The sequence below is a fragment of the Armigeres subalbatus genome, chromosome 2 (genome assembly GCF_024139115.2).
Source record: "Armigeres subalbatus isolate Guangzhou_Male chromosome 2, GZ_Asu_2, whole genome shotgun sequence".
Lineage (NCBI taxonomy): Eukaryota > Metazoa > Arthropoda > Insecta > Diptera > Culicidae > Armigeres > Armigeres subalbatus.
In genome coordinates, this window is record NC_085140.1 from 359,340,910 (window position 1) to 359,485,088 (window position 144,179).

The following is a 144,179-nucleotide window of genomic DNA, read 5'->3' on the forward strand; positions in this document are numbered from 1 at the left end:
ATTTTGACCATAAATTCTGAGCCTACAGTCCGATCTACAGGCCTGAATAAGAGAAACGCGGATAGAAAATATGACTCTGCCAACACTGTATTCAATCTTCTTCATCAAAGGACAACACATGAAAAGGAAGAAATGATTTATGTAGATAAAATCTTACAATCCCCTATTTTATGTGTCCACATCACATGACAATAGAATCCAATAAACAATGGAATTTCATTTCATAATCTATTTATAACTTGCATATATTATTGAAAACTAATGTAAAATACATTCAATTTTGTTTATTGAAAAATGGCACAAAATCGAATTTTGCCGTTTTCAGTATTTGAGCCAACATTTTGGCTGCTTGACAGGTCTCCTGCTCGATTGGCTGCTGTTTTTTGACGGTTCGATTGGCGGCACATACCTATCCGCGTTTCTCTTATTCAGGCCTCTAGTCCGATCCGGCCAGAAAACAATGGGACCGGATTCTGCATCGAATGCAACTTCTTGCGAGCAAATCGGCTGAGGATACATATGTGGCTAAAATGGCCATAACTCCATAGTCCGATTCCGCCAATTTTAAATACGAAACAATGGGACAAGATTCCGCGTCGAATGCAACTTGTTGCGAGAAAATCCGTTAAAGATAAGCGCCTGATAAATGAGTAAGAATTTTGTACGTGTGTCTTACGTAAAAAACATAATTTTAGCCATAACTTCGAAACCCATAGTCCGATTGGGCCAATTTTCAATACGAAACAATTGGGCAAGATTCTACGTCGAATGAAACTTGTTGCGAGTAAATCAGCTAAGAGTAAGTGCCTAAAACGTGAGTGAGAATTTTTCTTATACATAAATATATTTTGGCCATAATTCCGAATCCCATAGTCCGATTGGGCCAATTTTCAATACGAAACAATGAGACAAGATTCTACGTCGAATGAAACTTGTTGCGAGTAAATCAGCTAAGAGTAAGTGTCTAAAAAGTGAGTGAGATTTTTTGTTGTAAAAAAATATATTTTGGCCATAACTCCGAAGCCCATAGTCCGATTCGGCCAATTTTCAATACGAAACAATGGGACAAGATTCCGCGTCGAATGCAACTTGTTGCGAGCAAATCGGTTAAGCATAAGTGCCTAAAAAATGAGTGAGATTATTTTGCGCACACACATACACACACACATACACACACACATACACACACATATACACACACACACACACACATACACACAGACATCACTTCAATTCGCCGAGCTGAGTCGATCGGTATATAACACTATGGGTCTCCGGGACTCCTATAAAAAGTTCGCGTTTTTGGAGCGAACATATAGCCTTTACGTATACTTTGTATACGAGAAAGGCAAAAAATGCGCCCACTTCATTCATGCATATTCGCAGACCCACCAGCAGTTCTACTGCTGGCGACTGTATGCTGTGTTGGGAAACAAACATAGCGAACGAACGAACGAAACGAACAACGCGCGAGCAAAAAGCACGTCAGTACGCGTTGCTGTCACAAATTGTAATGGCTCGAACACGGCAGGCACTGCTTCTTTTATACACGAAAAAAATCTTCCGCTAGACCCGAAGGCCCGTGACATACCGCATTCTGATGTCCGTGTTAGGAATGCACGGGATTGATTACATACGAAATTTTTGCTGGCTTTGACAAGAATTGAAATTTTCAATAGTCTATCGTTAAGAATCTTAATTCTCAATGAAATAGGCAAATTGCTGGAGAGTGTCCGAGTCGATTGATATATAAATATTAAAAATCCATCTAAAGATAAAGGCCCTAGTATCGTTTGAAATCTTCCCTTCCATCGTAACGCTCTCGATTTCCAAAAATCTAAATGACACCCAGTATAGTAAAGAAAGACGTAGGTCCTACGTCAAAAAAGTGGATACATGTGGAGCTTATTGTTTGTGATTTTTCTAAATCATGTCTGCATTGAAAATCAACGGTGATTTAAAAATCAACGTTTTTCCAAAAAAAAAAAACAGTTATTTCGACTAATTCGGGACCGCTTTGCGATTTGGGCGTAACTTATTTTGTAAACAAACATTGTTTCATGGATTCAGCAGAATGCAAGCGATTTTCCCCAAAACTAGTTCCCCTACACGGATAACTTCGTAAACTCATTAATGAGTAAAAATTTAACCATTTTAGGATCTTGTATTAAGCTGTCAGAAAATGTGGAAAATTTGACAACTTGAAGTGGGTGAAAAAACACCCATTTTGAGAATGTTGACCGACTTAAAAAACGTTTATTTGTAAACCCATAAATGGGTGAAAAAAGTCTTGTAAGTTTTTGAATCAAATTTAGCTGCCAGTTGCGTTTTGCAGCGGTGCAGAAATTCAAAGGATCTCTGACCTAATTATACGTGGGAACCATGGATAAGCTTAAACGTAAGTAATTGAAATAATTTTCAATTGAATATCAAAAATCCCTATTGTGTTTTTTGATTTATCAGGATCGAAACAGATGGAAGTGCACCTTCAATCAAACCACGACGAGGGACGCCTGGATCCTGGCTAGGATTTTTAAGAATATTATTGTATTTATGAACCCATATTATTAGAATGAATGAAATAAATAAATAAGCTTGAGCATTTTATTTGTTGTACTATTCTTTAAAACTGCAACAAATCCCATTTTTATTATTTTCCTTTCTAGCTCCATTCTCAAAAATGAGAGTTTTTTACCCATTTTCAACAAAAATCAATTTTCAAAAATGGGTAAAAATGCAACATTTTTTGACATATATTGCATTTACTCATTTATGAGTAAAACGTGGTTTACTCATAAAATGAGTAGATCCACTTATTCCCTAAAATGGGTGAAAATTTACCCTTTAATGAGTTTACGAGGTTATCCGTGTATCTGATAGAGGAAAGCCTACTCTGTCGACTACATACCGTGGCTTTCTCGGGAAATGCCTCCTGGAGGAGGAATTTGCCTTTCAATGTTTGTTTACAAAGTAAGTTACGCCCAAATCGCAAAGCGGTCCCGAATTTTCGAAATACTGGTCCGATTTTTAATCAATAGCCATAAAATTCAATCTCTCAGCTTCATATATTAGGGTAAAGTGACCAATAGTGGACCCCCGACCAATAGTGGACCCTCCAGCCATTTTTGCATTATTACTGCACAATGTCATCATTTTGCTATGAAATTCTATCGGGAAAACCTACCTTACAGTCCTATGATTTGATTAGATGCATTGGAAATGCTATGGAAAGTAAAATTAGATGATTTTTACAATTCTATAAAAAATAAACACGATAGTGTCCATTATATGAATATTTTGGAGGGGCCAAAAGAAGGAAGTAGAACATCCCGATACGGGACATGAAAATCAAATGAAGTGTCGACTATAGGGAAGCAATTTCCTATTATGGACCCCCAAGGGGTCTACTATAGGGCGAATTCAGTTAGACTTTAAAATGTTAATTTCAACGAATAACGTCGTGTATTTGGGTGTTTTATGTATGTATCGTCAAGAGGGGATGCAGAGCTTGTTGTTAAATATCAAGCAGAGTTCATATGTTGAACATTTCTAAGCCTTATGACAGGAAGAGCAAAGTTCCGCTACTAGGGGGTCCACCATTGGGCATTTTACCCTATATAAAAAAACCCAGATTAATCCACCTAGCGGTGATGGTGCCTTTCTCGACCTTCGTAAAATGTGTGTGCTTGAAAATAGATGAGCTAGTAGCTAGGAGTAAAAACAGACAAATTTCTTTGTCCGTTCTATGAAAATCAGATTATTTATGGCAAAGATATTGTAGATCCAGTTGAAAACCGAAAATCATATTTTGTCCCATTCCCGGATGTCGCGACTGCATCGCGAGTGGTGCCCGACTATGGCACAGTTGCGCACTACTCGCGATGCAGTTGCAACATCCGGAAATGCGAGAAAATGCGATTGTCGCGAAACCTCAGTTCGGTTTTTCAGCTTGATCTACAATATGCTAATAAGAATTTCGACATTTTTGTTTCCTTTTCCAATCTTTTGACGTACATACCCCCTGTTTTATTTTACCCAGTCATATATTTTAAGGATATCACTTTTGGATGTAAATTGAACTGAAGCTCCGACTACACAAAAAGAAAACGAAAATGTCATTCCCATCAAGCGAGCGGAGGGCAATATTTGTTATGATATAAATCTCATGACCGTCTTTCTGCCAAACTCCCGTATGAAGAGGGAGGGAAGTGTATCAGTGTGGAAGCATCCGATAGTTCGTTTTCGGAAAGAAATTATAGCCTTTCAGTATAACTTTGTTGCACAAGAAAGGCAAAAAGTATTTTGGCCATAATTTCAAAGGTAATAGTCCAATCTGGCCAACTTTCTAAATAGAACAGGATTCCGCATCTAATGCAATTTGTTGTGAGAAAATCGTTTGAGGGTAAGTCCATTAAAAGTCAGCTAGACTTTTTTACTCGCTTTTTTATAACACATAGTATATTTTGGCCATAATTTCTGTGCCCATGGTCCAAATTTTCAATAGAAAACAATACGACAGGATTCCACGTCGAATGAAACTTGTTGGAATTATAGATAGTGGAATATATAGATGAGTGAAGATAAATCCTCTGTCTCCAAACGAACTGTCAAACGTGTCTCCAAACGAGCAAGACGTCACGATTTCAATGGAAACGTTAAGGGCTGTGACGTCATATGTGCGTGTGCACGGGCAGAAAAATCGACTCAGCCATGCTTTCGCTCATCTATATATTATACTATCTATAGTTGGAATTAAATCGGTTGAGGATAAGTTCCAAAAAAGTGAGCTAAACTTTTCGCACTTTTGGTGCGCGCACACACACACAGAGACATCATCGCAGTTCATCGAGCTTATACGTATATAACACTATGAGTCTCCAGGCCTTCTGTGAAAGTTTGGTTTTGGAGCGAACATACAGCCTTTTCGTAGAAAAGGCAAAAATGGTGTTTCAGCCATAATTTCCGATCCCATAGTCCGATCTAGCCAATTTTCAATAGAAAACAATGGGACAAAATTCTGCGTCGAATGCAATCTGTTGCGAGCGTCAATAGATGAAGTCTAAGTGCTAAAAAGTGAGCTAGACTTTTCGAACTCTTTTCACAATAAATAGTAATTTGACCATAACATCTAAGCCCATAGTCCGATCTGGCCAATTTTCAATAAGAAAATATGAGACATTCTGCGTCGAATGCAACTTGTTGTGAAGCAAATCAGTTAAGGATATGTGCCCGAAAAATGAGTGACATTTTTTACGCGATTTTTTCGTATGAATTTGTATTTTGGCCATAACTTTCGATCCCATAGTCCGATCTGGCCAAATTCAAATAGGAAACAATGGGACAGGATTCTGCGTCAAGTGCAACTTGTTGCGAGCAAATCGGTTGAGGGTAAGTGCCCGAAAAATGAGTGACATTTTTTACGCGATTTTTTCGTATGAATTTGTATTTTGGCCATAACTTCTGATCCCATAGTCCGATCTGGCCAATTTCAAATAGGAAACAATGGGACAGGATTTTGCGTCGAATGCAACTTATTGCAAGCAAATCAGTTGAGGATAAGTTCCCGAAAAATGAGTGACATTTTTTTCGTATGAATTTGTATTTTAGCCATAACTTTCGATCCCATAGTCCGATCTGGCCAATTTCAAATAGGAAACAATGAGACAGGATTTTGCGTCGAATGCAACTTGTTGCGAGCAAATCGGTTGAGGGTAAGTGCCCGAAAAATGAGTGACATTTTTTACGCGATTTTTTCGTATGAATTTGTATTTTGACCATAACTTTTGATCCCATAGTCCGATCTGGCCAATTTCAAATAGGAAACAATCGGACAGGATTCTGCGTCGAATGCAACTTGTTGCAAGCAAATCGGTTGAGGATAAGTGCCCGAAAAATGAGTGACATTTTTTACGCGATTTTTTCGTATGAATTTGTATTTTGGCCATAACTTTCTATCCCATAGTTCGATCTGGCCAATTTCAAATAGGAAACAATGGGACAGAATTCTGCGTCGAATGCAACTTGTTGCGAACAAATCGGTTGAGGGTAAGTGCCCGAAAAATGAGTGACATTTTTTTAGTAGTTTTGCGCACACACACACACATACACACACATACACACACACACACACACACACACACACACACACACACACACAGACATCACCTCAATTCGTCGAACTGAGTCGATTGGTATATAACACTATGGGTCTCCGGGCCTTCTATAAAAAGTTTGTTTTTGGAGCGATCATATAGCCTTTACCGTATACTTAGTATACGAGAAAGGCAAAAATAGAGATATCGGGCGAGCCTTTATGTAGATAGTATCTTCAATCAATAAAGTCATCGATTCCCCATACAAACAACATGGTGGGCAACCATGTGAATCCATATTCGTTGGTGTATATTCAGAGCGTTAATGAATAAAGGTTCCAATGAATGATTAAATTTGCTATAAATTAATCATTCCACTCTATGATTAAATATTATGATTAATGATTTATTCATTTTTGACAATGATTAATGGTTATGATTAACGATCAAATTAATTGTTATCAATGATTAACGATTACTATTAATAAATAAAACTTTTGGATTATGAATAACGATTACCGATCGTGATCAAATGTTGACACAATGTGTGTATGATTAATGGTAAACGATCGATATGATTAATGATTAATGATTATGAATAATCAAATTGAATTATTTACATCAAGGAATTGTACCACCAAATCAAAATCAGAAAGGAGAACAAGTCAGCCCAGCGTTTTTTGTTTCGAGTGGTAGAAGAAGAAGCACTCAGAGTCTACGTGATGGACGTAGCCACGTTCGGGTCGATGTGTTCGCCGAGCTCAGCGCAGTTCATTAAGAACAAGAACGCGCTGGAGTTTGCGGAGGAGTTTCCAGCGACGGCAGAAGCGATCGTAGAGAAACACTACGTAGACGATTACTACAATAGTGTCGACACGGAGGAAAAGGCGATTCACAGGGCGGAAGAAGTGCGGTTTCAATATTCGAAACTGTTCTCTGGTGAGGGTCCGATCAAAAGTTACGCCGTTGTAGATACAATCGGTTCCAAGGCTGGGACTGATGGCGGCGGTACTCGGTTCAACGTTGACAATGGTGGAAGCTCGTCGGCAGTTTCGTGTGGACGGATTCTCAAACAGTTCTCAGCTGGATAAGATTGGACCAGCACAAGTATAAACAAGCGGTGGCGTTCAAGATCTGTGAAATACTAGAAGGTACAAACGTAGCAGATTGGCGCTGGGTGCCAACCCGAATGAATATTGCGGACGTTATGACGAAATGGGGTGGCATCCGATAGCCATTGGTTCAGGGGACCTGATTTTTTTGTATGAGGCGGAGAATATGTGGTCGGTACCGAACGACCCGTCTGCGAACACGGCCGAAGAAATGAAGGCAATGATCGACGTGAGAGTTACCAACCGCTGGAAGAAGTTAGTACGAATAACGGCTGCCGTTCTACGATTCGTCGGAAATTGCTGGCGAAAAGCTGGGGAGAACCTATCTGGACGTTGAAGGCTTCTGATGGGTATCGGAGCATAATGAATGCAGCGGTGAAGTCAGTCCAACAATCGTTCCAGCAAGCAGGGGAGGTTTTCCGGATGAATTGCATACGTTGCAGAAGAATCTTGCGAAGAATACAATGCAGCTGTACCAGATAAAGGCGACGTTGGATGAAGTGGGAGTAATGCTGGTAGATGGGTGGCTGAAGCAAGCCGCGTACATGCCGTAAGATAAAAGGTGTCCGATTATTCTGCCAAGAAACCACAGGATAACGGAGGTGCTTTTCCAAAGTTATCACTAAGTGTTTGGCCATGCGAACTAAGGGACGGTGTTCAACGAGCTGCTACAAAGGTTCCATATTCCGAAGCTTCGTGCAGTGATCCGGAAGGTGGTTGCTGAATGTGTCTGGTGCAAGGTACATCGGTGTCTGCCAAAGTCCCGCAGATGGCTCCGTTACCGGTGCAGCGTATAACCCCGCACCTGCGGCCATTTAGTGCGGTCGGCGTAGACTACCTTGGACCAGTTACGGTGACGGTCGACCGTCGGAGCGAGATACGGTGGGTGGCACTGTTCACCTGCTTGGCAGTGGTCCACATCGAGGCAGTACATGCCCTGTCAACGCAGTCATGGTTGATGGCGATTCGGCGGTTCGTTGGTTAGCGGGGAATGCCGCAGGAGTTCTTCTCGGACAACGGGACGAACTTCCAATGATCCATCAAGGAGATAATCAAGGTTGCTAGGAAGATCGACGAGGAATGTTCCGAAGCCGTCGTTTGTTCCACCACGAAGTGGAACTTCAACCCTCTTGGAATCCCCCATATGGGCGGCGTCTGGGAAAGAATGCTGCGATCAACGAAGGAGGCGTTGATGGGTTTTGACGATGGGCGGAAATTAACGGACGAGGTGTTGCAAACGACGCTTTCCGAGGCGGAGGACATGATAAATACCCGCCCTCTCACCTACACGTCGCAGGAGTTAGATGGGCAGGAGGCAATTATCCCAAACCACTTTCTGCGTGGGCAGATCGTCGTGGAAGATCTGCAGGTGGATGGACCCCAATATGGTATGTTTTAGCATATTGGATGGACCCTTCCAGTTAACGGATGCATTGCGAGATGTGTACCGGCGTTCGCAGTACCTGGCGGACAGAATGTGGCAGCGATGGTACAAGGAATACCTGCCGGGTATCAACCGGCGAACAAAATGGTGCGAAGAGCGAAGGCGGTTACAAGTCGGTGATCTCGTTTTCGTGGTTGGGCAGTTGGAGTGAAAATATTTGACAGCGTATTTATTTAATGGACAAGCGGAAGGTGAATTTGTCAGGAAAGTGAATTGTAGTTTCGGATTACGATCTGTATTTCAAGAGTGGTGAGTTTCTAAAGAATATCTCCGAAAGTATAAATAAATAAATGATACTTCATACCAAACCACAAATATGAACGGCCAAAGTGGTGTTGAACTCAGTAGAGGAGAAGCGAGTAAAATAGGCTCAGATTAGAAAGTAAGTAAAGAAACAGAGTTTAAAAACAAAATAATGAAATGAATTTGTAACAGGATTATCGCCGGAAGTTGGATGTTATATTGTTGCATCGTTCAAATTCCGCGGAAAATAAGAAAACTATAACTTGAAAATTGATGATTAATGAAAAACTCAAAATAATTATGAATATGATTGGTGATGAATGATTAAATGTAAAATACTATGATTAACGATTAGTGATTAATGATTAAGTCAATTTTTTTGTATGATTATGATTATTGAATAATGGTTTTAAAAAACAATATTCATTAATCATGATTAAATCTATGATTAATCACTAATGCTCTGATATAGGCCTTGTGTATAGATATTTCAGATCACCCTTTCCGAAATTGGTTCCCCTAGGGACGGAACAAAAAATACAAGTCTATTAATTTTCGGAAAGAGACGATTCTACCAACTATTGATCCTATTTATTTTCTCGATATCTAAAACAAAAGTTTAAACTTTGTTCAGACAAAATTTCAGAATGATGGATGGTTGGAATGGATGGAATAGATGGTTCCGTCTCTACATAAAAGGACTATCATGATCGACAACGTATTCGCTGAACTGAATTATGGGTGAATTCTAAATCGAAGTATTTAATTATATTTTCATAACAGTTAGCAGAAACTTATTGTATTGAATAATGCTTAATTATTATTAATTAATTAAAATCATAAAATATGTAGCCATAAGCTTAAGGTCACTCCTGACGGAATCCAATTTTCAAAGTACTCGCGTTTTCAAGGGCACACCATTCGATACGGAAGCAACGCACAACTGTCATTTTTATTTTTTCAGCTTTGCTGCGTCGCAGCATGCGTGAAAAAAATAAAAATGACAGTTGTGCGTTGCTTTCGTATCGAATGGTGTGCCCTTGAAAACGCGAGTACTTTGAAAATTGGATTCCGTCAGGAGTGACCTTAAAACTTGATAACTGGTATTTTACAAACACAACCGTTGCCTGACCGACGTACGGTAAATTGTTTATCAACCGTAACAGATCTCATTGAGTACTATGATTGAGGAAAAGTAAGCTGCCATCAACAATTTTCGCAATAGTCTAAAACTGTCTAAAAATTGGTGGCACAACCAATATTTCCTAGATAAATTGAGTACGCAAAAAATGTTATCAGAAAATTGATTAACTTTTGGCGAGACAAAGTATGCCGGGTCAGCTAGTAATTATTATTTATTTACAATATTGCTGATGAATAAGCCCTTATGAATTATTCGAAGCCAACATATATTCGTGCTAGATTCTGATATATTTTTCAGCTCAAATTCAAATTTGAAATTGACATTGTTGCTTGGAAATTTGCTGTTTCTGATTCACAGTAATATTTTTTGTCAAACCGAAAAAAGTTCCCACCAGTTTCTCCATACATGGATGACGACTAAACAACAAGAAGGCGTGCCAGAGCGATACTTTGGATTTTGCTCTTCCTAATTTCCATTCAATTGGACGTGTGATTGTTTTATTGGATGGAGCCTCTCACGATCCTGAATGAGTATCAATGAATAATGATGCTCAAATTGCTTTTCTTGGTTGATAATGAGCTGCTTGACACATCGTCAGATTGTCGTCGGTAGCACCGAATAAATACGAAATTAATGCAAAGCAATATATTATTTTCACGCCACGCGTGTACCAATGGGTTGTATCAAAGGATGAGCCTCATCAAAACAAGAGAGCAACAATCGGCAAAGCCTTTTATTTGCCACTACGCCTCCACCGAAACATATGTCGAATACTAAATATTAAATTTGACGTTCAATTTAGTTGATAAGAAAAAATCATTTACTTGAATGCAATTAGCTTGACAAAAGTTGAACATATTTAGTTATAGATGCAGCGAGTTGAAAGCCAGTTTTTCGAAACTTATTTAATGCTCAAGTCAAATTCAAATTCATTTTTTTTTCAGCTATATAACTCAGGATTTATATTTTTAAAAAATCGTAAACAAATGGGCATTTTGTGATTCGGTGAGAAAATTTGCGTTGAATTTCTCACTGAACCACAAGAAGCCCCTTTGTTTGTTTTCATTCTTGCAGCTTAGAGTGGTTCATCGCCGGCGAAGTATCTGTTGTGTTACAAGATTTGCATAAATCTTCCACACGCACCTCTGATTTCTGATAATATCCGGCTTCTAAAACTTTTGAGGGAATCAAACACAAAGGGGTGTGAGGAACAAAAACCTAGCTGTGAGGAACAAATATTTTGTGATTTCCTACATTTATTTCGAATAACATGCAATTGATCTAACTAAATCATTTTTTGCTATACTTAATTGGAATTTCACCAAAATGTCATCTACATCCCTTTGCTTCCATCCCCCTTATTTGCGTATGGACGGTTTCCGTTGATGTTATCTCTGCTGTGTTTTTATTAATCACCTGATTTGCGACCAGGCTGGTTGTAGCCTAGGTGCTTGTGTATTCGACCTAATGGAATAAGATACATCAGCTATTCAAGATTTGTAGACTGTCGTAGTTTAACCAGTGGAATTGTATTACAGGTGATGTTAAACATACGTATTAGGATAAATGAGGCTTGCAAAGGGCTGCAAAGTCTCTATTAAAAGACGTACGAAGAACCAAGGGTATATTAAATTTATTAAAGTACTACATTTGCTATGCCAATGATTATAGAATTTAAAGAAAACAGAAAACATACATTCAACATGAAGTTGAAAAGTCCATAGTTTTTTTTTTGGGAAATTTTACTGTATCTAAATACATACACTACACCGCTTTTGGAATACCCATGTTTTACAACCTGATGGTTCGCATGGATCTCTTGTCGTAATTACCTGCATTATACCGTTTGGATTCATATTTCGAACACTGGCCTTTCAGCGCTCTAAAAGTTACCTATAGATACACAGGATAAAGATTGCAAAAGAATTCAATATCCTATGGAAATAATTAAACAGATAAAGCAAAGATAACCTTTTAAAAGGGAATCATATTCGGCGTTCAAGTCAAAATGGTACAGTCCTTGGGGTATTGTCTTCAAATATGGATGAAAATCAATAACCTAATTTTTATGATATCGAATATGTATTTATGTTTTGTTCATAATATATTACTCACTTTTAGATTTTTCCATTTTCCTAAGACCATTTATACATAACCTTATTTGCGAATCAGTCCTCGTTGTTGCAAAGATTGCAAAATTTCATTTGGAATAGGTGGTGGAGTTGGCAAATGAGAGCCCGTTGGTTGGAAACCATTTTCGTCGGCCACGTAGTCTACTCGGTACAGAACACCGTCGTCGCCGATGTATTCATAATATCCCGTAGCGCGCATAGCTTCATCATCTGTTCCAACGTTTTCCACTCGTCCTGATTCCGAAAATTCAATATTATTATCATTTACTATCTTGTAGTAGTATGAACCATCTTCGTTTAACTCTCGGGTGTCTTCTTTGACGCCAATCTTACTGGCATCCGAAGACTCGTCGGAGCTAGTCTTAAACTTTTTGCTGCTGGATAGACCACCACCAGCAGAAAAGGCATTGTTTGAACCACTATTCGAAGCGCCAGCTCCAAAAGAGTTTCCTGATGAACCTGAGGCAGCTACTCCACTTCCTCCGACGGAAGCACCTGCGAAGCGACTGCCTACACCTCCTAGTCCTGATGAGCCAAAACCTCCAACTCCAGATAAACCGACACCTCCAGCTCCTGATGAACCAAATCCTTTAACTCCGGATGAGCCAAAACTTCCAACTCTAGACGAGCCGGAACCGCCAACTCCAGATGACCCAAAACCTCCGGCACCAGATAAACCAACACCTCCAACACCAGACGAAGTTTCTGAAATGTTTCACAGCTTGTTCAACAAATGTTCATGCATATTTCACATTAAGCACTTCATACTTGCTACACCAGTACGTCCCTGGTATGCCCCACTATTATCCGGACGCCACTTTCCATCGTCGAATTTTGCAGCGTACACCTCCGGGTAGTACTGTCCATCGTTGTAGTTTTGGGCCAGGGCACAACCCACTGCCAACAGCGATAACTGTAACCAAGAAATTTTACACTTAGTTTTGTTCTTATTCGTATGTTTATTGCAATATCCAGCCAAACTAATAGATTCCCACTCTATTACACAATCCATACCACAATTAGACACTTCATTGCTTCACCGAAGATGCACTTCAAAACGTTCTTCCAGACGGTATCTGCCAAACTGATGTCCCCAAAACTCAAGATGATTCTGTTTATATAGGTGCGAAAAATGTGGCCAAACCTTACTACAATAACATTAACTTACTTGATCTACTTTATTTGGACCGATTATCGCATGTTGCTGACCACAAATTGGGCAGGGGTCAGCGTCTAAATCAAACAAATATATAGATGGGAACATTAGAGGAAGCGTTCCAATCCCACGAAAAAGCGTTTTACTGATTCGACGGATGGCCAAACGGATGGATTGAGCTCGGTCAAAGTGTAGGCGGATCCGGTGATCATCGTTGTCACTGCTGCAGAACTGATTTAGAGACGTTTAGCTTAATTCCGAAATTTATTTCCAATCGATGGTGATAATGCCAAAATGGTGCTTTACACTTTTGGTATCGGTAAAAAAGCCAGACGATATATATCGTTAGAGGAATTCATTTATTACGATATTTGTCACACTGTGTGATGATCAGCTGCTGCTTGCAAATTATACTGATTTAGAATGTTTTTACATATGTATGTATATACGAGGTTAGAAGAGTCTCCCTTTATTGTCTTGAGAGGAGCCCTTCCATAATTCATCATACGTTCCTATATATCTAACATATCGAAAACAACGGATTATCTCACTGAAACTCATAAATTACTCGTAGTCTGATATTTACAACGTGAGAATGTTGTATTACTTAAGAGCAGGTAATGGTAATTTTGACACATGTTTTGGATTTTCTCTTCTACAGAATTGGTAAGAGTTAGAAATTTAATTTCATATGCGGCCGACGGGAGATACCTCTGCACACACAAGTTCTAGCGCTTTAATCATTTCATCAAATCACTTCGTTTGTTTTTTTACTTAAATGTTACTCTCTTCATGGAATTAATTTCAAAGTTTTTTTCAAAGAGTCCCAATTAAAAAAATACGAGGGGCAGCAGGGACTATGTCCAAGGGCTTGACGACCCCTCCCCATGGCCACTGCGAGTTAGGGGGCCTGCCTAGGATGTGGCGGGGTTTGACAGTGGGCTCTGTTAAACCTCTACAAAAAGCAGCATATGCCCATAAGCAGGCCCTACTTATCAAACCCAGTCAACACATGAACGTATATGGTGTCGTGTACAGTGGCGCCGGGAGTGGGTGGGACAAGTAGGACATGTCCTACGCATGAATTTGCCTGGGTGGGACAGTCAAAGCATTGTCCTACCCATGATTATAGTAAGAACATATGAAGTCGTTGACTGGCAAGAATCTGTGTGTTATCAAATGATGATTTCAAAGCTAATTGGAGTCTTTAGAATAATCATAGATGTTTCTGGAATTCTAAAGGAATAGAGTACTGACTGTTCTTTAGAACTTTAGGCACTTTATAATCCCGATAGTGCTCAGGATGTCTAAAGCAAGGATGTTTTCGATTAATTAGTAAACTGGGCTTGATCTTTTTTTAGTTTGTCAATATTCCACAGGCTAAATTTCAAAATGTGTCGTACGCTGAACTTTCATCATGAAGGTATTGTCATGCTTTGAATTCCACTAATAACGAAGTTAAAGCGCTTGTTGCAATAGCTTATAATAGATAATAAGCAAATATCAATCATTTAATTTTGGTTGCTGTAACTAGTGCAGAAAATCTTCGCACTAGAAGTTCACCATACTACACTTTTGGAATTCAGCCTCTGGAATGAGTTATTGACAAACTACTAAATGATCGAACCCAGATTACTAAATGATCGAAAATATCTTTGGACTTGAAGTTTTCCAGAGGTAAAAAATAGTTGCTGAAATCAGCAAATGCGATTATTTAAAAATTTTAAAACCTATGATAAATAAAGTAAGTTTCAATGGACTATTAGAAGCCCACGTAAACAATTTTTGGAAACTGAAAAGCCATGAACAGATCTGCTCCGTCATCAATTCTGAGCTTCCATAAAGATTCTTAGACAATCATACGATTTCTTGGATGTTCGCTTTCAATAGGTAGTTCCATTACCATTTCTGATAAATTGATTGAACCCATTAAACATTCATACAAATTTCTGTGATCCATGACTTGTACTAGAAGCTGGTAAAAATGTTCTATAATCATAAGAATTCAAAGATGTAAGCCATGCTTCTTCGCAATCCTTAAACAATCTTTGAAAAACAATATTTGACATGAAAATCATAAAAAATTTCTCAAATTATGTAATTATTCTGTCCGTAAAGATCTTTTTAAGTCCTTATAATTTTTAGAACTGATTAAGTTGCTGCCGCAAGCATATCTGTATCATATTGATATGGATGGATATGAGACAGTAACTGTCATGCATTAAGTGACAATATTGGGAAAATGTGCATCGATTTCGGAGAAAAAATCAGTGATCTAGTTGCTAGCGCTTCTGCCTATAAGCAGGAGGACGTGGGTTCGATCGCAAGCTCGTTCCTTTCCAAAACTGTATGTCTGTATGTCAAAACCTCCCGTGGCACCAAAGTTCAGACTTGTAACTGCAAATTATGCGAATAGATTTAAGCTAATGATAATACCAGAAATCGACCCAAATCGACATTTCCTATTTGTCCTACCCACGACTTGGAACGTGGATGCGCCTCTGGTCGTGTATGATGCTGAAGTGCAGGCGATAGAGGTACTTTTCCACATAACATGTATGTATATCGTCTCCAATTTAGCATCTTGTATTGCACCATGTGCGATTTTATGTAGACTGGGAAGCGACCGTGTGCCGCTCAAAGCGCACAAGCCCAACACGAGTGCCAACCGGCACATCAGGATTAATACCAGTGAGATCCTGATTACGGTATACTGGTCAAGGCAAGTGACACACACACGCGCGCGAAAGTAATGCAAAATAAACGACATGTAAAATGAACGTAAATTTACATTCTTACTTAACGTAAAATAGAGATAAAATAAGGGTTGCTGAATAACATTAGCTTTCGATTACTATCAATTATTTTCAATTTTAATCCCGTTTCTTTTTTACTTTTCTTACGTTAATTAAATGATAACGCGGGCACCTAATCCGAAATTCAAATGAACAATCGCTCACTTTGAGTGATTGATTGTTTATTCTCGCGAAGAATGAACAATTGAACAAATTAAGGAAATGCTAATACTGCTTATTAGCGCGGATGGGGCCCTCCTTAGCCGTGTGGTAAGACGCACGGCTACAAAGCAAGACCATGCTAAGGGTGGCTGGGTTCGATTCCCGGTGCCGGTCTACGCAATTTTCGGATTGGAAATTGTCTCGACTTCCCTGGGCATAAAAGTATCATCGTGTTAGCCTCATGATATACGAATGCAAAAATGGTAACTTGGCTTAGAAACCTCGCTGTTAATAACTGTGGAAGTGCTTAATGAACACTAAGCTGCGAGGCGGCTCTATCCCAGTGTGGGGATGTAATGCCAATAAGAAGAAGAAGAAGAAGCTAATACTGCTGTGTAGAAGATTCATAGGTCACATCACTTTCCATGGTGAATCCCGATCTATGTTACTGATTACCCCACCCAACTAACACTACTTCCTTCCCGTGGTAAATGTGGAGATGCAGAGGTATTCTCGGTCTCTAGTAGCAACAATTACCACACACTCACACTCCCTCCCTTTCCCAACTGATTGTAAGGACTTGGCCGGCGCCGTTATTGATCAACATTTGCGAGCTGCTGAAACGTGCACTTCGAGAATAGTTGGTAAATCCCAACCACTATTCACTTGGATCGTAGTGCAATTTGCACCAGTTCTGATCAATCACGGAGTAGCAACCATTGATATGTACAGTCAGTCTAAGCTAAGCTAAGCTAAGAGTCCCAATTAAAAAAATACGATAAAAGGCAAAAACCAAATTGAACCACCAAGCGGTGATGATGTCATTCTCGCCTTTAAAAATATGTTTTATTTGAAAAGTGCCTACCCTACCATTCTATAAGCTATAATAATTACGAACTCTTCAATTATAGTTATTTGTGCAACTAGTTTTTATTTCAGCAATTTACTTACTTACTTATGGATCCTGTACACCTCCGGTGGTGCAAAGGGCCGACTTGAAAGATCTCCATCCTGAGCGGTCGACTTCTTTTATTTCTTTATTGAGGCTTCGCCGCCATGAGCCTCTGGGTCTGCCTCTGCTGCGATGACCCGCTGGGTTCCAATCTAATACTTGTTTACAGAATTCGTTTTCGCCCCTACGTAGAGTGTGGCCGACCCAGCCCCACTTCCGATCCCGAATTTCTGTTGCTATCGGCCTCTGGTGACAACGACGATGGAGCTCGTTGTTTGAGATCCAGTTGTGAGGCCACCAGGCCCGAATTATATACCGTAGACATCTGTTAATGTACACCTGCAGCCGTTGAGTGTTCTCCACTGATACACACCATGTTTCGCTAGCGTATAACAGCACAGATTTCGCGTTAGAGTTGAAAATTCGTATTTTGGTGCGTTCACTTATCTGCCTGTTTTTCCAGATATTTCTTAAACTCGCAAAGGCAACCCTTGCTTTCTTTATCCGTGCGCCTATGTTGATTTTGGTACCGCCGTCTGACGCCATTTGGCTACCACGATATTGGAAGCTTTCAACATTCTCCACTGGTTGCCCGGCTACTGTGAAACTGGAAGGAGTCACCGTGTTTCCATTCATACATCCATAGAATATATCCTTGCCTCACACCAGCTACGACCCGGATAGGGTCGGACAAGACCCCATTGTGCAGCACTCTACACGAGAAGGCCTCGTACTGTGCCTCGATGAGGCCGATGATTTTCTCAGGAACTCCCTTGCGTCTCAGGGCGCCCCACATATTCTCGTGATTGAGACGGTCGAAAGCTTTTTCGTAGTCAATGAATACCAAATAAAGGGACTCTTGGAATTCGTTGATCTCTTCCAGAATGATGCGGAGCGTGACAATATGGTCCACACAGGATCTTCCGGCACGGAATCCGGCTTGCTGCCGCCGGAGAGTCGCATCGATCTTCTCCTGAATCCGGGCTAGGATAATTTTGCACAGAACTTTGAGAACGGTACACAGCAACATAATGCCTCGCCAGTTATCGCATACAGTCAGGTCACTCTTTTTGGGCACCTTCACTATGATACCTTGCATCCAGTCGACCGGGAAAGTTGCGGTGTCCCAGATATTACGAGCAGTAGTTGAGCGGATGTCATGGGGTCAGCTTTGATCATCTCGGCTCATATGCGGTCGACCCCTGGGGCTTTATTTGATTTCATGCTTTGGATTGGCTGTTTGAATCTCTAGCAGTGATGGAGCTTCGGTACTGACGTGTGTTATACGTCGGATTCTAGGCAGATCATGCCGAGGTGGTGATGGCCTGGCTGGCACTTGAAAAAGTTGTTCGAAGTGCTCGAACCGGTTGGTTGGGTCGGTCAATAACTGATCATTCGCGTCTTTCACAGGCATCGTTGCATTCATTTTCGCTCCGCTTAAGCGCCGTGAGATATCGTAGAGGAGGCGAATGTCCCCGGTTGCGGCGGCTCTCTTTCCTTCGTCGGCCAGAGAGTCTGCCCACGCTCGCTTGTCCCGTCGACATGGGCGTTTCACTTCCTTCTCCAAAGCTGAGTATCGTTTACGGGCTAAGACTCTGGCTCCTCTGGTTTTTGTTCGCTCTATCGCGGCTTTGGCTTCTCTTCGCTCCTCTATCTTTCTCCAGGTCTCATCGGTGATCCATTGTTTTCTCTGGGTGCGTAGTTCGCCCAGATTGTTATCGCTGGTGGTGATGAAGGCATTTTTGATGGCGGTCCATTGGTCTTCCACGCTGCCACCTTCCGGAATATCTGCAGCACGCGTCTCCAGTTCTTCAACGAAGGATCGTTTCACCGTGGCATCTTCCAGTCGGCGTGTGTTGAATCGTCGTTCAACTCTTTCCTCCTGCCGACGAATCCGCGCAATGCGCAGGCGTATTTCGCCGATGAGGAGGTGATGATCAGACGCGATATCGGCACTACGTTTATTCCGTACATCAAGAAGGCTCCGTTTCCATCTTCGGCTGAGGCAGATGTGGTAGATTTGATTTTCTGTAAAGCCGTCACGGAGACCCACGTGACCGGTCGATGAGGGAAGAGCGATCCCCCGATCACCATGTCGTTATTACCACAAAATTCTGCGAACAGCTCTCCGTTTTCGCTCATTTCTCCGAGACCATGGCGTCCCATAATGCGCTCATGGTTCGAGTTGTCGGATCCGATCTTCGCATTGAAGTCGCCCAAACAGATCTTGATATCACCCTTCGGAATTCTATCTACGACGGCATTGAGTTGACTGTAGAAGTTCTCTTTGTCTTGCAGATCGGCAGCATCGGTTTGCGCATAACATTGGATTATAGTAAGGTTTCGGACCCGTGTTCTAAATCTGGCAACGATTATCCTTTCACTTATAGGTTCCCACTTCATAAGCGCAGAGTGTGCCTGAGCGCTTAATAGGAAGCCAACTCAGCGATGCCGGGGAGCGTGTTCACCTCGTAAACCAGAGTATAGCAGAACTTGTCTCGACGGCGTTCTGTGTTCTCCAAAGTTTGGCCAACGGACTTCACTCAGTCCCAGGATCTCAAGCTTCATGCGGCGTGCCTCATTGGCAAGTTGTGCCAATTTACCCTGCTGGGCTAGGGTTAGAACGTTCCATGTTCCTATTCGTGTCCGTTGTTTCGCGCTAAGAGTCGTTGCCGTAAAACCAGTCCGTATTCTTTCATTATCGGATTCTCGAACAAATTGATGTTTCGGGAACAGTAGGTTGTTGGCCCAAGGTTCCCTATCCACCGTGATGGGGCTGCCATCTTAGGTATAGCTTCCGGGGAGTAGCATTTCATACTCAGCCGCTGGATGCCAGAACAGACGCTGTTGGAGCCGCACCTCCTTGGTGAACAGACGCTCGGTCAGTCGGGTCAAATTTGTTTAAGGTCCCACCCAACACCAGGACTAGGCTAGTGCGCTTTGAGCGGCACACGGTCGCTTTGATAGGGCCTGCTTGGGGACACATGCAGCTTTTTATAGGAGTTCAACAGAGCCCACTGTCGAACCCCACCACATCCTAGGCAGACCCCACAGGACGCACCCTCTCACTCTAGCTGATGTCAGAAGGACAACAGTGCCCAGGCTGCACTACCAGCTAAGTACGCAACCCTTAGCTGGCGGTCAATTGTCATCGGTAGACCCGTGGAAGCGTGAGTATTGGAACTTGTGAGGACCAGAGCTATGTTAGGCGCCCCTTCCCGGATGTCAACTCACCGTTTCACAGCCATGGGCTTCGTGGCCGTGCGGTTAGCGACGTCAATCGTCTAGACGCATGTGCTGTGGAGTGTGGGTTCGATTCCCGCCCCGGTAAGGAGAAAACTTTTCGTAAAGCGAAAAGTTCTCCACTGGTCCACTGGGTGTTGTGTGAATGTCCTGTCCGTTGTCTCATGCTAGATGTTAAGTGTTCAGTCTGTGCGACCTCTGGTCGAAGACGGTGATACTGTCTATTTTTTTATTATTTCAGCAATAGTTACACGTTTATCCTTGAGTTTATCCAACTTGGCTTCTAAAAGCCGGATCATATGGCCACCTATATGTGTGGCTGTATATCACGAAATAAACGATGCAATAGTTAAGCGGATGTCATAGGGTCAGCTTTGAGCATTTCGGCTGATATGCTATCGAACCCTGGTGCTTTATTCGATTTCATTTTGGGATGGCCGTTTGAATCTCCAGCATTGATAGAACTTCAGTATTGACGCACGTTGTACGTCGTATCCTAGGCAGATCATGCCGAGATGGTAGTAGTCTGGCTGGCACTTGAAAAAGTTGTTTGAAGTGCTCGAACCAACGTATATATTATTTTTCAAAAATCAATATCTCTAAAACACCCTCCACGTGAAAGTATATGCTCTCCTCTTTCATATAGTGGGTAAACTAAATTGTTGTATTGAGGGATCTAGAACAATTTTTATTTTGTTCACTATTTTTAGTACAAACTCCATAGAAATCTCAAATGATAGCAGATGTAATCTCCCCGAAAATGTATTGAAAAATGACCCCCGATAGAACATTTTAAAAATGCCCCTTACGTGCAAGAGGAAAGCCTATATTTTCGTGTACTGGGTGTTTTAGATAGTGATTTTTTGAAAATATGCTTCTTCGGACAAAGAAACCGCACCGACCGTGTGCCCCGCTGAAGCGTTGTGAGATATCGTATACGAAGCGAATGTCCCCGGTTGCTGCGGTTCTCTCTCCTTCGATGGCAAGAGAGTTCGTCCACGCTTGCTTGTCCCGGCCATATCAGCATTTAACATTCTTCTCCAGAGCCGATTATCTTTGACGGGATAAGACTATGGCTCCTATAATTTTCGTTGGCTTTGAATTGTTGGATGGGACCTTTGCATTGAAGTCGCCCTTTCAGATTGGTTTACAGGGATTGAGCTGATTGTGGAATCATCTTTGTCAAACGATTGATCTCAATCTGGACACTATTATCATGATATATAAACCAACTTTATCCTATGTAAGTTTGCAGAAAACCGTTGATTCAAGCGCTAAATATAAGTTTTTGTTCAGGGGGTTCATTACTAGGATTGTATATGATATCACTGGTCGACAATAAATTTGAATTCACGATGCTCACGTGTTGCATTTGTAGTTTTTGACCTCTGAAGTCGACTGATGATTAGCTCTAGTTATTTTGGTCACAAAGTAGGATGGGGTTCGTCGCTTTAACGGTGTTGTATTTATTTCCATGTTTGCATGATTGCATGTTCATAGAAGGACTGCATATGGAGACGCATGATACGTTTGTGCAATAATTCATAAAATAAAGACAGGAACACCGTTTTCGACCAGAGGTCGTACAGACTAAGCACTTAACACCTAGTATGAGACAACGGACAGCACACATAACACTCAGTGGACCACGAAAAGTTTCCTCCTTACCGGGGCGGGAATCGACCCCACACTCCCTAGCACATGAGTCTAGACGTTTGACGTCGCTAACCACGAAACCAACTGATTCATCTTGTGATTAAACTTGTTACAAATTTCATTACATAAACGGATGTACAAATGTGCAAGCATTTGTACGGCAGCTTGTATTAAAAAAAAAACCTTAACCTATTAGAACAAATAAGGGTGGGTGTTCCAATCGTCGCCATATTTAAAAACAACATTTTTTAAATTAATAAATAAATAAAAGGGATGTGAATGGTATTTATATGCGCAATCAAATTGTGAAAACCGCAATCAAATTCGTGTTAGTGCCTAAAATTGCTTAATCCGTAATAGCAACGCATGTACCAGTTGTGGCACTATTCTTAACCCTTAATGGGCCCCATACACGCTCCGACATGTTGTACAACTTTGACTCCGCCTCCAGGAAATTTGTTTCGGTCGGAGTGAAGTCGGACCGCCTGTGGGCAAGTTGTACAACTGTTGGATAGTACAACTTGCCTACAGATGGTCCGACTTCTCTCCGACCGAACCAAATTTCCTGGAGGCGGAGTCAAAGTTGTACAATATGTCGGACCGTTTATGGGGCCTCTAAAGCGCAATGTTGCTCTAAAACAACAAATCGGAAATACGTTTATTGTTAATGATTTCAATGGCTATTAACGGTCAGAATATTTCCGACGATTTCTTGAAAAAATTAAAAACAAAATTGTTATTTTTTTTTTTTCCAATTTCGTTTATTTGGTAGGCTCAGGCGTGTATAACACTTTACGGAGCCATTGTTCTTTGTGATATATACAATCAATATCATTTTATTATACGGATAGTAAGAGGGGGGAACAAAATTGTTTTGGAGGAGTTTAAAGATGTTATCGTGTCATATGAACGTGGTTCACTGATCAGAATATATTTTGTGTTGATAAGATGTGCCACATAGTGTATAATGCACTAGAGCGACAACTGGTGATATAACCACAAATGGTACATCTACCCAAGATTAATGTAACCCGCGTTTCGCGGGACGCTGCATTTTTCAACTTTGTTTTACAAATTTATTATAATTCACACAGCCTTACAAATATTTTTCCATTTTTTTTTGGGCCAAAAATCTGTGCAAAATGCACTTTTGGAGGATCCATTTTCAGTAATGGAATCCAGATAGGCGTCCCGCGTTTTGCAGGACGCTTACTGGTCACACTACCCTAGATAGACTAAACATCAGTAGATGAAAGATGAAAATAATACATTGTCCTTAGGGGTCGTTCAAAAAGACGTCACTTCGCATAAGCAGTTCAGAACGTGCATTTTCGCCTACTATGCAGAACAACGTCTGCCGGGTCGACTAGTTAAGTATATTATAGAGCATGACAGAGGGATTAGGGGGGGGGGGTCTAGAAATCTCAAAATGTAGTGAACGTCATAATTGAATCGCCCCTTATATAAGAATGCTCACAAACGTTTTAGACGTACAGAATCTACAATTTGTAATAAATAATTTGATTGGAATGACTTTGTTCCCTTTTTTAATCTCCAACACTGTACATGTTGGGAAGTACGTGTCTTTCCCCAGAGGCAGAAGTTTAAAATGTGTTGTATGATGGGCTTTTAATGCGAAGGTTTTTCTACAAGTCTGCCTAATAGTTCGTTGTTTGAATCCTACTAATAACAAACTTTTAACTCGTACTAAATGATTGAAAATTTGTTATCATTTAGAATGAGTTACTCAAACTAGCGCTGTAACTATGCCATTGATAGAATTCAAACAACGAACGCCATTGATATTCAACGAACGAACTGTTAGACAAGGTTGAAACCTTCGCACTAGAGAGCAAGTCCGGGTGAGATTTAACTTTTTTTTTAAATCGCGATTTCTTCGAAAAAATACAGACGTCTTACTCAACACATATTAAATATTATATATTTAACTGGTTGCCGCTTGGCCACGCACACAGTGAGCGATAATGTTTCCGTGACGATGATTTTTATTGCAATTTGCACATATTGCATTTTTCTACCTTTACGACATGCTTAAATTAGTTATACATTTTCTTCCATGTCTGCTTTTTCTTCGTAGAGTAACTGCACTTATAATTCATAGCAATCAAAAACAAAGGTAATGAGCGCAAGTTTATTTATTTCTTATTAAGGCCGATACAAATATTAAATTACTTTATTTCAAACAGTCAACCCCCCCCCCCCTTCAACAATTTTCTATTTAAATATTTTAATTTATTTTTTTAAATTTTAAACTTTATGCATCACTGACTCCTACGGGGTCTCCAGTAGCCTTGCGACCAAAGGCGTAGCTTTGCCAATCTGGAGATGGCGAGTTCGATTTTCGGTCCAGTCTAGGATGTTTTCGGATTGGAAACTTTCTCGACACCCTGGGCATAGTGTATCCATTGTACTTGCCACACAAGATACATACTTATGCAATGGCTGGCATAGAAAAGCTTACAATTAATAACTGAGGGAAGCTAATAAAATACTAAGTAGAAAAGCAGACCAAGTTCCAGTTGGAATGTAGAGTCATTGAAGAGGAAGAAGAAGAAGAAGAATGTGCCCCAAGAGTATTTTAAATGAAAATACGAGCATATATCTCTATCGGCATAAATATTCTATATCCTATCCATACAGATTCCGTTTAAGCTCCCTTGCAATATTTGGCTGACCCATTTCCATCCACATGTTCGAACATCTATTGTTATCGGTATCTGATGGCTTTTATGTTGCTCGGCACTGTAAGGCCGTTCGAATTATAAATTTTAGACATAATCTGCGTTATCTTTGCCTAAACACAACACACTTCACGGTAGAGAAGTACATTCCAGTTTTTATTGCGTGGATCAAACCGGTTGGGTGTGTGTATGTGTGTGTGTGTTTCCAACCTGTGTTATGCCCGGCAGTGCTTTTATGGAAGAAATATGTCTTTTATGAGTGGATCAAACCAGAATCGTCTAAATGTTCCACAACATGTCAAAGCAGCTCAAGGTATGGTACACGGTCAATCGCACCCACCAAGATCTTTTCGATTACGCTGAGAAGTAACAGTGCAGGTGAAATGCATCCTTGCCTCACATCAGCGACAACCCGAATTAAGTCAGACTAAGCTCTGACCCTATTTGAAAATACCCCGCATCCTTGGACGCCAAACAGATTTTTGTGGTACAAAACAGACAACATAGGGTCACCTCCGCCGAATACCGATCGACCTTGGAGGCCCCTTTAGATTTCTAGCTTCGGATGGCTGTGTTTTGAAGAACGCTGGCTGATACTTGAAGAAGCTGTTCGAAGCGGTCGAACTAACATTATAGCTTTCCAAGTCAGTGAGTTATTGAGGCGATAATCTTCGGTTGTTGCAGCCATCTTTTCTTCATCGACCAAGATGTCCACCCACGTTAGCCTGTCCTGTTTGCAGCAACGCCCAACTCCCACTTACAGAGATACGTGCCGTAAACGGGACTCGTACTTTACTCCTCTGATTCTTCCCGTTCGTTGATTATACGCTTCACATTCTCCAGTCGGGTTACGCTGCCACCTTCCAGAACATCCACTACCTGAGTTCCATATTCTTCAACGAACGAACTCTTGACAGCTGGATCTTCGAGTCGGTCTATGGTGAATTAACACCCGAGTGAATTCTCCCGCCGCTGAGTTCTGGAAATGCGTGGTCGGATCTTGTCAATTAAAAGCTGATAGTCAAACATGATGTCATCGCTGCGTTTATTACGGACTCAAGAAGGCACCGTCTCCATTTTCAGGTGATTCATTTCCAGAGGAGCCAAATATTAGTCCTGACAACTAAAAGCAGCTCTAGAGAAGTTGTTGGCTGCAGACGGGAGAAGCGGAGGCGGGTGGACTCCTCGGTCACCTATGGTAGGAAGGCTGCAACAACCGGCGATAATCGCCTCCTCTACGATATTTCACGACGCCTGATTGGAACAAGGACAAACCCGTGGATGCCAGAGAAAGATGCGACAGTCACTCACCGATCAAACTGATCATCTGAAACGTTGGTTCGACCATTTAGAACAACTTCTTCGAGTTTTGACGACTTATCCTAATTCAGATATAGGGAAAGGTTGACAATTCTCCGACGGCAGCAGGCAAGATTCCGCTCGGATGATCATGTGAGAACCATACTGCCATGCTTTGCGTCATCCTAAAGCAGGTCAATGAGTTTCAAGAGTCCCAGGTAAGCTGTAATTACACAGAGAACCAACACATGAAGTTTGGGACTAACATAATCTTCAATGTATAAGAACTGGTGACCCAAAAATAAGCAATACCAGCGCCGGCCGTGTCCGAATGCAGGTCAATTAAGGAATGGGTAGGAAGATGTTGACGTGATACTCGCTTTGATAGAAGCCGACGAGTCATCTGCACTTCCACGAGAAATCACGGGGATGTTGGATATATGGGGTAGGTATTGTGGCAGGGTTCGTTTTGGTAAATGGTATGCCGTCCCGGGCAGAAGCCATGAACAGAATAACAAAACATGATATGCTTTTGATTGATATAAGAGATAAAAGAACAGGCAACAATATCAAAAATTTGCACCGAAATATCATATGAACATCAAGATATGCTATGGATAAGAACAAACTAATGACACATGATATTGATCACTTCTTACAAATAGCATAACTTGATCTCCTCATGATATTTTAGTGCAAAATATTGATATTGTCGTCTGATCTTTTATCTCTTATATCAATCATGTCAAAATCTCATTTTGCTATCATATCAACATTTGATATTAATGAGCTATTTTCGTCTACTCGGGGTGTATAGCGTGTAGCTTGATCAATTCAAAGCATAATCGAACGAACATTAATTATTTTAATTACCGACCGCACTAAGCAGAACAAAATTGTTGATGACCAGCTGATCTCTTTGCTAACCGCATAAATAATTCCGACAGAAATATTGATACTTCTAAATAGAAGTCTCTGAGGCATGTTTTCAAGTACAGCATTGCGATTAATTAAATCTATTCTCATATGGACCGCACAAGCAAATCAAAAGCTTCTGATTCTCGCGAACAATCTGTATATCTTAGCTTAGCTTAGCTTAGACTGACTGTGCTTATCGATGATTGCTACTTCGTGATTGATCAGAACTGGTGCAAATTGCACTTCAATCCAAGTGAATAGTAGTTGGGATTTACCAGCTATTCTCGAAGTGCACGTTTCAGCAGCTCGCAAATGTTGATCAATAACGGCGCCGGCCAAGTCCTTACAGTCAGTTGGGAAAGGGAGGGAATGTTAGTGTGTGGTTATTGTTGCTACTAGAGACCGAGAATACCTCTGCATCTCCACAATTATCACGGGAAGGAAGTTGTGTTAATTGGGCGGGGTAATCAGTAACATAGATCGGGATTCACCATGGAAAAAGATATGACCTATGCAACAACAGTATTAGCATTTCCTTATTTTGTTCAATTGTTCATCCTTCGCGAGGATAAACAATCAATCGCTCAAAGTGAGCGATTGTTCATTTGAATTTTGGATCATGCGCCAGCGTCATAATTTCTTTAACGTAAGGAAAGTAGAAAAGAAGTGCGATTGAAATTCAAAATAATGAAATATTCACGCTTGTTGAACCACAATGATAGTAATCTTGATTGGTTTGTATCTATCTATTAATGCGAACAGAGCATTAGTGATTAATCATAGATTTAATCATGATTAATGAATAATGGGTTATTTAATCATTATTCATTAATCATAATCATGCCAAAAATTAGATTTAATCTTTAATCACTACTCGTTAATCATAGAATTTTACATTCAATCACTAATCTTTTATCATATCCATAACTGTTTACAGTTTATTCATTAATCATCAAAGCTAATCATTGCATACAATGCTTTTATTCATTAATCTTTAATCATAATCATAGCATTTTTATACCTTTTAATAACCCAATTTGGTAGAAAGGCTACTTGATTATTGATTACTATGAAAATCATTCAATTTGATTATTCATAACCATTAATCATTAATCATGTAAATCGTTAATCATTAATCATATACATATTGTGTCAACATTTAATCACGATCGTTAATCGTTAATCATACTCCAATCGTTATAAATCATTAATCATTATCTTTAATCATAGAGTTGAATGATTTAATCATAACAAATTAAATCATTCATTGAAAGCTTTATTCATTAACGCTCTGATTGCGACTTGAATCTTTGGATTTGGTGATTCACTTCATATAAATTCTTCTCAACGGTTATGATAAGGAATAATTTAAAAAAAAATCTAATACACTAATAGAGTAAGCTAATAAATGGGAATAAGATTGAAAATTTTGAATAAAAATTAAATAAAATAATAAGGAAATGGAAATTAGATTGAGAGAAAAATAAAACAAAACAAAATTCTTCTCTTTTAGCTCTGCCTTAGGAATGGTTTGCGGCTCATTCATTTGTACTATTCATATCCTTCTTCTCTTTTAGAACACTAATTCTGGAAGGCTATTGTATGATTGGTTTCTAAATAATTCTGGCATAGCAAACAAATAAAACAATATAAAAAATTTTTGAAGGGTTGTGTACAAGACACGACCGTCCAACGTAAACTACGTACCCTAGCAGCACATAAGTTCTACATAGGTTACTGTAACTCATATGTGACCGGAGTCAGTAACAATCAAGTTGCTGCAACCATTTTTGCCTGACTTGTGCTGCTCGGGTAAAACAGTTTGGGTACGTTAGGAATGTAGTCATCACCATGCATGAATATTTAAAGATAATTCATTCGATTACTTATGTCACTGGTTTATAACAAAATTTACGTAGCTTGAAATGTGAAAATTGTTGTATATCGTCGTCGGGGTGACAATGCGTCAGCGCCCTTACCGACACTACAATATAACTATTACAATATAACTCCCACTGTCCGAAAGTGGCATTACGGATACAATATTCGTGCAACCAGTTTATTAATAGGGGAGGAGGTTCGTTTGTGGGCACCCCTATGTATCTTTTGACAGATAAGAGATGCTGTCATTCTGAAAAACGTCATTTGTTTGCTAAAGTTGCATGATGTTTTGTGCTCAATATCAAACTGGATGGACATCTCTACTTTGAACTCGAAACAAATCAACTTTTTGTGCAAGAAAAACAACACGAAAGTTTTTTTTTTTGGCTTTTTTCAAAGTGTCATAAATTGAAGTGATTGAATTCAAAAAAATAGTTCTAATGCGTATTTGTACAGTAAATTTAATCTATTTTGAGGCTCAATGATAATTGCCATCAAAATTTTAGCGTGAAATTTTTTTCTTCACATTCCAAAAAGGCTGCGAAATTCGGTTGTGGGCACCCTCATTTTATTGATAAATCATTCAATATCGTTTTAGTTGTTCCTTAACTTATTTTTAATAACATTTTTATGCAGTTTTTATAATTATTAGACATAATTGATTGAAATAATGAGTTTATTCCATATTTTTGTTCTTTGGGCATGTCTAGTGTTTACACACACTCTTTGGAACAAAGTTGTATTCGACGGGGAATCATGTTCCATTGTTTCCTATTGAAAAGCACTATTACCGCTAGGGTGATTAATCGAGCTTTTTTTTGACTGTGATGCATACCAATAAAACGTAAATCAATGAAAAATTGAAACTCATTTACCTAAAGTGCTATTTTAGACCTTTCTTATGTGATTTTTTTCAACATCCTCCTTAATGCACCGAGAGAGCCATCATCACTGCTAGGTGGATTGATTTGAATTTTTTAGTGTCTCCTGGCTATTAGAATGAATAAACTATTCCTTGTCGTTAAATCTGGGTGGTTTTTATTCATGCTTCTTTATTTTGAGCTAAGTTTGCCCACAACCCAACCACAAAATGGAAATGTCCAAAAATGTCAAATTTTCTAAACTGCCCATATTTTTTTCTTCAAATCGATTAAATCATACTAATTTCTTTGCTACATCTAGCTTTCCATTGCTATACAATTGTCGGCATAAGATTAACCAGGGCCAAAGTTATGGAACAAACACAAAAGGGTGCCCACAACCGAACCTCCTCCCCTATAATTGCAAGAATCTTAGACCCGGAAGCTAGAAGGTGATAGATCTATTGTAACTCCTATAGCCCGTTTCAAGAACGTATGCGTTCTGAAGCTGTCCCATGTTTGCTGGGATTCCCTGGGACAGTTATGCGTATAACGGTAGTATAGTCGTATAAAATTAGCCCCGCGTGATTGATACATATCATAAAAATATTTGAAGTGCATTCAGACTTCCTGAATCAAGATTGAATCCTTTTGATTCTGGTGCGAATTTTATAATAAAAATATAATTAATAATTTGCAGTTTATCATAAAATGGGTTATCATTTTCATAAGTTATTTTGAACCGAACTTGTTTGTTCATTTACATTAGTGCTGTCCAATGAGAGCTTGAAGTAGCTCGAAGTTTCTCCCTGTCCTGCTCATGCCCATTTGTTGACAAAAAAGAACGGGCAGGATGGGAACAACTTCGAGCTACTTCGAGCTGCTCATTGGACAGCACTATTGCGATTATCGCATAATCACATTGCATTGCCCTTGCTTACAATCGTTCATCTTATGCTTGCACAGACATGGTCGTGTAGTATATCACTTTTTATGCACTACTTCAGAGATTCCCAAACTGTGGGTCGCGACCCCCAGGGGGGTCGTGGGCTGTTCAGTGGTGGGTCGCGAAAGACAAATTTTAATTCATAATTTTGTTACTATTTTGTCCCACAAATCTATTTCATATTTTGAATTAGGATCTAACTAATGATTGGATGATTAAAGATATACGATATTTGGACAAGTAGAAAGAAGTCCTATACAATCCAAATGTAACCCCCGAATCCAATTCAAAACCAATCCTAATCCAATTCGAATCCGATCTAAATCAAATCCAAATCCATTAAAAACCCAATTCAAATTTAATTCAAATCCAATCCAAATCCAATCGTAATCGTAATCAAATCGAAATCCAATTCAAATCCAATCTGAATAAATTTCAAATCCAATGCAAATCCAACCCAAATTCAATAAAAATTCCATCCAAATCCAATCCACATCCAATACAAAAAATTGCCGAAATTCTTACAAATACAATGATATAAAGCAATTTATTATAATTTGTCCAATCTAATGCGAACTCATTTTTATCTAATTTCACAAAATCTCTGCATTTGGTACATGGTGGGTCGCAAGCAATATGAGATTCTGCTAGGTGGGTCGCATATCCAAAAGTTTGGGAGCCTCTGCACTACATATTCACTACGCATTTTTTTCGACCGCGGTCACTGCTTCGACTCTTCTTTGTGTGCCAAACTTTTGCGAAACACCGCACAAAAAGGAGAGCCCAAATGCCACCGCGCTGGACCATTGCCGTAATGAAACTCACGTTGCGGGCGGGAATAGGAATAGGAGGTGCTGCCAAAATGGTCTGATACCTTAGTTTAACGCTGATAATCAGAAGATCCAATACAACCGGCAAATTGGTGGAGAGTTTCCGAGTCGATTGATATATAAATCTCAAAAATCCATCGAAAGATGAATGCGCTAGTAACGTTCAAAATCTTACATGATTTCGTGACGGTCTTCAATTTTGAAATTTTCATTTTGTATCCGAGTCTTCCCCTTAGACTTAGTTTACGTCAATAATCGTTCATAGTCTTGCACAATGCTATTCAGAAAAAAAAATCGCGAATTCGATGCCTTAAACTGACACAACTACGATTGCCTATCACAACTGCGAATTGTCAATGTAACCTTGCATTCAGCGATAGAGCCGTGACGAATGTAGCCCAGCAATAGTGTCAGGTGTTGGGGCTAGGTTAGGTTTTGGGGAACCTTCATGGGACTGATCCGTCCAATGGTTTACACACGTCCAAAGGTTTACACACGTTTTGGAAACCAAGGTGATTTTCTATATAATGTAGATTCAGAATAATCTCGCTGTTTATAATGGTTCGATTACCCGTTTTCGCAGACGTAGCATGTGCATTTCATACTGAGACAGAGTTCCATTTAGAAATCGCTACCTTTTCCTACTTTGCACATATACAATTACCTTCTAAATAAAACAATGAAACATATAGACTGCAAAGAAGTTAATATAAATTCTAGTGTACATCACCTTTAAATGAGAGCCAGATAAACGGAATTTAAATAATCAGAACGAACTTACAACTTTAGATGTCAAGAGACACGGAGACCATCCTTATTGAGCTGCATGCCAGGCTGCCTTTCATCCACGCTCCAAGAGAATGAGCTAGGGTAAGACGGTATAATATGCCCCCCCTAAGGCAACTTCTTCATAACTTTTTACTTTTCAACGCAGTTTATGCTGACTTTGTGTTATTTGGTAGTCCAGGAAGTCGCAAATGCATTGCCCGTGAGTAGTCATATAAAAATATTACAAATAACACGTAATAAAGCTTTTTTGAAAAGTCGCGAAAAAATGGATTCCAACAAGTGCCTGGGCAATACGCCCCACCTTAGCCAAAGACGTTTCATAGCCCATCTTACCCTAACAGTTATCCAGTTTATACACGCTACAAATGAACTACTCAAAATTGAGTCGAATCCGACTCATTTTCATTAAAAACGGGACAACTCAAAATTTGATTAATATATACTACTTCAATAAAATAATGATTTCGCGAAAGTTAAGCTTGGCCTTCCATCAATTTTTAATACGGCAGATGCGAATCAAGTTTATCTATCTATCTAAGTGCATTTTACGACAAACAGACTCATAGTTTAAGTGCAATCATCATTTTATTGAAGTAGTATTTTTTACTCAAATTTTGAGTTGTCCCGTTTTTAATGAAAATGAGTCGAATTCGACTCAATTTTGAGTAGTTCATTTTTAGCGTGTATTCACTTTTACAAAAGCTTTTCAATGGGCAAGAACAGAAACTTCAAATCTTGGTTCGAAACCAATGTGTGCATCAAATCACTTTGTTCAGTCACAAATCATAAAACACAGGTAGGGTAAAAGACCCAATAGTGGAGGAACTAAGCACGTTCCACCACTATTTCTTGATTTCCATCAAGTCTATACTTCATTGCACTTACCTCAAGAGTGTATAAAAAAGATAGTTAAGCATTTTTTATCCGAAAAGTGTTGAAATTGCAGCAGAATCCATTATTTCCACCAAAAATGGTACCTCCAATTATTGGTGAAGTGTTCCAATAGTTGCGTTTTTTTTTTATTTCGTGTTCCTATAATTGTGATTCCCATTGTTTTCTTATGGGACTCGCAACTATGGGAACACTACCGCAACTATTGGTGCAATGCTGAGAAAAAGATAAGGTATTTTAGTGATACTTTACCGATTTTGAGGGAAATCCAAACCTGTTTCCTTTTATTTCGTCTACTGACATGTCAACAAATTGATGGACTACATGGGTTGCTGCGTTCAATTCGTAGATTTTGTAAAAACAGCACTACCGCAACTATAGGAACACCCACGACTATCGGATCATTCACCCTACTTGAATAATGGTGAAAATAAGCAGAAACGAAATTAAAAAGCTTGACATTAAACATATTGCGTCCTTTCACAAGCAATGCTTGCTGGGATCCCTCAGCATCTTTTGCCATTCGTAAGAAAACACAAAGTATCAACACTGTTTTGACCTGATCTGGCGTCTTGCAACTACGCTCGTAACGTATTGCAGTCGTACCGAGCAAACGAAGACAAATTTGTGCCAAAACATATGAACCCACAAAACTCACCGGAGCTTCGCTCAAATGAAAAATTCTGGGCAATTGTGAAGACGAAACTTCGAAAACATCCTAAAATTATTAAAACAGAGCTTAAGATGAAGAAAATTTGGGAAAAAACAACAAAAATATAGGAAAAATCGATTGCACAAAATTTGATGGGTGGAGTGAAAAGAAAGGTGCGCGCATTCGGGATGGGCAATGAAATCAAATGAAACAAATGTTGTAAATCAAAACTTATTAAAAGTTTTTCATTCTCAATTTCAAGATAATCCGACAATTGGTTTAATTTTGGTGAGTAAATATGTGTGTGCCATTTTTATCGAATACACCCTTTAGTAAGAGCATTACTCAGTTCGGTTTTGTACACCATTTTCATTCATTTAGCCATCGAATATTATGATTTTTGATACTTCACGCAATGATGATCCCTCTTGCTATTTTGTGGGTTTTCCACCTGCTTGTGTGCAGAGATCCCTAAATAAAGAATGTAGTTTTAGATTGAGATCAAGTTTATCGGGATTCAGAAGAACCAGGGTCGAGTCGGTATATGATGTTCCGGAAGTATGTACAACACGCGATGCTTCAATTTTTGCAACCTTCTCCTTCTTCAACATATTTTGTTTTGTATTAAACCTCTTAGCTTTCCATAGATCAGCTTGACGATCTACAGAAACATAAGCTTCCATTGTCACAATCGTTCGGAACAAACTTAGGTAGATAACAAGACTACTGGAATGTTTAGATGTTTATTTTCTCACACACGTACATACAGACACAAACATTATTTCTGCTGGCTCAACGGCCGATGTGTGATATTGAGACTGCAAAATTTGATTCCTTAAGGACCATCCTCAAACCTCGTAATTGTAACTTTAGGTTTTTTACTAACAAGATACAAACTTTTAATTATTCCGAACATTAAATAAAACATCACAACCCTGCTTCCACGAACAAAATAAATTAACGGCGTTATTACAACGAATCTGCATTGCGATAGGTCAACGGCTTATCCTTATTAAATAAAACATCTGACCACCAATAAAACTTGATGATGACCTACAGAGTCAGCCGCCTACAGCAAGAATCACGCTTTTCGACAAAAGATCATCGAGATGCTGCATTAAAAATTCTCCCAGCATCCATTTCAGATAATAAAAGCAAATTTCATTCATTCAATAAAAGATGTCAGCGTGAATCTGCTACAAAGAATTGGGTGGACTTGAAGGATTTTGTTTCCACTTCCAAAAATGTTATAATTATACTTGCAGACGACGACTTTGCGGAGGATTCTCCTCTTTCCCGCTGTATTCTTCTTGACGGAATCTGAAATCGGCGATCTGGACTATTTTATACGTGATATTAAAGTTAAGCTCGAACGGCAAATGCCAAGGTTGTATTATTTTCTGAAGTTATGCTGATCAGGGTGTGGTTGGTATTCAAGAAGAAAAACTGTAGCATCTGTTTCTGGTTTTTTGAATCTATCGGTATTCAAGATGATCGGCTTCCACCCGGGCAGGGTTGGATGTTAACATTTATTTGAGAATGCGTACCTAATAGGATCCTCTTGAATTCCAGATTATGATACCACCGCTTTTACTTTGTTGTATTGTACTTGTCAGAATAGAAATATTTTAAAATAATTATAGATTTTGGGCACAGTTGAAGCTGAATCCAAAATTTATACGGTAGAATCAATAATGTATCTTGAGCAGGTGCAGGAACGCATTGAAAAATATAACGAAATTGAAAAAAATGACACGATTTAAACCTACAAAAGTTACACAATAATTATATTTCTCACCTTGTTTCCCACAAGAATTTTCTTTTATATTTCTAGACCAACATTTCACATATATGGCTATATGTAGTCGAAGAATCAGAAAGAATAAATTTGGCTGTTACGCCCTTTTCAAATATTGGTATATATTTTGTATTATCAATCAAAGAATTTCAGACCAATATTTATTATTCACCCCACACAGAATTCTGTTTTATTAACATTAATATGGCTTCAATTTAATGCTAATTGGTGGTAGATTCACAATGATCATTGATAATGCCACAATAAAAGAAAACTAGTCACCATTTGAACCTCATTTGCTAAGCAGGTAACGAGTGATCATACTGTTAGGTCGCCCTCCATCTCAGTACAACACTGATGCGCGAATCTTCTTAGAAAGTTCAAACCCGCTTTGAATTGGGTGACCTTTCCTATCGTGATGTCTTGCCCTTGAAAATTTGGCTTCGCTAAGGTGGAACGATAAATTTCGACTCGCTCTCGATTAAACCGCGCGAGTTGTCATTATGGAAATGGAAGCATCTAGCTGAATCTGGTCAAACTGGATTCGTGGGCAGTAATTTGATTGGAATTGATCGAATTGGATGATCAGTCTTAGGGTTTTCACTGAAGGGCTCGCTTCATTTGAATTAAGTAGGCATCACCATTTGTCATCGGCGGTTGAAAACGGAGAAGAGAAAATCACCAAATCGGAAGCTGTTTGAAAACAATAATCTTCTGGTAGGCTCTCATGCTGATGCGAAGATGTGCGCCAATAAAGTGTAAACTGTTATATTGAATCGACTGGCATGCATATTAAGTAGTTGAATTTTAAATCTAGAAAATAAATTCAAAGCTAGTTTGACCAAGGCGATCTGATTGATCATTGTCAGTGTCAGAAGAGATCGCACGAAGATAGTGCAAATGAGCTGTGAGACAAGAGAACCGTTGCACACGATTTCTGCGTTTTTCGGCACTTTTCCTCACCTCCAAAAGTAAATCGATAAAAAAATGAAATAAGTTTTTGTTTATTTCGCCTTCCATTGTGTACTGAAGGGTTCTTCTTCAAAGGATCTACATTCCAACTGGAACTAAGTCTCCCTATCAGCTAAGTATTGTATTGGGATATTCAAAGTTATTAATGTTCAGGGAACGAGTATGTTTTCCACCCGAAAACATCTTAGACTGGATTGAAAATCCAATTAGCCGTCTCCGGATTGGTAATCCTACTCGAGCAGACGAAAATAGCTCGATAATAAGAAATCGTTATTCAATAGCAAAGTAAAATATGGGCACTGACATATTTGTATGAAGTGACAAATATCTTGAGCTATTAGTTCGTTCTATTCATTGCGTATTTTGATATTAAAATGATATTTCGGTGCAAATTTTTGATATTGTTTCCTGTTTGTTTTGCTCCTATATCAATCAAGTCCATATCATGTTTTGAAATTCAGTTCATAGCCGGTCCACAGCCCTTTGCACGCAAACATCTGGTCTGGTCTTATCAATCAATAATAAAAAAGGCATATTTTAAATCGGTCGATTAAGGGTTCTAGGGAAGATCAATAAAGTACGTAACGCAAAAATGGTCATTTTCAACCCCCCTCCCCTAGGTCATGCTTTTTGAATTATTTCTTCTAAAATTCTTTAAGAATCGTCATGCTCCCTTACTTACTTACTTATGGATCCTGTACACCTCCAGTGGTGCAAAGGGCCGACTTGAAAGATCTCAATCCTGAGCGTTGTCCTGCTATCGCTTTAACCTGTTGCTAGGTTAGATTTCGGTCGACTTCTTTTATTTCTTTATTGAGGCTTCGCTGCCAAGAGCCTCTGGGTCTGCCTCTGCTGCGATGTACCGCTGGGTTCCAGTCTAATGCTTGTTTACAGATTTCGTTTCCGCCCCTACGTAGAGTGTGGCCGACCCAGCCCTACTTTCGATCCCGAATTTCTGTTGCTATCGGCCTCTGGTGACAACGACGATGAAGCTCGTTGTTTGACCGCAGGCATCTGTTGTTTTTTATATACCGCAGGCATCTGTTGATGCACCTGCAGCCGTTGAGTGTTCTACAATGATACACACCATGTTTCGCTAGCGTATAACAGCACATATTTCACAGTCGTTTGCCTATATTTGCCTTCTCCGGACGTGTTCACATCAACTCTCTTGCTATTCAGTTTGTGGAAAAAATGTACAGTGCACGAAAAAACACTTTAATAGTTGATTTTATTGTCCTTTCATCTCGTCCGGATGTTTAAAGTGTACAGCAATTTTTGAATAAGGAAATTGAAATTCAATACTCCGATGTCAGAAGCATACAGCTGCATAATTCCCGCAACTGTATGCTGATCGAAATGGGTAATAAGGATATTGCATCGCGCTACCAGTTGGAGCACAACTTGAAAAGAACAATGGTTTGTTCGGGTACAGAATTTCGTATTCCAGTATACGTAGATTCAGAAGCAGTGACTGTGAGGATACACGATCTGCCTCCCTCAATTAATGATTCGACAATTGAAGCATATTTGTTGAAATTTGGTGAAGTAGTTTCTATTAGAAGTGAAACTTGGAAACATTATTTTCCCGGAATCTCAAACGTGCGTGTAGTACGGATGAATTTGCTCCGTCACATACCGGCATTCATTACCATAGAAAATGAAAGGTCAATAATCTCATACTTTAACCAGCCTAAATTCTGCCGCGAATGCGAGGAACCAGCATATCACCGATGGCAACGACAATAGTGCTACCAAATGAAGAGCTTAGAGCACCTCCACGGGAGTCCTCATCGCTATTCTTATTATAGCGCTCCCTTCCGAGTGCTATTTTAGGATAGCGCCCCGTCTTCCCACCGGTAGTTTTTGTTTTAGGTATAGCGCCTTTGTAAACATATTGAGTTCTCACCGCGCGTTGCTAAAAGTAGTCTTTTTTTCTTCAATGGCTCTACATTCCAACTGGAACTTGACTAGCTGCTTAACTTAGTATTACATTAGCATTTTCTCAGTTATTAATTGAAAACTTTTCTGTGGCCGCCATTTCATGAGTATGTATTTTGTGTCACAACTATGCCCAAGGAGCCCACTCGAAAACATCCTTCTACTTTTTGCTCGCAGGGGTAGCTGTAGAGCCGTCGTAGTAAATTTTTCCATCCTCATGGAAGTCGAAAAAAAACTCCTGAAATTCCCACCAGTTTCCTACAGGAAACTCTTGACAAAAACCTGCAGGAATGTTTCCACAGTTTTTTTTTCTCCGAAGGATGTCGCAGAGAAAAAAATGTAACAACATCCGAAAGAATCTAAACAATTCTCTTGAAAAAGTTAGGTTTCCAATTGAAACCACCAACAAAAGAAAGAGTGGATGAAAGAGAAGAGAAAAAATAACTCAAAAGTAAGTTTAAAAATACTCAATTTTGGGTACTTTTTTTCTTCCGTGTAGGGACCAAATCAATGAGAATAGATAGAAGGTGAGGAAGAAGACCAAATGCAAGCGTATTAGTGGATGATAGAAAATGTAAACAGCAAATGGTGACGTACATATTTGCACGGGTTCTTATGGGAGCTCGTTCGAATGTAGTAGTGAAAGCTTTTTCGCCATACACGAAAGGCACGAACACAATATATGAATTTTCATACCTTAGTATTTATTTTCATTGGGACCAAATCGAAGCCCCAACCATTGTAAACAACGAATCCACAAGTGAAGAACGAAATCATCGAAACGACGAAGACTGGACAGACATTGAAGACAATACATCCAACACATCATCTGACTATATCGAAGTGACGAACAAACGACGAAGATCAAAACAAAAGGAAAATGTTAGCAAAAAAAGTGCGCCGATTAGTGTTCCCAGAAAACAGGTTCATCATGTGCAAGAAATGGGAAAAAATGTTTTCGAAGAATTATAGTTTAAATAGCTTTTGATAATTACTGTTGTAATGATAGTAAACATGTTATTAGCTCTGTAAAGCTGAATACGGCGAGTGAGCGTTCAAATAAACAAACTACTAAATTAAAAAAGCACATATTTCACGTTAGAGTTGCTTTCCTGATCAGTGTTAGAGTGTAGAGTTAGCTTTCCTGATCAGTGCGCCTATGTCGATCTCTGAGATGAGATAAGACATCTCACTGTTCCTTTTTGAAACCATTTGCCTGTCAAAAAAGGCCAATTTTTATTGGGCGATTTGACAGACGCCGGCAAGCGCAGCGTTGCTTTATTTTGCAGTCGGGTGCTTTGTTATTACTTTCGCGGTGTTGCTAGTAGTCGGGGATTTTCAACTTCAATTTTGAAAGATGCAAATAAACACGAATTAACTTTTGTATTGCTTATTTAAACGCGAAACTGAATGAAAACAATATGTGTTCATCGTATACAGAATTGCAATCAGGTAATGTAGCTCAACAACTCAACATTCGATAATTATTGGTTGAAATGTGTGCGCCTTGATAATTTTCAGTTAGTTAAAACAAGATGGTCACACTGGAAATGCCCGTCGTGTGAATCGTGGAAAAGTTGTGCGAGGGCATTCAGCTCTGAGTTGTCTTATCTCATCTCAGGTCGATCTTGGTACCGCCATCTGACGCCATTTGGCTACCAAGATATTGAAAGCTGGTTGCCAGGCTACTGTGAAACTGGAAGGGGTCACCGTGTTTACATCCAACGATTTGGTTTTGTTGACGTTGATCACTGCCAAAGAGGAGCGCTCGGCAAGGTCGTTGAGCTTACTCTGCATATCAGAGCGCCGTTGAGCGAAGAGTGCAACGTCATCAGCCAATTCGAAGTCGTTTAGGTGCTCCATGGTTATAGGCTGTCATAACAGCCCGCGGTTTGGTTCACGGTCAATCGTACCTATCAGAATCTCGTCGATTACGATGAGGAACAGTAACGGTGATAGAATACATCCTTGCCTCACACCAGCTACGACCCGGATAGGGTCGGACAAGACCCCTATGGGCAGTACTTTACACGAAAAGGCCTCGTACTGTGCTTCGATGAGGCCGATGATTTTCTCAGGAAACCCCTTGAGTCTCAGGGCGCCCCACATATTCTCGTGATTGAGATGGTCGAAAGCTTTTTCGTAGTCAATGAATACCAAGTAAAGGGACTCTTGGAATTCGTTGACCTGCTCCAGGATTATGCGGAGCGTGACAATATGGTCCACACTGGATCTTCCGGCACGAAATCCGACCTGCTGCCGCCGGAGAGTCGCATCGATCTTCACCTGAATCCGGACTTTGCATAGAACTTTGAGAACGGTACACAGCAACATAATGCCTCGCCAGTTATCGCATACAGTCAGGTCACCCTTTTTGGGTACCTTCACTAAGATACCTTCCCAAGGGGCAACTAACTCTAAACTTTCGACAGTATCCAGAAATACTAACAAATACTAGCGAAAAACTACGTCGTATCTACGGCGAATTGATCGAAGAGCTCTGGTTAGGAAAACATGAAACACAACGCCACCCAGTCGATACAGTCCACCCAGTTTTTGGTAGCACATGATTTCAGTATCCTTTAAATTCTTAAAACATCACTGAACAACTATTTCCATTAGTTTTTGAGCTATCTAAGAGGCCCACATATTGGTTTGATGGCTTAAGAATGCGGTTTGCAAGTTTTTCTAGAATATGTGTTTAGAAAATCAGGTGTTTCCAATACGGGGGAGCACTGTGTTTCATCAACTAACTGACCAACGCCATAACAACCGACCTAGCAACTGTTTCATTGTTTGACGAAAATCGTGGATACTAGAAATAAAACGAAATACTATAGCGAGACAATGAGTAATATTATCGCAAAGTTTTGAGCTACTTGCCCCATGTACCTTCCTAAATCATGCTCTCCCTCTCCCCTTAAAGCATGACATACTTTGTGGGTGTCCCCTTACCGCCATTCACTGTCACTGAGATAAACGATATCAACGTTATTTTTTTTTCAATGTTTCAAAATAACACCCGGTTTAGTTTTCTTTTAAGTCCTATGTCAAAACCATTTCTAGGTGCAAACATTTTGGATTATTCCTAGGCACTGTGGGGTACGAGAAAATGATACTGGCAGAGCTTGTCACCATGTGCGAATGGGAAGGACATTAGCAATCTTAAACTTTTGCATCAACTGAATATTATTACTCTCCAAGAACTTGCTTTGATAAATGTAGAAAAGTGCTCTCTGATTTTTCAAATATTTTTTCTTCAAAATACGCAGATTTTCGGACTTGCTGTGTGTATTTTGACCGGGACAATTTTTTGGCATATTCTAGGCTTTGTGCTGTGAAAAAAAAAATATATAGTATTTGATCATTGTTAAAAAAAAGTTGTTCAAATTTTACGTAGCTACTAAAAAAATCTTTAGGAGGGTCAAAACAAACGAACCGTACTGCATAATCAATACGGTTGTAAATCCAAAATATAACTCATCACATAATGATCATTTGTCTAGAGCAGCGGTTCTCAACCTGGGGTACATGTCGCCCTGGGGGCCCTTCGCCGAAACCTCTTTTTTGGAGGTTTGAAGAGGCCCGGATGTTTTCTTTCAAAAGGGCCACAAGCATTCGTTTAAATTTTTGTTTTTAATTTCTTCATTTTTTCTTTTTTCCTTCTTTTTAAAGACTTGAAAGGCTCTTTTCAAAAGACTCGGAAGGCTTTAATGAAGCTCGGAGGCCTAATTTCAGAAGGATCGAAAGCCTTCGTTTAAAAGGTTCGGAATTCTTTTTTCAAGGTGCTTGAAAGCAGTGGTCACCGAAGTGCGGCCCGGCAAGCCTTTTTCTGCGGCCCGCAAACGATTCTAGAAAAAGCACTCTCTGCGGTCCGATGTCCGAAAAAAAAATGCATTTTTTTTCATGGTTTTGTATCGTTTTCAGTGTTTGAGACCGTTCAAGATGTAATAAATATACCATGAATCATTGTATCATCATGATCAACATTTTTTAGACGAGTAAGCGAATAGCACATATACTTCGACACAACCGCTATTATTTGGAGCTGCTCAGGATGTGACTTTTGCAAATGTTTCGCTCAGTCGCATAAGTAACATACCTGTCTTTGTGTCGTTTCTTTCCACAACTGAAAGTGAACTAGTTGACTGCATTCATTCTCGTTTTGCATTTCGTGATTCATATGATTTTTCAATTTTAAATCAACGTTTTGTTCGGTCGTGCGCGTGCTTGCTTCTGCGGATAGAGAGATGAAAAAATGGCTACGACAAATGATACAAAGAAAAGAAAAATTACTGAGGAAAAGAGAGCTTTTCAGGAAAAAATGGACGGAGCAGTATTTTTTTTTGTTTCGGTGAAGGATAAACCAGTGTGTTTGGTGTGCAGTGAGACCATAGCGGTAATGAAGGAGTTCAACATTAAACGGCATTACGACACGAAACATGCAGTGAGATTTGAATCATTGTCCAGCTCATTGCGTACCGCAAAGCTGAATGAATTGAGGCGACAGTTAGTGCACCAACTTACTGTTTACAAAAAACAAACGTCAGAAAGTGATTCGTTAGTGAAGGCAAGTTTGTAGTTGCTGAAAAAATTTCGATTGTTTAGCATGAGTAAGGAACCGATCTGCGAATGTTTCATCCCCATGGGCGTTGTGGTTCTCTCAATTTGTGCTCTTGAAAAATCACTAGAAAAAGCACGTGGTTTCCAAGATGGCCGATTTGTGGCTTTGTTGTATAACCACCTTAACTGTGACGCGCCGAGTTGAGGAGATTGGTAAAGAAATCAAGCAGTGTTTGAAAGAAAAAATAGCCAAGTTTGTGTTCTACTCGATAGCTTTGGATGAAGGCACAGATATCAGTGACACAGCTCAGCATGCAATATTTATCCGTGGTATCGATTGCAACTTCAACATTACCGAAGAACTACAGCAACCTTGTTCCCGATGAAAGGAACTACGAGAGGAATCGATATTTTCACCACTCTGGATGCTACGCTGGACAAACTTGGATTAAAGCTGAATAATCTTGCGGGTAGGTTGAAGCTCGAGAAGGACCACTTGGTCAGCATTCCTGGTCCTTTCCTGACAATTTATTACTCTGACGTATTGTCAGTAGTTAATTAGCATCTGCAAGTTTCAGGTTGTTGAAATGCCGCCGAGTATTAAACGTTGAGGGGCTGAGGCCATTCTACCTAGGTAAAGAAGGCGCGGTTTTCATTCTTATTTATTTTATTTTTATTTATACAGGAGCCGTGGCAGATGGTGCTCCTGCAATGGTGGGCAGAAACGAGGGCGCAATTGCTTATTTGCGTAAAACGACAAAATTGAATGGCGATGATCCACCAAGAAAATTTGTGTGCAAAAAATACTTCTTTCAAAAATGTCATGGGCGATATTGTTAAAGCAGTTAATTACATACGAGCCCATGGCCACCGCGAATTCCAAGAATTTTTGGACGAAGTTGGAGCCGAGTACAATGATGTGCCATATTTCACCGAAGTGCGTTGGTTGAGCAGAGGAAAAGTCCTTAAACGTGTGTTTGACTTAAAAGACGAAATCAAACAGTTCATGGAAAAGAAGGGAAAAAAGGTTGACTTTTTTGCAGATAATAAATGGTTGTCCGACTTTGCATTTCTCACAGATATATCAAATCATTTGAACGAACTGAACGTCAAACTTCAAGGTAAAAACAATTTGGTTCACGAACTGTTCCAGTATGTGAGAGCTTTTGAGACTAAGTTGCGATTATGGGAAATTCAATTAAAAAATCGCCTTTTTCCTCAATTTTGGCTATGGCTACTTGCTCCATTGGTAACACCGAAATCTACGTTGACATGATAGTGATACTGAGGGAAGAATTTCACAACAGATTCAATGAAATTAAAGCGAACGAGCTAAGTTTGAAGATTTTTTCCACGTCATGGTCAGTAGAGGTAGAAAAAGTTCCATGTAAATTGCAGCTTGAATTGATTGAATTACAAACAAACTCAGTTCTTGAAGCCATGTTTCGGAAAGTTGATTTACTCGATTTCTACTCAACTATTACTGCAGAAAAGTTTCCGGAACTACGGAAATACGCATTACAGATTCTGTCGTTGTTCGCCACAATATACTGCTGTGAACAATTATTTTCGAATATGAAAAATATTAACTCAAAAGCCCGGAATCGATTTAAAGTTGATCATTTGGAAAAATTGCTCAGAATTTCTTCAACTAACACAACTATTGATACTGACAAGCTCACCAAGGCGAAAAATACTCAGGCAAGTTAAGCAAGTTATTGAATACCCGAATTATGTACAAGCTTGAATTAAATGTTTAGAGAATACTCGCAGAAATAAAATATCCACTGTAGATACAGAACAAATAAATATAAATAAACTTTTTAGTTATGCTGTGTTTCAATTTCTATCGTAATTTATGCCCTTTGAAAATTCTAAATGAAAGAACAAATTTTCTTAAATATACTGCGTCCCGTTTCAAGAGTTCACAACTGCTGTGCGGCCCTTGAGAGCTGGTATGTTGGGAATCACTGCTCTAAAGCCTTTTCTAAGTGGTTCAAAAGCCTCCATCCAAGAAACTCGTAGGCCCTATCCAAGAGGCCTGGAAGCCTTCTTTCAAGAGGCTTGGGAGCTTCCTTTCAAGGGACTTGGCAAGCTCAATTCAAAAAACTTGGAAAGCTCCCTTCAAAAGGCTCTTTCAAGTGGTTCGGAAGCCTTCTTTCAAAAGGCCTGGAAGCCTCCCTTTAAAAAGAGAGGATTTTTTTCTCAAAAGCCTTGGACGCGTAATTTCAAGAGGCTTGGAAGACTTTTTTCAAGATGCTCAGAAACCTCCTTCTGAGTGGCTCAAAAGCCGCCATCCAAGAGGCTCGTAGCTTGCTTTCTAGAGGCATGGGAGCATCCTTTCAAGTGGCTTAGGAGCCTTCTTTCAAGAAGCTTAGGAGTCTCGAACTCTTCTTTCTAGAGGGTTGGAAGTACACTTTCAAGAGGATCAGAAGCGTCCTTTCCAGATACTCAGAAGCATCCCTTCAAAAGGCTCGAAAGCCGCTTTCCAAGAGGCTCGGGTGTCTCTTTTCTAGAGGCTCGAAAGCCTCCCTTTAAAGGGCTCGCCCAAGTAACATTTTAAGTTTTATTCCGCTCTAGGAATGGTTTTCAAGATAAAATTATAAGATCTGACAATAAAACCCATGACTACATGACAACCTTCTGCTGACCACTATATGAGTAAGATATGGCCAAGTGCCCCTTCTAGATAAGCACTATATATCTATTATAAGAGTTATTAAGAAATCCTTTTTAAACCACCAGGAAAAAGGGTTTTTGTAATGAGGATGACTATAAAATAATATTTTTGCAGGTCTGTTTTTCAATTCACTTCTATCCTAATGAGGTACGCGTTCAATTTCACGGCGAAAGCTAGTGAAAAAATAAGATTGAATACCATGCGTTCTCAAAATAATGCAGTTCTGGGCTTTTGAGTTGAAATAATCATAACAGCAAAATCGTTAATTTCCACTGATTCGATTGATATTTTACCCCAAAATATTTGTAATGCACATCAACTACCAAAACAGTGCTTTACGCGGTGAAACTATCGTTAATTCATGAAGTTCGGTGAAAAATGTCTTCTTCATTTCCAAAATTCTTCTCCATTTCCAATATGGCCTTCACAAATTTCGATCAGAAAAATGTTGCTCTTGATAAATACCGTCATAAGCTCTTTGCAATGCAAATATTCTTATTGGGAAATTCATTTGACCACATTACGACCAAAAATTGTAGCTTTTATCGAGCTTTGAAAATTGGGTTTATCACGATCTTCATCACAACCGTAGCGCTGCTCATAAGGTCAATACGGGTTTGACGTTGGAAGCCTTTTCAGCATATTTATGAGAGGTTTATTGATAGCAATAAGATCGACAATAAAACTGAGCAACTAGCTATGGCGATTGCTATTATAAATCCACTATAAGAATTAAATAAATCCAATAAGCATGGAAATTGTTACTTGGGCGGAAGCCTTCTTTCAAGAGGCTCGAAAAACTCCTTTCAAGAAGCTCGGAAGCCTCTCTTCAAAGGACTCGGAATTTTTCTTTCAAGAGGCTTGGAAGCTTAATTTCAAGATGCTCAGAAGTCTCCTTTTAAGTAGCTCGAAAACCGCCTTTAAAGAGGCTCGGAAGCTTTCCTTCAAGAAACCTAGAAGCTTTAAATAGTCATAAAAGTCCTGTTCGGAGCTCGATGTATAATCTTAATTTGACTTGGGAAGTTTCACGGATTTTTCAAAATTTCTGCCAACTTTATGGAGAGCCAATAATCTGGTTCATTTTTCGTATATCTCATGAGTTATGCTTATTTTCATTGACCGCAAATAAACATAGGGGGTATCTGAATTAATGCAAAAGTTCGAAGGGGTACCTCTCAAGAAAATGTTGAGAATCGCTGGTCTAGAGGATGTTTACTAAGAAATACGCTAGAACAAAACTACTTTGGTTCGCGGTAAAACAGGGGGATCAAGTCTCCCAAGGGATTGTACTAACAAATAATTATTATTTCAGTAAGGGCTTCTTGTAAGATTTTTGTAAATATTCTTCAAAAATATATTAAAATAAAATCTTTTATGATGATCTAATTTGAAATGAAATGCGCATTACAATGAATTAGTTCTGAATAGTCCAATTTGACACAACATATATTCGGTTGTATTTCTATTGTCTAGCCTGAAGTCACCTCCCTAAATCAACCCCAACCATCCACTTGGGTCGTAAGTGTCAACATTGTATGTATTCTCATAAATTATGCCTAAAATCTAATTTATTATTATAAGAGTTGATGGCTTCGTGTCCATTGTACGGCCCCGCCTATCATTTTTTATTAGGTTCTTTTTATTACAAACACTCAACAATGTTCCGCTACGAAAATAAATACCTTAATGCTATGATCATCGGATTAGTCAGCGATGCGATGCTTTCAGCCAAAGGTGTAAATTTGGTTTTCAAATTCTACACAACAGCCTATATCTCGTGTGCGTTGGGAAGTGGAATTGACTTCCTCCTTCATATAATTCGGTTAAGTTAGTCACATTTGGAACGGCCACTGTGGCTCAGCTTGAGCAGCGCTGCCTGCAGTTCTGATCGACACTGATGAAGCTGTTCCTCGATGGACGGCAGTGGCACGGTAGTTTTAGGTGACCGCGTTGACGTCGTGGTCTTTGTGGAAGAGAAGGCACTGGTAGGTCTTGGAGTTGTAACTCTGGTTGAAGCTCTGGTCGATGCCTGAGATGTGACCTTGATTAAAGTTCTGGTGGACACAGGAGCTGTTACCTTCGTAGGAGCTCTAGTAAATGCAGGAGTTGTCGCCGTTGTGGTAGGCGATGCAGTTGTAGTAGTCGATTCGGGTATTTTTCTGTTTGCCACGGTCACGTGGTTCCGAGTTATGTCTGGATTCTTGGTGATTGATTCAATTTTGGATTCCTGGCCACTGACGGCTCGAATCGGTTTCGAATTGATATCGACTACTTTTGTGGAAATCAACTTGCTGGAGCTGTTCAATTTTGGTCGTACTGGGGGAAGATATTCATTCCGTGGTGGTTTTGGAACAGGAAGGTAAGCCGTGGCCGGGAAGCTGGATATTCGTGGATCATGTTCTCTAGCAGAAGAAGCCGACGATAGTTTTCCCTGAGGTGATGATGCATCGACGAATTCCGGCTCGGGAGTACCGTACTCCAGATAAATCGAGGGCTGCTTGATATCATATTCATTGGACTTGAATGGATTATCCAAGCTGGAATCGCTGCAAGTGTTATAATACTGTTCTAGTAACCGTAAACAGGATTCGTTTTTCGGTTTCTGAACGTACGCATACAATCCAGAAGCGTCGTACGGCGGATTACGGAAGGGCTCGTGACCACCCGCGTAGTTGCCGTATCCGCCGTCGTACGGAAAGTGCACATGGATGTAGCGACCTCGATCGCCATCGTCGTAATGAACGTAGCGATAGCGATCTACATCTTCTACATAATCACCTGAAAGAATATCAATGAATATTAAAGCAGCTTAGACATTCGAAGCGATGATTAATAGTTTCCCTTGCGTCAAAGTATATTCAATTATAAGGTGTGTGGTTTTGTTTAAATTTATTGATGCTACCCAAACCCGGAACAAATTTATGGAATCAAAGATGTCACTTTTTAATTTATTGCATGCTTGTTCACCATAATTAAGATATCAAAAGGTTAGCTATAATCAAGCCATAGTTATCGATCTTTATACCTACGGAGCGCCAATTCGAGTGCGGTTGGTTCAGCCAATTGTTGTGCAAAATGTGTGTGCCAGTGTAGGATCTAAAACTATCGGTTAGAGATACCTTACCTCCATTTGTGTGGACATATTTGCCGTGATTTCCAGTTCCATATCGATTTTTGCTGTATTTTCCATCATGCTCCGCCCGAACTATGGCTATAACTATAATGTGTAAGCTGAAGAGGGTGACCTGTGAAATTAGAATGATGAAAAATGGTAAGACATTTTCAATTTAAATGAAGCAGATTGAACTTTAATTTCTATTATCTACATCATGTGAAACTACAGAAAGGTTGAAACTGACATTAATAGGAGAACATGTTTAATCTTCTAATGACCAAGTCTGCCTGTAGACAGAGACTTTGTTTTTATTTTATTTTTGTCACCGCCACCATTTTTGACCAGCGTTGCAATTTTCGGCCCGAACCGCCGATCAATTTGAGACGCGCCGCCGAAATTTTAAACGTGGAGGAGAAGAATCCTTTCATTTGTTTTTCTAACTGTTGGGAGTCTTATTTTATCATTGATTACAGGCACCTTTCTGTAATGTACCATCAGAGAATGCTGATCACCGTATCAGTTTCGTATTTCTTGTACAGGCCTAAGTGGGCACACGTGAAGTACGAAATAAGACGAAATAAATTTATTATGAGAAAATGCATCACATTTAGGAGCCACTGTAGTTATTTGTTTTTTACAATCTTAGCTTTACCAAAGCGAGACATACAATAGATGCGATGGAATTCGTCAGAAAGGGCGGAAAAGACAAGGAAAAAGTTATGACTTCAAACCATGAAAAAATAATACTGGTTTCTCCTAGAGATAATTTCACCTTCCTACATACACACTAAGGTATTCTTTCTCGAGCCCGGCAAAATCGTTTGTTTGCTGAAAATCGGCGGTGCTCACATCGGGAGAATAAAAAAAATGCTGAGATCTCGGCGAAAAAAATTAAGTTTCTTTTTTTTTTTCTTTTGGTATGATTTTAGGAAAATCCTTTCCGCAGGAACCTGGAAAACTCCACCACTAGCAAGAATTTGAGTATTCTGGATTGTCAATAATAATTGACAACCTACTAAATGATCGAACGTAAATTACTAAATGATCTTTAACATCCTTGCTCCGAGGATTGCTTAGTCTAACCCAAATATTCTGTATCAAAAACAAAGAGGGGAATTTCTCCCTCTTGAATTACAAGGAAATCTTCATCCACAAATTCTGGGTAATGTCTTCTCAATGCTTCTAAGGAATTCTTTCTACTGAACTTCTGCGGAGTTCCATTGCCAAGAATTTCAATGAAACTTCTATTCAAGAATTCTACTTCCAGATTTTATAGAAATTCACTTTGCAGAAATTTTTGGATTTCCTAATCCAGCAGTTCTGAGAAATAAAAGAGACATTTTCCAGAATTTCTGGATGAGAATTTCTGTAGAGTTCCACAGTTATTAACTGCGAGATGTTTAACACCCAAAAGGCCAAGCTCTTCAAAAAGGCAAATTTTGAATTTGAACAAATCATAACTCTGTTCACTTCCAACCAATCGATGTGAAATTTTAAGATAAGGTCCAATTTTTATTCTAGTTTCTAGTTTCTTTAGAGTGCCTACTATCGAACCTAACCACATCCTAGGCAGGCACCACAACTCGCAGTTGACCTGAGGAGGGATTGTCAAACCCTTGCACATAGTACCTGCAGCTCTAAAGCGGGCACCCGTACAATTTGGATTGTAGACTAAAACGGCAGCTCATTTTTCGTAGTTTTTCACGAACAGAATTTTGAAGCTCCCAAATCTCCATGGTTTCTTACAAATAATTTTCTCATGATTCTATAAAAGACAATTGTCCACTTCCGGAACATTATGGAGTGCCCCGAGGGAACCTGTACAAAGCCCTGAGCAAAGGCGTATGATTGCCAATCCAGAGTAAGTGAGTTCGATTCTCGGTCCGGCCTAAAATGTTTTCGAGTGTGAAACACTCCTGGTTCCCGGGCATAGTGTATAATTGTACTTGCTACACAAAATACATGTATGGAATTTGCGGGAATAGTAAGCTTTCAAATAATAACAATAAGTTAAAGAGACCAAATTCCAGATGAAATCTAGAGCCATCGAAGAAGAAGATCATTTAAAAAGAAATCAAAAATGTTTTATGAGCGTAAAACAGAACTTAGGCGCCCAATTGTTGATTCAGTGTTGCCTTTTTTTTTTTTGTTCGGGGTGAACCACTGCGTCCATTTCATTGAACTTTTGTAGTATACCCGTGTCATTTGTTTAGTGCATGTCTTTCTGCTCCATTTCTATTGAGAAGAAATGAAGTAGTCATTTTTTATTCATATATTTCTCAAGCTTAATGTAAGGCCTCTTTAGATTAAGGTACCGCTATTTATACACTTCGAAAAATGGCTCATACCAACTCTCAAAGGCGCGCCCCTCAATCAGTTTCTTGGCTCAACAATAAGTGGAATAATACTGATTTTGACCATGCATTGGTACTGAAATTCAAACATATTTTGCTTCTTCCTATGAGTTCCGAATTAGTTTTGGTACAGAGATATTCGGAATCTCACCTCTAAGCAGAGCTTTAATCAGTCAGAGGGTTCAGCAGATCCACCAAATTCGTATCCGCTTGTTTCCTAATTAATCAGCGCCCTGGAGCTTGGAGATTCATGTCGTCGGCTTCGAAAACCAGCCTAAGGTTGAGTTACGTTTTTACAATTTACTCCATTGACTCCATCCAAAAGTCATGGGTCATCTAAAAGCAAATTATAGTCGTTCCATACTCTTCCGACCATCACTCATAAGTATAAACAAGAATAGTAAGAACTAGAGCACAGTGTGGTAGATCTTACTCCGTAATGCAACACGAAGAGTGTCTACCCAGCATTACAGGCTCCGTTAACTGCCTGGCTAATTGTTTCACCCCCCAGGCCATTCGTCCCCTCAGCACGGGTCGCCTGACACCTTGGGATTCGGGGTTAGGGACGTCATATTGTCAGCTTCAGTGTTGTACCGAGCCTGGCGGTATGACCGGATTTACACCGTTACGCACTACTTCAGAGTATCCATATCCCAGCGTAACGGGACGTTGTCTATTTAGATGTAAGCTAAATAAATGAAAAGAATTAATTGAAAAGAGTCATCGCAAGATACGTTATGGTCTTAACAAAAATGATTCCACCTACAGCTGCTCCTGGAGTACACGTGAGGTTTCGAATGTGGCCAATAAGGTCTATCGTCTTTTACTGCCTCATCAGAAGAATGTTCGTGTTAAGTCGCCAAGAAAGCAGTGAAGCAAGAGGCGTTCTGAGAGCTTGAGCTTGAGCTTGATGACCGCACAATTCGTAGTTGCTACTCCGTGATTTACCAGAATCAATCGAAATTGCACAGGGAACCAAACAGTTGAGCTTGGGATAAGCTTTCCAACCTCAATGTGCACAGATCGAGAATTCAGTAATTAAAGGATCAATAACGGCGCCGGCCACGTCCTTACGGTCATCTGGGAAGGGAAGGAATAGTTGGTGACATCTGTTGTTACTAGAGACCGAGATCACCTCTGCATCTCCACAGTTGCCACAGGAGGGATTCTTATTAGTGGAGTGGGTAGGTAGTTACATGGATCAGGATTCACCTTGGTAAGTGATGCGATCCATGCAACTTCGATAACACGAAAAAAAAAATGCTTTTTTATTATTTTGACCGGGATATTAATGCCAACATAAGTCGTCACCTACTATGACGAACCATTCAATGAATTTTTAAGTGCAAAAAGAGAAGCATGTTCAAAACCCTATATTTTAAATAATTTTTATAATTTTATTTTATTTACTAGAAGAAAAATGTCTTGTGTATCGAATATATATAGAAAGTCCATAGATGAAAACAGTCTAAAAAGAATAAACGAAGTCTGGCAACTACAAAGAAAATTACCTAAAATACATTTGCTTGACCTTTTCAGTGGTGGTTCTATTGTGAATTTAAAACTAAAAAGCTTCCACCAAACCATCAAATAAATCGCATGTGATAGTTAAAAAGAAAAAAAACCTGTATCGTATTCACAATTTTTACATTTAAGATGAATATTTATCATAGCACTGATGAAGCCACTCACATCCATAACAATGACACTGAATATAACTACACAATCAAATTTTCGCTGATATTGAAAATTAACTGACTGAATGGCACTAAGATACCTTTACATTGAGTGTGAACAAAATTATCATTCCACTAAGCACAGCCTATCACGATTCAAGGGCCCCATGCGTGTTATGTTAGCAGATTGCAAATACACAATATGAGCAGTTAATCAGTTTGAAACAGTTTTTATTCATTTTTGTGAACAGGAGAAAAGCTAAATTAACTCAGGGAAAATATATTAATCACATAACGCGGATTTCGGCCTTTTTCAACTCGCTATATAAAGCATCATTGAATTTTGTCTGAATCGTTAGTTAAGCGTACGTAATTCATAAAAAGTACATATGTCTACTAAACCTTTTCCAATCTTTGATGAATGAGCAAAAAACTCTAGCTTTCAGTGAGATATAGATCCATTATGCCAATACTGTATTGTGCTGTACACATATAAAATACAAAAATATAGGTATAGTATACAATAAAAACAATAAAAAATACATCCTTGCGTTCGATCCGTTGGTCTTGTTAGTTTTGTTTAACAAATAGCTTCATGTTATGTTCTTCATCGGCTGACAACAAACATTCTCCTAACTTATTATCACATTTAAAAGTAATCCATCCTCCGAGGAACGCCCAAATAAAAAGCAGCCCAGTCAAAAAGCGCCCAGTTAGCGAATTGTTGCTGTATTTCAATTGTATATATGGTTAAAATATTAACTGAATAATCCAAATAAATTAACAAAAACCTGCCAAAGTGTCTATTTTCTCTACTTAATCAGATGAAATGTTCATGTTCAACATAAGAAGTATAAGAAGACATGAATAAGGCAATATATCAGAATACGCTTGCCTCAAGCAGGCGCTAAGTCAAGCCATCCCGAGTAGACGATAATGGTTCATTGACAGTAAAACGTGATATTGATAACAAAACACGACACTAACCCGTCCGAAACAAGAATAAAAATAACAAGCGAAAACAACAAAAAATTGAACCGAAATATCACAAAAATATCAGGTCCTGCCATTAACAAGAACTTATCAACATCTTGAGCTATTAGTTTGTTCTTCCTAATGGCAAACCCCGACACTCCCATGACACCCCGGTGCAACCCCCTGCTATTCCCGCCAGTCACCCCCACTCCTACCTCAAACAAGTCAATATCACGGTTTCCACCCGGGATAGCACCGCAATAATTCAGGTCCTGCCATTATACATGATATTATACAATTAGAAAACATAGCATGAAACGGACTCACAAAATATGGGTTATGTCTTTGATGATAGGTCTTTCTTCAGTACCCGCTTCATAGTCTTGAAAACACCTTGGTCCTTGTTAAAATTTCTTGACACTAACACACGCGATCTTCCGAACTGGAACTAGGATCACCACATTTTTCCGGAAATTTCATCAGCCGAATTAATAAAACGGGGCATAAAAAGACGTGACAGGAATGAAAACAGCAGCTATTCACGCGCACAGCCTGCTCTTCTATCTGACCACGGTCATTGCTCTGGTTCTATTGTTTTACTTCGTATGCGAATCACCGCACAAAAGTAAAGCACCAGATAGCGGTCGTAACGAGACTTTGATGTTGTACTGGTTTTGTTAAAAATTGGAATTCTTAATGTTTTTACGTTGATAATCATTATGCAACGTACACACCAGTCAAGCAGTTCGACGAACATTCAGTATAGCAAGAGGCGTTCTGGTCTACAAACGAAAATGTTCCCTCCTGTAGGTTCTTTCGGGGCACTCCGTGAGTTTCTGGTAGTATCCAATGGGGTCTGTCGTGCTTTAGAGAACCATAAGTATTTTATTCGTTTAATTAGAATTCCATTCTCCTATCCCATTGGAAACTCGTTAATCAAGACGAACTATTAACTCTTGAACCAAAACAAGAAATTTCGTATGAAATAAAGGCATGTATAGTGGAAGATTTGTCTTGTAGTGGGCGAGTGGTTGCATCATCAGTTCTTTCCCCTTTACTACACTCCCCCCACAATTATGGAACACTTTTGCCAAAAAGTAATAATTTCACAATCAAATTCACTGTTTCCAATGGAAAATGATTTTCTATCAGCAATATTAGATATCTACCTAGCAATCCATCATGATTTTGACTGCTTCACATGCTCAAAATGCTCTGAATTATGATTTATTTGAAAACAATTGAATTGATCAGTGTTCCATAATTGTGACCACGGCAAAATTCTCCCACAGTTATGGAACAGTTTACTATTTCCTGTAGGGGAACTGTACCAGTTTTGGCCATGTTCCTAATTTGGCCAATTTAGCGAATAACTCCAAAAATAAAGAAATTCGCAAGGGTTTTATTAGTTCCAACAAGAGATATATACCTCACGCTTCAATGCTGCTTTCAACTCATCGATTATTTTGGAAAAATATGTATTTTTCAGGGTTGGCCAAATTACAGGGTTGTTACGACTACGCGGATTCCGCGAATTTCGCGGATTTCGCGGTTTTCTCGGATTTGGCGCGGATTTACATAACGATTTTAGGACTTCGCGCGGATTTAGTTTAAGGTGAAAATTTAATAAATAAAATGCTAGATCTCAGGATTCTCTGGATGTTCATTTGAAAATTAGTTTTATGATCTTTATAAATGGGCTTCATTTTCTGTAACAATAGTTATTGAAAACAAAATTTACGTTTGCAGTCAATTACTCACAATAATTTTCGGATGTTTACAAGCTTTTATTGAACGCCACGATTACACACTTGAGGATTATAATTTTTTATTTCTTTATTAGAGTGATTTTTTAATATTTAAATAAATTTCATCACTGACGCACTTGAGCATTCATTAAAAAATGTTATGAAGAGAGGAGCGCCAGTTGTTGTCATTTTTAATGCATTCTGAAAAATGACGCATTCAAAACATGTCTGTTTAAGGACATGAACCCCCATTTTTATCTCGGTAATTTCTTCGTAATTCCAAGATATTTGTCGGTTCCTTATTGATTATTCCTTTTACAATGGGTCACATTTTTCGTCAGAAATTCTCCCATTGTGTAGAACATTTTATATTACTTTCAAAGCATTCATCCAGAGCCAAAAAGAATAACCAATTGAAAACACAAAAATGTTCCTTGATGTTATGCAGATGCCTCATCACTTGTCATAAGACGAGTTTGTACAATCCCATTTAATTCCACCACTTAATTGTACCCTGACAGATACGTATTTCGACCTCAACAGTAAGGTCGTCTTCAGTGTCTCGTACTCGTAGCCGAGTCAAGTACGAGACACTGAAGACGACCTTACTGTTGAGGTCGAAATACGTATCTGTCAAGGTACAATTAAGTGGTGAAATTAAATGGGATTGTACATACTCGTCTTATGACAAGTGAAGACATTCCACTAAAAAGCTCAAAATAATTTTCTTAACAGACGCTTCATTTTAATACCGTTTTGACTCAAATTCCGAACATGACTCATATTCAGAACACTGGCGTTTAGCGCTCTAACACTATAATTTTCATCGGTTTTCCGAACTGGAGCATGAGGATTACAAACGAATTCAAGCTCCTATGGATAAAAATACACGAAAAAAGCCTAAATGGCCTTTTTAAAACGAGTGTTTGGAATATGAGTCACGTTCGAAATTTAAGTCAAAACGGTAAGTGCTTCCGCAGAAATTTGTTTAAATATTAAAAGATGACCTCCAAAAGATATTCCTGTAAAAACGTGGTAATTTCATGAGTATTTTTTGCAATATTTTCGGATAACTACGATGATATTTTCACAGTAATACACACAGAAAAATTACAAAACCTCCTAAGAAATTTTGACAAGGATTCTATGAAGAATTTAATAAATTAATGTCTACAGCCTAAAGAGGATTTCTGCAGCATTTATAATCCGTTAAATTATAAAAAATGGGAGAATTTCTGCGCAAACTCTTGAAGCGCTGACCGCAGCAATTACTGTAAAAAAGTTGGCAGTAATGTTGCCTTGAATTTACGAAAGAATTCTCGGAATGTCGTTCACCGGCATTCACCAAAGGAAGTCTTCTGAAATTTCCAAACCGATTTCCAAAGGAATTCATGAAGGAAACTCCGAATGTATTTCCGGAAGATTTTTTCCCCAGATTCCCAGAGAAATTTCCGCAAGTATTTACGTTGCGATTGTCTCAAACATTTTGTTAGTGGTAATCACAGGAATATCTGTAAAAAAAACATACAAATTGCGCCTCTAATTTGACGAAAGTTTTTTCGGAAGTTTTTACGCAGCAAGTCACCCGCAGTCAATTTCTGCATGAATTTCCAAACCTTTTTCCGCAGGTATTAATGAAGGGATGTCCGCATGTAGTCTCTAAAGATTTTCCGCAGGTTGTTTTTGAATAATTTATTTGAATTTTCAACAAATTATTATATTCAATTTATAACAAAATTCCAGAATGAATTTCCGCATAAGTTCTTTGGGGAACTTTTGCAAGAAAACCAGGATGAATTTCGACAGATGTTCTCGGGAAATTTCGAAGCTCTACGCAAGTTTATAACTACAACAAAGTTGCTTAATTTATTACTTCAGAAGAAATTGCCGTTTTCGGCAGATTATTTGTGATTTGCCAAGTTCATCTATTCATCAATTATGATCAAATCTGGCCTAAACATTTCTTGTATATCAATGCATCTTTGTGCCGAATTCCACTGACAATAACGGAACAAAAAATGTCAAAATCATCATCTCATTTAAAAAGCGGTGCGTATTGAAATAGTTTTGGCTGTTTAGTTCTTGTTTACTTAGCTTCAGTATTTCTAGTAGCGAAACTTAGATGGTCGGTGGGGATTGTTAAATTAACTGCGATTTTCTTAGTCCTATTTTCAATTTGGTACAAACATGTGCAAAATTGAAGCTTTTAATCATATTTACAATCTGGAATATTAAAAAACAACCTCGAAGAGAAGATGTTTAGTAGATTGTGGTAACCAAAATTGATATTTCACGTGTATTTGCTTAAAATTTAGTTCTGGGTCGCGCGGAAATGGCGCGGATTTGATTTTAGTCAACGCGAATTTGGCGCGGAAAATATTTCAGGATCTCCGTAACAACCCTGAAATTAGGCACTAAGTTGGCCAAAACCGGTGCACTTCCCCTATACATCGCTTCTCAATCATTGCTTGTATCGAATTCCACGATCATAATTGTCGGTTAGTGTTATATTGCAGCAATAACATTGGCGTTTTGAATGAATTTGTGGCTACTATTTGCATTAAAACGGCATTGTTTACATTCGCTGCCATCTTGAACTCGACGTGTTCCATAATATGATTATGTGCAATCGATTTGAAGTTGGGTATTTTTTTTGTAATCAAACCTATTTTAGATGGGATATCACATAGCGGACGGAATGCTTAGATCCTATCAATGGTTTTCATGTATTTATATCTACAATTGGTCGATTTTGTGGCGTGTTAAAAGAAATTGAATACTGAGAAAGTCGTTAGGCGTTCCATAACGGTGGGGGTAGTGTACAATGAGATCATCAGTACTTCTAGATTGAAGATGAGTGCTAGTTCCAAGACAAGACTAGCTGATCTAGTCATAATCGAGTAGCAACTACGGGCGGTCAATCTAATTTGAGCTCAAGCTCAAGCTGAATGCCTCTTCCACAGGATCTTCTGGTACATTTCATAATGTTTCTGAAGTGGTCAATTGTCTTTTACATCAGTTACATCAGAAGATTATTCGATTGAAATCATGAAAATGGGGCTGTCAAATAACACGTTTTAGTTTACAAACGAAAATGCTCCCTCCTACAGGTTCACCAGGGGCACTGCGTATGTTCTGGAAGTGAACAAGGTCGATTGTCCTTTATAAGATTATCAAATGATTGTACGAAAGTAGCCAAGAAGTTATAGCTGTCGCATGATACGTTTTGGTCTACAAACGAAAATGTACATGCCTACAGGTAACCCCGAGGCACCCCATGAGGTTCCGAGATGGGTCAATGAGACTTTCACCCTTCAGGAAGGCTTCAGAAGTTTGTTCATGAGAAACCATGAAAAATGAGCTGCCGCATGACACGTTTTGGTCTAAAATCGGAAATGTACATACCTACAGAATCCACCAGGTTGCACTATGTGATGCTCCGGAAGTGGCAAATGATTTCTGTTACATTTTATAGACTTACCAGAAGTTTATTTGTGAAAAACCATGGAGAATGAGAAAAAATTCGGAAATGTCATGTTTTACAGGTTTCCCCGGGACACTCCGTGATAATCCGGACGTGACCAGTGAGGTAAATTGTCGTTTATAGAATCATCAGGGAATGATTCGTGAGAAACCTTGAAGATAAAGCTATCGCATGACTTGTTTTGGTGCAAAAATGAGAATGTCCATTCCTACAGGCTCTGCCGGAGCACTCTGTGAGGTTCTGGGAGTGGCCAATGAGTTTTTCCTTTACTTTACACTCTTATCAGAAGTTTATTCGTGAAAAACCATGAAGAATGACCGTCTAAGACGAGTTTAGTACTCTCCATTTAATTCCACCAATTATTTCGATATCTTTGCAGATACGTATTTCGACCACAACTGTATGGTCGTCTTCAGTGTCTCGTACTTGACTCGTACGAGACACTGAAGACGACCACACAGTTGTGGTCGAAATACGTATCTGCAAAGATATCGAAATAATTGGTGGAATTAAATGGAGAGTACTAAACTTGTCTTAGACGGTTGAATACATTCCACTAAAAAGAGCTTAAAATATGTTTTATGAAGAATGAGTTATCACATGACACATTTTGGTCTTAATTCGGAAATGTGCCCTTTTACAGGTCCCCCGGGTACTGCATGGTATTCCGGAAGATGAATCAGATCAGATGAATATAACCATAAAGATAGAGCTATCGCATGACATGTTTTAGTGCAAAAATGAAAATGTCCATTTCTACGGGTTCCGCCGGGGCACTACGTGATGTTCCGAGAGTGACCAATGAGTTGTTTTACACTTTACAGCATTACCAGAAATTGATTTTTGTGAATCCATGAAGATAGAGCTGTCGCACGATACGTTTGGCCTACAGTAGGAAGTTTCCTCTTCTACAGGTTCCTCCTTCTTCTTCTTCTTATTGGCATTACATCCCAACACTGGGACAGAGCCGCCTCGCAGCTTGGTGTTCATTATGCACTTCCACAGTTATTAACTGCGAGGTTTCTAAGCCAGGTTACCATTTTTGCATTCGTATATCATGAGGCTAGCACGGTGATACTTTTATGCCCAGGGAAGTCGAGACAATTTCCAATCCGAAAATTGCCTAGACCGGCACCGGGAATCGAACCCAGCCACCCTCAGCATGGTCTTGCTTTGTAGCCGCGCGTCTTACCTCACGGCTAAGGAGGGTTCCTCCTTCTACACCATGTAATATTCTGAGTCAACGAATGTAAATGTCCATTCCTGCAGGTTCTCCCTGGTAGAGGTGTGCGCCGCCGCGCCACGCCGCCGCCGCCGACAGTTTTTGACACGCCGCGGCCGACATTTTTGCATCGGCGCACCGCCGTTTCAAATTTTCCACGCCGCTGATCTATAATTTTCCACGCCGTTTTAAATTTGAAGAAATCCGTAAAACTTTCTGTGGAAATTCCGAAGATTCAGTGGAAGTATAATTTATTGATAGATTACTGATAGATCTCTACAACATCCCGTTGAAACTCCAGAGAATTTTTCTTGAAGATGTCAATGATTTTCATGAAAATTCCATAAAATTTCTTGTTAAAATTTCGAGAAGCTCTGCGTATAAACTAAACTAAAAACTCGTGTGAAAATTGCGAAGGATTTTCCGTTGAAATCCAAAAAAAAAATATCATTGAAATTGAATTTTTTAACGAAAAAGAGTCGCTCGGCAGAAAGCCTTTTGACCACCAATAGGCTGAAAATTGTTTGGCCGAATATGTAGTTTAACCGCAAAAAAACTATTTGGTAGAAGCAAAGCTTGAGAACAAATCGATAACTTGTTTTAATGTCGTATAATTATCGATTATGTTTTATCCAAAACTAATTTTGATATTGGTTTCCGATAACAAAATAAGTACACATTTTGAGGTCCTACCTTTCAATTTAGTAATATACAGCAAAATGAGATAAACATATGAAATCAATCATGATGATTCATAATTGGTCGGGGTTCAGCCAAATCCCACCAAGCGCCGAAGAAAAATCATCAATTTTTCTGCCCAAGCTTTCGTTTCGCAGATTTTATTGATCGCAAGTCGTATCGAATATCCCTCAATCCGAGCCTCAATCCCAAAACTGAGGATATCCTCAGAGAAACAGAGAAACAGCAAATGTACGCATAAATTGATAAGAACCGTTTTCCGTTGTCCTTTTACGAACACAATATAACCAGTCAGTCAAAAAGCCGCTTGGTGCGGTTTGGCTGAATCCCGACCATTTGAAAACTAATTATAAATCAATTTGATGTCAAAATAAAAATATCTTTTCTATATGCTCTCATTATGTTTCGCTAAAGTATCTTGCATAAAATTATTTGGCCGAGTATGCCATTTGGTCGAACAGTTCCTTTCACTGAAAAAAAAAAATTGGCCGAATAACTTAATAGCCGAATATGGCCTTTGGCCGAAATAGTGGTTTGGTCGAAAAAGCCATTTGGCCGAAACGGACATTCTGCTGAATTGGTTATTTTGGATATTTTATAGACATTTAACGGGAGATTTTTTTTCACCTCGAAAATTTTATGAACTTCCCCAAAAAATTCTTCAAGTTTTTCCAGAATATTTATTTGGAAATTATTTTCAGATTTTCCACAGGAATTACAATTTTCGAGATTTCTTTGGAACTACCAAGAGCTCCTTGGATTTACCTCTTCAGAGTTTTCACGGGAAGCTGTTCCAAATTTTTACAGGAAAATATTCAAAATATCCACGGAAAGTTTCTATTAAGTTTCTGTAGAGTATTCTTTGAAACACCAAAAATTGTGACTGGTAAAAAAGATGCTTTAACGTTAACTTCCTCAATCTAGAATGTTTGAGACGGCTAGTTTTTATCCTTTATTAGAGTGATTTTTTGCAGGGATAAGTTCATCACTAGACGGCTAGTTTGGCCTAGTCAACTTTAAAACAACGGAAAATTTATCGGAATTTTTAAAGATTTTATTTTGATTTCTACAGAAAATTCTCTCTATTTTCGATAAGAAATTCTTGAGAAATTCCATTGACCGAAAGCGACAGGCGGCCAAACTGGTAATTTGGCCGAAAAAGCCGTTTGCCCTAACAGGTCGTCTGGCCGAAACGATCGTTGGCTGCGTTTAGCCGAAAAGGATTTTTGACAGAATAGGTCATTTGGCCAAAAATATCATTTGGTCAAATATCAATAACTGAACGGGTAATATTGTCAAAAATGGCCATTCGTTTAGCTAAATGACCTTTGTCAATTGACCATTGAACAAAATTCCGTAGCCTCTCTCCTTTTAAGTCGATACTGGCCTTTAAACCAGAAGACATCCAGCCAAGTGCCATTTAACAAAACTAAACGTTAAACGGAAACTGTTATCAGGTCAAAACTGGTTTGACCGAAAATGTAGTTTGACCGAAAGAAAACATTGGCCGGACTTGTAAATAATGTTAGCCCTAACAGGTCATTTGGCTAAAAATGCGGAATCGGCTTCGTAGTGCTGGAACAGGGTGTCTACTCATCTGTTAAAACAAAATTCCCTTATTTTTTCAGGTGTTTTACATTAACAAACGTGCCATATATAGATTTTAGCAGCAAAATAATCAATTCAAAACAGTAAATATTGCGAAAAATATGTTTTTAAAGAATTTTTTGGTAGCCTCACATAAACAATGTTGTAAATTACTTAAGAAATTCCTCCAGGAATTCATTCGGAAGTTCACCCAGAAATTGCTTCCAAAAAAGTCATTTGACCGAATAGATCATCTGATCAAAACGTCTTTCGGTAAGAATTCCCAGATAAACCAGAATGCTTGCATAATAGAATTGTTTTTCTGTTATGCGATGTCTATGCGCACAAATTTAATCGTATACCAGTCGCGAAAACGCTTTTTACCTACAAAAGTGGAAGCGAAATATGTATATCTCTTATCCGACATTGCACGGTAGTGTTTGTGCACGATTTTAAGGCGAGTTTGTTTGTTATACAATGCGATATAGTTTGTGATAACAAGCTCTGTTTGACAGATAATCCGATTTCATTTGAGTTTGTTTGCAGGAATGCGATGTCAACAAATGAAACTGGAATAAACTCGTAAATAGCCTACTGTGTCGGAAAATTTATAAATAAACTGATGTAACTATCGAATTGCAGTTAAAAGCATTGTAGTTAAATGACTTCCAGTTGTCGAATTTCTACTGTACAAAGAATTTCCTGTAGAAGTAAGAAAAATGCGAACTATTTTCCGTTGAAATCCAAAGATTTTTTTATTGAAATTTATATTTTGAACAATCCTCCGCACAAAATTCTAAAGACGTTTCCCTTAAACGTTCCGGAGAACTTCTATTCCAGAGAATTTTCCTTGAAAACTTCTTAGAGTCTCCCGTGAAAATTCTTAAGAATTTACTGTTTCATCCATGGCCATGCCAAACTAGCCGTCTTAATTATTCTAGATTGAGAAAGCCAATGATAAAACACACATTCTTTCAGCCGCACTCTCCTACAATGATGAAGAATTGTCTGTGTAAATTTCGAATAATGCTCAATAGAAACTTAACAGGAGCTTTCTGTGAATTTCCGAATATTTTCCTGTAGTAGTTTCTCGTTGAAATTCTGAAGTTTCTCGTGTAAATTGCGACGAATTTTATGCTGAAACTCCAAACAGTTTTATTTAGAAATTATAAAGAGCTTCTGTTGGTAATTCCAAAGATTTCTCGAAACTTCAAAATAGTTCCCGTGGAAAATTTGAAAATAGTTTCCAAATTAGTAAAAACTTATAGAATTTTATGGAGAAGTTCATTAAATTTTTCATGCGAAATTCAAAAGATTCTTTCTTTAAAAATAAAAGTCTTGAAAGTATCCCGAAAAAATGAAAAAAAATCTTTAAGAAACGTAATAAAAAATCGCCACGCCGATTCACGCCGCCGCCGCCGCCGGCTAAAAAGGCTTTCGGCGTGACGCCGAAAACGCCGCCGCCGACCAAAATTCTGACAAACGCCGCCGCCGACGAATATCGGACCGTCGCACACTTCTACTCCCGGGGTACTTCATGAGGCTCTGGAAGTGGCCAATGAGGTTTTACAGACTTTTTAGACTACCAGAAGTTTATTTGGGAAAAATCCTGAAGAAAGCGCTGGAACATGACATGTTTTGGGCTAAAAACTGAAATGTCCCCACCTACGGCTTCCCCGGGGCATTTGGGGACATTCTGGATACGCTTATAAGTATTTAAACAAAAATCTGAAAAATCTCTAATAGAACCGTATTTAGTATAGCTTTGTTTTTGGGAAAAGTTTGAGAAAAGTTCCATATAAAAAAAAAGTTTTCATCGAAGTACCCCAACCGCCATATCATAGGTACCCCAACGGAATCTGAAATAATTCCGGAACCATAAGGAATCTGGATACCACTCTAAGGAATCGAAACGAGAATAAGAACTGGACCTTGTCTCAAAATTTCACATTGATTGGTTGAAAGCGAACAGATGGTTTTTTCAATTTCAAAGTTTGCCTTCTTGAAGAGCTTGACTTTTTGGGTGTTAAACTTATATTCACCAGTTTAGCGATCCTTTATCAGAAGACTAACTCGATGATGCCCAGATGCATAGGGATGTCCATAAACTCCAAGTGCCGTACATTGAACCCAGTTTTCAGCATGATTTTGCTTATAAGCCTGCATTTTATTTTCAGACCGAGGCAGACATGAGGCAGCCTTTTGTACTGAGTATTTTTACTAGGAATTACACAGGACTTCCTCCTGGACGAATTAAAAAAAAATCCGAGGAGAATCTTCACGAAGATAAAGATAGACTGACAGACTCGCTCTAGTTTTACGACATAAAAGCTCGGGTTTGATGATGCTCATTGCTTTGAGTTTTGATGCTAAGAACTGCTCTTAAAAAATCTGTCTCGTGCCAATTTTCTACTCGACGAGGAGTTTATGGCTAGCGTGTCTATAAAAAAGGGCACAGGCTCGAGTGTGCCAATTACAGAGGAATCGCCCTTCTGAACTTGGCGTACAAAATTCTGTCACGTATTTTGTTTAACAGGCTGAGACCACCCCTGGAATCCTTTGTCGGCGTATACCTAACAGGTTTTCGTGACGGTTGATCGATATTTGGCCTGCGGGTGATCCTTGAAAAATTCCGGGAGTAAAACGTTCAACATGTATGTTAAATACGATGAACTCCAGTGGGCTGGTCACTTAGTGCAAATATCCAGGAATACATGGCGAAAACAATATAAAAACCCAACTTAATTCACCGAGTGGTGATACTGCCTTTCTCGCATTTAGCCAAGACCCAACCTTATATGGCGTTGATATTGTTCGATGTACCATTTTCTACATAACTTCCAAACGCAACGTTCGATCGCTTTAAAATTCAATAGTGATCAACTAGGCTTTGCCCCCTGTCGAATGAAACTTGTTGAGAATGTTGAGAATGAAACTTGGTTAAGAATTACTAGGGTGAAAGACGGCTTTGGCAGGTTTTGTTCTATTATTGGCAGGGGGGTTTTTGTCGACCAAATTTTATGAAATTTGGCCACAATATTCTTTGATATGCAAAGAATGTTTAGACCAAATTTGAGCCTAGTCAGTCATAAAAACCCCCCTGCCAATAATAGAACAAAACCTGCCAAAGCCGTCATTCCCCCTAAATGAAAAGTTGTCTAATGTTTTTCTTAGCTTTTGTGCACACACATACACACACACAAACACACACACACATACACACATACGGGGACAGCAGGGACTTTGTCCAAGGGCTTGACGACCCCTCCCCATGGCCACTGCGAGTTAGACCGGGACCATCGTCCCTAACCCCTAATCCCAAGGCGTCAAGCGACCCGTGCCGAGGGGATGCATGGCCAGGGGGTGAAATAATAAGCTAGGCCTTTAACGGAGCCTGTGGGGTACCTGGGCACCCTCCACAGTAATTGTCCCTTACCGCGTCATGCTGGGCTCTGGCGTGGTGGACCTCTTTTCCCGAGCAACTCGTGGGACCAAAATGGAAAACCAAGTCAATTCTACAACTTGTGTTAGTAGTATAGGCGACAACCCCTTCGCAAGAGGTGGGTTGTTCAGGTCAGGTCAGGTCAGGAGGCCAGAGGCAATAGTCGGCAGCTCAGTGCGCAGCGCCAGCGTGGGTCACTCAACCTTCCTCTCGGTTAAAAAACGCCGGTAGGGGCTATTGACGGTCCATGGCTTGTGGAGGCGATGAACCGCAAACGCGATGGGCTTTCGGCCTTCGAGGTGGCGACGGAACAGCTGGACGCCATCATCGACTTTGCGTCATCGAAGCATAATATCAGCAAGGACCTCAAGAGGAGCTTGCAGAAACTTCGAAAGTCGATGCTGGACGCCAAGCTGGAGAGGGCGGTCGGGACGGCCAAGTGTAAACCCGTGAAATCGGTGGAGTCGAGGTCTACCCAGACTGAGGCCCAAAGATTCGCGGACTCGGGCAAGGTCGAATGGACCGAGGGCGTGCCAGCGAAGACGGTGGTACCAAAGTCTACCCAGACTGAGGCTCAAGTATTTGCGGGTACGTCGGGGGTGACTGCTCCAACGGAGCAGACACAAAAACGGGAGAGACAGTCTCCAGGGGATGAGCTCCCTGGGGGCCACTCCAAAACGCGGGGGGTTACTACCCCGAACAAGGATAGTGGGGCTGGGAGGCTGAACCCCGGCCAGGTACCTCCAAAACCGGGGGAGGAAGGACCTGGAAAGGTCCGTCCACTCAGGAAAGACGGTGGTAAGGGGTTACGGCAGGCTGAGAGCTCTCAGTCGCACCAGACTAGGGAAATAGAGGGGGATGACGCCTCCTGGACCCTGGTCAAGAACAAGAGGAAACCGAAGACGTCAAGAGCCGAAAAGAAGGCTCAAGCGAACGAGGGTAACAAGAAGTCTAGGGTAGGCGCCAATCGCTCCAGGGGCGATGCCCTATTCATCACGGCGGACGAGGCTAAGTACTCGGACGTCTTGAAGGCGATGAGGAGTGACGTCAAGCTCGGTGAACTCGACGCCGACGTACGTCGAATAAGACGTACCCGGATGGGCGAGATTATCCTCGAGCTGAAGCGGGGCGTCTCGCAAAAGGGCGCCGCCTACAAGAAGTTGGCTGAGGAAGTTCTAGGCGAGACGGTCAAGGTGAGGGCACTCACTACGGAGGTGAATCTAAGGGTTAAAGACATGCACGAGATCACCGAAGTCGAAGAGCTCGTCACGGCACTGCGGCGACAGTGTGAAGTGGAGACGCCCACCGCAGCCTTCCGGCCACGGAAAGGTCCGGCAGGGACGCAGGTAGCATTGGTTCGGCTATCTGCAGCGGACGCATACAAGGTAGTCAAGTTAGGGAGCGTCACGGTGGGATGGTCGGTATGCCCTGTGGGCATATACGAGCAACCCGAAGTTTGCTTCAAGTGCCTGGAACCGGGGCACAAGCAATGTGACTGCAAAGGCCCTGACAGAAGCAATCTCTGCCGACGCTGCGGATTAGAGGGACATAACGCACAATGCTGCACGAACCCTCCCAATTGTTTGATTTGTTCCAGCAAAGCTGTGAACAGCAAGCACCCCATGGGGGTTCGATGTGCCCGGCGTTTAAGCGTGCTGCAAAATCACAGTGCAGGTAACGCAGCTGGCTTGCTCGGCCTCGTCCAATGTTTGGTGTGCGCAGGTTTAGAGGAAATGGCGGAACACGTGTTGTTCGTGTGCTCACGTTTTCGCGCAATGCGTGACCACATGCTTGTCACATGTGGTCTGGACACTATCCCGGACAACCTAGTTCGGAGGATGTGCAAAGATGAAGTTGGCTGGAACGCCGTTTTATCGGCTATCGCCCAAATCGTCTCGATGCTACACAGAAGGTGGCGCGTGGACTCAAGGATGGCTAGTTCAGGCGCAAATAAGAGGTGGTCCAAGGGATCGGAGTCGGCTTCATGGGTCATACCGGTGGTCATGCTCTGTGGTCGAACTCGATCCTTTTATCGAACAAGTGGCCGCGCGAAGAACAACATGGTATCGTCGCTTTCGCGGCGTTGGTCAACCGGGCGGGTTCCAAGCCCGAGGACGGAAAGGGGCCTCGGAGTGAAATGATAGCCTTTCGGTACAACTTTGTTGTACGAGGAATAGAAACGAATAGAAACCGGCGACTTAGCGGAAAGTCACGATCACCCTGGCTGCACGCGGGAGAATCGCATCTGGGGACCCTAAACGTTCGGGAAACCGGGAGGAACATTGTCTAAAAATAGAGCCAACCAGGCATCCAGGTAGGTACATAAGTGTAGGTGAATTCTGTCAAATATGTGTAATAGTAGCGATACACATAGCATAAATTCTTATTGATTGGTCATCCAATTTTCCATGTTTGATATATGTTTATTTCCGTGGTCAAAATAAAAAAAATCAATTAATTAGCAATAAACCTTCTGGATTTTTATCGATGCGGTTGCTCGTTTATTTTCTTGTAACATTTCAATTCAGCCATAGTGAAAAATAAATAAAGCGAGATTTTGTGATGCTCGAGGTACGATCGTTGTAGGTAATAGCCCCAGCAAGCCCATTATGACTCATGCATCTGTGAGCTTAAAGGTAGATTCCGTGAGGATTGCCCTTAATTTCGCAAATCATGAGACTGTCACAATGGTTCTCTTATGCCTAGGGCATCGAGAAAGTTTTTAACCCAAAAGTTTTCTTAACTGGCACCGGAAATCGATCCCAACCACCTTAAGTAGGCCTTGCTGTGTTTACACGCCTCATACTGCTAAGATCAAGATGAATACACAGCTAGGTGTTGCAATGTGCTTAGTTTGTGGAAGAGAAGAAGGTGTGTATTCATCTTGGGTATGCCCAGGAAGACGAGAGTGTTTTCCACCCGAAAACAATCTTACGCATTTGCTCGCAAAGCTACCGGAGACCCCGAAATTCTATTTTGATAACTTTTCAACCTTTTTAATAAATCTGATTTATTTTCCACCACTGAATCAACTTCCGGATCAAAACATCAGCAATAACAATAGAAGTAATAAACTATAGAGGAAGATTGTCGCTGTCGTCACTGGCGAACATCTTTTGCTGGCGAGGATAGGGCACTAAATGTTAACGAAGGAAAAATCAGTACGTTTTGACAGATAGGTACCCGACATGTTTGGGGACGATAACAAAGTGAACCGCAGCGACAGTTTATTACCTCTATTGCAATAACAATTCTTACCGTCTCATTAATTATTTGGTGACTGGAACAGGCTTCATTAATATTGATATTTATTCATTTCAAGCCCAATAAATCGTGAAAATGTATAGTCTGGAATATACCTCCCAATGAACCGGAAATCGACCCCGCATGTCAATGCCATCGGCTAAGCTAGGACATAATTCTCCAAGGATAATTGAATCTAAAAACCAATCATACCCACACCGAGTTCTAGAAAATGTCTTAAACCAGCCAAAATGATAAGTTGTCGTATTACGACGCCAAGGGAAACGTCAGGTATACCCGACATGCTATTGCGTTTCGTCAACTTTACTTCAATATTCTGCTTCAGCAAAATGTATTGTAAATTTTTGAGGTGGGAGTGCGATGGAGTTGGCAAAAGAACTATTACCCTATAAGGTTTTAATGAATTAGACTACAATTTTGTGAACCCTATCTCTTCCACCAATTTCGCAACACATGTGCCTTTAATTGTTCTAATTGACATATTCAGTCTAATACTCCGCTACTTGCTTAGAATTCCACGCATTTGTATGTTCTTCTAATCCATCAATTATTATTTTAATCACATAAATACAGTCCATCTTGAAGGATCCCGAACACATTTCAATCAGCAATTCCACATTTTACGAATTCTTCCCGCACTGCTGCTGTTGCCACCGTTGCTACGATATCTCGCAAGGTCGCTCATCGCCGCCGAAACCATTAGCATTCAAACTGCCCATAATTCCCATCACTCGTAAAATAAATCTTTCGGCATTCTTTCTCCACTCAGCGCAGCTCGGCATACCTGGTTGGTGCACTTTCCTTTACAATAACCACTGATTGGGACATGCTCGCTGAGTTCCCGACTGACTGTGACTGTGCTTACCCGCCTCCACGCGGGTCGTCCAGCTAATCCATCTGGAATGTCCCCTTAGTAATCCCGAATGTCAACACTAACTCACCAGACAATGGACGAACACCTATGACATTCGGGATCTACCGCAGACGGCAACGGCCATGACTGGAACCGGTATAAACTCGTCGAAGTTATTAGATTTGACTCACCAAAGGTGTTGCCAATGAGATTTTCATCTTGCTGGTGATGTTAGAAACTCCGTCTGCCGCTGTTTTCTGCTAGTTACCCACACGGCCCTGTCGAGGACGTTTGCTCCTTAGTACTTCTGAATTCTGTAGTAATTTCAATCGAACTAAACTGAGCTTGTCGCAATATTCTCATTAAATAGCATTGCTGCTGTCGTTGCGCTGTGCGTGAGATGTACGTCCAGTAGATGCACTCTACTGTCGTCAGCTAGTGTCACCCTCGTCATCGAATCTTCCACTTTGGTGATCCGCAGAGTAAAAGCCCATCGATGACGGTCAATCGATAATTGTTGCTGAAAATATGCATTAAAAATTTATTTTATGATGGGAGATTCACTTTGTTTGCTCAACGGAGAGGACACGGGAGGACATTTCCCGATGTCGTTCACGCTTGGCTGGAGCGCGTGGAAGAATCGGAAATGGTGCATAAATTGGTGTTGACAAAAAAATACATAGAATTCTTTTTTCACGTGCTTCTGTGTGAAAACAAATTCGGAAAAATAATCTGTGCAATTCCGAGAAATAAAGGTACTGCTGAAACGTATGTTGCATTTTTTCCATCACTGTTTTCAAAATTTAATTGTTAACCTCCTAAATGTGAAATTTCCGGTTCTTATCAAACCCGACCCACATATAATGTCTTTATAGACACACCAACCAAGTCCGCATGTTCAATTTCAGTTGGATAAGATCCTAATAAAACTCTTTTTACGTTTTTACGATTCGAATAACTACACGATTTAGTACTGTTCTCTTGTTATTTAAAGATGTCTCTTGAATCAAAAGATTGAGGAAATTTAATAGATATCCGATCTCACCGAAATTAATTAATTAACTGATAAATTAAATTAATGATATTTGTCGGTTAGTGAATTCATTGGAACACCAAACAAGTGAATCACAGATTTTAATACAGTTGTGCATAAGAATCTTACAGAAACTGTATACAATTTTGGCATATGCAATTTTCGAAGATTTTGATCTAAAAATTTTGTATTATTTTAATACAGTATCTGTATAAAAAGCCTACCCTTCTTGTATTGAAAACTTGCAGAATATTGTATACAATAATACCCAGTAAGATTTGATTTTTGGGTGAATCTGTTACCTCTAAACATTTAATATTGCAAATTAAGCACATCCTTTTTTCAACTTTATCCTCCGAACTCGTCCTTACCGGTGCAGAATGGAAGAGCGGCTCGCCGTTCAAAAATCGTATCGCTTATTTCACATCTGGCCTTTTTCGGATCTTCTGTAGCACGCGTTTATCGGTTTTGACCAAATTTGCGCTCGTCAAGCTTCATTTCAACGCAGCAACAGGCAAGAGTCGCTCAACCTCGGCAAGGCCACTCAAGGCAGTTACCGATTTTTGGCGGACGTCGTTAGCCTGGTGGATTTGGACTGCGAACAGGCTGGACTGTGCTGGGCCACGATCACACGCGGTAGGTGATCAATTAGTCTACAGGATCGAGTTCGCGGAAATGAATAATCACCCGCTTGGGAAATGAATAAATTTTCACCCAGTGACAAGAAAGTGATGGGTAACGATGGCAAATTGCACTTTATCGATGACGATGGCTCCCATCGAATAGGTAAGAGATACCTTGTTCGGAGCAAGTGAGACGTGATTGTATTTTATGAACATATTTATGGGCATTGCAAGCGATGGGAATTTCATTCGATTCATTTGTTGCCGGTTGGCCGTTTCTTTGGTTTGCCATGCAATGGTATTTCTGCAGAATGAGGTTTTATGGCCACTTAATGGTGACCACCAAATAAATTCTAGTAAAATAGTGGGTGTGAGGATGATCACAGCAGAAATTATTTCCGGAGATAATCCTTTTGATGCGCATTTTCAGTGATTTCGAGGGTGGAAAGGTCAGTTAAGAGGTTATTCATGAATCAGTGGGTTTCGAACAAACCTAGTGGCCGCAGGTCTAAGATTTAATCAAAATTCTTTTGTTTTTAAAAGCATGCTTAGCAGACAAATAAAAAGAAAAGAATAGATTTTCTTGTGATGAAAGCGAATAATATTATAAATGTTAAATGGGATATGTTCCATTTTCCATCTCACTGAACATATAGGGGAAGAGGTTCGGTTGTGGGCACCCTTTTTTCTTTGATACATATCTTTGGCCCTAGCTGATCGTATGCCGACATTTGCAAACCAATGGAAAACTAGCATGACCATGATTAACCGCCCACGGTTGCTACTCCGTTATTACCAGGTCAGCTGCAATTACACAGAGAACCAACAGATGAAGTTTGGGACTCACATGATCTTTAATGTGTAAGAACTGGTGAACCAAAAAAACGATACCAGCGCCAGCCGTGTCCGAATGCAGGTCAATTAAGGAATGGGTAGGAAAATGTTGACTTGATACTCGCTTTGATAGAAACCGACGAGTCATCGCACTTCTACGAAAAATCACTGGGGTGTTAGATATATGAGGTAACAAGAGTGGCAGGGTTCATGTTGGTAAACGGTATGCTGTGTAGTTTGATTGAATTGAAACAAACACATTCGAGCGAACACTAATTATTTTAATTATCTACCGCACTAAGAAGAACAAAATTTCGATGACCGGTCGATCGTTTTGCTTACTGAAGAAAACACGATCGGACTCGACACAAATTCTAACTTTCTGATTAATTTAGGGGAAGGTGGGTAGACTTGATCCCCGGGGAGACTTGATCACCCCCTGTTTTATCGAGAACTAAAGTAGTTTTGTTCTAGCGTATTTTTTAGTATAGATCCTCTAGACAAATGACCTTTATGTGGTGAGTTAGTTTTTGGATTGACAACCTTATTTATTCTGCAGGGCGGTTTGTATGTTTTGACCTTCCTAAAGATTTTTTTTAATTGGCCACGCAAAATTTGAACAACTTTTCATAGCAATGGCCAAAGTCTTTCGTTTTTTCACAGCAACAAGCCATAAATATGCTTATTGATCTGTACTGATGAAAATGTCAACATTCCATCAAAGTTTTTAGGATATTCGGATTTGAAGTTATTGCCTCAATATGGGGAGACTTTACTCACCCATACAAAAATTTGGCGAAAAAATTCAAAAAAATATAAATCTGTTCTCAGGCTTATAATTTTTTGAAGATTTGACAGATTAGATGAAGGGTTGGCAGGAAAAAATATTTATTGCGTAGATCTCATAGAAAGGGGATCAAGTCTCCCCAAATTTTAAAATTGCATGTGCTGTCGAATTCAATTACAAAAATCGTTCATATATACGCACAGCAATTCGATAATTCCGCGTATTTTGAAGGGAAAATATTTAAAAACAATCTGAGGGCACCTTCCTAATTTTATCAAAGCAAATTCTTGGAGAGGGATCGATTTCACCCGAATGTGCCCGAATATTTTCAAAGTCGATTTTTGACAGCACTCCAAAAAATCGATTGTGTATCAATAACAACGATAATTTAAGGACTGTCATACATCAGTAAAATTAAATACTATATTTCTTAGAGAGTCTGTGTGGAAATCGCGTATGTTTTTTTTTATGTCTTTATTATCGAGACTTTCAGCCCAAGGCTGGCTCGTCTCGTAAATGTTTATTTATTTTTGGCTGTGATACATCGGAAATCAAAAAAGGGGATCAAGTCTCCCCAGTCTCCCCTACTCAATCGCACAAAGCAGAACAATATTTCGATAACCGGTCGATCGTTTTGCTTACTGAAGAAAACACGACCGGACGCGATACAAAATTTCACTTTCTGATTTATTTACTCACCCGCACAACGCAGAACAACAATTCGATGACCGGCCGATCGTTCTCCTTACTGAAAAAATGGCTGCCTCCATTTCTATAATTGCATATGAAGGCCAAACTCTTCCTCATACCATTGATATGCTGACCCTTTAAGTTCGGTTGAGAAATGTTGGAGTTATGGGTCTATACAGCCGCTAACCGCAAATCGAGCACATCTGTATATGGTATATGGGCAGTATAGAAGGCATGTAGTGTAAAATTAGCGAGTAATATTTCTGAGGAATTTAGCTCGGATCCTTCATATACTCACCGAAAGCTTCTGAATTAACTATAAATTAGGTAATGGTAATTTTCAAATGAACTCTGGAAGGAGTTTCTTAAGGAATTTCTTAAAATATTTACGATGAAATTGCTAAAAGAATTTCTAGAAGATCTTGTAAAGGAATTTACGAAGGAATCCCCAAATGATTTTGTGAAGGAATTTTCGGAACTCTGAAGGAGAATTCCTTAAGAAGTTTTCTGAAGTTGTTATGAAAAATATCTTTAAAAAATTCTTGAATAAATTTCCGAAAAAAATAATAAAGAAATTTTTGGAATGATTTTAAAAGAATATCAGAAGAAACCTTAAAAGTATTTTATTTTTTGAAGGAAGTTCAGAAGGAATTTCGAAGGTAATTCTTTAAATTCCCTCATTGAAGGAATTTCTGAATTCATTTCTGGAGCGATTTCCGAAAGAATGCCTGGAGGAATTTCGATGGAGTTCCTGAATGAATTTTCGATTGAATGGTTGAAGCAACTCCTGGACGTATATCTTTAAGAATTTCTTTAGCAATTTACAAAAAAAATATATTGTGAGACCACCACTAATTTTCTTTGAAAAATATTTTTTATAATATTTACTTGTTTGAATTTATTATTGTGCTGCAAAAATCTATAAATGGCACCTGGAAAATAATGTAGAACATCTGGGAAAAAACTCAAAGGTGCAGCCTAATCACGGAAATCGAATAGCAGCTCCCAGATAGATGGACTTTGAGTTTCCAACCATGGAAAAGGGATTAACATGACTCATCGGCCACATCGCCGCTGAAGCCACTCCACTATGGTCGGGCTCCACACAAATAGAAGGCCAAAACTATCAAAACATGATTTCGCAGATTGTATACTTTTATTGGTCTTATTTAAAAGTAAATAAACTATATTTTCATGTGCATTGATTTGAAAATGATTTTCATTATTGTTAGAGCTAGAATCCTCGTCGTGTAAAACTTGTTGCCAACAATATGTTTTTCCCATACACTTTATTTTGAACATAATTTTTTAACGCGTTGACCTGTTAGGCTCATTTTTCAAGAGAAACACTGGAAGAAGATCGTCCGCTGAATACATCTTCTTTTGTGATCGAATCGATATTGAGGCAACTTTTATGTCCATTTGTACATGCACACACGCACATGCGAACAAAACTACGCACACCAAGACACAGTGTATACACACATACATATATACAGACATACATGATCGCAATTTATCGATTGATTTTCAGCAGTCAGTTTTCCAGGCCTTCTATCAAAAAATCAGTTTTGGAGTGAACCCCCAATGTCTCTCCAAAATACTCCGATTTGAATCCGAATGTGTCCCACATTTCTTCGTTAATTCAGCTTTAAAAAAATCTTCAGTTTTAGCTATTCTGCTGTATTTTAAAAATATCCCAAAATATTTCAATCACAGTTTTGCATGAAAATGATTTTTTCTTCAAATGTCCAAAAATTTCATAAATAAAAAAAAAACAAAAAAATATTTTGGTCGAATTTAAATTTTTGGTTGGCACAGCCCCAACTTCCTCTAAAATAGTTACTTTAAAGCATTTTATTCCCTCTATATGGGGTCCAGATAAGATAATCTAGTAGAAAAATGTTGAAATCAGTTTTGGCCTAATTTCGACCATTGTGCACTCGTCAGAATCCCAGAAGACACCATCCTAAAAAATGTCCGAAATAAAGGAGAAATAAGCAGAATCGGAAGCGGCACGAAACCAAACGCAAATGTATTAATTTGCAACGTTCTGTTTCCGCCCGCGATGAATGCATACGTGTATCGTTTTCTATCGCACCGGTGGAAAAGGGAGAGGAAGCTCAAGAATTAATTACATACAGTCCGTGTCAGGACTTAAACTATTTATTCAAGAAGAGGTACACCCAGCTTTTTTACACGGTTTGATTTTAGTCGTTTAAGACCTTCAGCGTCAATGAAACAATAAGTTAACCCCACGAAAAAAAAATACAAAAAATCAAAGAAAATTCAGGTGGTATTTCAAAAGCTGTGAAATTTCGGGTTAACCGAGAAATTGATGAATTGCAACCGCGTAAAAAAACCTGGGTGTATTGACGGTTGGGAAAAATCTTTACCCAGACAAACAGACTGTTCGGCTCATGTTTTCGAATTTTCTCCGTTTAAACAAAGATGGTAAGAAGCAAGCTTCTAACCATCTTTGATGTAACGGTGAACCAAATTGACCAAAATATTGTTCAATTTTTATAATACTGCTAGCCAGATACTATGGCTTGAAAAAAAAAATGGCGACAGCAGAAAGTTAGCATCGGTAGCGGGATCACAACCACGCGTCGGAGGGAGATGCTGCATTATTTTTTATCGCATGGTGACTGCAGAAAATTCGATGACATCAATATCGGTTCAAGTGGCGGCTATATGCGAGTGATTGCTGCAGATTTTTTTTTTCATTAAGTTGGCCTCTTCAGCGATTTGGCGGTAACTCATTATAAGGATGCGCATTATTGAAAAACTAATAGTAGGGGTGGTGTGCAAGAAACGACCGCTCGACGAAAGCTACATACCATACTGAGCATCTTTTACATCTTTTGACATTTTAATGGCAAAATACTGAAAATAGTGTATTCTAACCCAGGAATTCGTGATCGAAAATGTTTTGGCCATGAAAAGTTGGTTTTAGAGTCTCAGTGACTTCGGAGAAAAGTTCCCTAAAAGTGAGATGGAAATTCTCTTTCCTTCAATTATGAAGATACAATGATTGTCTTCAAGAAAGTTGTAGAAAAAGTTTCTACGAAAATTATTGCTGTATAAACTTTATTTCTATCTGCTATAGAAGTCGAGATATGGGTCGTTATTTACGAACCGGCATGGGCCGTAGCACTAAAAGCCGAGTACAATGTAAAGAAATTGATCAGAGTACACCGGCTGATATGTTTACGTGTCGCGAGCGCATATCGCACCATATCATATGAGGCGGTGTGCGTTATAGCTGGAATGATGCCGATCGACATACTCTTAGAGGAGGATGTGGAGTGCTACAACGAAAGGGACTTGGTGCAAGTGCGACGTGTCAAGAGAGCAGCTTCGTTGCTCAAATGGCAAAGAGCATGGGACACCGCAGTCAAAGGTCGTTGGACCCACAGACTGATTCCAGATGTGTCCAACTGGGTTGATAGGAAGCATGGTCAAGTCAACTTCCACCTAACACAGGTGTTTTCTGAACATGGCTGCTTTAAGAAATTCCTACACAGGTTTGGCTTCGCAGATTCTGCGGAGTGTCCTGAATGTGAAGGTGAGGTAGAATCGGCAGAGCATGTGATGTTCGCATGCCCGCGATTCGAGATAGAACGCAATGCCATGCTGCTTATTAGTGGTATGGATACAACCCCGGACAACCTCGTCGAGAGGATGTGCCGGGAGGAAGCTATATGGAATGCGGTGAACACAGCATCTCAACAGATTATGTCAAAACTGCAGCGGTGGTGGCGTCTTGAACAAAACCAACGTGTGCAGTAAGGGCATCTGTGATGCAGTGAACACTTTGCTCACCCCGACAACCAACATGTCGCGGGTGGGCTGCGGGGACCTCAGTGTGTAGATATAGAGGTCATTGCGGTTCACGCGCGGTGGTTGTTGTCGGGGTGCTCGTCTCCAACGTGAGATTATGAGTCGATTTTGTGTGTATTGACGTCAAGTGCGTTAGCATAGGCGTGAGCGTTCTCAATAGTCCCCCCATGATGTATTGCTTAATTGCGGGCCGGGGGTACGGACTGGCGAAAGGGTTTTGGTTTTAGTGGGTCGGGTAAGAGTTACATGACATACCCATCCCCACACTACCTGAGTACCACTTCAGGTGTCTGGTTGCAGATTTCCGTTTACCCTTGCTCAAGAAAAAACAAAAGAAAAAAAAAAAGACCTATGATTTAGCCAAATATAAAATTTTCTAAATGGTTATTGATGGATGTTTTACAGAACTGATATGAATTTCGAATTCCGCGGGAAGAAACAACGCGTAATTAAAAAAAAATCATCAAAAAGTCACGTTTACAGCGACCCGCGTAAAAAGCGAATGTTAATGAGAGGAACTGTAGTATCGGGTAAACCAGTATTCTTCATTGAATGGAATTTATGGTTAGTGACGCCTCAAACATCTTAAGTTTAAATATAAATTTATGTAAACAGTTCGAAGGTACTTGTTTTACATATTTACTTTTCGACAGAGATGCATCCTGAACAGAACATGAGCCAAGAGCGCCTTGGTGTTCTAAGTTTTGAACTCTGAACACAGTTCAGTGTGCACTGGGTTGGTACGCAAGCAAAACGATCATGGTAACTAAGATTCCTTAGATTTGGAACTATGCAAAAACATACGAGCATGCTTGATTACTATCCGTTAGATGCCCACGTGTTCCATTACTAGCCGAAAAATGAGTAGCATGCCGTCGCTTGAGTTTGTTTTCCTAGGATACAAGTTGCTAAGTTAGGTCAGTGCTCTTGAACAGTGTGCAGTGTTCAGAACTTTTTGAACATGAACACGCGTTCTCGTGTTCAGATGCATCTCTGCTTTTCGAAATGTCCCGGAATAATAAAAAGCCGGTTTACTACGTCTAAAACATCACAATATTGCAAAACAGGTTAACAGAAAAGTGTTCCAAAAATTTTAGTTTATTTCTTTTCATTTAGAATTCTCTACAAATACCAATATCCCGATATATTGGTATTTCTCTGTAAAATATCCGTTGAATTTGGATATTAAGACAAGACACCGGTCTGGCGTAAATGTTATTATCATGACCCATATGACCCGGCAGACGTTGTCTTGCACAGTAGGCGAAAATGCGTGTTATGATCTGCCTATACAAAATATCCATACAAATTCTAATTTGAATTTTTCATATTTTTTTCAGTTTAAGTCGTGACTTTTACATAAGAAAATAATATTAAGGAAAACCATCGGAAATTGTGATGAAGAAATTTGAACCCTGCCGTTTCTTAGTTATGCGGAATACAAACCAATTCATTTTTATATCTAACAAGAAAAAGAAAAAATGTCCATACGGAAAAATCGATAGTGCATGTTCGAATAAGTGTAAAACCATTTAAATGATCTAAATGCGTTCAATCAAAATGGGCTATCAAAAACAGTCAATTTTGCACCAACTGTGCAGTAATTCATACCATTTTGGTATCTTAAAATTTATGGAAATAGATTTTAAAATTAGGAGTTGTTTTTCCACTTACCCTAGTGGGATGGGGTAAGTGGAAAAAACATGTTACCTTGACCTTCAATAGTGATAAGTAGTTCCATATAACTAAAATCAATACGATAATTGCTCTCAGTATCTTTTGTGGAATAATGTCATTACCTTAACGGAAGAGATCCTCAAGGAATAGCTAGGGGAGGGCAGGTTTTGCCTTCTCGAACACTAAGTGTACGTAAAGTCTATATGTTCGCCCCAAAGATGAACTTTTTAAAGGTAAAATGGGACTTACAGGATTATAAATTAATCAACTTAGTTTAACGAATTGAGATGATGTCTGTATGTGCGTATTTGTATGTATGTGTGTGCGCAAAGCACGTACAAAATTATCAGCTATTCTTAAGTACTTGTCCTTAACCAAATTGTTCGCAAAAAAATTGAATTCAACGGCGAAACTAGTTATGAATAAAAATTAATGTGAATTATATAATATACTAGTCGACCCGGCAGACGTTGTCCTGCATAGTAGGCGAAAATGCGCGTGCAAAATTGCCATACGAATCTTCATTTTAGTTTTTCACGATTTACGCAACTTTATAGTAATTTTCGCATGAGAAAATATCATATAAACCCGTCGGAAACGATAATGAACATAATTGCTGAAGAAATGAATAAAATCCATCCAGCCGTTTCCGAGTTATGCGGATACGAACACAGACCATTTCATTTTTATATATATAGATTTACCTATAAGTGCTATTTTTAACTTTCTTATACATTTTTTTCATAAGTAAAACATGTGAAAGGCATCAATACCGATAGGTGGATTAATCAGGCATTTTCTCATTTATATGAGTCCAATCACCACTGGAATCACAATGATAACAAAGAAGGAACATATTTAGATGCACAGCTATCGAAATAAACCCTGGAGGGAGGAAAAAAATTGCGTAATTAGAACATTATCTACTTCCCCCGCAGTGTTTGATACCTGGGGTAAGTGTAAAATCTTTGAATTATTTGCTTTCTTGGTACAAACCACTACCAATTGAATGGGATTAGTTTAATTGTATTATAATGGTCACCTGTGATATAAATTCACTTGGAAAAAGAACTATTGGTGCAAATAAGAATTGATTTTATGAATGCAAAAATCAACTTTTCGCGAAACCTAAAACTACAGTTCAAGCGTCAACCGTGTTAGTGTATGTATTATACAAATTTCAACATAGTATTATTGTGAGCATCAAAGTATATTCTTGCATAATGTTATGATGTGGTAAAAACTATAAAGTATGTACAATTTCTTGTTTTTCGAGTCGATTTTTACACTTACCCCCTTTTTCCACTTCCCCCAGTGTACCTTATACAAAAATGCGTGACAGGGGAGAGGGTAGGTTTAGAAATCTCAAAAATTAGTGGACGTCATAGAGGTTTATTCTTTTTCAAAATTGTCGCAAAAAAATCGAACTAACATCAATATACAAAATTATTGGGAGCATCCTTAACCGAGCGGTAAGCATGGCCATGTGCAAGGTGGCTCAGTTTAACTGCCGGTTTTCAGTTTCATCGCGATCGAAATGATGATTGTCCGTCTTTCCTCTATTACGTTAAGCTCTGAGGCGGCAATGTCCTAGCGGAGGATGAAACTCTAATAAGGACGTAAAAAGATTCGCAATTGTTGAACAATCAGTTTAAATTGTTCGTTAACAATCAAAATAATAAATTTAATAAGAGAACCACTACGTGCGTACACTTGCAATGTGAAATATACCACATTTGCTCGTGCTTATACACAAACACAAATTACATTTTACAAAACCATGGATTGCTGATGAGGTACTAGTTTAATTTTCCTATAGAAGTTGTAAAGTATGCTTACTATAAACATATGAAAGATTCGAACCTTTTTTTATTACTCATGAAAGAAGCTTTTTTTTCGAGAACCGGTTCAGCTAAAAAAAAGCTTGGTGCCTTTGACAAGTATCACAGGCAAAGAGCTTTTTCATAGAGTCGAGCCAGCCTCGGGATGAATGTCTCTATAGCAAAAATTATGATAACAAGCTTTTTCGTATTCTTTCTAAACTGTTATAATTTATTGCAAAGCTTAGTACTGATCAAGTGATCAAAAGCTGCGGTCAATCTGTTTCATATATACTACTGTTTCGGTTGACTGGCCAGGTACTGAAGTAGCTTTTCAATGGCTGGTGGCGTCTTGGGAATATGATCTCCTTGCGGTACGAATCCATTATTGTCGGCAACGTAATCCACCCGGTAAAGCTGACCATCATCGCCAACGTACTGATAGAATCCTGTCGATCGTAATCCCTCACCTCCATCCGCTGTTGTTTCAATTTTTCCTGATTCTTCCGCGTTGATGCCGTTTTCTGTTTCAAATCTGTAAAAAAATATCCATCACATCTAATGTTTGAATCAGTAAAAACAGGCAAATGTTCTGAATATCCCACATGTAATTGTATCCATCAGGACGCGTGCGATGATCAAGATGAATAATTTTCCACCCGTCGCCAGATGGACCCGATGCCACTTGAACCGTTGGTCGACGCACCGGGGCAGGAGCTACAGTAGTTGGTATACGAATGGGTGCCGGCGCCGGTGGGGGTGGTACTGCAGCAGGAGCGGCCGGCTCAGGTGGGGAACCACTAGCTCCATCATTGGAACCAGCTCCACCGCCCACGTTGGAGCCAGTCCCGACGCCCAGGTTGGAGCCAGCTCCGCCACCGGAGCCTCCCCGGTATCCGGCGTCTGATCCGGAAGGCCCTCCTACGTGACTATATTGCCCACGGTCACCATCACCCGTATGTTGGTACTTGTTATCGACGTGGACATATCGACCATCGTTTCCACCAGCATAGCGGCCGTCATTTCGTGCACGATATCGACCATCGTTTCCTCCAACGTAACGTCCATCGTTTGGGTTACGGTTTCGATTAAGGGAATCGAATGGACGGTATGTTCTATAAATAGGTCTTCGCGTAGTCGTCGTGGGTGGTCTGTATCGACCATCGTTCTGGCAACTCACAAGGTAGAAACCATTTACCAGTAGTACGAATGCCTTTAAATTCAAACAAGCTTGTTATACAGCCATATTAAAATACTTCAGAATGAACTCACCAAAACCAGCTTCATCACGAGCGGTCACTAAGTGCCTGTTTAGAACGTTAGGATTCCAATTAAGCTCACCTCTAATCACTAGTTGAACCAACAGTAATTTCCTAGTCGAATTGCGTTTTCCTCTTATATAGCCACCGGTCGATCCTGAAAGGCTAATCAATTAAGACGAGTCTGGATGCGTTCTGCCCCTCTTTGCCGGGAAACACCTACAATTGCATTGGATTCACTTTTACGTTGACAAGTCAATTTAATGGAAATTTGTTTGCATTGTCGCGTCCATTTAGTTGAGTAAAATATGATTTGAATGGCTTAGCGCTGTAGAAAGATGATGACTGGAAGTGCACTCTGTGTCTCCCGAAAGGAAAAATGTTTCAAAATTGACCGAAATGGAAGAAAACTCATACCGCGTCACATAGGTGAAAGCTGTTCTGTGATATTTAAAAAAAGGGAAACCACGTGGAAGTCGATTCAACAGTACTCGATGAATTTGTTTTTATTGCAATGATACTTATTTTTATATACATATATATTTTTATATGCATCGAGGGAATCAACAGCAAAGGGGTGTAAGTGATAAAAACTCAGTGTAGCAGATCAAACATTGTTTCTAGCTGTTCGGGATACAACGCTATTGTTGAAACGACTGAACCTTTTCAGACGGTAAAACTATCTATTCCCCGCTCCCTCATAACAAACCTTCCTTACAACCAAACAGCTGATTTGAGTCAGCTAGTTCTCCATACTTGTCGTACAAAATCTTCAATTTAATTGATCAATTTTGTTTGTGTTCTGCGCAAAAATTACATCACTTTCATTCTCGATCCTATCAAGCTGACGCTACAGAGTAACTAATATGTCTGGCGCTAGATTACCATACTAATTTTCCGGTTAGCACCATATGGTGAGAGCAGTCCAGCAGTGAAACTCTTCCATCAAGTCCATAAATTTTGATAAAATATTAGCGATGCCACTTTTCATACCATGCTGCGCCTTTGCAATTGCGGTGAAGGAATTCAGTGAGGATTACTATCCGTTCGAGTAAAGTTGTGTGCAGATGAGAACCTTTCTTTTGGATAGTTTTGATGAACATGTAGTTTGTCCTTTGCGAGTGACTGATGAATTAAAGGATGTGGGTCGCTGCATGCTATGCTCCATTTGCATTTCCGTAATACCGGAGACAGAATCACAGTTGCGTCGCGTGTATTCGGGGGAGTTATTATTCTGGTTAAGTGATACGTTGTTCAAAAGCTGGCCTAGATTTAGTCATATTTCCCACGACTAAAACTAAATAAAACAGTCATGTAGTCTTGCAGAAAAAATGGCGCTTCCCGATTATTAGTGATTTTATTTCTAGCTCAAGAGTTATAAGTTCATTGCAGTTTAAATAGAATTTCGAAGTGGTCTAATGTCCAATAGGTAATCGTTGTATTGTAAAGCCGGATTAATCCACCTAGCGGTGAAGATGCATTTGTCGATTCAATCGTTTTGTTTCGCCTTAGTGTGATACACATCATAAATAATGTTAGTACCCCGTTTGGCTTAAAGCCGTTTGGCACAATGCTGTTTGACATAATGTCGTTAGTGGGGTGGCTCAAAAAACACTTTTTCAATTTTTTTTGATGGGCCGCCCTCATATTCGGTTCTATTTGATACCCTGATGCTCTGGACAAAATTTCAGCCAAATCAGACAACGTTTGGCCGGTGCTAAGCTTGTTGGAAGTTTATATGCAAAAATGTATGCAGAAACATCCAAAAACAGTAATTTGCGGTTGTGCCGTCAATTTACGATAAAGAGCTATGATACTCATTCAGCTTTAAGGAAATTAAATACAGAATATTATGCTGAAAAGCGCGAAAAGATTCGAGTTTACTAGGCAAAGATATTAGCATTTTACTGGGTTGTTCTATGGATGAATTTATTTCTTTTCAATTGTAAAAGAAACGAAATTTGCTCAAACCCCACTTCAGAGAAATGCTAATAACTTCGCCGGGCAAACATTAATGTTTTCGCGGTTTTCAGCATAACATTCTGTATTAAATTCTTCACGATCTGAATGAGTATCACAGGTCTTCATCGAAAATTGTGCCGTCTAACTGAAAAACACTGTTTTTGGATGTTTCTGCATACATTTTTGCATATAAACTTCCAACGAGTTTAGCACCGGCCAAACGTTGACCGATTTGGCTAAAATTTTGTCTAGAGCATCAGGGCATCAAATAGAACCGAATAAGAGGCCGGCCCAGTGTTAAGAAGAAGAAGAAGAAGAGGCCGGCCCATCAATAATATTGGAAAAAGTTTTATTTCCCTACTGATTTGAGCCACCCTAGTCGTGAGGCATAAAGTCGTTTGGCATAATTGTCGTTTGGTATAATGCCATTTGGTATAACTGTTATTTGAGCTGTGTGATTAATAAGTAAGATTTGTTGAGCCATTCAGTTACGTTGTTTCCTTCTTATGGACAATACATGATAATTGGAAGCGTGACAAATTAAGAATAAAGAAGCTTCCTGTCACAACGGGAACATTTCAAATGTTGACGCACCTACCAGCAAGATAGATCAGCTTGGTGGCTTGTTTTGTTTTTCATGTAAGGGTATGTCAGAAAACTTTCCCATTTCTCCCTTTTATTAGGAAACGGATTCTTTATCTATCCAGTACTTTGCACGCGGTAATGGCGGCGTGAGTTCCTCCCAGTTTGACATTCAAGAGGTAGAAAACTATTCGTAAATAAACTGATGTCAAAAAACACCCAAGGATTGAAATATTTCCCAAATCAAACTACTTAAATTGTAATGATTACCTATTTTAATTTATTTAAGGTAACATGTGATCTCATCAAAAATATCTAAAGAATTGCGTATGATGGGAAGAATCATCAGGACCATCATTTCCATTGTGAGATCTAGAAGGAATACTTATCATATTTTGTGTTTGCAATTTCAACCCACGCATTTATGAAAAGTTTTCAATAACAGAATGAGAAAGTTTTCCAGACGTTGTTCATTTTAACTGAAAGTGTAACTCATACGCCATTGGACTATTCAGTTTTAGCTACCGAAATAGGAGTTGTTAAATCTTTGATTAGGAATACCCACATAGCGATGTAACGAGAAGTTGAAACCACGTCCCATGCTAAGATATTCTAGCTTCCGTAACGTAAAATTTAATATTGCGCATTATAATTCAATTGATTATTTTTGTACTTCTAACATCATTTAGAAGTTTTTCTTTACTTCTCTGGTAAAAGCATGTGGTGAATGGTGATAAACACACCGATAGCAACAAAAATGGTAAAAGGTGTTATAAAATAAACACACATAATTGTATTCAACGCTATAGTCTCCTAAATTGATCCCTTCATCTGTAGAATAGATTTTTTGTTACAAGTGAAAGCTCGGTTCTTGAGAGGAATTGTGGGAGTGTATACATACACTCGCTGCTCAGGTGTTAAAATTGCTCAAGAAACTAGAAGTGCATAATTTAGATCATAAAATTGTTTTTCAATTTTCAAATAAAATTGATAGGCCACAGTCAGAGCAGAGCCTCTAGTTTGAGTAGCGACGATACGAATGTATGTTAACGAATCCATTGCGACTGTTAACATAAACAACTTGATGCACACTTAATAAGTGTTATCAATTTATCCATAGCTTGATTCATGTCCTGGATTTGTCAATGTTTTGTGGTTCTTACATCCCTGGAAAATAAAATTTTCATTAGGAAACAATGAAACCATGAAAATTAGAATATTTGGTCGGGGTTCAGCCAAATCGCACCAAGCGCCAACGAAAAATTACCAATTTTTCTGCTTAAACATTCGTTTAGCAGATTTAATTGATCGCAAACCGTTTCGGATATCCCTCAGCCCTATAACTGAGGGAATCCTACTGCAAATGTACGCTTAAATTGATACGAAACTATTTCCATTGTCCTTGTACGAACAAAATATCACAAGTCAGTCGAAAAGCCGCTTGGTGCGGTTTGGCTGAACCCCGGCCATTTGTGAGTAAAATATTTGACGTTTATTTGTTTTTCTTAATTCCGCTGAGTGATTCCAATCAGGGTTCTTATTCACCTTGATTCCAATATTTTTCAATAAATCGAAGCCTACTTTGATTAAAGTATGTAGATATTTTCTACCTCTTGAATGTCAAAAAGAAACTCACGAAGCCGCCGTTATCGAGCGCAAAATACTGGATATCTTTATTGGTGTTGCATCAACAGGGTACATTTGGCCCCAATTATGTAGAATATTTGAAAAAAAAGTGATCATTAAAAGATGTTGTCAAGAGATAATAGGTTACATTTTAACATGCATAGTCATTGTCTTCGTCTGTTTATGTCTACGAAGAACGATGCAAATCGGGGAGGTCCCGTAGCGTAGTTGGCTACACGTTCGCCTTTCAAGCGAATGGTCATGGGTTCGATTCCCAGCCCCTCCACCAAAAACCGCAGCCTATGCGGTGGCGTATTGGGGTGCACGCCTCACCGTCACGGCTGCCTGATGACGACTGACAACTTGTTCTTCTCGGAGGCATCCCGACCAGTTAGTCATAACAAAATTTTATCACAATTATATCAATATGTGTAACAAATAACAAAACTTACAATAATTTTGTTATAAATTCTCTGTTAAAAATGGAGGATAGAAAATGTTTATTATCGTCATAACATGATTATAACATAATGTATTATGTTTATTTATACCGAAAAAAAAATTGCCTACATTTTTGGTAGATAGGAATTGGAAAGAAAACGAAGGTACGAAGGAAGGTCAGTATAACTTGAACCTGCATTCATAGTTGAACCAGATGGACAAAGTTAATTGCCTACATTATGGATAATCACAATCTTTTCAAAAACATAATTTGTTATAGTAAAAGCTATTTTCACCACTTTTTATGTAACACAACGGGTTATATTTTTGTTCAATAAATAACATATTTAGAAATATTTTTGTTAAAACTAGAAGAGATTTTGTTACAATTTTTGTTATTTTAACTACTAATGGTACATGTTTTATAACAACCGCTGTTATAAAAAACTGCTGTAACAAAATAACAAGGTCTGATATAAATCTGTTACTATCTACTGGTCGGGATTCCTCCAAACGTTACCCGGATAAATGGCAACCGGACAATGCAACGATCATTGGATACACGACATGGACAAAACGAACACGAGATGGACCAGCAACGACAACAACAATGAATAATGAAAAAATCTAAAAATAGATTCTGTGTGGATTCTGGCTGCAGAATACCACAATAGATCTCGGCACAGTAGCGGTTAAATAACACAGAGTGCCTACCAAATAAATAAAGGAATAAAAAAAACGATACAAATTTTTGGCGTAACATGCTCCGTGTGGCGTGGAAATCGAAGAGTGATGCGACTCTGTTGAAGACACGCTGTAGGCCACAAATAGCTCCATGCATGCCATAATTTGTATGACTAAAGGGCAGCCTCAACATATGTACACACTTAGTTTTTATTTCTGCAACTCGGGAAAAATCCGCACAGCCGTGCGCCAGCAAAATAAAAAACTGATATTTCAGCAAAAATGACGTTTGTTAGCTGATTTTCGGCCAAATATTTGCTGTTTTTCAGCAATTTTGACAGAAATCTCGGTAAAAACATGTTTGCTGGGGCACGGCTGTGCGAATCTCTGTAAAAGTTTAACATTTCGCTGATATCCCGGTAAAAAAATTAAGTGTGTATGGCTGTTACGGAGCATGCGTGGCTGGACGTTCAGGTCTATTTGTGCCAACATAGCTCCACAGTCGATTCGTCCCTGCAGGGTATCAGCGATCATAATGGCTTTGTCGACATCTCTCCTTGAGCGAAGTAGCTAGAAGTTGGTCAACTGACATCGGCTTTCGTAATTCGGTAGGCGAAACGAATCCAGTCAAGGTAGCCTACGAAACGCGAATCGAAGGAAACGGCGTTGAACAGATTCGATTCTCTCAGCACCGTTGTTGTAAGACGGACTCCAGACAACAGAACAGTACTCTAGAGTCGAGTGCACCAGGGAGCAATAGAGAGCTTTTAAACAGTATATGTCGGTGAAATTCTTCGCAACTCTGAAGATGAATCCCATAGTTCTGAATGCTTTGTCGACGATGAATGAGATGTGTTGCTTGAATACTAGTTGCGAGTCTAGGATCACGCCGAGGTCCTTCACATGGCTCACTCGCTCTATTTCTGTACCAAGAAGGCTCGGCCGGGTTTATCACCATTCGGTTTAGAGAGCAAAACCCGCGAAGCGATCTAGTAGAAGTTATATTTAACACTGGCAGACCCGACGAACTTCGTTTCGCCTAAAATTGATTTATTCTCTGCTTAGTTCTCGAGTAATGCAGAGATTTGTGTTTAATTTTTATGGGATCCTCCCTTTCCAAAGGAAGGAGGGGTCTCGAGCCATCTTAAGAACCTTCCCCGGCCCCAAAAACCTCTACATACAAATTTTTTGAACAGAGCAAATGCTTGAGTTGAAAGGAGTCATATACTCTCTAGCTTCTGACAAAATTTTGTCACATATAAATTGCTATGTGGATCATGTGTGCTGCTAGGGTTTGCATTAAATCGTGCAAACGCCTGAAATTAATAATAGAATTATGTCGTCTTTTACCTTTTGCCGGGCAGATGCATCCTCTGAATGAAGGTATCTCACCTTCCTTTGCCTCTATCCGAGCAAATACTTGGATTGAAAGAAGGACCCATATCGTCTTTTGCCTTCTGCTGGACCTTCTGCCATCCTCTAAAAGAAGAGATTATATCTTCCCTCGCCTTAAACCGAGCAAATGCCTGATTTGAAAAGAAGGAAGAAGCATATCGTATTTTTGTATCCTTTGAAAGAATGAACCATATTGTTGCGGCCAACTTACTTGATTGGTTTTAATATGGACTGTCATGCTGTTTTTGAAATGTCAGAGTACGCTTTAATAAAAGGAAACTTTAATTTTTACATTATTATTATTTATTATTTATTCAGACTAAGGCCGAAGTGGCCTGTGCGGTATATAAGAGTCTTCTCCATTCGGCTCGGTCCATGGCTACACGTCGCCAACCACGCAGTCTACGGAGGGTCCGCAAGTCATCTTCCACCTGATCGATCCACCTTGCCCGCTGCGCACCTCGCCTTCTTGTGCCCGTCGGATCGTTGTCGAGAACCATTTTCACCGGGTTACTGTCCGACATTCTGGCTACGTGCCCGGCCCATCGCAGTCGTCCGATTTTCGCGGTGTGAACGATGGATGGTTCTCCCAACAGCTGATGCAATTCGTGGTTCATTCGCCTCCTCCACGTACCGTCCGCCATCTGCACCCCACCATAGATGGTACGCAGCACTTTCCTTTCGAAAACTCCAAGTGCGCGTTGGTCCTCCACGAGCATCGTCCAGGTCTCGTGTCCGTAGAGGACTACCGGTCTAATGAGCGTTTTGTAGATTGTCAGTTTGGTACGGCGGCGAACTCTATTCGATCGGAGCGTCTTGCGGAGTCCAAAGTACGTACGATTTCCAGCCACTATGCGTCTCCGAATTTCTCTGCTGGTGTCATTTTCGGCAGTCACCAGTGAGCCCAAGTACACAAATTCTTCTACCACCTCGATTTCGTCACCACCGATGCAAACTCGCGGTGGGTGGCTCACATTGTCTTCTCTTGAACCTCTGCCTATCATGTACTTCGTCTTCGACGTGTTGATGACTAGTCCGATCCGCTTAGCTTCCCTCTTCAGTCTGATGTAGGCTTCCTCCATCTTCTCAAAGTTACGTGCCATAATATCTATGTCGTCGGCGAAACCAAATAGCTGGACGGACTTATTGAAAATTGTACCACTCGTGTTAATCCCTGCTCTTCGTATTACCCCTTCCAAAGCGACGTTGAATAGCAGACAAGAAAGACCATCACCTTGCCGTAACCCTCTGCGGGTTTCGAAGGGACTCGAGAATGCCCCTGAAACTCGAACTACGCACATCACCCGATCCATCGTCGCTTTGATCAATCGTGTCAGTTTATCCGGAAAACCGTGTTCGTGCATTAGCTGCCATAGCTGGTCCTGATCGATTGTATCATATGCGGCTTTGAAGTCGATGAATAGATGATGTGTGGGCACGTTGTATTCGCGGCATTTCTGCAGTACTTGGCGAATGGCGAACACCTGGTCCGTGGTGGAGCGTTCGCCCATAAACCCTACGATCTCCCTTGTAATTGGTGCTAGTCGACGGCATAAAATTTGGGAGAGTACCTTGTAGGCGGCGTTCAACAATGTGATTGCGCGGTAGTTGCTACATTCCAGCTTATCGCCCTTTTGTAGATGGGACACACGACACCTTCCATCCACTCCTGCGGCAAAACTTCCTCCTCCCAAATCTTGGTAATGACCCAGTGCAGCGCTCTAGCCAGTGCCTCACCACCGTGTTTAAATAGCTCTCCTGGTAGTTGGTCAACCCCAGGGGCTTTGTTGTTCTTCAGCCGGCCAATCTCCTCCTGGATTTCCTGGAGATCCGGGGCCGGTAGAATTATGTTCTGCGCGCGTTCTCCCAGGTCCATCACCATACCGCCATCTTCGTCTGCCACATCGCCATTCAGGTGCACTTCGTAGTGTTGCCGCCACCTTTGGATCATCTCATGCTCGTTTGTAAGAAGGTTCCCGTTTATGTCCTTACACATATCAGGCTGTGGCACGTGGCCCTTACGTGAACGGTTTAACTTCTCATAGAACTTTCGTGTGTTATTAGCGCGGTACAGTTGCTCCGTTTCTTCACGGTCTCGATCTTCCTGCTGGCGCTTTTTCCTCCGGAAAATCGAGTTTTGTCTGTTCCGCGCCTGTTTATATCGTGCCTCGTTCGCCCTCGTGCGGTGTTGCAGCAATCTCGCCCATGCTGCATTCTTCTCTTCCACTAACTGCTCACATTCGCCGTCATACCAGTCGTTTCTTCTGATCCGGGGCACCGTGCCTAGTGCAGCGGTTGCGGTGCTACCAATGGCGGATCGAATATCTCTCCAGCCATCTTCAAGAGACGCTGCGCCTAGCTGCTCTTCCGTTGGAAGTGCCACTTCCAGCTGCTGCGCGTATTCTTGGGCTAGTCTACCGTCTTGTAGCCGCCCAATGTTAAGCCGCGGCGTCCGACTTCGACGCGTGTTGTACACCGTCGAGAGTTTTGAGCGCAGGCATACTGCAACGAGGTAGTGGTCGGATTCAATATTCGCACTGCGGTAAGTGCGGACATTCGTGATGTCGGAGAAGAATTTACCGTCGATTAGAACGTGATCGATTTGGTTTTCCGTTTCTTGGTTAGGTTGGTTTCTTATCTCCATGTGGCCTTGTGGATATTTTTGCGAGGAAAGAAGGTGCTTCGGACTACCATTCCGCGGGAGGCTGCGAAGTTTATGCATCGTTGGCCGTTGTCATTCGATACGGTGTGCAGACTATCCGGTCCGATGACCGGTCTATACATTTCCTCCCTTCCTACCTGTGCGTTCATGTCACCGATGACGATTTTAACGTCCCGCAGTGGGCATCCATCGTATGTCTGCTCCAGCTGTGCGTAGAACGCTTCTTTCTCGTCGTCGGGTCTCCCTTCGTGTGGGCAGTGCACGTTGATGATGCTATAGTTGAAGAAACGGCCTTTAATCCTCAGCTTGCACATCCTTGCGTTGATTGGCTGCCACCCAATCACGCGTTGGCGCATCTTACCCAGCACTATGAAGCCGGTTCCCAGCTCGTTGGTGGTGCCACAGCTTTGGTAGAAGGTAACCGCTCGATGCCCGCTTTTCCACACTTTCTGTCCTGTCCAGCAAATCTCCTGCAGCGCCACGACGTCGAAGTTGCGGGGATGTAATTCATCGTAGATCATCCTGTCGTACCAACCTGCGAAACCTAGCGACTTGCAATTCCATGTTCCAAGCTTCCAATCGTGATCCTGTATTCGTCGCCTAGGTCTTTGCCGATTATATCGAGTCGCATTATCTCTTATATTGTTCGTAATGATTGGTTTTCTAGGCGGCTTATTGGGCCTGCGCAAACCTCCTGTCTCGTCGGAGGGCCGTCGTGTCAGGGCTGTTTAGCGTCCCACCTAACACCAGGACTTGGGCTTTGAGCGGCACACGGTCGCTTTGGTGGGGCCTACTTGCGGATACATGCAGCTTTTTATAGAGGTTTAACAGGGCCCATTGTCAAACCCCACCACATCCTAGGCAAGCCCCACAACTCGCAGATGGCCTGGGGAGGGATCGTCAAGCCCTTGGACATAGTCCCTGCTGCCCGCAATTACAATTTTTACATGTGGTTCGTTTTTAGGGGCCCTCTTTATGGGCCAAACACAATGGATACGTTTGCGTGCGTTTTGACAGTTTTCCCATGGAAAAACTGTCAAAGCGCACGCAAACGTATCAATTGTGTTTGGCCCATTAGCCGTGCGGTAAGATGCGCGGCTTCAAAGCAAGATCTTGCTGAGGTTGGCTGGGTTCGATTCCCAGTGCCGGTCTAGACAATTTTCGGATTGGAAATTGTCTCGACTTTCCTAGGCATAAAAGTATCATCGTGTTAGACTCATGATATACAAATGCAGAAATTGTAACTTCGCTTAGAAACCTCGCAGTTGATAACGTGGAAGTGCTTAATGAACACTAAGCTGCGAGGCGGCAATGTCCCAGTGGGGGATGTAATGCCAATGAAGAAGATGGTGAAGAAGAAGAAGTTTGTTCTACTGCACACGACTGAATGAATAAAAAAGGCAAAGCAATAAAAAAGTATGGTGCAACGTTTTTCTTCTCTCGTTGTTTTCGCCCATCGCAGTTGGCAGCAGCGACGTATTTTCAAAAAAATCATTTATGTCAAATCGTCAAACTTTTCAAACAACCTGCCCCGCGGCTGCATAATAATCCTCAATTTCCAGGTTTGCGGTGGACGATTGTCCTAAATGAGAAGCACAACCATTTCTGGCTTTCGAAGTCCACTTTCCACGGGTCGCACGGGTCAACGACTCCAAAAATGTTTCTTCAGTTGGTACAGGTATCGCCAGCGGGACAATCGATTCTTCGGTAATCCATGCAACATGGCTTCGGAATACTCTGAAACGGTCTGCCGTTCGGCAAGTGGGCTGGCGCTATTGGCATTGGATCGGTAGGACTGTCTGTCAAATTGAAGAGTGGGCGCGAATTCAAGATAGCCTTCACGTGTGTCAGCCTCCATGTATTATTCTCCAGTAGATTCTCAGGAAGGCAGATTGAGTTTTGTCTATATTCATCTGCCTGTACATTTTTGCTATATCACCAGAAAATGCTTGTAGCAACGGAACCGAACAAGGATAGATAAAAAATTACTCTGCTCGGTTTGTCCGGTCATCAGCACATTGTTGAGTGAATATTTACCGGATTTGGAACTGGCCATCAACTTCGTCGTAGAACTGAAAACCGCGTGGTGCGGTTATAACTCTTCATGCCTGTTACGTCGTCCTGCTATTGAATCTTCTGACAGTGTCCAAAGGCCTCATACTCCTCAATGAAATCGGCATATTGCTGCTTCAATTCCTGGGGACATGACAATTTCTTCTCAAGCTTGAAGAACAGTTTCAATGCCTGATCTCGGTTGTCATCTAGCTCACAGACTGTGTCCTTGAAAGGCATTTGATCGACAAATCAAGCTATATTGTCCTGACGAGCTGTCTTTATAAAGTGAGCTTCATCTTCTTCTTCCTCGTTGGAGTAAGACGATGAGGCACCTACCTCTTCGATTCCCCAAAACTTTTCGATTGCAGCTTGCAGCGTGTCTCGCACCGTAACGTTAGATAACAAAATTGCTTGACTCACCTGAGCGATCGACCGTGTCAGTCACAATACATCCCAAATCTGTGTCATGCAGCGATGTCGTGCCGTTACACAGTGGCGGGCCCCCATACAAACAGCCGAACAAAACCTAATATGTTACTCGAATCTTTCAATAAAGAGTAATTCTGGGACGCTAAATTCATTTTGAGGTTAGAATTGTTATCCAACATACTATGCTACTCGAGTACTTTTGGAGGCGCAAGCCTTAAGGTCTGAAACATTGACAGCGTCCTCAGTCTAACATTGAAGCAGTCAATTTCCAGCTTTGGAGCAGCTAGGAGCAAATCACCACCCTAACAACCGGACAGTAGACCAAAAATAGGTTTCAATACATGATACCAGATCGTTTCGAATCGTTAAACCGAAAAAACTTTAGTCAAATTTTCTTTTCCATACAAATTTGTTCGGGAGATGCTTTACAGCATTAACTTCAACAAGCCACCAAAAATTAAATTTACAAGCTACAATCATCAAATTTTGGAATCAGATCATTCAATACTTGTGTGAAATTGTTTTGAGGTTTTGTCCGGATTTCCACCATAGTGCGTTGGGCTGACGACATAGACAAAACGAAGTGATAAGACGAAGGAAAAGTAAGAATGGACGGTTAAATAAGCTGACTGTATAATTGTAATGGAAATCGTCCAGGCATACCGAAAGCGAATCGACGAGTTTATCAAAGTGACGAGGCTGGCTATGTGGTGCTTTGACGGTAGGCAACGCAGTAGGTCTTAGTTACATGTTTGGTTGAAGTAACCCAGCGGAAAATATCAGTGCCACGCGTAAACTGTACAGAACTGCACGATTTTAAAAACGCTTTTAATATGTCACAGAACGCTTGCCTCGTCACTTCTCTAAACTCTAACTTGTCACGTCTCTTCTATTCTCGTTCACTATGGCATCGGTCTTAGACAGTTTCACTGAGTTCGTTCGATACGATCCCAGTAGTTCCCATACCTGGACAAAAATTCAACCACCACTCCCCTTTCTTGCTTGAGTTTTCACTGCCTTGGCTCCAACAACAGTGATATTGTACACCATAATCGGAGGCCCAAGAACTTGTGCCATTGACTCCGATAGAATGTGGGCTTGTGAACCCGAATACATCAATGTTCGGCACGGCTGCAGACGACCGTATTTATCTATAACGTCGATGATTGCTGTTTGCAGAAACACTTGTTTCGTCGACCGTACAATTCCTACGCTGTGGTACGTTGTTGTCACTGATGCGCTATTCCTAGTGCTGGGCTCCACTGATCTGGAATCGACTGGCTGCTCAGCTGCAGCAGATTGAACATTAACATTTGCCTTTTCTCCCTGCTTCGATGCTGACAACCGTTGCGCTCATTCCTCTTCCGTGTGCCATGATGCTTGGTATTGCATTCGGAACAACTGCGCTCAGACGTACAAGCCGAGCTGTGATGTCGCAAGTTAAGCACACTCTGGTCTGCTTCGCTTTTGCATATCTTTGAGCAACACTCATGTTTCGAGCACACTGCACTTGCAGTTCAAATGAAGGCCACCATATACTTCACACACAACTTCTCTGTTCATTGCCACTGCAGCGGAAATTTCACAAAACCTTCCCCTGCAGTTGATCCTTTGGCAACCGCCGGCTTTTTCAAAAACCCTATTATTCCCTCATATACCGGCAGCTCTATCGAGCACGCACATAACATATAGGCATCTTTGCCGTGGAATGTGGTCCTGTGAATGATTTTGGAACGCTAGCGAACCTAGCGGTGGAAGTCAAGCTTTACTGAACAACGCACATAAGACAGAGCAACATCGCATGCTTTGCTTTCTCTTTCTGTCGCCCTGGATTTACGGGAGTGCGTTCGTCGATTATTGATACACGAAGAGCCTACTTTGAAATTTGCAGTTTGTTCTATGATGTTTATCTGTTTTGTGGAGCACGGATAGTGCTTTCCCACAGCTCATGAGTTTCGCTGTCCAAGGCTGAAGCAAGAATGTGTACCACAATCAACTGAGATATCCCCGTGAGATCCTGCCCGTGGAACCGTAAACTTTCGATATGCCTCGTACACTCGTTGATCAGCCCCCGGAGTTCTTTCAAATCAAGGTGCCTTTTCAAGGTGCAAGATCCCTTCAATCTATCTTTGATTCATCGCTTGTTTTCATATCGCTCTTCAAGAATTATCCAGGCTTGATGATAACTACTGTCCTGGATAGTCTTGGCGTCCAGGATACCTTCCGCATCTCTTACGATGGCTTTTTCAGGTTTCAGGGGAGAAGTTTAACAGCATCGGAATCTGGTGAGTTTCTCATCAAATCAACGAATATTGATTTAAACTTTTAATGGCGTTACCGACTGGATTTGATTCACTTATTCAAATTTTGGCTTTCTCAGTCTGTGGATTTAAGAACGATTTTTGTTTACGTTCCCGACGTTTCGGCCGATTGGTTTTGGCCTTTCTCAAGGGTCGTAAAGTCTATCGTCTATCGTTAGATTCGGTTCTCCACTTTAGTTGCTCGGAGAGTTTCGCTATCATGCCTGCAATTTCGTAGTAATTATGCTTAATTTGTAATGTTATCACTGATACAACAACTGCAACGTCTATTTAAAAAAATATCCTAAAAATATAAAAATCCTTTTAATACGCCAACAATTTTTTTAAATAGACGTTGCATTTGTTGTATCAGTGATAACATTACAAATTAAGCATAATTACTTCGAAATTGCAGGCATGATAGCGAAACTCTCCGAGCAACTAAAGTGGAGAGCCGAATCTAACGATAGACGATAGACTTTACGACCAATCGGCCGAAACGTCGGGAACGTAAACAAAAATCGTTCTTAAATCCACAGACTGAGAAAGCCAAAATTTGAATAAATTGATTTAAACTTCGGCCAGTTTTCATATTTCCCATTGAAAGTGGGAAATGGGAAAGGTCCTCCAAATTATTCTGGAACTGAGTTCAACTGATCTAATAGAATTAATTGCATATTATTCGGCAACTCGGCCGTACGAAAACCATTTTTTTGTTAAATATCTTGGCCGTGCATATGCACAGCACATGTTTCGAAATGGAAAAAATTGATATGAAATTTGCGAAAAAGAATCCACGTGTCTTGAAGGGACTCGAATCCTATATTATCAAAATGATGCCAATAGACATATGGGAGTTGGAATTTTCGAACATTTTTGAAATTTGAACTGCCCTAATGTGTATTTGGGTATATGTATATGTGTATATTTGTTAGTGTTTGTGTGCTTTTGTGTGGGTGCATGCGTGTTTAAATAAATTTACAGTTTATCAAAACCTTATCTCTTCTCAATTATTCTGACGCTGAACATGTTTGAGTTTGAGGCTGCGTCTTCAGAATCTGTAGCACTTTTTTATTCACTACACATTTGTTTCGACCGCGGTCACTGCACTGGTTCTATCGAATTCCATAGATCCCGAGATATAGAACTAAACTGATCTTTCATATACAGTAGCGCCACCTTGCGGATGAATTCTAAACTAATCAGTTTCTCAACATATTGATATCCAATTCCCGAACAACTTTGTAAATCTTTGTAAACTTTCTAAATCCAACAGATCCTGAGATATCAAAACAAACTGATCTCTCAAATATAGTAGCGCCGCCTTGCGGTTGAATTCTCAACTAATCAGTTTCACAACATATATCCAATTCCCGAACAACTTTATAGAAGCCCTCAATTTTCTAAATCCAACAGATCCTGAGATATCGGAGAACTGTTCTCTCATATACTGTCCGCCTCATTACGGATGAGTTCTAAACTAATCAGTTTCTCATCACATTGGTTTCCATTCTTCGAACAACTTTGTAGATGACAGCAACTTTCTTATTCCCACAGATCCCGAGATATCGAATCAAACTAATAACTCGTATACACTAGCGCCGTCTTACGGCTGAATTCTGAATTAAAAGTTTCTCAACATATTGGTTTCCAGTCCTCGAATAACTGTGTAGAAGACGGCAACATCCTTAATCCTAAAGGTTTCAAGATATCGTACCAAACTGGTAGGTTCATATACACTAGTGCCCCTAAGTGGAAGAAATCCAAATCATTTTTCCCCTGACTCATAGGGCCGCATGGGATCATAGATGGATTTAGAATTTGTTATAAAAACACCGCGCTTTTTATTCAGAAAATTTACTATTTTCACTGGTGTTCCGTTGGTTCCGGATCTTCCGGAGGACCAGCAGAAGATTCATTGGACTTTAAAAATGTTCTTAATGAGACAACTATCCCTTTTATTATTCTCCCGAAATCACGTTGATATCATTATCAATTAGCTTCAATATTTTTATATTTATATTTTCGGGCTGTTGACTTTTACAACAAGCGAGTTATCGTGTTATGAAAGTTGAAGCGAGTTGCGGAAGGTTAAGAACAATTTGTCTACAAGTTTTTTTTTGTGTCTTTATTAAGGAGGCTGTCAGCGCTTGACTGGCTCACCTCCGGAGGGAGAGTCTACAAGCTCACAGAGCTGTCCTACACAGTTGAAAACAAATCTTTTTTCTTCAGACCGCATCGTGCTTTCGTGCTGTGCGGTTCTTTCTCTCTTTGCGGAAGGAAGTTTTAATACTACCCGAAGCTATTTTAATTTCAACGGTGCTTCTTAGCGCTATTTGTACCCACTGATCCCGTTACGATCTTTGCAAGGACCCGTGCCTTCGTTTTACGTTGGACCCGTTTGCGGAAGTAAAATTCCGACAAGCGGTGGTAATCCTGCAGGGACACCGTTCTGGGAAAAACCTCTTAGAAGGTCACGTCTCCACGCTCAGCAATGAGTATTAACAAAACAAGAGGAAGGGGAGTCTCTGAATTCTCCACTTCCTTCAAAGAAACAAGGTTTCAAGACCGTCCTGCCCAAGCGCGGAAAAAATAGAAGGAAGCTGGAGAATTCAGATATTCCTTCTAACTCTAATATCGGAAATATTCTTCTCCAATCGAACTGAGCAATCAGTTCGATTTGATTAATGATGATATTGAGCAAATCGAATCTACCTCTAGCCCAGGTGATTCGATTCATGCGAAAAGCAAAGGATTCCGCCAATTGTGGTATCTGTTGCCGAGTTTTCTGGCTTCCGGAATGAGATTTTGAGTAACCTTCAGGGGATCAAGGTTTCATTTCAGATTGCTAGGAAGGGTGACTGCCGCGTTTTGCCGGGATCCTTTGACGATCGCAAACGTCTTCTTCACTATTTAACTGAGAAGCGCCATAAATTCTTCACATACGACGACAAACTGAGCGATTGTTCAAAGTCGTCTTGAAGGTCTCCCCAGTGATGACAAATCACTGGATGAGATTAAATTGAAATTTCTCAATTACTTGGATTTTCACCAGTCCAAGTAATTAAGATGAAAAGAAATCTCACTCTGGTACTTCCCAGAGGGCATTTCTCAAGAATTTTATTTAGTTCATTTTAACAAAAGTGAACTAAATAATATGAAAAGTTTGAAAAGGCCTGTATTATGTCCCATGTCCGTGTTACATGGGAACATTTCCGCAGGCCTGGGGAAATTTCCAAAACCCTACCCAGTGCCGTAAGTGCCAAAAGTGGGGTCATGGAACCAAACATTGTCACATGGATGCTAAATGCATGATTTGTGGTGGAACCTCTCACGCCAAGGACGCATGTCCTGTGAGAGAAGATTCCAATAAATTTAAGTGCGCAAACTGTGGGGGCAATCACAACCAATTTCTGGGAATGCCCTTCACGCAAAAAAGTTTTGAATTCCTGCAAAATTGATGACGGAAATTCCAATCGGATCCCAGATTCGACGGGTAGATATTTTTCAAACGCTCAAATTTCGAAATCGGTTACCGGTCGAGCAATTCATACCCACCACAATTCACAAACAAATTTTGCTGCTCGTCAACGGGTAGCAAGCACTTCAGTAAATTCCAATTTTTCCAATGTACCTACGTATGCAAACATCGCTGCTGGTAGACCAAATTTCTCTTCTCAAAATGAGGTTTATACCCATGTCCCAACGGAAAATAACGGTCATGTTGTTGATTCAGGTAGCATGACTGCTTCCTGATTTTGATTTTTAACTGAACAATTGCATCACATGATTGATGCAATGTTCAAAGCAAATACCATTCTTGAAGCTATTCAGGTTGGTATAAAGTACACACAAAAATTGTTATCGGACTCTGCTCCAATGGATCCAAATAATTGTGTGAAAGTTCTAAATTGGAATGCCTGCTCTCTAAAGGTAAGGAAGATGAATTATTCAACTTCCTTTCAGTTCATAATGCATATTAGGGTGGTTTCAAAAACACTTTTTCAATTTTGATGGGCCGTCTTATTAGTTCTGATGATGCTGATGCTCTGGACAAAATTTCAGCCAAATCGGTCAATGTTTGGGCGGTGCTAAACTCGTTGGAAGTTTATATGGAAAAATGTATGCAGAAACATCCAAAAACAGTGATTTGCAGTTGGACAGCACAATTTACGATCAAGAACCATGATACTCATTCAGTTCTCGTAGAATTAAATACAAAATGTTATGCTGAAAACCGCGAGAAGATTAGAGTTTATTAGGCAAAAATATTAGCATTTTACTAGAGTGTTGTAGGGGTGAATTTATTTCTTTTCAAAGGTAAAAGAAACGAAATTTGCTCAAACCTCACTTCAGAGAAATGCTAATAACTTAGCCGGGCAAATTCTAATCTTCTCGCGGTTTCCTGCATAATATTCTGTATTAAATTCTACAAGAACTGAATGAGTATCATGGTTCTTGATCGTAAATTGTGCCGTCCAACTGCAAATCACTGTTTTTGGATGTTTCTGCATACATTTTTCCATATAAACTTCCAACAAGTTTAGCACCGCCCAAACGTTGACCGATTTGGCTAAAATTTTGTCAAGAGCATCAGGGCATCAAATAGAACCGAATAAGACGGCGGCCCATCAAAAAAAATTGAACAAAGTTTTTCCCATACTAATTTGAGCCACCCGAGTGCATATTGCCATTATAACTGAAACGTATTTAAAACCAGGACTCTCCATTAAAAGAGATCCAAATTATTTTATCTACAGAAATGATCGTCTTGACAGCGCCGGTGGTGGGGTCGCCATTGTCATTAATAGACGTATCAAACATAAATTATTTTCTTCGTTCGAAACCAAAGTTTTTGAAACCTTGGGAGTTTCTGTTGAAACAAATTTTGAACAATTTTCCTTCATTGCAGCCTACTTGCCTTTTCAATGCCATGGGCAGCAAAAGAATTTGTTGAAAGCTGATCTTCAAATTCTGACTCGCAACAAATCAAAATTCTTCGTAATTGGTGACTTCAATGCCAAACACCGTTCATGGAATAATGCTCAAAGCAATTCCAATGGTAAAGTTTTATTTGAAGATTGTTCTGCGGGATATTATACTATTCAATATCCCAATGGACCCAGTCGAAATCCTTCTACAATTGATTTAGTTTTAACGGATTCAAGTCAGCTGTGTGGCCAATTGGTAACTCATGCTGACTTTGACTCTGATCACCTTCCTGTGACGTTTGAAATCTCACAAGAAGCCATTTATAATCCAATCAGCTCTACTTTTAATTATCATAGAGCTGATTGGGATTTATATAAAACATATATCGATAGGAATTTTGATGTTGATATTCCTCTTGATACCAAAAGTGATATTGACAATGCGCTCGTATCTTTGACAAATTTAATTGTCGAAGCCAGAGGCATTGCAATTCCGAAATGTGAAGTTAAATTCAACTCCATTATTATTGACGACGATCTTCAGCTACTGATCCGTCTTAAAAATGTGAGAAGAAGGCAATACTAAAGAACTCGCGATCCTACGTTGAAAGTTATTTGGAGAAATTTGCAAATAAAATTAAAAACGCTATTCTGAGAAATACCTACTTTGAGAATAACGTATCATAGTTAGATCCCTATTCGAAGTCCTTTTGGAAATTAACGAAAATTCTTAAAAAACCTCAAAAGCCAATTCCAGCGCTTAAAGAGGGAAATAAAATTTTATTAACAAATGGCGAAAAGGCTCAAAAACTTGCTCAGCAGTTCGAGAGTGTCCATAATTTTAGTCTAGGTCTCACTAGTCCAATTGAGGATCAGGTTACACGGAGCTTCGAAGACATTCTCAATCAAGATAATGTTTTTGATCCTTCGTTGGGAACTAATTTGGATGAAGTGAGATCTATTACTAGAAAATTTTAAAATATGATAGCCCCTGGGTGATGATGGTATTTTCTACATACTTATCAAAAAACTTCCTGAGAGCTCTTTATCCTTTTGGTTAATTTATTTAACAAATGTTTTCAATTGGCATACTTTCCAGATAAATGGAAAAACGCCAAAGTTGTTCCAATTTTGAAGCCGGACAAAAATCCAGCTGAGGCTTCTAGTTATCGCCCAATCAGTTTGCTTTCTTCAATAAGCAAACTGTTTGAAAAGATTATTTTAAATAGAATGATGGTTCATATTAATGACAATTCTATTTTTGCTGATGAGCAATTTGGTTTTCGCCATGGGCATTCAACCACTCATCAGTTATTAAGAGTTACGAACTTAATTCGGCTCAACAAATCTGAAGGATATTCGATTGGAGTTGCTCTTCTTGATATAGAGAAAGCATTTGACAGTGTTTGGCATGAAGGTTTGATTGTAAAATTGATGAATTTTAATTTTCCTCTGTACATCATTAAACAATTTTCAATAAGTCCGTCCAGCTATTTGGTTTCGCCGACGACATAGATATTATGGCACGTAACTTTGAGAAGATGGAGGAAGCCTACATCAGACTGAAGAGGGAAGCTAAGCGGATCGGACTAGTCATCAACACGTCGAAGACGAAGTACATGATAGGAAGAGGTTCAAGAGAAGATATCAGGAGCCACCCACCGCGAGTTTGCATCGGTGGTGACGAAATCGAGGTGTAGAAGAATTTGTGTACTTGGGCTCACTGGTGACTGCTGGTGACTGCTGAGACGCATAGTGGCTGGAAATCGTACGTACTTTGGACTCCGCAAGACGCTCCGATCGAATAGAGTTCGCCGCCGTACCAAACTGACAATCTACAAAACGCTCATTAGACCGGTAGTCCTCGCACGGACACGAGACCTGGACGATGCTCGTGGAGGACCAACGCGCACTTGGAGTTTTCGAAAGGAAAGTGCTGCGTACCATCTATGGTGGGTGCAGATGGCGGACGGTACGTGGAGGAGGCGAATGAACCACGAATTGCATCAGCTGTTGGGAGAACCATCCATCGTTCACACCGCGAAAATCGGACGACTGCGATGGGCCGGGCACGTAGCCAGAATGTCGGACAGTAACCCGGTGAAAATGGTTCTCGACAACGATCCGACGGGCACAAGAAGGCGAGGTGCGCAGCGGGCAAGGTGGATCGATCAGGTGGAAGATGACTTGCGGACCCTCCGTAGACTGCGTGGTTGGCGACGTGTAGCCATGGACCGAGCCGAATGGAGAAGACTCTTATATACCGCACAGGCCACTTCGGCCTTAGTCTGATTAAATAAATAATAAATAATCATTAAACTGATCCAAAATTATTTATCAGATCGCTCGCTGCAGGTAAACTATCAGAATACTAAATCTGATAGATTACCTGTAAGGGCTGGTGTCCCCCAAGGCAGCATACTGGGGCCCATATTGTATAACATTTTTACTTCTGACTTACCTGATTTACCACCAGGGTGTCAAAAACCTTTGTTTGCAGATGACACGGCTTCTCAGCCAAAGGGCGAAGCCTTCGTGTCATTTGTAGTAGATTGCAAAAAAAAATTGGATATTTTCTCCACTTACTTGCAAAAATGGAAAATTTCCCCGAATGCTTCCAAAACTCAGCTTATAATTTTCCCACATAAGCCGAGAGCTTCTTATTTGAAACCTTCTAGCAGACATATTGTCACTATGAATGGGGTTCCAATTAATTGGTCTAGCGAAGCTAAATATATAGGACTTCACAGATCAAAATTAACTTTTAAAATCACATTGAAGGCCTTCAAGCCAAATGTAACAAATATATTAAGTGCCTATATCCACTTATAACAGAAAATCAAAACTTTGTCTTAAGAACAAACTTTGATTTACAAACAAATTTTTAGACCTGCCATGTTGTATGCTGTGCCAATATGGGCTAGTTGCTGCAATACCAGAAAGAAGGCACTCCAGAGGATTCAAAATAAAATTTTGAAAATGATTCTGAAGTTGCCTCGTGGTATAGTACCAATGAACTTCATAGAATTTCTAATATTGAGACATTGCAACAAATGTCCAACAAAATAATTTCCAATTTTAGATAAAAATCGTTGCAATCTTCTATTGCAACGATTAACTCCTTGTACCCTTAGTATAAAATAGGTTAAGTTTAGTTTAAGTTGAAAACATTGTAATTCCTACATGGTTCAATTCAACCAGAGGAAAAAATTCTAACTGCCAGAGGCAATCGAAATGTATTAATAATAACTAAAAGCGTAACATAGCAAATAAGGATGATAGTGTTAAGAAAACACGGAACACCTAGTCTAAGAGATGAATGCATGTATTAGATAATTAGCAAATAAAATTAGTTAAAAAAAAAAAAAAAAAAAAAAAAATCTTTTTTCTTTTATTTTCCGCAAATTTTAATAATGAAATAAAATTCATTCAGTATTGTGCAACTGATAGATGGATGTTTGAGTTTGCGAAATGTCACTTAAATCTGTTAAAATGATGCACGTCAAAAATACACCGGCATGCGCAAGCCTGTGTGGCTCTGGCGTGCACCATTTTGACAGATCGTAGTGTCATTTCAAAAACTCAAACATCCATCTATTACTTGCACTCACTGAATGGCTTTTATTTATTTGTTGAAAATTGTGAAAAATAAAACAGCAGATGTATTGCCAACGGTGTAGGAAAATTTTGCCAGCTCAACAACGTCTAGTACCAAACCTGTAGCAATCCAGCATGCCAGAAGAACTTGTTGGAAAACAGTTAAATTGAAAAAAAAAAAAACCCAGATTAATCCACCTAGCGGTGATGGCGCCTTTCTCGCGCAAAAGGTAATAAATGTAGCCTTTACGCTTACACCTCGATGATGTACAAGAAAGGCAAAACAGTTACACCGTCTAATGTTATGATAGAAAATTTACACTAGTAGACGACAGATGGCGCTGCCAAAAGTTTCTCGAATTTCCTATGTTCGAATTTTGACTTTCGGACAATTTCATAGTACTATGAAACTGAACGAAGAGCATACTTACGCCTAAATGCGTGCAACACGAGCATCTTTATAGTACGTTGAAACTCTTAATGGGAGCAAGCCGCGGATAAACTTTAAAAATATTCATAGATGCAAGGCATTTTTCATAACACATTATTGTTCTATGTCACTATATCTCATCACTATTTTAATATTATCTATTTTTTGCAATTTGCAATTATTATGAAATTCAATAGTGATCAACAGCGTTTTAGTCTCTGTCGGATGCAACTTGTTGCAAGAAAATCGGTTAAGAGTTTCTATGAGAAAATTTGGCTAATGTTTTTATGGCATTTTGTGCACACACACGCATTATTATTATATAATATATTATTACGTATTGATTACGGACAGACAGACATTTGTTCAGCTTATCGAGTTGAGTCGAATGGTATATAACACTATGGGTCTCCGGGACTTCTATCAAAAGTTCGAATTTGGAGTGAAATGATAGCCTTTCGGTACAACTTAGTTGTACGAGAAAGGCAAAACGTTAACATTGTTTAACAATCTGATAGATTTTTTTTTAATTTTATCTATTTTTTGCCTTTCTCGTACAACAAAGTTGTACCGAAAGGCTATCATTTCACTCCGAAAACGAACTTTTTATAGGAGCCTCTGAGGCCCATAGTATTATATACCAATCGACTCAGCTCGACAAGCTTAGCACATGTCTGTCTGTCCGTGTGTATGTGTGTGTATGTGTTTTTTTCTTCCTAAGCAATGGAGGGGGAATCTGCTCAACAGACATCCTGGGTTGTCAGGAAGTGCGAGGTTAGGGATCACCTCTAACAGCAAACGAGACAGGCAGGACTACATCCCCGACCCGCTAAACCGTTTCCATTGCCGCCAAGCCCATAGTTCTTTCAGTACAACCAGAAAGTAATGCTTCAAAGGGGGGCCAGTGCACAACGCACCCTCGAGGTTAGCTGCGTGTCCTTGCAGCACCGAACATCGTAACTCGCTTTTTTAGAAGAACATGGTATCGTGCCAGCGCGTTGCCGGCTTTCCAGGTGGCCTTACCACGCCCTATGTCCTCGGAAGATGGGAAGGGTCGACTTCGCGCCTGCTTCCCTCTGCACGACTGGTATAAAGAACGATGATGCCGCGTGCACCCCTAATTGACCTTTCTGCGATAGGGCCTATTCGCCAGCACACAGAGGGACTTGCCGACGCGGTGCCTACGCCTGCCCCAGCCTTGACGAGGACCCCTTTCCGTCCTCGGGCTCGGAACCCGCCCGGTTGACCGACGCCGCGAAAGCGACGATACCATGTTGTTCTTCGCGCGGCCACTTGTTCAATAAAAGGATCGAGTTCAACCACAGAGCATGACCACCGGTATGACCCATGAAGCCGACTCCGATCCCTTGGACCACCTCTTATTTGCGCCTGAACTAGCCATCCTTGAGTCCACGCGCCACCTTCTGTGTAGCTCCGAGACGATTTGGGCGATAGCCGATAAAACGGCGTTCCAGCTAACTTCATATTTACACATCCTTCGAACAAAAACGTGAGCACACGAACAACACGTGTTCCGCCGTTTCCTCTAAACCTGCGCACACCAAACTCTCGGGCGAGGCCGAGCAAGCCAGCTGCGTTACCTGCACTGTGATTTTGCAGCACGCTTAAACGCCGGGCTGACACACCGTATCGAATGACAACGGCCAACGGTGCATAAACTTCGCAGCCTCCCTTTCCCCGCAAAAATATCCACAAGGCCACATGGAGATCACCTAACCAAGAAACGGAAAACCAAATCGACCACGTTCTAATCGACGGTAAATTCTTCTCCGACATCACGAACGTCCGCACTTACCGCAGTGCGAATATTGAATCCGACCACTACCTCGTTGCAGTATGCCTGCGCTCAAAACTCTCGACGGTGTACAACACGCGTCGAAGTCGGACGCCGTGGCTTAATATTGAGCGGCTATAAGACGGTAGACTAGCCCAAGAATACGCGCAGCAGCTGAAAGTGGCACTCCCAACGGAAAAGCAGCTAGGCGCAGCGTCTTTTGAAGATGGCTGGAGAGATATTCGATCCGCCATTGGTAGCACCGCAACCGCTGCACTTGGCACGGTGCCCCCGGATCAGAGAAACGACTGGTATGACGGTGAATGTGAGCAGTTAGTAGAAGAGAAGAATGCAGCATGGACGAGATTTCTGCAACACTGCACGAGGGCGAACGAGGCACGATATAAACAGGCGCGGAACAGACAAAACTCGATTTCCGGAGGAAAAAGCGTCATCAGGAAGATCGAGACCGTGAAGAGACGGAGCAACTGTACCGCATTAATAACACACGAATGTTCTAAGAGAAGTTGAACCGTTCACGTAAGGGCCACGTGCCACAGCCTGATATGTGTAAGGACATAAACGGCAACCTTCTTACGAACGAGCGTGAGGTGATCCAAAGGTGGCGGCAGCACTACGAAGAGCACCTGAATGGCGATGTGGCAGACGAAGATGGCGGTATGGTGATAGACCTGGGGGAACGCGCGCAGGACATAATTCTACCGGTTCCGGATTTCTAGGAAATCCAGGAGGAGATTGGCCGGCTGAAGAACAACAAAGCCCCTGGGGTTGACCTCAACTACCAGAGAGATCTATTGAAACACGGTGGTGAGGCATTGGCTAGAGTGCGGCACTGAGTTATTACCAAGATTTGGGAGGAGGAAGTTTTGCCGCAGGAGTGGATGGAAGGTGTCGTGTGTCCCATCTACAAAAGGGCGATAAGCTGGATTGTAGCAACTACCGCGCAATCACATTGCTGAACGCCGCCGACAAGGTACTCTCCCAAATTATATGCCGTCGACTAGCACCAATTGCAAGGGAGTTCGTGGGGCAGTACCAGGCGGGTTTTATGAAGGAACGCTCCACCACGGACCAGGTGTTCGCCATTCGCCAACTACTGCAGAAGTGCCGCGAATACAACGTGCCCACACATCTATTCATCGACTTCAAAGCCGCATATGATACAATCGATCGGGACCAGCTATGCCAGCTAATGCACATACACGGATTTCGGATAAACTGACACGGTTGATCAAAGCGACGATGGATCGGGTAATGTGCGTAGTTCGAGTTTCAGGGGCATTCTCGAGTCGCTTCGAAACCCGCAGAGGGTTACGGCAAGGTGATGGTCTTTCGTGTCTGCCAGCTATTTGGCTTCGCCGACGACATAGATATTATGGCACGTAACTTTGAGAAGATGGAGGAATCCTACATCAGACTGAAGAGGGAAGCCAAGCGGATCGGACTAGTCATCAACACGTCGAAGACGAAGTACATGATAGGAAGAGGTTCAAGAGAAGAAAATGTGAGCCACCCACCGCGAGTTGGCATCGGTGGTGACGAAATCGAGGTGGTAGGAGAATTTGTGTACTTGGGCTCACTGGTGACTGCCGAAAATGATACCAGCAGAGAAATTCAGAGACGTATAGTTGCTGGAAATCGTACATACTTTGGACTCCACAAGACGCTCCGCTCCGATCGAATAGAGTTCGCCGCCGTACCAAACTGACAATCTACAAAATGCTCATTAGACCGGTAGTCCTCTACGGACACGAGACCTGGACGATGCTCGTAGAGGACCAACGCGCACTCGGAGTTTTCGAAAGGAAAGTGCTGGGTACCATCTATGGTGGGGTGCAGATGGCGGACGGTACGTGGAGGAGGCGAATGAACCACGAGTTGCATCAGCTGTTGGGAGAACCATCCATCGTTCACACCGCCAAAATCGGACGACTGCGGTGGGCCGGGCACGTAGCCAGAATGTCGGACAATAACCCGGTGAAAATGGTTCTCGACAACGATCCGACGGGCACAAGAAGGCGAGGAGCGCAGCGGGCACGGTGGATCGATCAGGTAGAAGATGACTTGCGGACCCTCCGTAGACTGCGTGGCTGGCGAAGTGTAGCCATGAACCGAGCCGAATGGAGAATACTCTTATATACCGCACAGGCCACTTCGGCCTTAGTCTGAATAAATAATAATAATAATAATTAAACGCCGGGCACATCGACCCCCCCATGCGGTACTTGCTGTTCACAGCTTTGCTGGAACAAATCAAACAATTGGGAGGGTTCGTGCAGCATTGTGCCTTATGTCCCTCCAATCCGCAGCGTCGGCAGAGATAGCTTCTGTCAGGGCCTTTGCAGTCCCATTGCTTGTGCCCCGGTTCCAGGCACTTGAAGCAAACTTCGGGTTGCTCGTATATGCCCACAGGGCATACCGACCATCCCACCTTGACGCTCCCTAACTTGACTACCTTGGAGGCGTCCGCTGCAGATAGCCGAACCAATGCTACCTGCGTCCCTGCCGGACCTTTCCGTAGCCGAACGGCTGCGGTGGGCGTCTCCACTTCACACTGTCGCCGCAGTGCCGTGACGAGCTCTTCGACTTCGGTGATCTCGTCCAGGTCTTTAACCCTTAGATTCACCTCCGTAGTAAGTGCCCTCACCTTGACCGTCTCGCCTAGGACTTTCTCCGCCAACTTCTTGTAGGCGGCGCCCTTTTGCGAGTGTGTGTATGAGTGTGCACAAAAGCTATAAAAAACATTAGACAACTTTTCGTATAGTAATCCTTAACCGATTTTCTTGCAACAAGTTTCATTCGACAGGGACAAAGCCTTGTTGATCACTATTGAATTTTATAACGATCGGTCATTGCGTTTAAAAGTTATGAAGAAAATGGTACATCGGACCATATAAACCCCATATAAGGTTGGTGTCTTAACTAAATGCGAGAAAGGCACCACCAACGCTAGGTGTATTAATCTGGGTTTTTTATTTAACCACGGTATCCGCCGGGGGCCCTCCTTAGCCGTGCGGTAAGACGCGTGGCTACAAAGCAAGACCATGCTGAGGGTGGCTGGGTTCGATACCCGGTGCCGGTCTAGGCAATTTTCGGTTTGGAAATTGTCTCGACTTCCCTGGGCATAAAAGTATCATCGTGTTAGCCTCATGATATACGAATGCAAAAATGGTAACTTGGCTTAGAAACAACGCAGTTAATATCTGTGGAAGTGCTTAATGAACACTAAGCTGCGGGGCCGCTCTGTTCCAGTGTGGGGATGTAATGCCAATAAGAAGAAAAAGCGAGATTTTTAGCCTGAGGCTATCTGTTAAAATATTTATTATTTATCTTGCACCTCATTGACGACCATTCAAAGAGCACTAAAACATACTTTTTATTAAATAATTATTAGGGCTAATTTTATTCTATTTGTTTTTAATTTTATCAATCTAATGTGTTTTAAAATGTTGACATTGTTAAAAAAAAGTGAAGTTCTATTCCGTGATTGTATTAACATCCATATCACACTTTATGACCCATGTACTATGCTAGTTATTTCTTTTTTTTTTCTAATTGGCGTAGCGTTTTACATTTTGCAAAACTAAAACAGGTGCGCGGCCCATCTATCTAACGAAATCTATAAAACGAGAATGCATTAGACCGCTAAAAAGAAAAACCGCTAATGTTTCACTATAACGGTATTACTTCAAATGAGATATAACTGACCTAACCCATCGTTAAACTACTCAGTATCAAAAGTACCTTCGCATTTCACACTATACAGTCAAGCTTCGTACAACATGACGAAAAGCAATAAACAAAATTTCTAAAATCTCATAACTTTTTGCATTAATATTAAAATAAGCATTATCAATCTTATTATTTTAAAATGAGTGTCATAACGGAAGATACCTAATTATAAGATCACAATTTCTTCTTTTTAAAGTGGAAATAAAATTAAGAAGAATTATGATCTTTAAGTAGTTAACTTTAATTCATCCCACAAATAGCCGAAATCTCATAAGCTCCCTATTTTGAAGGAGACCGTGCAGTCGGATACTCGACTGTAAAAAGTATACCTTGTCCAGCAACATTATAACTGTTAACCCTTGAACGTTTTTGCTCGACCCAAAAACCTCTCGCTTTTTCTTGGGTGCTACTCCCACGGTTCAAAGTATAGTTACGCAATCGACCACGCTCATCGTCTTCAGCATCACCGCCATAGATGAAGCGAATAGTCTTAAAACAAAGTCTCCACCACAAACCGGTCGAGCGGCGCGCGCCTTTCATTTTAAAGTCAAGTTCATGGCCATCGCGAGAGAGCAGCGAAGCCATACGGCGTGAAAGATGAACAGATGAAAGGGAAAGCTTACGACTTCGTGAGAGATGATTATTTTGTGTTCTTGTTCCACCGGTTCGTTTGGTGTCGGGAGATGTTGATCCACTTTTCCGCATTCAAGAATTGAATTTTTCACTTTCGTTTGATGGGTGAAAGAAAAGGTTGATGTTACTTGCAATGTTGTGAATAAAAAGAAATGAGGAAATGAAAGAGCTGAACAGGCGAGTAAGTCACGAACTCGATTGTAGGAATGTTCTGTTTATTCGGTAAATGTTCATAAGCGGATATTTTTCGATACTATGGACTAGGTGTTCTGAACACAAATTTGGTTAGGCTACATTAGACTCTTCTGGACTGGAGCATTTACTTCTTCTGCGACTTTTCAGCCAACAGTCGTAGGGCCCTTTCGATCGCCTCCGGGATTGGTGGAGGAGTTGGCAGATGATCTCCCTGGGGTTGGAATCCATTCTCGTCAGCTACGTACTGCACCGAGATTTTGTTTCCTTCAGGATCGGTGTAAGAGAAGCGACCTTCAGCAACCTGTGAATATCAAAACTACATCAGGACTTGAACACCTCACTAACTGCTATCGTGAGCACTACCACAGCCTGTTCTTCTTCTCCGAGCTTTTTCAATTGACCCTGTTCTTCATGTTGGATTCCATTGGAGGTTTCGTACGCAAATTGATAGGATCCATCAACATTCACTTCAGCATCGTGCTTTACCACGGTGGCTTCCTGGTCACTTTCGGCAAACACAGCACAGACCAAACCAACAACCAGCACACAAATGATCTACAATGATAAGAAATCCCATTTTGTAAAACACTTCCATCACTCCGCTCATTTTGAATAATCACACACTTGCTTCATCTTCGTAAGATACCCCTTTCAGCGGATGTTCAATGGATCACTGTTTTCGGCCCGTTGTGTCTAGCTTATCTAACTAATAATTTCCCAAAAACGGACTTTTTATATCAGAGAGTTTTTGGATGGGTTCGCGGGGTGAACCGGATGGATGAACTTGAAATCACAACAAAGGCAACTTCTAGCAGGACAAATCAATAGTCCACCTGTTTACCAGCTCACCCACGGTGACGTTAGAACAGCTTTGTTTTCGAGATAAAACTGGACGCAAATCAGCGTTGGAAGGAAATAACAAAAAAAGAAGAAATATTAGAAGATAGCTTTGCCAAAGAATTTTGGATGCTGAGGATGGTTTGCGCGTGATAAGATAATCAAAGATTAAGCTACCTAATAGATCAATTAAGCTTATATTGGATCATTTGAAAAGAGATGTCATTTTATATTTATTAACTGCATATCATAATAGAACAAATAACCAATTAACATTTTTCAAAGTATATGCTACTAAACGAAAGTAAACAATAATACCAATGTTGCTAATTAATTATAATAAAATTCTACGCAATTTTTAAGTAGTTATAGTTAGTCTGTTCTCCAGGGAACTCATTTCAAGTTTTGATTGCACGGTGACGTCACTTTTAGTCCTTAGTATTAAGTGTACTTTTGTTAAGTCCATCTTGAACTAATCGATCAGCTTATTTCAGAGTAAGTAGTGTCAAACGCTTTACTAAAGACAAGACAATGAACACGAAGGCACAAATCTTCCTATTTAAGAAGGACATGCTCCCTCAGCGGACGTTATGATAGCTGAATCGGAACTTGAAGAAAAAGGGGAATCGTCTGTTAAAAGCTTGAATCTGAATCACTTTGAACAAGTGAATTTGAGAATACACCAAGTTTTTTCACGCGATTTGATTTTAGCTGATTGAGATCTTCAGAAACAATAAAATTGAATAAATTAATAAGTGAGACTAAATTAATGATTTTGTATGTGTTACTTCTACGTGAAGTTAAACGATTTACAATGATATGGAAATGCTAATATCATCTTCCAAACTTAGACGTATCATGTTCATGATAGAATTAGAGGCGAAAGTATAGAATTGATAGTTCCGTTAGGATACGGCAGGCATGAAGAATGTTTTTATAGAAGTCGATTTGAAAGCGAGCGGAGGGCAATATTTGTGATGGCACATATCACACGACCTTCCTTCTGCCAAGCTCCCGTATGAAGGGGGAGGGGAGAATATCAGTGTGGAAGCAGCTTTTGGCATCTCCACAGTTATTAACTGCGAGGTTTCTAAGCAAAGGCATCATTTTTGCATTCGTATATCATGAGGCTAACACGATGATACTTTTATGCCCAGGGAAGTCGAGACAATTTCCAATCCGAAAATTGTCTAGACCGGCACCGGGAATCGAACCCAGCCACCCTCAGCATAGTCTTGCTTTGTAGCCGCGCATCTTACCACTAGGCTAAGGAGGGCCCTGGTGCCTCTGCCATACAATACAAAAATTCATGGTAATACTCATTAAGGTGGTAGTAGAGGTGACAGTAAAAATAACTTCACTTAGAAGTTGAAAAGAAAATTCTAAGCTGTGAACGTGATACCACTCGCTTCATATCAATCCAACAGTCAACTATGGATCATCCTCTGAACGAATGCGAAACGCATAAATTTCCACATGGGTAGTTCTACACATGAATAGAAACAGTCGCGACATCCTAGACAACAACGGAACGTCCGTATTCACCTCAAATGGTTTGCATAAATTTCACATTTTAGAATATTCGTCTATCTAGTCGTAAGGCGAGACAAATCACCATATCCAGTCATTTGGGTGTCAACGTTTTCTTCCTCTACCGCTTGGGCGCACAGTACTTCATCCTATAGGTAAAAATCTAAACAGAAAACAGTCGTTTGTTATGACACAATGCACTATTCGACAGATTGTCTGTACTACTGGTACGGTTCGAGCTGGCTCTCTTAGCCTTCGAGATTTTCCAAAGCTCGAGAGGGGAAATTAAGTTTAGAGCTTTAGTGACTGTCTATGGCAGCCCTTACTTTGCACCGGTCAATGTACAAAAACGATCCATAAAAAAATGAAAAACGATCCATAAATAACATCTTAATGTTTCATAAAACGCTACCATAAATCCATAAAATAGTTTGGGAGATTCCATAAAGGATATTTTTATGATCCATAAAACTTTGAAAAATGATCCATAAAAACTATATTTTGATCCATAAAATTTCAAATTTGCGCATTTTTTATCGTGTTGATGATCCATAATTTTAGTAATATGATCCATAATTTTGGTCATATGATCCATAATTTTGATATTGTGATCCATAATGTTTGGAAAGAAGGCCAATGAAACTATATTAATTGATCCACACATTTTATAAAATCTATGGATCATTTATCAAAGTTTATGGATCATATCACCAAAACTATGGATCATTTGAACAAAGTTATGGATCAAATGGCCAGAATTATGGATCATATGACTAAAATTATGGATCATATTACTGAAATTATGGATCATCATCATCACATAAAAAATGCGCAAATTTGAAGTTTTATGGATCAAAATATAGTTTTTTGTGGATCATTTTCCAAAGATCTATGGATCATTTGTCATGTGTTTATGGGAAAATAGCAAAAATTGAAATGTTTTTCTTGACCATGTTAATGGAACATATTTCCCTTTTAATTGCTAAATTTTAGCTTAGTTATGGATCAAAAAATTATTCTTTATGGAATCTCCTGAACTATTTTATGGATTTATGGTAGCATTTTAAGGAACATTCAGATGTTAGTTATGGATCGTTTTTCATTTTTCTATGGATCCGTCTTTATTGTTTATATGCAAAAGTATGTTTTGCCCCTGTCTATGGAAGCCATGTCGGCGATGATGATGATAGCAAGACCAGGATAAAAACTATGACCAAAAACTTGAGTTGTTTAAATAACATCATATTTCAACTGTTGAAACCCAAATAAATAATAACCGAACACAATAGTTTTCACCTGTCATAAGACGAGTTTATACAATCCCATTGAATTCCGCCACTTAATTGTATCTTGACAGATACGTATTTCGACCTCAACAGTAAGGCAAGACACTGAAGACGGCCTTACTGTTGAGGTCGAAATACGTATCTGTCAAGATACAATTAAGTGGTGGAATTAAATGGGATTGTATAAACTCGTCTTATGACAAGTGAAGACATTCCACTAAAAAGCTCAAAATAATTTTCTCATCACAATAGTTTTCATAAAAAAATAAACTCTACAAGGGGTGATTCAACTATGACGTCCTTCACTTTTTGATATTTCTAGACCCCCCCTCCCCCCTCTATCACGCTTTTTTGTGTACCTAGTACATGTACTGCCACAAAATCTTAGACTCCCTTCTCCCTAAACCATGTGATGTCATTATTGAACGATCTCCAACTAAAACGTTAATTTGCTAAATTAAAAAAATCGTCACCAATTGTTAAACGCTCATGTATTCCTCATGGGTTTTCAATAGTTGGTGAAAATGTTAACTGATCAATCTTTGGTACACCCAGAGATTTTTTCTTAAATCATGTCAATAAAAATCTTTCATTTTCAACACATTATTAAGTAAAACAACATATATTAACTTAGAACATGTGTTAATGATTTTTTTTACCGCGGTTTAACTCATTCAAAGCACTATGCGACGCGTTGATCATCACAGTTGTTATGAGCTACTATGCTCATCTACGATTCAGAGTGGCGGCAGCGTGCCCCATTCAAGCCATCCATTTCTTGTTTCCAAAACAGGCTGATAACATATCGTTCTAGATGAACTTTTGACGGCTTTCCTGCATTCTTTGGCGTCAGAAATTTGGTTGATCGCCAAAAACGAGGCTAAAAATAGGTTTATTATGCAACTTTTCGGAAATAAAGCTTCATGCGGTTGCAAGCAGACCATATCTGCGAGTTTCGAAGAGAACGCATAATATTGAAATATACTTCGAACATCGCTTCAAGCAGACATTTCGTTCTTACAGGACGTATGATTTTGTTAGAGTCACTTACCTTGGTATTAACATTTTTATTGGCCGCTGATTTATGGTGATGGTATTATTGATGGAATCAATCAGATATCGTAAGAATAATATTCTTCAGATAGGAAGATAACGTGTTTGTCTTTTCGGCTGTTCTGCTGGTTGGAATCATGTTCCTTCAATTTCAATATCGTCAAATAGCCATCCGCCGTTCAGGCGTTCTGCAAGATAGTAGGAACACCAATCAGTTCTATACTAATTGGATTGGTCGTAACCGAAATGTTTAACAGTGTTCATTCCAACCTGTTCCAGGCTATATCGCTGTGATTCTCAGAAGCTTAGACATTTGTACCCTTAGTTTTACCTTCTTTCCTTCTTCCACGTCATAGCTTAGTAGTTCCTTCGTTATATTAACTTTGAGGTTTCTGATTCCAAGTAACAATTTTTGTAGATCATAAAACCTACGTAGACAAAATTTACGTTTAAAAAATTAGGACAAACCACGGAAACCACAGTTTCAGTCAACCATCATTTTTTTGACAACCTGGAGATTAGCAAGACGAATTAATTCATATCAATAATTACCTAAAGTTGAGCTGTTAAACTGTATTCCTCAATTGCTGCATAGTCAGTCAAGGTTTGCAGAAATCGTTCTCAATAGATAACGAACAACGAAATTTCAGAAGTAAGACCTTAGAGTCCACGCGCGTAACCAAAGGTTTGTCGACTGGGTTCAAAAGTGGCACATGCTCTATGCGGTCCTTAGAATATAATGTGATGACTGCATATGGTCTACGTTATCCAAGAAATTTCAGAAGTAAGGCGTTAGAGTCGTTAGAGTCGTAACCAAAGGTCCATCGACTAGGTACAAAAGTTGTACAAACAATTTGTGGTCCTTGGAATAAAATGTGATCACAAAATTTGTGCTGCATTATTCATGAAATATCTGGAGAAAGACCTCAGTCATACAAAAATCCGTGGAGTAAAATCTTCTGGTCTGCTGGCGTAACCAAAGGTCTATCGTCCAAATTCAAATACGGTACATGCTCTTAACGGTACTTAGCATAGAATGGGTTCATAGTATATGTTTCTGATCATCCAAGAAATCTCTTTAGTAAGGCCTCATGGTCTTAACGTCACGCGCAGCGAAAGGTCTATGGATTTTTTTTTTCAAAATTGGTACATGCTCTTTGTGATCCTTAGAATAGAATGTAATCACTACATAATGTCCTGCGTTATCCAATTAACCTCTGAAGTAAGGCCTTGGAGTCTACACGCGTACCCAAAGATCTATCAAATAGGTTCGAAAGTGACACATCGTTACATATGTTCTGCGATATCCAAGAAATCCTTAAAGAAAGGTACAAAAATTTTGTGGTCCTTAAAATAGATTTTGATCTCAGCATATAGTATGTGCTATCCAAGTATTTTCTGATGTAAGGCCACAGACAAACAGACATAACAATCGAGAATATTTCATCGTACAGTGATTTACTCACCAATCCAAATATTTGTTAGTTCGTCAATCCATTACTTTGGGCGCGTGCGTAGATTTTGTTCGAGATTGACGTTTGCTCACTAGCGACACCTGGTTTGTGATTTGCCCAAGTCAGAGTAAACAATAGATGCCGTTAGATTTCATGTGACGATGAATTTAATAGCCTAATGTTCCATGTATTATGTCTGTTTGTCTGTGGTAAGGCCTTAAGGTCTACACGAGTAACCAAAGGTGTATCGAATGGTTTCGAAAATGGTGCATACTGTTTGTGGTCCTTGAAATAGAATGTGATCACAACGTATGTTCCGCATTATCCAAGTAATCTCTGGAGTAAAGCGTTATGGTCTACACGCGTAGCCAAAGGTCTATTGACCTGTTGTATGTACTATTCCCCAGGCCCCACCACTTGCTTTTCAGTAAGTTACAGCAGCTGTGGTGTGACTAACTACATATGTGTTATGTCATATGTGGAACTGTTTTGTAACACAGAATGCGCTAGTTCTTGCGGCTTCAATGAAAATAAAAACAACAGCAAACCAACAATTTTCTTGAAGAATCTGAACTGAAGATCTACCAGCTTGCTTCAAATATGGAAGATTTTTGTTGTGGTATTTGGAACAAATGTGTTCAAGGAATATTTTCTGATTCGTCCAATAAATGGCAAGGTCACATTCTGTTCTAACGTGTGTAGATCCTAGGGCCTTACTCCAGAGATTTCTTGGATAGCACAGAACATATGTAGAGATCAGCATTTATTCTAAAGACCACAAAGAGCATTTATCACTTTTGAAAACTGTCGATAGACCCCTGGTTACGCGTGTAGACTCTAAGGCCTTACTTCTGAGATTTCTTGGATAACGCAGAACACATGTTGTGATCACATTTTATTCTAAGGACCACAAACAGTGGTTACGCGTATATACCCTTATGCCTTTCTCCAGGGATTTCTTGTATGATTGAGACCCTATCCGAGAGATTTCTTGGATTGCGCAGAACATATGTAGTGATCACATTTCATTCCAAAGATCTCAAGGAACATATGCAACTTTTGAAACCAGTCGATAGATCAATGGTTACGGTTATAGAACTTAAGGCCTTGCTCCAGAGATTTCTTGGACAACGCAGTACATATGTTGTGATCGTAATATTTTCCAAGGACCACAAAAGGCATTCACCACTTTTGAACCCAGTTGATAGACCTTCGGATACGCGTGTAGACCCTATAGCTTTGCTCCAAGGATTTCTTGGATGGCTGAGGACTTATCCGAGAGATTTCTTGGATAGCGCATAACATATGCAATGATCACATTCGATTTCAACGAGCACAAAGAGCATGGATCAGTTTTGAAACAAGTCGATAGACCCATGGCTACGAGTGTAGACCTTAATGCCTTACTCCAGAGATGGCTTGAATAACCCGGAACATGTTCTGTGAGCGCATTCTATGCTAAGTATCACAAAGAGCATGTACTTACTTGATACTTGATGGGCTACAGCTCTTCCATGAACCTACGCCGAATGAAGTATCCTTCTCCACTGGACTCGATCCTGGGCCAATCTCTTCCAGTCGCCCTGAACATTGAGCGCCCTCAGGTCCTCTTCAACTGCAAAAAGTCATCGTGTTCGCGGCCTTCAACGAAGCCTGCGGCCTCTTCCGGGTTCTCTACTAAATATTATCTTCGCTTGACGTTCTTCCGGCATACGATAAAAGAGAGGTTAAAACCTCTTCGAATCATAAAAAGCCATGAAAAAAAGTTTATCAAACTTTTATACCAGTGCAAAAACATAGAATCGACCCCTACCGAGAAGCCATATGACAAAACGCTTCGGTTTCGCTCTTTTTGCGTTGGGGACCATATTTTTTTTCGCATGTGTAAAACAAGTTGAAAAGCAACATCAGAACCGGTGCCCCGCAATTGTTGCTACATCATAATGCAATAATGTAGGCGGTTTTTGCTATTTGAAAACCATGTTTACCTTTGCGTTACCACAAGAACCAACTTGAGACTTTGAATCAAATAGCGGGACAGGATGATACGGAGCGTGACAATATAGTCCACACGTGATCTTCCAGGGCGGAATTCTGCCTGCTGTCATCGGAGAGTCGTGTCTATTTTCTGCTGTATCCTATTTGGAATAACTTTGCACAGAACTTTGAGAACAATGCACAGTAACGGATGGAGGTTTGGAGTTGACGCGCGTAATACGTTGCACCTTTGGCGGCTCATGCCGAGAAGTTAATGGTTGGTTAGGCGCTCAAACTTGAAGAAGTTACTCGAAGTGCTCGAACCAACATTTCAGCTGATCGGTTGGATCGGTGAGTAACTGACCAATCGCTTCTTTCACCGGCAACCTCGGAATCATCCTTGCTCCACCCTGCGTTTAACTTCCTTCACTACAGCCGAATAAATACCATTGACAAGACTCGTACTTGGTTGTTCTGGTCCCTGCCCGGACTATCGTAGCCAGAGCATAAAACATTCACCTTCACGAAGCGACTTCGGGCCGAATATTGACAAACGTCGCATGACTATTCAAAACATAGAATGACTTACTCAGTTTTCTTCTTCACATATTCATTCATTTGATTGATACTAATAATGGTCACTGCGTTTAAAGAAAACATAATTGGCCTTGATTTTGTTGACTTTTGGCACTAAAATTGTCCCTCAGTTTAACTTCGGGGTCAGATCCAAGATGAATACACCACTAGGTGTTCCAATTTGCCTAATTTACGATTCAGCCGTCTTAGATTTTAGTATGGGAGAGCCAGCTGGTTTGTTTATGATTTGCATCGAAAATGAATTTTTCACCCCCGCCTTCTTCTCGTCCATAAATTGGGCACATTGAAACACCTAGTTGTGTATTCATCTTGGTCATATCTATGCTAATAATTGTTAAAATCATCATACAAGTGTTCAGTTTTACAGTAATTTATTAGTTTACGAAATCTAAATAAATACTCACTGACTGATATTTGCTCGAAAATTGTCAATGTTCAGCCGAGTATGAATATGTACGAAGTGAGTGTGACAAAGATGGGCTTCACCAAAAACATTCGATTATTTAAAGGCTGCCTTTGCTTCTCAACACTCTTCAATTTACCGCCAGGTTGCATCTATAATCTACTTCACCCAGGTTATTTTCGGTTGCTTCGATAAAGACATTCTTGAATGTCATCCACTGCCTTTCTACGCTGCCACCTTTCCGGAACATCCGCTGCCCGAGTTCCAAGTTATTCAATGAACGTCTCAACGTCCGAGTCTCTCCTCCCGACGCTTAATCCGAGGTGGCTTCTATCTTTTATTCCGCTTTTATCAACCATTTGTTTGGAAAACACATGTCACGTCTTTGAAATACAAAAATTGGTTTAAAAATTAGGATGAATATTGTTTCAAAACTGTGACCTTTTTGCCTTTCTCGTACAACTAAGTTGTACCGAAAGGCTATCATTTCACCCCAAACTCTAACTTTTGATAAAAGTCCCGGAGACCCATAGTGTTATATACCATTCGACTCAGCTCGATGAGCTGAACAAATGTCTGTCTGTCCGTGTGTGCGTATGTGTGTGTGTATGTGTGTGCGTGTGTGTGCAATGAAATGCCATAAAAACATTAGCCAAATTTTCACATAGAAACTCTTAACCGATTTTCTTGCAACAAGTTGCATCCGACAGAGACTAAAACGCTGTTGATCACTATTGAATTTCATAATAATTGCAAATTGCAAAAATAGATAATATTAAAAGTGATGAGACATAGTCACATAGAACAATAATGTGTTATGAAAATGCCTTGCATCTATGAATATTTTATCTGTGGCTTCCCATTAACAGTTTCATCGCACTATAAAGATGCTCGTATTTGCACGCATTTAGGCGTAAGTATGCTCTTCGTTCAGTTTCATAGTACTATGAAATTGTCCGAAAGTCAAAATTCGAACATAGGAAATTCGAGAAACTTTTGGCAGCGTCATCTGTCGTCTACTAGTGTAAATTTTCTATCATAACATTAGACGGTGTAACTGTTTTGCCTTTCTTGTACATCATCGAGGTGTAAGCGTAAAGGCTACATTTATTACCTTTTTGCGCGAGAAAGGCACCATCACCGTTAGGTGGATTAATCTGGGTTTTTTTTTGTTTTGTTACAACTGGTTTATCGTTATTGTGGGAACTGAACTTTGGTAGTTGCTCGTACGAATGATTCATTTATTTTCAGTAACGGTTGAAGTTGGTGACAGCGTGTTACACGACAAACTGATGCTCGATCAGTGGTTTACCATTTGCTAGAATTTTCTTCATCAGATGTGTTGCCCACAAATAGGTGTTGGCTTAACTGGTTCGGATAGCAACACTCCACCGTTGAGCACATGTGTCACGATTATAACATTTGGCATTCCTGTAAAGATTGTACTTCAACCAATCGAACCAACCCAATATTTTTTTTTTTTTAATTTATTCAGTACTAATGACAGATATTATCCAATTATTTTAACAATAAAGTAAATTTAAAAAATATAAACACAATCATGGTATGGCATTAATTTAGAACCTCCGCGAATCACTCGGTGGCTGACTAGCCAGGTATTCCAATGCCCGTTGGATCGCTGGTGGGATAGGAGGCGGCGTGGGAAGATGATCACCGATCGGTTGAAACCCATTTTCGTCAGCTATGTACTGCACTCGGATTAGCTGACCGTCTGGTGCCGTGTATGAATATTCTCCTTGGGCAACCTAAAATAGAAGATTACAATTGTTACAACATTTATAATTGAATTAAAGATTGATCGACTATAAGGGAACAGGCAGGCTATTATACATCAGCACATCCCTGTTAAACATCGGTAGACGTGATAGGCGTCTTTCGGGAAGACAGGGTCCTAATTCTGTAGATTCAAATTTGAGACCGTCACGAAAACTGGTCTTAAATTAACTGTCTTAGAAACGGTTGTGTAGATTTTGGTATCAATCGCTCATGCAACTTGGCTCGGCTTTAATCCTCAAGTTCAATCAAGACTTCACGAAGAGCAGACGTAACGCCGGTAGCAGAGGTCTCAGCAGAAAGTGAATCATAGAGTGGCCCTCGCCGGCAGCAGCAGCACTCAAGTGAAATTTTAACGCAAGGTATGGATTGACGTTTGATTGCTGTTAGTGAGTTGCAGGACTAGCTTTTTAATGAAATAAAGGTTTTTATAGTTTGGTTTGCAATCAAGATCTCTGATTTTGATTTTGTTTCCATTAGAGATTGGAAATTATTGAAAATAAATCGGCTCCTTTCAGGACCACCATTTTATCCAAGAGAAGGTTGAGTCGAAATGAATTTTCTTCAAAGTGCGAAACATTAGGTATCGCTTGGCAACGGCAGAAAGTTGTTATACAAGATTCTAATTATGGCCTTGTTGACGTTACTTTGCATAGTAGGCAATGCGCGTTGTGAGCTACCTGCGAAATTTCCATACGATTCTAATTTTTTTTTTTAATTTAATAATTTAATAATTTCACTCGTAATTTTCTGATGAGGAAATGTCGGAAACTATAACGAATATATAGACGGTGTCGTACAATACTTCCATGGCACAACTCAATTTTTTTGACGACAATGCACGGGAAACAGTATGAAGACTCAGGTCTAAATTCGCAATATATTAAAAGAAATGCTAATTTTAAAATTTGACAATTTATCGTAAAATCTCTAAAAATAATTTAATCATTTTTTTCTGTGATGGTGCAATCAAGTAACAGGAAACCCGAATGCAAAACTTCATAATCGTATTGTTTTTATGGTGAGTCAGCATGCAGTCCCTTGGAAGTGATGAATGGTGCTGTGATAGAGTGAAGGACTATTTATCACAAGATCCATAAATCGAATCCAGTTTTATATTTTTATTTTATTTTTTTTCCGCTGTAGTGTTTTGCAACATTATTGCAATTTTACTGCAATCGAAGGATGTTTCCGTAGGCTCCACCCTTTTTTGGATTACAAAAGAGTTATATTTGATGGCACATACGCAAATATTGTTTCTTTCCGAATACAGTAAACTCTCCCTTACTCGATATTGAAAGGACCATCGAATTAGGGAGGTATCGAGATAGTGAGCACATTTATATTTATGACACTTAGCCGAATGCCGTTTGGCCCAAAAGTTTAAATTGATTTCCTTATTAAGTGAAGTGAGGAGTGAGATGTTCGAAATGAATAGTGAAAAGTGAGAAATGAAATGTTCGGAATCAGCACTTCTCATTTCTCCCCTTTTACCTTTTACTTCTCACTTTTCACTTCTCATTTTCACTTCTCACTTCGCAGCTCTTTCTTTACAAATTTTTCACTTCTATTTTCTCAAGGAAAGCAGGAAGGAAGGAGAAGGAATAAAGATCAATTTAAAAAAAAAACAATTTTCAGCTCACTTTTCACTTCTCACTACTTGATCCTCTTACTTTTCAGTTATCACTTTTCATTTCTCACTACTCACTCTGTACATCTCATTTCTCACCATTCACTTCGCACTTCTCGCTCCTCACTATAGTTGCAACACAGTGAAATATTCACTAGTGAAACAATTTGTGCTGCTTGGGTAAATTTATCGATTTTATTAGAGTTTTTTTGCCGAGGCATGCAAAACTAATTCATTTGAATCAACATATGCAAAAATATCCACGGAATTCGAAATCATCACAAAAATATTAAAGTTTGTTATTTTTTTTGAGTGAAGACGTCGTTCCTGAACATTACAGATTTCGAGATGTGTCTGTATTGCACGTAACCGTCGATATGTGCTCAAGGAATGAAGAAAATCCATCCAATTGTTTTCGTGTTATGCGGATACGAACACAGACCATTTCATTTTTATATACAAAAACAAGACGAAATACAAAATAAAAATTTTATACTTTACGTAATCTTACATCCAATTGGCAGTCGTGTGTCGGATACTTTTTTTTTATCTATTGCATTTATTTGACAGGCTCAGGCGTGTATAACACTTAACGGAGCCGAGACTCTTTATGATATTTACAAACTATATAATTATTATTAACAGTTAGTTAGGGGAAAGGGGCATTGACCAAGATACTCGTGGTGACTCAAGGTTAGATTGCGTAATTTCAGGATGGACAGGGTTGGGATTTTGGTGCAGCTGCTCATCCGGGTATTTGACGTCAAAAAGTTGTAGCGTAGCATCGTGCTCGAGCTGTGGTTCGTCAGGGAGCATCTTCCGGATGGCCAGAGCTTCATGGTACGCGGAACAATAAGACAAAGACAAGAAAAAAAAACTTGGAAAGAAAAAAAATAAATATTAGACTTTGATGTCAGACGAGCAAAGAAGGGCATAGATAGCCTGCATATATATCACATCGCGATCCCCCAAAACATTTCTTACTTCCCTGTAGGGTTGTTTACCTCGGGCCACAAGGGTATCCAATAGTTGCTCTCTGGAGGCGTCGTTTTCCGAGCAATACCAAACTACATGATCGGTGTCATCGTAACCGGCTCCACACCTACATAGATTGCTATCGACCAGGTTTATTCTATAGTGATGTGCGTTTAGTGAATAGTGATTGGACATAAACCTCGACATCGTGCGAATGAAGCCTCGACTTAAGTCCTCACCTCTGAACCACGCAGAAATTTTAGGAACTATGGAAAATAGCCACCGTCCAAGTTCATTGTGTGACCAAATCATTTGCCAATTTTGAAGAGAACTCTGACGGACTAATGGAAAAAACTCGTTGATCGAGATTTGTCTATCATAAACTTCACCTTCCTGTGCGCCCACCTTTGCTAGCGAGTCCGCCTTCTCATTGCCATAGATTAGGCAATGGGATGGAACCCATACAAAGGTAATCTTGAATGATCTTTCGACCAAATCACGCATCTGCTCTCTTATAGTTGCAAGAAAATGTGTCAGATACTACCAACTACTTGTTTTGGTTTATAAATATGGATGTCCGATATTGTGATACACTAGCAAGAAGATTCAATTAAATTGAAGTAAACTTAACAATATACAGTCACTGTCAAAATTGAGCGTGCAGTATGGATTAGTTGACTACATTCAAAAATTTCAAAGGAAATTAAATGGTTGGCTCGGTTGTTTTTAATGCATTTCAATATTCATCCCTTCCTTTAATGTATGCGTACATAAATTGTTGAAATTTTTTTCTATAAAGTTTATTTATTTGAAAATAATCTCAAAATATGCCTATTAGATGTGACAAAATTGAGCGTACAGCAAATTTTTTCTATTAAATTTCTTAATATAAACACGATTAATGTCTTTTAATATTGTTTTTTTCATGATTATATTTATAATAATAAACATCCGCTACTTAAACATTCAATGCTTTGAAATTAAACCATGTTTTGGTCAAAATGGCAAACAAGTGAGAGGTAAGAACATTGTTAGTTAACAATTCAATGCTGCTGGGCAAAATGTATGCTTTAATTTGTATGTTTCACCGGCATCGTATCTTATATATGATAGATAATCGAAACCGAGCGAGACATACGATTAATTTGGGAAAACTGATTCAGTAAATGATAAAACAGATGTGAACATACAGAGAAAATGACAAATGTTGAGAATAGCATAATTCAAATAAAGTTCTTCTTCTTCCTCTTATTGGCATTACATCCCCACACTGGGACAGAGCCGCCTCGCAGCTTAGTGTTCATTAAGCACTTCCACAGTTATTAACTGCGAGGTTTCTAAGTCTAGTTACCATTTTTGCGTTCGTATATCATGAGGCTAACACAATGATACTTTTATGCCCAGGGAAGTCGAGACAATTTCCAAGCCGAAAATTGCCTAGACCGGCACCGGGAATCGAACCCAGCCACCCTCAGCATGGTCTTGCTTTGTAGCCGCGCGTCTTACCGCACGGCTAAGGAGTATGTCTTCAATTTAAGTATGTCTTCAATTTAAATTTGTTTTAAAGCTCGATTATTGTCTCAGGTCTTTTATTAAGAGTAATATTATTGAATCCAATCATTCACAGTCAAACATAAATACAGCTTTCCAACCCCGTAGAGCCCTTTTGATTTAATATTGAAAAGATAGCTTAAAATCGTAATTTCATAATTAAATTTGGATTAAACTCCACGATCTGTTATCATAAGGGATACAATTGGACGATTTCCTTTTGGCGAGTAAAAATAAACTTTTTTAAGAGTTCGGCAGCTTATTTAATGATATTTTGGTGAATTTAAATGATTCAACCAAATTTGTAATCAGATCAGAATGCGTTCGATCCATTTCAGTCCTGCTGATTAAAGCCTTCTAAGCTAAGGCGAGATGAAACAAAAGGTAGTCTATCTGTTCTTTCTAGTACTTACTAGTCGATGACTCACAATGATTTCAAATGGTTTGATATGAATTGAGTTATTCTTTTTAATACATTCTGAAATATTGCAATTTCACAGTAATGCATACTCCATATATGTATCCACTATTCAGACCGCTCGCGCCACGTCGATTGTTGAAGGTACTATAACGCAAAATGATGACGACGCCCGGCGAAGATGAATTATTATATTCACCTTCATAGGTATGGGACCTCTTCGTTTTCAGTACAGTCCCATTTCAATAGAGATGGGTACAGCCTCCACTAATTGGTGACATGGATATGCAAAAGGCCAACTGGTGGTAAGTGAAGCAAGCGGAGGACGGTACAGATATCAACCGAGCCAGCGCCAGCGACTGGACATTTTTATTTACGTTTCAGCCTCTGTCGGTCATCTCGTTGCGAACTGGTGTGGAGCTGGTACCATCAGCAGCATCGAGTCTCATTGCTGGGTGGCTCATCGCAGATTCTAGGCTAAAGTGCGTCAGTGCAGGACGAAGTGATAGGTCCGTATTTTGTTTGATGCATGTTTGTCCCATAAGAGCTGGACCTCGTCATCGTACGGCAACATGGGACGCATATGATCACATCGGCCAACAAATAACTGTGGACTGGTGTAGTTGCAGATGAGAGTGCGGTACGTTTTAGTGCGTGAACAAATGGTTGACCCTTGAACTCACATTGCAACGGCAAGCCCAAAAGAAGTGAAAACAAGTTATTCTTCATGTGAGCTATTCAATATGAGGTGAACTCGAACGGGCTGGTTTAATTTCAGATTAAGTTATTTTAGGAAAGGTCAAGATTGACATGGATACATAGACGAAGAATGGATTACAGTATGAGGAATAGGTACTACAGCCAATTATACGTATGATATTGAAAACACCGTCGATGAAGAGATTTCTTTTCATATCTTCTGAATGTGATTTTCTTTGGAGATTAAGTTCGTCACTAATGATGAAGAGATGATAATGATAGATATTTTTGTAATTGCTTTAGTTTATAACCTCTTTCCAAAGTATTCACCTGGAAAATATGGCGACGCTGTGCTTGCCGGCGTTTGTTAAATCGACGACTCATGAGTTGTTTCTAGTGGGTGTTTTCTAGCCTGTTTTGCGTATAAAAATAGTATTTTGGCCATAACTTTTGGGCCCAGTGGCGCCGAGAGTGGGTGAGACAAGTGGGGATCGTAGGACATCATGAAAATACCTGGGTAGGCCAGTCGAAGCATTGTCCTACCCATGATTATGGTAAGAACATGCAATATGGATAACTAAAAGTTCAAATACTGTTTCAATTTATAGATCGAAAAAAATATTAAAAAATGACAAAGTTAATCAGAAGTTTGAAAGTTTATCAGAGATTACACTGACAATCGTGGAGGTCTACGGGATTGTAAAACAGAAATCTATTCAGTAAAGCTCTTAAGAGTCGGTGAGAATTTTTTTCTATTCCAAAAGTGCCCAATGATTTATTGAGATTTTGCAAGAAGTTTCTAATAGTTTTTGCTTTTTCATAAAATTGTAAAAAATTAGCTGGAGTACGTAATTATTTCTGCTAGTTCAAGGAGGCTATGGGAATTTCTTAAATTTCATAAGAATAGGCCGACCGACAGGCGAGTTGAACAAAAGTTGAATATCTAAACAAGGATTTAGTTTAGTTTAGCTTAGCTTAGCCTGACTGAACTTGTCAATGGTTGACTGATCAGAATTTTGTGTAAATTGCGATACGATCCAACTGAATAAAGGATGGGATTTACCACCTATTCTGGATGTATGTACATTGTACACGTTTCAGCAGATATAGACCAGTCCGTTGGGAAAGGAGAGGAATGTTAGTTGCTATTAGAGACCGAGAAAACCTTTCCATCCCCGCAATACCAAGAAAAGGAAATTTTGTTAATTAATTTAAAAAAAAAGAGACAAATCAAATACCTTTTCATTGCTTTGCTTTTTGTGGGATGCATATCGGAGTTATGAGATGAAGTCCAGGAGCAGTAACCCTATACTGCCCATGATTTCATAGTTGACGTAACAACCATTGCACTTTCGAATGTATTTCGAATAATTTAGGGACAAACATCACAAATTTAAAACATTTCAACCCGTAAGTACATAAATGAGACTTGGAACAAGCAACGTATCGATGTTGCAGTGGTTGAAATAACTAAGTGAAGGCGTAATAAGCTAAATTTGCTGAAATTTCAAATGGTTGATACGTCAACTATGAAATCATGGGCAGTATATGAGTTAGGTTGTTTGTTCCATAAATGTTATTCTTTTTGCAATTGGTGATGGCACGAAAAGGATGAAAGAAGTGAGAAAACGAGCAAATCAACTTTTCGCGGCACTAGTAGTAAGGGAGAAATGGTTATTTCTCAACAGAGAAGTCTAAATTTCGGAGTAACATTATTCTTGAGATTTCTGAGAACCCATTAATAGTATCGAACACCCTGAAAGGCAGATCGTAGCGATGTTTCTAAAGGTTTCTAAAGGCTCGATTTACTAAAAGTTTGTGATAATTGCTTGAAATCATTCAATATTTTATAAAACTTACAGAATATCATAATCAATTCTGGAAATTCGTAAAAATACTTGGAGGCAGACATACTTCTAAGAAATGTTCTATAAACTCTAGAAATGTAATGATTGTCTTAATAGTCATAAGGAGTTTTATAACTTATCTGAAGATGTCCGAAAAAATCTCTTGACATCCGAGACGATCGCCGGAAAGTCCCTGTACCTCTCTAAAAGTTTTCTATAGTCTGATCTGGTAAATATTTAATAGGAAACAAGGTGACAGAATTCCCTGTCGAATGGAACCTGCGAGCAAATCGGCTAATGCTGAGTTCTAAAAAGTGTGTCTACAACATGTTGTACATGCACACATACACAAACATACATTCACACAAACTGGCATCACTTCAATTCGTCGAGCTGAGTCGATTAATAAATAACACTATGGGTTTCCGTGAGCCTTTACGTTCACTTAGTATACAATAAAGTAAAGTGGTCCTGTTACGCTGGGATATGGATACTCTGAAGTAGTGCGTAACGGTGTAAATCCGGTCATATCGCCAGGCTCGGTACAACACCGAAGCTGACAATATGACGTCCCTAACCCCGAATCCCAAGGTGTCAGGCGACCCGTGCTGAGGGGATGAATGGCCTGGGGGGTGAAACAATTAGCCAGGCAGTTAACGGAGCCTGTAATGCTGGGTAGACACTCTTCGTGTTGCATTACGGATTAAGATCTATCACACTGTGCTCTAGTTCTTACTATTCTTGTTAATACTTATGAGTGATTGTCGGAAGAGTATGGAACGACTATAATTTGCTTTTAGATGACCCATTTCTTGCTCCTTTTGGATGGAATCAATGGAGTAAATTGTAAAACGTAACTCAACCTTAGGCTGGTTTTCGAAGCCGACGACATAAATCTCAAGCTCCAGAGCGCTGATTATTTAGGAAAGAAGCGGATACGAATTTGGTGGATCTGCTGAACCCTCTGACTGATTAGAGCTCTGTGTAAAGGTGAGATTCGAAAATGCCAAACGCAATGAAATCAGATCTCTATACAAAACGAATTCGAAATCATAAGAAGAAGCAAAATATGTTTGAACTTCAGTACTGATGCATGGTCAAAATCAGTATTATCCCACTTATTGTTGAGCCGAAACTGATTGAGGGGCGCGCCTTTGAGAATTGGTATAAGCCATTTTTCGAAGGGTATAAATAGCGGTACCTTAATCTAAAGAGGCCTTACATAAAGCTTGAGAAATATATGAATAAAAAATGACTACTTCATTTCTTCTCAATAGAAATGGAGTAGAAAGACATGCACTAAACAAATGACACGGGTATACTACAAAAGTTCAATGAAATGGACGCAGTGGTTCATCACGAACAAAAAAAAAAAAAAGTAAAGTGACCCGACGTCCCGGATAAATGTGGGACAGTCCCGGATTCAGGTAACTTGAAAACATCCCGCATTCTATAATGATACTGTAAAGACTATAAGTTTGAGATTGTAGGCCATTTCAGTAATTAGAAGTTGAATTTGATTTGTTCGACTCTGGATAAAGCCGAAGTTTTAGGAATCTGAACCATTCGAATAACATGAATAACCTAAAAATATGATAAAAAGTTTAAAATGTGTTAAATCTGGAGCATCTTTAAATCTGCAAAGATCTGAAAATCTGCACAATCGAGAAAACGTCTGAAACATCCGAAGATTGAAAAAGACAATTTGACAATCTTCAACTCTAATCGAAAAGTTTCCACAATTGGAGCGGAAATCGAACCCTGACTCATAATGTCCAACATTCTACACAATACGCTCGAAGGGCCAAAAGCGCTAACCGGACGGCCCCAAGATCTAGGTTGTAAAACATTTCAGAAATATTGGGAAAATTAGGAAGATTTTCGGGTCTTTGATTCTATATGAAATTGAATAGTTAGCATCATAATGATGAATGTTGCACTAACTTAGATAAATCATAAAAAAAGACCTGTTTCGCTTTCAAAATATATTATTCATAAGGTGTCCCGGATTGGCCTAAGAAATTACTTAAGGGTCGTATTCTGGTCGATCACCGAGTAGTAACCATTTTTAGTCCAGCTAAGTCAAGCAAGGCAAATACTAAGGTCGTTTCGCCGAAGGACACAAGGCCGAAAGTTGTTCAGCCGAATATGTTATTTGGTCGAACAATCCATTGGGTCTTAATCCATCCTGCCGAAAATGTCATTTGACCGAGTGGACATACGGTCGAAAATGTCGTTTGACCAAAATGATTATTTGGTCGAGTAAGTAATTTGCCGTTTGGTCACAGAATGTTCGTTTGGTAGAAAGGGCCATTTGAACGAAACTATTATTTGGCCGATCGACACGTCTGGCCATATCACCTGTACATTAAATGACATTTTTGTACAGTAAATGACGTACGGCCAAATGGCACTTTCCGCCAAACGGCATTTTCGTAAAAATGACCTTTTCAACCAAACAACTTTCCCGGCCAAATTACTAGTTCGGTCGTATGTCTCTTTCGGGCGAATGACATTTTTAGCCAGACTATCTCTACTTATTAACTGGAATTAAATCCCCGCCTCGATGCTTAAGGTTTATTACGCACTTCCACTGTTATTAACTGCAAGGTTTCTAAGCCAAGTTACTACTTTTGCATTGTTATGGAGACTGGGTAGACTTGATCCCCTTCTCTTACTCCCAATGTATCACAGCCAAAAATAAATAAACATACGCGATTTCCACACAGACTCTCTAAGAAATATAGTGTTTAACTTTACTGATGTATGTCAATCCTTAAATTATTGTTGTTTTTGATACACAATCGATTTTTTAGAGTGCTGTCAAAAATCGGACTTTTAAAATGTTCGGGGGAAATTGATCCTTCTCCAGGAACTAGCTTTGATGAAATTAGAAAGGTGTCCTCAGATTTTTTTTAAATATTTTTCCTTCAAAAAACGCGAAATTTACGAATTGCTGTGCGTATACATGAACGATCTTTGTTATTGAATTCGACAGCACACGCAATTTTAAAATTTGGGGAGACTTGATCCCCTTTTTATGATATCTACGCAATAAATAATTTTTCCTGACTTCCTTCATCAAATCTGTCAAATCTACAAAAAATTAGAAGCCTGAGAATAGATTTATATTTTTTGGAATGTTTTCGCCAAATTTTTGTATGGATGACTAATGTGGGATCAAGTGTCCACATATTGAGGCAATAACTTCAAATTCAAATATCCTAAAACTTTGATGGTCATTGTTGTGAAAAGTTGTTCAAATTTCGCAAGGCTAATAAAAAAATCTTTAGGAAGGTCAAAACATGCAGCATGCAGCAGCATGACAGGTGACCAGGAACCAGCTTTATTTCTTTTGCTCTCTTAAAAATGAAAATGCCACTGTACTGTTTTCGCTTTGATATAACGATCATGAAAACTGGCATACTGTCCCAAACCGCTTATTGTTAAAATTAAAAACTTAAAATGACCATCTCAAGAATTGTAGTGGAAATTCCATGAAAATCGTCCTTGGAAATTCCTAAAAATAAAGAAAAGTTTTGAATAAATTAAAAACAAATCCCATTTTATTTTCAAACATTTTTTGTGGAGCTTCTGACGAATTTTCCATGGTTATTCCGAAGAATTTCTCATGAAAATTCCAAACAATTTCCCGCAAAATATCCTAGCGGATATTCTAAATAGTTTCTCCTAAAAATACCAAATATATTGATTTGAAAATTCTAAACAATTTCCTTAATAAATTCTATAAGTTTTTTTCAGAAAACTCCTATCATTTTTTTTTTTTGGGAATTCTAAAGTTTCTCGTGGAAATTTGAAAGTGTATTTAGTATATAAAGGGTATAAAGTATTCCCCCGTAGACCAAATAAATAATTTGAGAAAACTGAGAAGAATTTTTTGAGGAAGTTCATTAATTTTTTCGGGAGAAATTCAAAAAATTCCCGTTAATGTCCTGAAACATCGGAAAAAAATTAACGCCATTGAAAAATTGTCTAGCCCATATTCACCTATTCGCCTAAAAAGTTCAAATTGGATTTGTTACAAAACCAATATACCTTCTCAAACAAATCATTTTTGTTTTGAATGATACCATCAGGCGTCACATTGTCGTGGCACGTTCACATTTTTGTTTACGTCGCATTTTCTACCGTTCCCCGAGAGAGAATGAGAGATCTTGATCTTGAGACATTGAGTAAAGATTGCTTATGCGGGGTATTGAATTCAAGTATGCCGGAATAGCAATCGCTGTGATTGAAATAAGTACTTCATCTCGGTGATAAAAATAATTAAGGACAAGCCTCCCGGAATCCAAAACTAAGGGAACGCCATGCAAAACGGAAACATGGGTCTCCGGGCCTTCTATAAAAAAGCGTGTTTTGGAGCGATCATATAGCACTTAGTGTACGAGAAAGGCAAAAATAATGTTGTTTAATAATAATATTTCTAATATTTTTTGCCAAAGCCGTGCCTTCATGATGTGCAATCGGAAAAACTTATACATTAGCATTAACCACATAAATTTTAAAACTCATTGTAACGTATCGAATGTATTATTATGTATTAGCCTTTAATGTGAGATCAAAAAACACCTTAACAAAAAGGTTAAAAAAAAAAAAATAATGTGAGATCATTCATTGGGAGTCTTAACCATTCAGTGCGCTTGCAATCCTAGGACATTCATGCAGGCTCGTTCGTACTGTGTACCGCGAGCGTTGGTTTTTTTTGTTGGAGCATTGTACAAAATACAAGAGCGCATCCCGACCAGCAGATAGTAACAGATTTATATCAGAACTTGTTATCCTGTTACAGCAGTTTTGACGTTGGACAACGTCTTACCCGATAGGACCGTCACGAAATCATGTAAGATTTTGAACGTTAATAGAGCCTTTATCTTTTGATATATCAATCGACTCCGCAACTCTCCAGCAATTTGTCAATTTCATTAACACCTCTAATTATTTACGATAAACTATAGAAAATTTCAATTTTCCCAGTAAAATTCTACCCAGAAAAATATCAGAATCAACCAATCCCATTTATGCATTCCCAACACGGACATCAGAATTATGTAAGTTACGGGCCTTATGATCTACCGTTTCCAAGGAATGTAAAATAACAACATTGCCAATGACAACAACATTATCCTCTCTTGTAAATGTTGGGACAAACTTAACTCGCAATAAGCGTTTGTCTCAAACTGCACAGAATAGGACAATGATCGCATGCCACGCATTTTGAGAATTAGTCGGTTTCCGATGATGTTTTTGGTTAAATTAGTATCAGTTATCATTGATAAGACATAAACTTAACCATCTGTTGACATGATTTGCGTTTACTTCTGAAATATACAAGTTATCGCAGTTTGAAAAGTTCACAACAATTACCTCTCCATGTTTGTTGCAAATAAAATGGAACGCAACAATGTCTTTATCTTCTGCAGATGGGGACAAAGAGTTATCGCTATTCTCTTTTGTCGCTTGTTTTTTGCATTTTTCAACGACAATTACATTCCTTGACCGTTTCATTATTCCCGGGTATAAAAAAAACCCATGCTTCGCGCTCGGGCGTCATTTCTGTACGATGATCCATGATGAACAGAACGATGGTGTTGGTCGTGTTGGTCCTAGCATCGAAGGCGGTGGTTTCTGCATATGTAGCGGTTAAGCGGCAAACTATCGTCGGCGTCAGCGGTACCGCAGTAAAATTTGCTTGCATGGTTCTGGATCTGGTTTAATTACAGAACTAATGAATAGTTTTTTTCAGGACCACCATTTTATACAAGGAAAGGTTGTTGTGTGGAGAATTTTGGCCAAAGTTCTAATTTCAAATTAACCAAAGTTACCCAAAATAAACCGCTTTGCGACGCAAGAAAGTTGCCTTCCGTAGCAGAATGACATCGGAGGGAGATGTTACAAATATTTATGGGTGGCACCAGTGGTAGCCAAGTGAAATTTTCTCAAGATATTTATTTGGTTTTGTTGCAGCTTGTAATTGGGTAGGTATTGAAAATAAACCGATTCTCAGGAACACAATTTAGTGGAAGCGAAGGTTAAGCCGAGATAATTTTATTTAAGTGAAAATTATAATCGCTTGGCGACACCAGAATGTTGCCGTCGGTAGTAAAATCACGAGCACGTGTCAGAAGGAGAAGCGGCAAAGCGTATTCGCATGGATGGAAATAAAACCTGAACCAAGTAGCAGACTACCTATTAAAATTATAATTTTGGAAATTTCACTTGACTGCTGCTATCCGTGCGAATAATTTTCAGCTGGGTCTTTCTCTGACGCACGCTCGTGATTCCGCTACCGACAGAAACTATCTGCCATCACCGAGCGATTAATTTGTATTTTGAACGAAATTCGTCTCGCCTTAAGTTTAGAGCTATTTTCATGCCGATGGTGGGACCGCGGTCTGCTCTTCGCGGCATCTCGACATGGGTTGTGCGCGAGGAGAAGCTGCTTTCTTGCGATCAATAATTTTAACCCTGTAGCCACGCCCTTTTGGTGAGTGTTACGGTTCTCGAGACAAAAATGGTTGCAGTAACTTGATTGTGATTAAATCTTGTCACATATGAGTTGCAATAACCTATGTGAAACATGTGTGGTGGTAGGGTTACACAATATTTGCACTCCTATAAATCAACAAAGAGGCGGGTCTAATGGACCTCCTTTATTGATTATATTGATGGCTTTATCCTTCCGTTGTCCAACGTCTACCTTGCGGTCGAGTCTTGTTCACAACTTTTCTGATTTTTTATAACAGCGGTTGTTATAAAACATGTACCATTAGTAATTAAAATAACAAAAATCGTTACAAAATCTCTTCTAGTTTTAACAAAAATATTACTAAATATTTTATTATTTGAACAAAAATATAACTGAATGGGTTACATAAAAGTGGCTTACAAAATATGTTATTAGAAGATTATGATTATCCAATTAGCGATTAACTTTGTCCAGTTAGTTCAACTTTGAATTTAGGTTCAAGGTTTTTTTTTCAATTTCTATCTACCAAAAATGTAGGCAATTTTTTTTTTCGTTAACATTATGTAATAATCATGTTATGACGATTATGAAATTCATTTTTCTCTATCTTTTACATAGAATTTTTAACGAAATTATTGCAAGTTTTGTTATTTGTAACACATATTGATATAATTGTGATAAAATTTTGTTATGACTAACTGGTCAGGGTGTCTTCGAGTTTTGATGAATTGTGTTAGTATTCTTCGAAAAGTTATAAATTTTTTTGTTAGTATAAAGTTCGTTTCGGCATCGAATTAGAATACTACACCATCCTTTCATTACTATCACATTGGCAACCCGTTAACCAAGACGAACCTCTGCCATAAAACCTAACACCCAGATTCCAATAGAATTCCGCAGGAACTCGTGGCGAGTGCAGAGGTGTTCTCGGCTTGCAGTGGGCGAGTGACTGCATCATCAATTCCTTCCCATCCCCGATGACCGTGAGGACGTGGCCAGCGCCGTTATCGACCTTTCAAAATACTAGAGCTCTCGGACTGTGCGCATTGAGGTTGGAGTGCAAATCCCATACTTCCATCCATTGGTTCCCTGTGCAATTGCGATTGTTCTGGTCGATCACGGAGTAGCAACTACGAAATGCACGGTCATCATGCTCATGCTCATGCTCATGCTCATTGATCAAATTTGTTCGATCAAGAGTGCAAGTGTTTCATGACGTCCTGAACATGATTTTTAGCGTAAATTTCAAAGGATTTGTCTATCTGTGTATTTTCATAACACGAAATTTTTTAGGGTTAAGTGATATCGGCTTCGGCAATGCCCTATTATGAGTAGTGCTGTTGAATGTCATTAGCTTTCATTTGCATAATTGTCTGAGAACTTTTTTTTAATGAGTTAGCCATCAACTTAAGAGGTATAACAATCTTTTAGTGCTGTAATGTGCCTTGCTATAACTTTGTGAGCAATAAATTCCTTGATTGATAAAAAAACATATAAGGTTTTTTTTTATATTACGCGGATTGGTTTAGGATCTATAAATTGTGAAGATGGATAATTGTTAAATAAGACACTACAATGAGCTGGACTCATTACAGTTAAATGTTATCACGACAATAGCACTAATCCTCTTATTAATTGCGTCAAGGGCAACAATACTAACCTGTGCCTCCTGCTCTGATCCAGCGTTTTTCAGAAAACCTTGTTCTTCCGCAGCGATCCCATTGCCCGTTTCATAGCTCCACCGATAGGATCCATCCGGATTCACTTCTTGTTCTTGTCGAATTATCGGAATTGGATCGACGTCTGGTCCTTGAGGAGCACAGTAAGCACACACCAATAAAGCACTTATCACAATCTGCAGGATAGAATAGATCATGCCAAATTCCATTATAAAGCTGCCTCTGAGCTATCAGTTCCCAATAAGTACAAACTCACAAGAGATTTCATATTCATATGCTTAAATTACTAAAAACAAATTTAATACAATTATCACTTAAATGCTTGAAGAGTCCTTTACAGTAGTGGATAAGGTCCACTCGTTGAAACTATCCACCAACTGGAAGTGCTATTACTTGCATGAGGATATTTATATGCAAATCTCCGATGTCACCGGTGGTGCGCAACTGAATCCACACTGTTGTAGGTCCTCTCGGCGAGACGAGCATCGAGGATCATCAATTGTCCACCCCACCCTTGGATGGCACTCTGGCCGAACCTACAGAGTACAAACTCATCGTCACGCTAGCCACTTGAACTTTCTTGCGTTTGAGGCGCGCTCCAGTAGGCAATAATAGGAGAGACTGTCAATCGGCACCAGCTAGTCAGTGGCAGCATCATCGGATCAGATTCATTCACAAACAACAACAAGTTTGTAGTCGGTGTCGTCCGTGCTAGTAATTGCCTTTTCCTACTTTATCGTACCGACAGCGTATGTACAGACAACACGACGCGACATAACGGCCGTCCACTGAGATTTCGGTGGGATCAGCCAAACGGAGAGAACCGATGACAACGACAACACCCAACGATGCGAGTCTTGGTGTTTGACATTTTTGGGTGGCTTAGAATGATGAATATAGTCGATGGGGATCTGATACATCTTCAGGTAGTATACTAACGAGTCTTTCAGTAATAGTAACCGGTAGAAGACTTTTGCGAGGCTATGGGATGTAAATCACAATTATACTTGTCCGCGGAGTGGATAAAGTTTGTTCGAATATCAAGTGAAGAAAAAATGCCCACTAATTAATTGGGTAGGCAGATCTAAAATAATGAGTTCTGTATTATGGCAAAAATTAAAAAAAATGGTTTCATGAAATTGATATTATTGGAGCGCACAAAATTTAAAATGAAAAAGATAGACGTACTACAAAAATAATCAATATGCCATTACTTCTGAGATTCGACGATTTCGACTCAATCGCCGTTAAAATAGGAGTGTATAAAATGTCAGTTGGAAGTTATTAAAGTGTTCTATGGTTTGGTTCATGGTACCATAATCTCGTCAATACCGATAAGCATTTCGTATGCTTCCTTCTATGAATTTATGTGAGTGCGGGGGTAAAACATTCGCTGCTATTCGATTTAATCTGAAATTGCATATTTTGTCAAATGACTTATTTGCAAGATATTTTTCTCTTGGTTATAAAATTTGTTCGGCTATACGAGTTTTTTGGTTGAACCCAAATGACCTGTTCAAGCCGTATGACCTGTTAATCCAAGTAACATGACCTGTTCAACGAAGCGACATTATCGACAACTCATCTGACGAAAAGTAATTATCGGACAAACGACATTTTCTACCAAATGGCCGATCAAAATATGAATTCGACGTACTAGATTTCTGCCTAATAACCAAAAGTTCAATTAGGCCAAATGGGATTGAACCAGATGACATCCGATTTATATTTTTTCAGCCAATTGGATTTGAAAATCCAATCCTACAATCACTATTTGTGTTTAAGTGTACATCTAAAAGCTTTGATGATAATGGACACAAGTCTTATAGAAGTACCTCAAAACCACTTGCTTCGATTTCCTGTTGTTCCCAGAAGTGGCCAATACCAAAAAGTGCTCTCCTTCATGAGAAACCAATAAGATTGATACGGCTGTTTTCTTTTACTGGATTCAAGTCTTCCACAGGATCTCCGAAATCGATTCCGAGTGTCCCGGGATGTTTCGTATGAATCTGAAGGGGTTGAAAATGACAGTAGACAATGAACATCAGTTTCTTATGTCTTTCGTGAAAAATCGAAGAAAATTGATACGGCTCATAATAGATTTGAAGGTATTTTGATATAAGTCCCAAGCAAGAGTCCCGCAACCGGTCCCAGTGTGCTTACATGATATTTGCGTCCAAACTCTCACAAAGGAATTCCAATTAAGTTTACGCAGTTAAGACCTTATGCAGTGTACACACCAGTCAAGCAGTTTTACCAAAAATGACTCTTGAAAGGAGGCTTCCGAGCCTCTTGAAAGGAGGCTTCCGAGCCTCTTGAAAGGAGGCTTCCGAGCCTCTTGAAAGGAGGCTTCCGAGCCTCTTGAAAGAGGCTTCCGAGCCTCTTGAAGGGCTTCGAGGCCTCTTGAAAGGAGGCTTCGAGCCTCTTGAAAGGAGGCTTCCAGGCCTCTTGAAAGGAGGCTTGAGGCCTCTTGAAGGCTTCCAGGCCTCTTGAAAGGAGGCTTCTGAGCCTCTTGAAAGGAGGCTTCAGGCCTCTTGAAAGGAGGCTGAGCCTCTTGAAGGAGGCTTCGAGGCCTCTTGAAAGGAGGCTCTGAGGCCTCCTTGAAAGGAGGCTTCCGAGCCTCTTGAAGGAGGCTGGAGCCTCTTGAAAGGAGGCTCTGAGCCTCTTGAAGGAGGCTTGAGCCTCTTGAAAGGAGGCTTGAGCCTCTTGAAGGAGGCTTCCAGGGCCTCTTGAAAGGAGGCTTCCAGGCCTCTTGAAGGAGGGCTTCCGAGCCTCTTGAAGGGGCTTTGAGGCCTCTTGAAAGGAGGCTGAGCCTCTTGAAGAGCTTCCGGGCCTCTTGAAAGGAGGCTTCCGGGCCTCTTGAAAGGAGGGCTTCCGGGCCTCTTGAAGGAGGCTCTGAGGCCTCTTGAAGGAGGCTGAGGCCTCTTGAAAGGAGGCTTCCGGAGCCTCTTGAAAGGAGGCCTGAGGCCTCTTGAAAGGAGGCTTCCGGGCCTCTTGAGAGGAGGCTTCCTGAGCTCTCTTGAAAGGAGGCTTCCAGGCCTCTTGAAGGAGGCTTCCGAGCCTCTTGAAAGGAGGCTTCCGAGCCTCTTGAAGGAGCTGAGGCTTCCGAGGCCTCTTGAAGGAGGCTTCTGAGGCCTCTTGAAGGAGGCTCTGAGCCTCTTGAAAGGAGGCTTCCGAGCCTCTTGAAGGAGGCTTCCAGGGCCCTCTTGAAAGGAGGCTTCCAGGCCTCTTGAAGGAGGCCTGAGGCCTCTTGAAAGCTGAGGCTTCCGAGGCCTCTTGAAAGGAGGCTTCCAGGCCTCTTGAAGGAGGCTTCCGGGAGCCTCTTGAAAGGAGGCTTCAGAGCCTCTTGAAAGGAGGCTTCCAGGCCTCTTGAAGGAGGCTTCGAGGCCTCTTGAAAGGAGGCTTCCGGGCCTCTTGAAGGAGGCTCTTGAAAGGAGGCTTCCGAGGCCTCTTGAAGGAGGCCTGAGGCCTCTTGAAGGGAGGCTTCTGAGGCCTCTTGAAGGAGGCCTGAGCCTCTTGAAGGAGGCTTCCAGAGCCTCTTGAAGGAGGCTTCCGAGCCTCTTGAAGGCTTCCAGGCCTCTTGAAGGAGGCTTCCAGGCCTCTTGAAGGAGGCTTCCAAGGCCTTCTGTGAAAGGAGGCTTCTGAGCCTCTTGGAAAGGAGGCTTCCAGGCCCTCTTGAAGGGGCTTCCGGGCCTCTTGAAGGAGGCTTCCGGGCCTCTTGAAGGAGGCTTCCGAGCCTCTTGAAAGGAGGCTTCGGGCCTCTTGAAGGGAGGCTTCCAGGCCTCTTGAAAGGAGGCTTCGAGGCCTCTTGAAGGAGGCTTCCAGGCCTCTTGGAAAGGAGGCTTGAGGCCTCTTGAAAGGAGGCTTCCAGGCCTCTTGAAGGAGGCTTCCTGGGCCTCTTGAAGGAGGCTTCCAGCCTCTTGAAAGGAGGCTTCTGAGGCCTTGAAAGGAGGCTCTGGGCCTCTTGAAAGGAGGCTTCCGGGCCTCTTGAAGGGCTTCCGGGCCTCTTGGAAAGGAGGCTTCTGAGGCCTCTTGAAGGGAGGCTTCCGGGCCTCTTGAAGGCTTCCAGGCCTCTTGAAGGAGGCTTGAGGGCCTCTTGAAGGAGGCTTCCGGGCCTCTTGAAAGGGAGGCTTCCAGGCCTCTTGAAAGGAGGCCTGAGCCTCTTGAGAGGAGGCTTCCAGGCCTCTTGAAGGAGGCTCTGAGCCTCTTGAAGGAGGCTTCCAGGCCTCTTGAAAGGAGGCTGGAGGCCTCTTGAAAGGAGGCTTCCAGGCCTCTTGAAGGAGGCCTGGGGCCTCTTGAAGGAGGCCTGAGCCTCTTGAAAGGAGGCCTGAGCCTCTTGAAAGGAGGGCTTCCAGGCCTCTTGAAGGAGGCTGAGCCTCTTGAAAGGAGGCTTCCGAGGCCTCTTGAAAGGGAGGCTGAGCCTCTTGAAAGGAGGCTTCCAGAGCCTCTTGAAAGGAGGCTTCCAGGCCTCTTGAAAGGAGGCTGAGCCCTCTTGAAAGGAGGCTTCAGGCCTCTTGAAAGGAGGCTTCCGAGCCTCTTGAAAGGAGGCCTGGGCCTCTTGAAAGGAGGCTTCGAGCCTCTTGAAAGGAGGCTTCCGGGGCCTCTTGAAAGGAGGCTTGGGCCTCTTGAAAGGAGGCTTCCAGGCCTCTTGAAAGGAGGCTTCTGGGCCTCTTGAAGGAGGCTCTGAGCCCTCTTGAAAGGAGGCTTCCAGGCCTCTTGAAAGGAGGCTTCCAGAGCCTCTTGAAAGGAGGCTTCCAGGCCTCTTGAAAGGAGGCTTCCGGGCCTCTTGAAAGGAGGCTCTGGGCCTCTTGAAAGGAGCTGAGCCTCTTGAAAGGAGGCTCTGAGCCTCTTGAGGGAGGCACAGGGCCTCTTGAAGGAGGCTTCCGGGCCTCTTGAAGGAGGCTTCCTGAGCCTCTTGAAAGGAGGCAGGCCTCTTGAAAGGAGGCTTCCGGGCCTCTTGAAGGGCTTCAGGCCTCTTGAAAGGAGGCTGAGCCTCTTGAAGGGAGGCTTCCAGGCCTCTTGAAAGGAGGCTTCCAGGCCTCTTGAAAGGAGGCTTCCGGGCCTCCTTGAGAGGGAGGCTTCCAGGCCTCTTTGAAGGGAGGCTTCCAGGCCTCTTGAAAGGAGGCTTCCAGGAGCCCTCTTGAAAGGAGGCTTCCGAGCCTCTTGAAGGAGCTTCCGAGGCCTCTTGAAAGGGAGGCTTCCAGGCCTCTTGAAGGAGGCTTCCAGGCCTCTTGAAGGAGGCTGGGCCTCTTGAAAGGGAGGCTTCCTGAGCCTCTTGAAAGGCTTCCAGAGCCTCTTGAAAGGAGGCTTCCAGGCCTCTTGAAAGGGAGGCTTCCGAGCCTCTTGAAAGGAGGCTTGAGCCTCTTGAAAGGAGGCTTCCAGCCTCTTGAAGGAGGCTCTGAGCTCTTGAAAGGAGGCTGGGCCTCTTGAAAGGAGGCCTGAGCTCTTGAAGGGCTTCAGGAGGCTCTTGAAGGAGCTTGAGCCTCTTGAAGGGAGGCTTCCGAGCCTCTTGAAGGGAGGCTTCCAGGCCTCTTGAAAGGGAGGCCTGAGCCTTGAAAGGAGGCTGGAGCCTTCTTGAAAGGAGGCTTTGAGCCTCTTGAAAAGGAGGCTTGAGGCCTCTTGAAGGAGGCTGAGCCTCTTGAAGGAGGCTG

At 40.3% G+C, this 144,179-nt stretch overlaps 4 protein-coding genes across 4 annotated transcripts; all 4 read right to left on the minus strand.

Annotated features, from left to right (window-relative positions):
• Positions 1–12,151: 12,151 nt before the first annotated feature.
• On the minus strand, positions 12,152–70,919 carry LOC134210072 (uncharacterized). Its single transcript, XM_062686098.1, has 6 exons — positions 70,464–70,919; positions 48,978–49,098; positions 47,684–48,631; positions 13,182–13,315; positions 12,936–13,080; positions 12,152–12,872 (listed from the first exon to the last, which is right to left on the minus strand). The coding sequence occupies exons 1-6, from the start codon at positions 70,488–70,490 to the stop codon at positions 12,193–12,195; spliced, it is 2,055 nt and encodes a 684-aa protein (XP_062542082.1). The 5' UTR covers positions 70,491–70,919; the 3' UTR covers positions 12,152–12,192.
• A 10,865-nt stretch (positions 70,920–81,784) lies between these two features.
• On the minus strand, positions 81,785–83,011 carry LOC134212984 (larval cuticle protein LCP-30). Its single transcript, XM_062691400.1, has 3 exons — positions 82,855–83,011; positions 82,188–82,795; positions 81,785–82,117 (listed from the first exon to the last, which is right to left on the minus strand). Exons 1-3 carry the CDS (start codon positions 82,867–82,869, stop codon positions 81,877–81,879), a joined length of 864 nt encoding a protein of 287 aa, XP_062547384.1. The 5' UTR covers positions 82,870–83,011; the 3' UTR covers positions 81,785–81,876.
• Positions 83,012–112,310: 29,299 nt separating this feature from the next.
• LOC134212987 (endocuticle structural glycoprotein SgAbd-2-like) lies at positions 112,311–113,093 on the minus strand. The gene is made up of 3 exons (XM_062691404.1): positions 112,936–113,093; positions 112,675–112,866; positions 112,311–112,612 (listed from the first exon to the last, which is right to left on the minus strand). The coding sequence occupies exons 1-3, from the start codon at positions 112,942–112,944 to the stop codon at positions 112,436–112,438; spliced, it is 378 nt and encodes a 125-aa protein (XP_062547388.1). The 5' UTR covers positions 112,945–113,093; the 3' UTR covers positions 112,311–112,435.
• Positions 113,094–122,916: 9,823 nt separating this feature from the next.
• LOC134212986 (endocuticle structural glycoprotein SgAbd-8-like) lies at positions 122,917–138,954 on the minus strand. Its single transcript, XM_062691403.1, has 3 exons — positions 138,785–138,954; positions 138,510–138,704; positions 122,917–123,214 (listed from the first exon to the last, which is right to left on the minus strand). The coding sequence occupies exons 1-3, from the start codon at positions 138,800–138,802 to the stop codon at positions 123,026–123,028; spliced, it is 402 nt and encodes a 133-aa protein (XP_062547387.1). The 5' UTR covers positions 138,803–138,954; the 3' UTR covers positions 122,917–123,025.
• Between the last annotated feature and the right edge of the window lie 5,225 nt (positions 138,955–144,179).

What these genes read in the sequence shown, in the direction of transcription:
- LOC134210072 (XM_062686098.1), bottom strand. Translation starts at nt 70,490, where the DNA reads ATGAAAATCTCATTGGCAACACCTTTG. An exon ending in TCTCATTGGCAACACCTTTG is followed by an intron (nt 49,099 to 70,463) that starts GTGAGTCAAATC and finishes CTAATTTCACAG; the next exon opens with GTCACCCTCTTCAGCTTACA. An exon ending in ATATGTCCACACAAATGGAG is followed by an intron (nt 48,632 to 48,977) that starts GTAAGGTATCTC and finishes ATATTCTTTCAG; the next exon opens with GTGATTATGTAGAAGATGTA.
- LOC134212984 (XM_062691400.1), bottom strand. An exon ending in CCTGATGGATACAATTACAT is followed by an intron (nt 82,118 to 82,187) that starts GTGGGATATTCA and finishes ATTTTTTTACAG; the next exon opens with ATTTGAAACAGAAAACGGCA.
- LOC134212987 (XM_062691404.1), bottom strand. An exon ending in GAGAAGAAGAACAGGCTGTG is followed by an intron (nt 112,613 to 112,674) that starts GTAGTGCTCACG and finishes TGATATTCACAG; the next exon opens with GTTGCTGAAGGTCGCTTCTC.
- LOC134212986 (XM_062691403.1), bottom strand. An exon ending in GATCAGAGCAGGAGGCACAG is followed by an intron (nt 123,215 to 138,509) that starts GTTAGTATTGTT and finishes CTTCTATTTTAG; the next exon opens with GTTGCCCAAGGAGAATATTC.